We start from the raw sequence: 144179 nt of genomic DNA, 5'->3' as shown, positions 1-144179 counted from the left end.
AGTGATAAACACTTATATTAAGAAAAAAAAAGTTCAAATTAAAAAAACTAACTTTACACATCAAGGAGTTAGAAGAAGAAGAACAAATGAAGATCAAAGTTAATAGAAAGGGGGAAATAATAAAAATCATAGTGAAAATAAATGAAATAGAGACTAAAAAGACAACAGAAAAAAAACAATAAAACTAAGAGCTAATTTTTTAAAAAGATAAACAAAATTGACAAACCTTTAAAAGCTAGACTTACCAAGAAAAAAAAAAGAGGACTCAAACACATAAATTAGAAATGACAGAGGAGACATTACAACTGAAAACACACAAATAAAAGAAATCATGAGACTACTATGAACAAGTACAGTACCAACAAATTGGACAACCTATAAGAAATAAAAAATTCCTAAAAACATACAACCTATCAAGACTAAATCATGAAGAAATAGAAAATCTGATCAGATCAATTACCAGTAAGGAGACTGAATTAGTAATCAAAAACCTCATAACAAAGAATGTCCAGGAACAGATGGCTTTACTGGTAAATTCTACCACATCTAGGAAATAATTAACACCAATTAATCTGCAACTCTGAGTAAGATTATCTGATAAAGCAAGATCAAGAATAGATTCTTCAACCTCAAGAAAAGGTGGGCTTTAGTATTGGTGACCTCATGGAACAAAAGACGTAATTCAAAGCCCTTGCCTATGCCAGGAAAGGTGCTATTGCTTCCCAATTGGTTGAGCTTTTACACTCCATATTACAAAGCCAGAGTCCCTCACTGAATAGCCTAGCATACTGCGCAACTTTATCAGTTTGCGCTGCTCCTGAGTGCAAGAGACAGAAAAAAAATCTGCATATTTGCTACCATTCCATTCTCTCTGAGCTTCTGCAAGTGAACACTGTTCTAGGCCTAATACGTGTGCTGCATTGATACTTGTCATATTTAATAAACATGTGACTCTGCTCAAAATTATGCAGTCCTCTCCCAAATTCTCCTGGGGTTGAAGAGAAGAATGTAAATTCTGATTTCAATTCTTATTATAAAGCTTCAAATCAAGGTAAAGTGATAGATCAACAAAACACAATTGATATACAACAAAGTTTGAGTACATACAAAACGAAAGATGATATATGGATAGAAAACAAACACATGTAATAATGCTAAATATTATTAGACATTAGGGAAAGACAAATTAAAATCACAATGAGATACCACTACAAATCTATTAGAATAGTTAAAATGATACAGATGGTGAAAACCTGGAACTTTCATAAATTGTGATGATAATGCAAAATGGTATAGTCAAATGGAAGCATTTGGCAATATCCTATATAGTTAAGCATATCATTACAATATGATCTTACAATAACATACTTAGGTATTTATACAAGTATAATGAAATTTATGTACATGTTAAGAACCGTATATGAATGTTTATAGCTCTTATATTCATAATTGCCAAAAATTATTGCCAAAAACACCTAAAATGTACTTTGACTAGTGAATGGTTAAACAAACTGTGTACCTCATTCAATGTAATACTAATCAGCAATAAAAATGAATAAACCATATACAACATCATGGATGGGTCACAAATGCATTAAGATAGGCAAAACAGGACAAACTCAAAAGACCTACATACTATCATTCCAGAAAAGACAAAACTATAGGAACAGAAAACAGATTAGTGTTTTCCAGAGCCTGGAACTGAGAAAGGACTGACTATAAAGTGACAAGAGGGAATTCTTGGGGGTGTTGGCAATGTTTCATATCTTAATATTGGTGGTGGTAACATGGCAGTATATGTTTATGAAAGGTCATAGAATTCCACACAAAAAAGGATGAATTTTACAATATAGTGATTATACCTCAAGAAAAATAAAGCCATAAGAGTTTGCCAACATAACCAATTTTCCACCGAAGGACTGACTAAAAGAAATTCTTAAAGGTTTACTTTAGGCAGAAACAAAGGGCTGATAGAAGAATCTGAGCTGCAAAAAAAAAAAAAAAAATTACTGATGTAGAAAGTTATATAACTACAATTAAATGAACATTGACTGTATAACACAATATATTTTGTGGGATTAAAGGTATCTAATGAAGATGTATCCCAACAATAATAAAACATTTGAGAGGAGTTAGTGGAATAGTCAACATGATCTTCTCAGGGGAGGGTAAGGGAGAAAGTTTAGATTTTAACAAGTATTATGTTTTAATTTCTATTATACTTAAGAATAACAAGAAAACATGTAACTTCAAAACTTATTAAAGAATTAAAATGACAAGAAAAAAATTATACAATCTGTTCAAAAGGGAAAAAAAATAAAAAACAATCCATAGAAGTAGAGGTTTTACTTTTAGCAAAATATACGATAACACAAACCATTGTTCCTACTGTAGCAAAAAAACTAAAGAAATGGCGGGGTGTTGGGGGGGGGGGCAGGTAAGAAAAAAACAAAACTTAATGACTAGAATTTAGTAGCTATACCCTTCACTGTAGAGCAGAGAACTAATGTTCCTGCAAGCTGAATTACTCCACTGAATCAAGGAATTACTAGCCAGAGTTTTTAATGACAGTGTGAGTCGATGGGATGAACTGAAACTTGTAGAAACTGAAAATACACAGCCAATTCCACCATCCCACTGATTCTCCCCAATAGTACGTTTACTAAGAGTGTGGGAAAAGTTGAATGGAAACAAAGCATTAAATGGTTATAACAAGTAAATATTAATTTCCTGATTTTATATGGATGCATTGTGTTTATAGGGGAATATCCTTTTATAGAAAATACATACTAAAGTATTGGGGCATGATAGGGCATCACGGGGGCAACATATTCTATAATGTCTTTCTGAAGTTCATTATTTTGTTCTTACCATTTTTTGTAAGCTTTGTATTGTATCAAAATAAAATTTAATATTTTTAATTCATTGGATGAGTTAAGAGCTGAATGACGACCAGAAAGCTCTAAGGTAGCTCAATAGAAATTATGCAAAAGGAAATACAAAGAGGAAAAAAGAACGAAAACTCAGAACACCAGAGATCAATAGAACAATATAGAATAGTGTGATAGAGAGACCCAGAAGGAAAAAAAAAATGACAGAGAATAAAATAGAAGAAATTTCAGAAGAAATAATGACTGAATATTTTCCAAAATTAATGAAAGATATCAAGCTCCAAACCTTCAAGAAATTCAGCAAATCTGCTACGGGATTAAAAAACACACATGTAGTCATCATCATAAAACTGCTGCTAAGCCAAAGATAAAGTGAAACAAGAAAAGACATTACATTAAGAAAAGCAAAATTAAGATTAACAGTAAAAATAGTGGAAGGCAAAAGACAAGATAACAGCATCATGAAAGTACTTGGGGGGGGGGGGGTGCGGGGAATGCCCAAGCCTAAATTCAATATCCAATAAAAAATATAATTTAGAAATAAAGTGAAAAAACATAATGATGGTGATATGTCAAAGGGACATAGGAACCAAATGAAATAGTACACTTTGGCCAAAGCTAGAATAATTTTAGCAAAAAAAATAATGTTTGGGTTATAACCAGAGTATAAAAAAGTCCCCATGATCCAGACTGATATAAATAAAAGATTAAATAGGTAAACAGAAGAGAAAAGACAAATCTTCCATAAAGTATTCTCCCATAAAGAAAATTCCAAATAATTCAGAAAATAGAAAATACTGTGACTTTGGTGAGGTAAGATAAAAATCCCTAATCCTTCATGTTCCTATGCAGCTTTCACCCTAATAGAAAACTTAGAAGAGGGAGGTTTTAAGAATGAACTTTGATTATTGGAGTTACTTCTGGAGATACAGTTCACACACACCCTCTCCCCCACTGCCATTCTAAATCTTCCTCCCCTTAATTATTACGTTAGCAGTTTCAGTTGACTTATCCGGAGGTATAAAGCAAGCCTTCATTCCTGCAGGGTCTGAACCCTTGTAATCACATGCTTCTCTGGTCTAGTTACATGTGTTTGGTCACAATGACAGTGGGCCAAGATAGTACCAAAAGGCACTCAAGTAGATCATGCAAGTAAATGCACATGCATTCCTCCCTGCCCACATTGTATAAAAACAATCCTACCAACCTCTGTTGATCAATTACTCAAATCAGAATGGTGCCTCTTCTTGTCTGCTGTTCAATAGATATTAAAAGTACAAAGTTCCCTGGGAAGCCATAGCTTGTGGCTAAATGGTTACTTGCTCTTTCTGGGCAGTGTCCTCTTTAGGAACCAGTACGTTCAACCCTCAAGAGCCCAGAGTTGCAAGGATGAAAAACAAAAGGGGCCTGACCACTCTTATCTTTGAGAGTGTTGTTAAGTAGGGCCAGTCTTCCACCCCTTGTTTTGTAGCCCTATTTATTGAGACCATAGGATCATATTAGAAGCCTCTGATTCAATTCATGTACCACCTTCCAAAGGATAGCATCCCATTCTCTAAGAGTGTAGCCTTCAGGTGGTCCTTTAGGTGTGCCTTTAAAAGGCTTTTCCAGAATTCTATGAGGTCAGCTACTTCTGTATAGTATGGTATGCGATAATGACCAATGGAGCCCATGGTCATGGATCCACTCTTACACCTCCTTCAGTATGAAGTGGGTCCCCTGGTTGAGTGGTGTACTCTATGGGATTACATACTCATAGATTAAGCATTCCATACACCCTGGCTAACAGTGTTGGCTAAGGCTTTGTGTAAGAAGAGCAAAAGTCATACCTGGCCTATGCATCTATCCCTGAAATGACAAACTGCTCACCTTTCTAAGATAGAAGGGTCCCATATAGCCAATTTGCTCCGAGTGCTTGGTTCAACTTCTCAAGGTATAGTGCTCTATCAAAGACAGCCCTCAGGTTGAACATTTAGAGGTTGATTGGCCTTGGCAAATGAGAACCTATGCTGTTGAATTCATACATAATCTCTACCTTTTCCACTGTGGCCCCTATGTTCATGTGCCCATAATGACAGATACAGGGTAACTTGCAATAAATACTGGCTAAACTCAACAAACTCCATCATTCTGTCTACTGGTTCATTAAGTATCTCTCCTAGAAGATGTATACCTTATTAGAACGATATTCAGAGAAATTAATTTATAAGTTAGATTTAGCTTATAAAAGAAATATCATAATTTTTGAATAGAGAAGTTACTTAAGTGTACATTAAATTTAATAACCTTACAGACAGAATTTTATATTATTTTTATTTTTTATAGTATCATAATCTTGTAAAAACAGGCAATACATGTATGATTCACAGGTTCATTATAGCTACATTCTGGAAAAAAAGCATATTCTCTAAACTTACCTAAGATTTGCAAAATGTTTTGGGTTATTCAGTTAGTCTTATGCAGGGTATTAAAAGCAAAGATGAATGTGATAGTTATAGGCAGTATTCAATACTGATGAGATGTAGACACATGCCTCATCTTAGCTAGCTTTGCTACTTATCCTGTGGTCACTCACTTTAATACCAGTATTGTTCTATTTAACAAGTGATTTTGGAATCTGCTAAGAAGATTAAAGCAATAGTGGCTAAGGATATGGTCTTATATCCAAATATTTATTTTGTTTATTAAAAAATTATACCTATCTGGCCAATTAATACACACAGATACATAAATCAAAGTGTGGCCATATGCTTTTGGGAATGCTACCATTCAGAGTTTTTTCATTAAGAAACAGTATCTATAAAAGGTGATCACTTTGTTTTTGTTTGAATTGTGATTAAAACATATTGTATACAAACACACACACACACACACACACATATATATATATATATAACTTGAAATTTATCATTTTAACCATTTTAAGTGGATAACTTTATTTTTCATTAACACTCTTTGTGTGATTTTTAAAATATGCAAAGAAATATAAGAAATAATGTAATAAATTACATGAACTCATTACATTATCTTAAAATAAAAAGGATTACAAATAAATTGAAGCCTTGTATATTCTACTCTGATCTCATATTTTCTCCTTCTCAATATATATGGAACTTCTTAATTTTTCTCATAACCTTGTATTACTTTATGATTTTACTACAATGCAAATATACTTAAGAATTTATTGTAATGTTTGACTGAATGTTACTATTACATAAATTATATCATTGTATGTAATCTTCAACTGGCTTTCTTTTTTTTTTTTTACTCTCTATATATTAGTGATACAGTTCATTCCTCTGCAATGTATTTTAATATTCAGTTAACCATATTGCAACATATTTGTTTTGCTCATCTGGTAGGCATTTATTTTATTTCCATTTGTTGAGATTACAAACACTGATACTTTAAACATTCTTAAAAATATTGATTTGAATAGTACTAGAGTCTGTGGTATATGTCAAAGACAGTTCTTCCCATGTCAAAGGGTATGTGAGCCTTCAAATTTATTAGTCTTTTCCAAATTTAGAGTTCAAATTTATACCAGGAGTGTATAAAAATTTTTTGTTGCTCCACGTTTTCACTACCACTTATATTGACAGACTTTTTAAACTATAGCTAACCTAATGAGTCTGAAATGTGAATTATTGTGGTTTAAATTTGCACTTCTCTGATTAGGATGGTGTAGGTCATTTTTTCATATTTTATGGCAATTTATGTATTTTCTTTGGTGACATCTGTTTAATAGTTATATTTTAATATTTTAATATTGTAATATTATATATAATGTATAAAAATATTTGTCATATTTTTGTGTTGAAAACAATTTGCTTTCCAGTATAGTTATTTGTCTACTTCTTAACAATGTCTTTTGATGAATGTGGGGGGTTTTAATTTTTATTTTAGAGAGACCGAGAGAGCATAAGTGGGTGAGGGGGGCAGAGAGAAAGAGAGAGAGAGAGAGAAAGAGAGAGAGAGAGAGAGAAAGAGAGAATCTTAAGCAGGCTCCATACTCAGCACAGAGACCAACACGGGGTTCAGTCCCATGACCCTGAAATCATGACCTGAGCCAAAATCAAGAGTATGACACTCAGATGACTGAGCCATCCAGGTACCCCAATGAATCTGTTTTTTAATCTAATAAGAGTTATCAAATATTTATTTAAGGTTTTGTGCCTTTGTGTGATGTCCTTTCCCCATTCCAAGGCCAGGAAGATAATTTCTTATATTTTCTTACACAAGTCAAAAAGCTCTGTCACATTTAAACTTTAATCCATTAAGCACTGACTTATTTAATGTTTATTTATTTTTGAGAGAGAGAGAAAGAATGGGAATGGGGAGGGGGGTACAGAGGATCTGCAGTGGGCTCTGTTCTGACAGCAGAGAGCCCAATGCAGGGCTCAGACTCACAATGAGATCATGACCTGAGATGAAGTCAGATGCTTAACCAACTGAGCCACCCAGGCATCCCAAGCACTGATTTTTTTTCACAAATAGTATCCCAGTGCTATTTATAGTAATATTCAACTTTTTTGTACCATGTGCAATGCTACCTCTGTTACATATTACATTTCCACATCTTCATAGGTCTTTTTCCAAGCTATCCTGTGTTATTGGATCATCTGTAACTGTATGAATAACACTCCTATATGTTTAAAACAAGTCTGAAATCTTTGGAACAAATCCCATTTTCTCTGACTCTCTATCTTGTTCTCTATTCTTCTACTAGAATCAGCATTAGAATAACCCATTAGAAATTTGACCACATGCACACACACACACGCACACGCACACACACACACACACACACACACACACTTGAATGAATTTTATATGAAATTGGTTAAATTTTTAGTTCCTTTCGGGCAAATTTGATATTTTAATGGGCTCCAAGTCCACAAACATGGTATGTTCTTACATTTAATTAAGTCTCCTTGATTATCTTCATTTTAAGATTAACTCATTAAATGTTTTACAAATTTTGGGGGCGCGTGGGTGGCTCAGTCGGTTAAGCGTCTGACTTCGGCTCAGGTCATGATCTCATGGTCTGTCAGTTCGAGCCCTGCGTTGGGCTCTGTGCTGACAGCTCAGAGCCTGGAGCCTGCTTCGGATTCTGTGTCTCCCTCTCTCTCTCTGCCCCTCCCCTGCTCATGGTCTGTCTCTCTCTGTCTCAAAAATAAATAAAAACATTAAAAAAAATAAATGTTTTACAAATTTTGTTAGGGTTATTCCTAAATATATTTTCCATTCTTATTATTAATGGTATACTTAAAATTATACATTTTTGGTTCTTTACTTGTTTTATGTATCAATGCCATGAATCTTTTACACTGTTTCTATAATAATAAAAATAGCTAACATTTATAAAAAACCAACCACATGAAGGCACAATTTTAGATTCTTTACTCAAATTAAATCATTTAAGCTTAGTAACATTTATATAATTATTATCTACCTTTTTTAAAAAGTAAGCTCTATGCCCAACACGAAGCTTGAACTCATGACCCCAAAATCAAGAATTGCATGCACTACTGACTGAGCCAGCCAGGTGCCCTTATCTACTTTTTTTTTTTATTACAAAACTAACATGGAGAATTTAAATAATCTTCCCAAAGCCACGATTACACTTGTGTTGTCTTTCACTCAGAATAAGTAATTTCAGTGAACTCCTTATTGACTCTAATAACTTGTTAGTCTCTTCTGGGTTTTCTTTCAGACAATTATATTATATATTCATAACATATTTTTCTTTTGCTCTTCATACCTTCTGTTTGTATTTTCTTGTCTTATGATATTGCCTAGCACCTCTACTACAAGGTTAAATAAAAGTGGGGAGTGCAGACTTCTTTGTCTCATTTTAAATGTAAGTTTAATTTTTCCATGAAAATTCATTTCTATTCCTAGTTTGCTAAAATTCTGTTTTTAATCATTAGGTTTTATTGATTTTTTTGTTTATTCAAAAAGTATTTTTAGAGACAAATTAAAATGGAAATATGTTTCAAACTACATAGAATGCAGCAAAAGTGATTTTAAGAAGGAAGTTCATAACATTACAGGTGTACCTCAAGAAACAAGAAAAATATCAAATAAACTATTCAACTACACACCTAAATGAAGTAGGAAAAACAACAATAAACAAAGCCCAGAGTTAGCAGAAAGAATAAGATCAGAACAGAACTAAACAAAATAGAGATGAAAAATAGAAAGGATCAATGAAACTAAGAGTGGGTTCTTTGAAAAAATAAACAAAATTGACAAATTTTTAGCTAGACTCACCAAGAAAAGGAAGGGGAAGGGCTGAAATAAATAAAATTAAAAATGAAGGAGATGTTACAACTGATATCACAGATATACAAAGGATCATAAGAAACTACTAGGAACAATTACACACCAACAAACTGGACAAGCAAGAAATGGACAAATTCCCAGAAAAAGACACCTTCTAAGATTAAATCCTGAAAAAATAAGAAATTTGAATAGATCGATCAATTAATAGTAAGGAGACTGAATCCTCCAAAATCTTCCAACAAAGAAATTTCAGGATCAAATGGCTTCACTGGTGAATTCTACATATATAGAAATTCACATATATAGAATTCAAACATATAAAGAAAAATTAATTCCTATCCTTCTCAAACTCTTCTAAAAAACTGAAGAGAAGGAAATGCTTCCAAATTCATTTTACGAGGCCAGCATTACCCTGATACCAAAACCAGGCAAGAAATACCTAGAAATAAATTTTACCAAGGAGGTGAAAGACCTGTACACCGAAAACCGTAAGACACTGACAAAAGAAATTGAAGAAGACACAAATAAATCGAACAATATTCCATGCTTATGAAGTGGAGGAATTAATAATTCTGTAATTTCCATATTACTCAAAACAATATACAGATTCAATGCAATCCCTATCAAGATGTCAATGGCATTTTTCACAGAAAAAGATTGAACAATCCTAAAATTTGTATGAAATCACAAAAGACCCTGAATAGCCAAAGCAATCTTAAGAAAGAAAAAAATCCGAAGACACCATGATCCCTTATTTCAAACTATATTACAAAGCTCTAGTAATCAAAATAGTATACTACTGGCACAGAAACAGCCACATAGATCAATAGAACAGAGAGCCCATAAAGAAACCCATGCATATATATTCAATTAATTTGTGACAAAGGAGGCAAGAGTATACACTGAGGAAAGGTTATTCTCTTCCTAGGGAAAAATTGGCAGTATTTGGAAAACTGGAAAGCCTACATGCTATATCACTATCTTACACCATAAACAAAAACTAACTCAAAATGAATTAGATTGAATCTAAGACCATAAAATTCCTAGAATAAAACAGGGGGTCAGGTCCTTGACATCAGCCTTGGCAATGATTTTTTTTTATTCCAAAAGCAAAAGCAACCAATATAAAAACAAACAAGTAGGAACACATCTAATTAAAAAACTTCTATACAGAAAAGGAAACCATCAACAAAATGAAAAAGTCACCTACTGAAAGAGAAGAAAATATTGCAAATCACATATAAGTGGCTAATGTCCAAAATATATTTTAAAAACTCACACAACTCAATAGCAAAAGAAAAAATCTGATTAAAAACTGAAAAGAAGCTGAATAAACATTTTTGCAAAGAAAATATACAGAAAGTCAATTAGGCACATGAAAATTGGCTCAACATCACTTATCATGAGATGATGCCTTTCTCTCCTGTCCTGCAACTCTCATTGTACACATGTTGGCATGTTAATGGTATCCCACAGTCTCTTATGCTCTGTTCAATTTTCTTAATTCTTTTCTTTTTCTACAAGCAGATTGGATAATTTCATTTGACCTATCTTCAAATTCACTTCTTCTACCTTTCTTCTATCTGTTCTTATCTGTTATTGACCCCACTAGTGAATTTTTATTTCAGCTGTTGTATTTTTTCAACTCCAGAATTTCTGATTCTTTTTTTAATATAATTTCTATGTCTTTATTGATATTCTTTATTGGTGAGACATCATTATCCTGATTTCATTTAGTTCTTTTCCCATGGTTTTTTAGCTTTCTTAGCAAATTTAAGACAGTTGGTTTAAAGTATTTGTCTAATAAATGCAATGTCCATGCTTCCTCTGGGACGATTTCTGTTACTTTTTTCTGATGATGTACCATATGTTATTTTTTCTTTGCAAACTTAAAAAAAAGCACGTTTGGTTGAAAAAAATGGGCATTTAAATATTATCATGTACAAAGAACGAATTTAATTAAAAAAGATAATCCATAGGTCATTGCAGATTGGCTCTGGGTTGGGGGCACTCTTTTAACACTTGGCCAAGCATTTGCAACTCTGTCTTAGGCTTCACTTCCCACATGTGCTGAAACTAAAAAGAAGCCAGCAGTCAGTCTGTGGTCTTTTTAAAGCATGCATCCTACCCTGGACATATGTATGGCTTTCTAATTTCCCTGGTATATTGAGAAAACCCTTAGTCCTTAAAGATTCTCACTCCCCCAATTTTTCTATAGCTTTCCGTGTTCCTTATTTTTTGCCCACATGACAGCAGCTTATTCATTTGACTTCCAACGTTTCCAGGGAACATCTGTGTAGTCATTCTATCTATTTGCCCCTGAAAAAGTTCCAAGTTAGTAAAAAACAAAGGAAGGTTATGCAGGTCCTTCAGGGAACCCACAGACAGGACAAAACAGACAAACATAATCCTTTGGGTATAATGTTTGCTCTGCTTCTTCAAGGATGAAATACCTACACTGAGAATGTGAACTGCCATTTTTTCCAATGTTTATTTATTTTGAAAGAGAGAAAGAGATCACGCAAGTAGAGGAGGGACAGAGAGAGAATCCCACATAGGCTCTGCTTTGTCAGCACAGAGCCCACTGCTGGGCTCAAACTCAAAAACTGCAAGTTCATGACTGAGCCAAAATCAAGAGTCAGATGTTTAACCAACTGAGCCACCCAGGCATCCTGCTGCCATTTTCAAGACGGCCACTGCTGTAGGGAAGAAAGTAAGTTAAAATACAAAAATTTATCCCACCTTAAGTGTCCCTTCTGGTTAAGCATTAACTGGATTGCTATAAATTTTTGTCTTCCAGAATTCTGATAGGGTTAAATCTCTACCAAAGTTTTTCAAATAGCATTTCTTCCTTTACTAGTAAAAATTACACTGCTTTTTTTCTTTAATCTATTAATGTGGGAATTACATTGCTATATTGTTTTTCCTAACGTTAAACCATTCTTGAATTACTAAGATAAATTCAATTTGGACCTGTCGAGTTTCCATTTTTACTTACTGCTGATTTGCTTATATATTCTTTTGCATAATGGGACCTATGTGAATGATTAATTGTGGACTACAATTCTTAATTCTCATGCTCTTTGTATATAGTTGTGTAGCAAGGTAATACTGGGCTTGTAAAATGAATATGAGAGAGCTTCTACTTTTTAAATTCCGTGGAATTTATAGAAATTTTTGGATTACATGGTGTATTTTGAGTTTCTGGATTTTTAGATCTTCCTTTAACAATATTAAACTTTCTTAATCAGGCAGTTAACGAAAAGGCAATCTACTAAAAAGGAGAAGGTGTTTTAAGTTAAGTGTGATCCTTTCAAGATTAGTTTTTTAGCATTGCTAGGAAGGGCGAAAATAGCTGCCTTTAGTATTGGGCCAGTTTATCACTACTATAAATATTTGACCCTATGAAGGCCAAGGTTCAAAATGCACCTTCAGACAGAAACATAGGGTATTTCGCAGGGCTCATCTCTTGTTTCCCTTCTTTCAGGAAGAATGGTCTTTTGATGCCTATTGCCCAATATCTGAAAACAGTTATTTCATATATTTTGTGTGATTTTCTAGTTTTTCCTTTTTTTCCAATAGGAAGACAAATCTAGTAGCATTTACTCCAACATGCCAGAAGTAGAAATTCGCTGTTTCACTGCATTTTTATTCTTCTATTTTCTTCTTTCTTCTATTCACTGTATTTGTTGTGTTTTCTTTTTTTCTTTTGGTAGATACCCATCTTATAGGTTTTGAGTAATTTTTCCTATTTTTCATATGCATTTGAGATTAAGTATTTCCTTTGTTGTACTATTTTGGCTACATACAAGCATTTCAATAAGTGGTATTTTCAATATACTTTTTGTTTTGCCAATACATAACAGAAACTATTTTTTAAGTATTTTTTTAAATTTCCAGTTAGTTAGCATACAGTATAATATTAGCTTCAGGTGTACAATATTAAGTGGTTTGACACTTCCATACAACACCTGGTGCTCATCACAAGTGCACTCCTTAATCCCCTTCACCTATTTAACCCATCCCCCAACCACCACCCCTCTGGTAACCATAAGTTTGTTCCCTATAGTTAAGAGCCTGTTTCTTGGCTTGCCTCTCTCTTCCCCCCACCCCATGTTCTCTTGTTGTTTTTTAAATTCCACATATGAGTGAAATCATATGATATTTGTCTTTCTCTGACTTATTTCACTTATTTAGCATTGTTGCAAATGGCAAGATTTCATTCTTTTTGAGGCTGAGTAATATTCCATTGTATATGTACACCACATCTTTATCCATTCATCAACCAATGGACAAATCCAATAATACATTTAAAAAAATCATTCACCATGATGAAGTGGGATTTATTCCTGGGTTTCAGGTGTGGTTCAATATCTGCAAATCAATCAATGTGATACACCACATGAATAAAAGAAAGGGAAAGAACCATATGATCATTTCAATATTCTTCTGAATATGTTATCATGTGCATTAGAAATTCTTTGCAATGTAAGGCATTTGGATATATATTATCTTTAACATCGGAAGTTTCAATTAACTGATTTATAGTTGAATTACATCTGTATGGTTACCAGTTTTTGAAAATTTGAGGCTTCATTTATGGCATATTAATCATTCAATTTGGTAAATATTTCATGAATACTTAAGAAGGATATGAGCTGTTCAAATTTTAATTACATTATATCTACTTTATCAAGCTTATTAATTTTGTTCCATATCCTTATTAATGTGTGCTTGTTTCATCAATTAGATAGGTATGTTGAAATCTCACATGATGATGGTTAATTAGCACACCAATGTTCATAGTTATTTGAATTTTTTCTCATATAACCTGAGATTATGCTATTATAATCTTAATGTTCAGAAGTAAATTATGTTCAGGGAGGCCTGAACCTGTTGAAATTATAGTTTGACCTTTCCTTAACAGTCTTTGCTATAAAACATATTTTATATTGACATAGCGATACAAATATAATTTTAGTGTTTAAAAACACCGAATATTAAGTAGTACTAACTTATTCTCACCTATTCACCAGGTCAAGCCTTGTATAAAGCCTGATTAGGGGAGACTATGACTATGTTTTATTTAAGAGTAGAAAAGAGATTATTTTCCCACTATAAATATTATATCCTCAAATGTCAGACTCTTGTATCCTCCATCTTGGTATTGAACCAAAGAATATTTATCAGGCACTGACACAAATGCATACACATAGAGTAAGACACGCATAAAAACACCATTAAAAATATCTCAAAAAAGCAAAAGAGGATCTATTTGTATTTCAGTTAAATATCAGAAAATATGTCACATTTGTGGTCAAATATTCAGATTTGTATGTATTTGGTTATATTCAATAGTACCCATGATCTGTTGATTATCTGCCATACATCAGACATTAAACTATGCATTATACACGGATGACCTCAGTAAGTCTGTACACTTCGGTAGGTTATTTGGTTTTATCTCTGCCCCAATTTCCTCATCTTTAAAAGAACACAGTAATATCAATTTGTTTTCTGAGTTGCTTTTTGGTATTATAAATTTATTAGTAATACCCTTTTCAGTGAGTTTCCCTGAGGAGAAGAGAAGCCTGTGTAAGTTAAAACAAACAAACCCTAAGTCCTGTAATACTATACTAAAGGCATGTGAATCGATAAGGGGAAAAAGCAAGCATTCAATAGGTAGCTTTTCTTCTTTAAAAAAAAAAAAAAACAGTGCACACACGTACACAAACATACACAAACACACAGAACTAACAATTTTATCTTTAAAAGTGTTTCCAAGTAATGAGCATACTGGTAAAAGGGCAATTTAATAACAACAGTAACTGATGGGCTTCTAGCCAGAATTTTATTGATCTACTTGCCTACAAAAGTAAATCTCCCTTCACACTACTCATCTGTTTGTTTTATTACAGTACTTATAAAATTTTTCTCTTTTCTAAATGTTTTTATATATCAATAATTAAATGTTCTCCTTTACTTGGTCTTCAGATTTAAAATATCCATGCAACTCATAAGAGCACTTTATATTAGAAATAGAACATAGCCCCTATTAAATAAAAAATTAATTATTACGCTTACTGTTTTTCATTTTCTGTATCTTATGATTGTGCAAAGTATAGCCTTTGTCTGAGTTTCACTTTTAATTAAGCTTTGTATATTTTTCAGACTCATCAACAAAGAAAGAAAGAGCAATCATACCACTGGTAAGAGCCAGCATATATAGCACACCAGGCTTGAAATTAGTGGTGACAAAGATAATTAACAGATAATGTCAATGCAATGAAGTGTTGTCACAAGATAATGGCCTCCTGCTGCTATATAAATGTTGAAGTGGAGCCAATTTTTCAAAAACAAATGTCAAAGTTGAGACAGGAATTTTTATCTCATAAAATAATAACCTTTAAACAATGTTGTATTGCAATAATTTATTTTGGATACATTATACCTTGCTCTAAAAATGCTAGAAAAAGTAATTATTTTATAATAGGGATGCTATAATTGTGTCCTGACAGTTATTTGTTATTATATTCAATGTTATGGTTATTCAAAATCTGGCATTTTTATTTTTAACAATTTAGAAGTGTTTATTTCAGTGTATTTCCCAGCACAACTACTTTACTTCTTACACAGTTAGCCTGTATAAGCTTTACTTGAAAAAAATGATTTACACCTGAGGGTCTAAGTAAAAAATAGTGTTCTAATTTATTATCAATAAGCATGCTGTACTGATAATGTTTTTAAATTCACTGTTACATTTTTATTTAATACCTTCAGTTGAATATTATAGTTTAATATGCCTATTTTTTAACTAACCTACATTTTTTTCTAAGGAATATATCTTTCCAGTTCTCATATGATTGGAAGTAATATCACAACCTCAAATGACAACTAAGTAATCATGTATGAATTATGATATGACTCATGAATTAATATCGGAAGCTATTGCCAAACTTAGAGAACTCTGTGTAAATTACTTGATCTAAACTTACTTTGTTAAAATAATTTTGTGCCAATTAACAATTTATTTTTTCTCAGCTGAAAACCCTTTTTAATAACTTCCTCTCATGCAATAGTGAAAACAATAATGTAACCTTGTAAACACTTTCCTTTGCCAGTTGGCACATATTAGGCTTTGTTAGTGCAGAGTGCTGCAGGGACCCAGCAGGAGTAAGGGTCTTTTCTTGGTTTCAGAATGCTCCTCTTGGTAAACTCCTGCAGTGCACAACGGCCAACAGCACTTCTTGGGCAGTGTCCCCCAGCAGGCAGTTTTCCAATTCACATCCTTGCAGGAGGATTACCAGTAAGTTCCATGGCCCAGGACCCTCAGAGAACATTTTCACCATTGTATGAGCTACTGCTACACCCTCTCCAACAAAGTAAAGGGCTCAGCCTTGGGAAGAAGGTTCTTCCATATTTGTTCCTTCTTTCAGGGCTGTCTCGGCCAAAAAGGTAGGGGCTCCTCCTTATGACTGCTCTTCTATTCTTCAGAGTTCTCCTTTCCTATTAGTAGGTAGTCCATTATAATTCTTTACATTAAACCTTCCTTGCTAAAATTACTATATAGTTTCTATCTTTTTGACTGGACCCTAACTAGCACAACTTTCAGTTTTATCCCATCATTTAAAAAAAAAGAATGTACCAGAATATAGTGGATTTTTTATTTTCTTATTGAGGTACAATTTATTTAATATGAAATTAACCATTTAAAAATATGTCATTCAGTGCATTTAATACATTCTCAATGTTGCTCAAACACCACATACCTCTATCTAGTTCCAAGATATTTTTATCACCCCAAAAGAAAACCTTTTCTCATTAAGTGGTCACTCTCCATTTTCCCTTTGCCTCCTTCCTAGAAATCACCAATCTGCTTTCTGTTGTTATATAGGTTTACCTATGTTGATTATTTCATATAAATGGAATATACGTGACCTTTTGTGTCTAGCTTCATTCACATAATGTTTTCAAGCTTCAGCCACATAGAGACATGTATCAGTATTTCATTCCTTTTCAAGGTAACATTTCATTCTATGTGTACACATTTGCTCATCCATACATCTATTGAAAGACATTTGAGTTAGTTGTACCTTTTAGTTATTGTAAATAGTGCTGCTATGAATTTTAATATGCAAGAATTGGTATGAGTCTCTGTTTTTAATTCTTTGGGATATATACCTACAAGTATAAATATTAACCATACAGTAATCCTCTATTTAAACTTTTTGATGAATCACCAAACTGTTTTCCATTGTGGCTGCACCATTTTATATTCCCACCAGCAATGTACAATGGTTTCAGTTTCTCCACATTTTTGCCATTTGCTATTTTTCATTTATTTTTAAATTTTTTCACGTTTATTTATTTTTGAGAGAGAGACAGAAAGAGACAGAGACAGAGACAGAGCATGAGTGGGGGAGGGGTAGAGAGCGAAGGAGACAAAGAATCCAAAGTAGGCTCCAGGCTCTGAGTTATCAGCACAGAGTCCAACACGGGACTCAGACTCAGGAACCTTGACATAATGACCTGAGCTGAAGTCAGACCCAGGCACCAATTTTTTTTATTTTTATTTTTTTTTATTTATAGCCATCTTAGTGGGTGTAAAAGAGTATCTCGTGGCTCCAATTTGGATTTCTCTAATGATGTTGATCATCTTTTGTGTTTCTTGGCCATTATATATCTGCTCTGGAGAAATCTCTATTCAAGTCTTTTGCTCATTTTTAAGTCGGTTGGAAGATTTCTTTTTATATTCTGGATAATAGACTTTTATAAGATAAATGATTTACAATATTTTCTCCTATTATGTAGGTTTTCTTCTTACTTTCTTGATAATGTCCTTTGATGCACACAAGTTTTAAATTCTTATGTAGTCCAGTTTATCTAGTTTTTCTTGTGTTGCTCATGCTTCAGTGTCATATTGAAGAATACATTGCCATATCCAATGTCATGATTTTTCCTTATGTTTTCTTGTAAGAGTCTTATAGCATTAGCTTTTATATTTACATAACTGACCCAGTTTGAGTTAACTTTTTGTGCACTGTGTGAAGTCAGCATTAACTTCATTCTTTTGTATGTGGATAACCAGTTGTGCCAGCACCATTTGTTGAAAGACTACTTCCTCATTGAATGGATTTGCCATCCTTGTCAAAAATCAGTTGCACACAGGGGAGCCTGGCTAGCTCAGTTGGTACAGTCTGCAACTGTTGATATCAGGCACATGAGTTCAAGCCTCACGTTGGGCATAGAGCTTACTTTAAAAAATCAACTGCACACAAATGTATGGGTTTAATTCAGGACTTTCAATTGTATTCCATCTATCTGTCTATTCTAATACTGGTACCACACTGTTTTGCTTAACTGCAGCTGTATACTAAGTTTTGAAATCAGAAAGTGTGAGCTCCAATTTTTTTTCCTTTTTCATTATTGTTTGGGCTAGTCAGAACTCTTTGCAATTCCAGATGAATTTGAGAACTGGCATTTCTAAATTCTGCAAAAAAAGATGTCAGAGTTTTTCTAGGGATTGCCTTCAATCTGTAGATCACTTTGGGTAATACTTCATAATACTTCATAATAACGTCCTCCAACCCATGAACCCAGAGTGCCTTTCTTTTTATTTAGGTGTTCCATAATTTCTTTCAGCAACATTTTATAATTGCTGTTATAGAAGTCTCTTACCTCATTGGTTAGCTTTTTGTGTAGATATTTTATTCATTGGGTAATATTAAAAATAGGATCATTTTCATAAATTTCTTTTCAGATTGTTAATTGCTCTTGTATGGAAACACAACTGATTTTGTGTGTTGGTATGTTCCCCTGCAATTTTGCTAAATTCATTTGCCAATTCTATTAGTTATGGGGGATTTTCTATATATAGGATTATGTCATCTATAAATATAGTTTTACCTCTTTTCTAATTTGGATTCCTTTTATTTATTTTTGACTATTTGTCCTGACATGAACATCCGGTACAATGTTGAGTTGCAGTATTGAAAGCAGACATACTGGTCTTATTTCTGATCTTAGGGGGAAAGCTTTCAGACTGTCACCACTGAGTATGATGTCAGTTATAGGCTTTTCACAAATGCCTTTTATTATGTTGAGGAAGTTACCTTCTAATCTTAGTTTACTGAGTGTTTTTACTATAGAAGGGTGTTGAATTTTGTCATATGCTTTCTCTGAGCCAACTGAGATAATCATGTTTCTTTTTTCTTTTTGTTCTATTAATGTGGTTTTTCATTTTGATTTTCTCATGTTGAACCACCCTTGCATTCCTGGGATTAACTCCACTTGGTCATAGTGTATTGTCCTTTTTCACGTGCTTTTGGATTTGCTTTACTAGTATTCTGTTGGTGTTTTTGTATATTTATTCATAAGGGATATTAATCTGTGGTTTTCTCTTCTTGTGGTGTCTTTGGCTTTGATAATAAGGTAATGCTGGCCACATAGGTTATGAAATATTCCTCTCTCTTGTAGTTTTTGGAAGCAGTTGAGAAGGGTTGGTATTAACTCCTCTTTAAACGTTTGGCAGAATTCACCAGTAAAGGCATCTGGTCCTGGCAATTTTTTTTTTTTTTTTTTTTTTTTTTTTGCAGGGAGGTTTTAACTACTGATTGAATCACTTGATATTTGTCCTGGATCTGTTCAGATTTGTTACTGCTTTCTCAGTCAGCTTTGATAATTTGTATGTTTCTGGGAATTTGTCAATTTCATCTTGTCTAATTTGTTGATGTACAGTTGTTTATAGTATTCTTATAATCCTTTTAATTTCTGTAAGGTCAGTAGTAATGTCCACTCTTTCATTTCTGATTTTAGTTACTTGCAGGTTCTCTGTTGTTTTTTTTCCCCCCTGTAATCAATCTAGCTAAAGTTTTGTCAGTCTTGTGAATCTTTTTCAAAGAACTTATTTTGTGTTTCATTGATTCTATTGTTTTTTTTTCTGTTTTGTTGACTTCAACTTTAATTTTTGTCCTTTCCATTTAATTTGCTCTTCTTTTTCTAATGCCTTATGGTGTAAAATTGGGTTAAAGATTTGAGATTTTTATTCTTTTTCAATGTCCTCATTTAAATGTATAAATTTTCTACAGAACACAGCTTTCACTGAATGCTATAAGCTTTTGTATACTGTGTTTTTGCTTTCATTCATCTTTAATTATTTTCTAGTTTTTCTCATGATTTCTTCTTTGACTAATTAGTGAAGAGTGTGTTTCCAGATATTTACAAATTTTCTAGTTTTTCTTCTATTATTGGTTTCTAGTTTCATTCCATATGGTCAGAGAAGATACTTTACATGATTTCAATCTTTTAAATGTATTAAAACTTGTTTGGTAGCCTTTTATATCATGTTTCCTAGACAATGTTCTTCTACATTTGAGAAGAATGTGTATTCTGATGTTTTTAGATAAAGTGTTCTATATATGTCTGTTAAGGCTAGTTGTTTTATAGTGCGTTTTAAGTCCTCAACTTTCTTATTATTCTTCCATCCAAATGTTCTATCCATTACTAAAACAGGGGTTTTGAAATTTCCAGTAATTATTGTACCACTCTCTATTTTTCCCTTCAATTCTGCCAGTGTTTGCTGCATATATTTTAAGGCTCTGTTGTTTGGATATGTTTATAAATTTTATATCGTCTTTATTGATGTTGATGTAAACTTTCCTTTTCATAATAGCTACCTTGGCTCTCTTGTTCCCATTTGCATCCTTTTTTCCCATCCCTTCACTGTGAACTTATTTGTATCTTTGAAGCTAAAGTGAGTTTCCTGCATTGTGTGTTCGTATTTATTTATTTAGAGATTGTTTTCATTTATTTTTTTAATTTTTTTTTAATTTATATCCAAATTAGTTAGCATATGGTGCAACAATGATTTCAGGAATAGATTCCTTAATGACCCTTACCCATTTAGCCCATCCGCCCTCCCACAACCCCTCCAGTAACCCTCTGTTTGTTCTCCATATTTATGAGTCTCTTATGCTTTGTCCCCCTCCCTATTTTTTTTTCCATATTATTTTTGTTTCCCTTATCTTATGTTCATCTGTTTTGTCTCTTAAAGTCCTCATATGAGTGAAGTCATATGATATTTGTCTTTCTCTGACTGACTGATTTCACTTAGCATAATACCCTCCAGTTCCATCCGTGTAGTTGCAAATGGCAAGATTTCATTCTTTTTGATTGCTGAGTAGTACTCCGTTGTATATATATATACCACATCTTCTTTATCCATTCATCCATCAATGGACATTTGGGCTCTTTCCATACTTTGGCTATTGTTGATAGTGCTGCTATAAACATTGGGGTGCATGTGTCCCTTCGAAACAGTACACCTGTATCCCTTGGATAAGTACCTAGTAGTGCAATTTCTGGGTCATAGGGTAGTTCTATTTTTAGTGTATTGAGGAACCTCCATATTGTTTTCCAGAATGGCTGCACCAGCTTGCATTCCCACCAGCAATGCAAAAGAAATCCTCTTTCTCCGCATCCTCGCCAACATCTGTTTTTGCCTGAGTTGTTAAGGTTAGCCATTCTGACAGGGGTGAGGTGGTATCTCATTGTGGTTTTGATTTGCGTTTCCCTGATGACAAGTGATGTTGAGCATTTTTTCATGTGTCGGTTGGCCATCTGGATGTCTTCTTTGGAGAAATGTCTATTCATGTCTTCTGCCCATTTCTTCACTGGATTATTTGTTTTTTGGGTGTTGAGTTTTATAAGTTCTTTATAGATTTTGGATACTAACCCTTTATCTGATATGTCGTTTGCAAATATCTTCTCCCATTCTGTCGGTTGCCTTTTAGTTTTTTTAGATCTATTCTGTCAATGTCTATCTTGAATTGGTGAGTTTAATCCATTTAAAGTGATTACTGATTAGAACTTCTCTATTTTGAAATATGTTTTCTGTATGTCTTAACTTTTATTGTTTTACAATTTATCTAATACTGTTTTTTTCTGTTTGATGATTTCTGGTGTATCATTTTGATTTCGTCCTCATTTTCTTTTCTGTATACTTTTAGTAATTTTCTTAATGTTTTCCTTGGGAATTACTATTAGCAACATAAATTAGAAGAGTCTATTCTGAACTGATACTAACTTAGCTTCAATAGCATTCACAAACTCTGTTTCTTAGCTCCATGCCCCCTTTATGTTATTACTGTCAAAAGTTACATCTTTGTACATTGTGTGTCTCTGCTAATGATTACAATGATTGTTTTATGCATTTACCTTTCAAATCATATATGAAAAGAAAGAGGTGTTACAAACTAAGAATACCATAATACCTACTTTATATTAACCTGTGTAGTTACTTTTACTGGAGCACTTTATTTCTGTGTATGCCTTTAAGTTATTTTCTACTATCTTTTCATTTCACCATAAAGGACTCCCTTTGACATTACTTGTAGGGCAAGTCTACAGCTTTTGTTCCTCTATTAATACTTTTTTTCTCTGTAAGATAGTTTGCCCAGATATGAACTTCTTGGTTGACAGGGTTGGTTTTTTTTTTCCTTTTAGTAACTTAGATATGTCATCCACTATCTGCTGGTCTGTATGATTTCTAATGATAATTCAGTTATTAATCATATTCAGGATCACTTGTAGATGATGAGTCATGTCTCTCTTGCTGCTTACAAGATTCTTTGTTTTTGATTTTTTATAGTTTTATTATAATGTGTCTCACTGTTAACCTCTGAGTTCATTCTATTGAAGTTTGATGAACTTGTTGGTTTTGTAGATTCACTTCTTTCATCAAATTTGTGAGGTTTTCAGCCATTGTTTCTTTATACATTCTCTCTAACTCTCTCTTTTCCTGGGGCTCCCATAATGCTGTGCCAGTACACTTGATAGTGCCCAAAAGATTCCTTAGGCCCTGTTCATTTTACTTTTTTTTTTCTCTTTTATTCCTCAGAGTGGATAATTTCAATTGTCCTATATTTGAGTTTAATGATTTTTTCTTCTGCCTACTCAAATATATTATTTTTTCCCTTTAGTGAATCTTTTATTTCAGATATTGTAATTTCTTCAGCTCCAAAATTTCTATCTGATCTCTTTCTTATAATTTGTATGTCCCTATTGATATTATCTATATCATGAGACATCAGCCTCCGGGGTTCATTTAATTCTTTAATGGCTTCTTTTAGCTCTTTGAGAAAATTAAGACAGTTGACTTAAAGTACTGTCTTATAAGTCCAATGTTTAGGCTTGTTCAGTTATGGTTTTTGTCCCCCCCTCCCCTTTATTCCAGGAAGGCCATACTCTCCTATTTCTTTGTTTGCTTTTAATTTTGTTTGCTGAAAAGTTGACATTTTGCATATTCTAATGTGTGAACTCCAGAAATCAGATTTTTCTCCTTTCTGCCTCCCCCTGCCCCGAAGGTTTGCTGTTGTTGCTTGTTGGGGGCTACACCTATCCATTCACTTAATGACTTTTCCAAACTATTTTAACAAAAATTGTTTTCTTTGTTGTATGTAGCCACTCATTCTCTGTTCCATTATCTCAAGACTTAGCCAGTGACCTGACAGAGATTTCTTTAAATGCTTAAATTTAGCATCATTTTTCTTCATCAAGCACTTCCCTGGTTGCTGTGAATTTTTCATAAGTTTCTAGGTTTCTAAAAAGTTTATTCTGTTTTTGCCAACTTAATGAGTTTCAGTGGAGTGAGCTCCCTACTCTTTTCCATACTGTCACTTTTATTAAAGCATATTTTTAAATGTTTTACCCAAAAAATGACAAACTATTAAGATAGAATTCATGAATTACAAATAGAAATGACTATCATACTTGAATTTATAACTTATTTATGAACATATTCCTAGATAATTGACAAGCTTTGTTAAATCTTTGAATCCTATAATGTGAATCAAGTTATTTTTCTATGCTTACCCTATTAACAGTAGCCATTATGTTTCTGAAGATCTTTTTAGTAGAGTTTAAAAGTAGTAACATTTCTTGAGCAGGTGTATTTTAAAGAGATCTTATTCCAAGTATTGTTGTACATATTATCAGAATTCAAGGATACAGTATTACATAACATTTAAAAAATTATAATTATATAAAAATTGCAAAAAATTGCAAGAATATTTTAAAGGAGGTTACCATTTTCTATGCTTTTAATATAATGATGAATATAAAATTTTACCTGGTATGACCAAGACCAAATATCTTAAAATTGGGGGCTGTAAGTGATTGTAAACACCTAAATTCTCCCCTAAAGAATCATACTGCATCCCAGATATGAGAAATCCACCTAAGGAATAATAATGTCACACTGCTAAGACTAATATACCAAATTTTTTTCCCCTCTACACTTCATTTGACTTCAAATGAGAAATAAGCTCAAAAAGAGAATTCATTTTATAATAAATTTTTAACATCTTAATTCCATTTTAGTTTATACCGCTATTCAATTATTAATTAGAAAATTGCACATATATAGTAAACACAATTTTGTCCATTTACCAACATTCACATTACAAATTTAAAAAAAGAGAGATATGTTTGAATGTTTTATACACAAAAAAATAAAAAGGCAATGCAAAAGTAATTATATACATGTATAAAATGAGAATATTAGAATGGGTGTATTCTTGAATTTTATTCTGCACAGCTGATTTGTCAATGCTCTTCCAAAATTCAGCTAATGAAAAATAAGCCATTTGTATTTGTTCTCAAAACACTGTTTGCTTGTTTTTTTCCCCTCCAAGAAAGCAAGCAAATTAACTCAAGGAAAAAAAATCTAGATACTAACACATTTGAGTGTGTGTGTGTGTGTGTGTGTGTGTGTGTAGAATGAAAAGTCAATTTAAAAAATAAAAATATATCACCAAACCAGAACTGATATATGCCAGGGCTTTACAAAGTCCTGAAGCAAAGCAATCCTTTAAGAATCAAAGAAAATATTCGTGTCAGCCTGGAAGAGTCGAGTTATATAGAAAGTCCAAAATTAAATTGGTGGCAAAGTGAACCTAATAAAACTGAATAGGAATGTATGTGTAGGGACACTTGAGGGTGGCTTAACTGGTTAAGCCTCCAACTTCAGTTTAGGTCATAATCTCACAGTTTGTGGGTTTGAGTCATGCATCAGGCTCTCTGCTGTCAGCACGGGAGTCCACTTCAGATCCTCTGTCCCCCTTTCTCTTTGCCCCTCACTGCTCCCATGTGCTCGCGCTCGCTCTCTCTCTCTCTCTCTCTCTTAAAAATAAATAAACATTAAGAAAAAAGGAATGTGTGTGTAGAATGAGAAGTTGGGCACATAAAGTGGGAGCAGGGTAGAAAATCAGTTGACTTAGTTAAAAGATGCAAATTTTAAAGCTTCTCTTTTGTGACTTCTATATTTTTCAACACTGGCCATGGATCAAAGCCACCTGTAGCACTTTGTAAAAATTCAGGTTTCTGGAATCCCCCTCTGAGAATTTTATTCATGAGTCTGTGGTATAATCCAGGCATAAGTATTTTAGGAAGCCTTGCAGGGAACTCTGATGAATACCCAGAGGTGCATATTGCTAATTCATCCTCTATATGTTTAATGAAAAAAATATATATTTAATAGCTTTACTTTTATATATCTGTGCCCATTTTATTAGGCAAAATTCTAGTCTCTACTCTTTGAGACTCCATAATGGTAATATATGCATGTTAAGTAAATTTATTTTGTGGGCTACTTAAATTTTATTCAATGATCAAATAAAGACTAGGAACCGGTAGATATTTTATAGCCTTACAGAAGAGTAATTGCATCTCTTCAAGCCCTAAAATTCAGTAACTACTCAATGTAAACTACCAAGTTTGCCCTAACCTCAGAGTCTTTGCCTAGAAAGTCAAATAAAACCTAATGTATATTTAATTCGTTTCCTATTGTGTCTGACATGTAAGCAGAAATGTCTGTGTCCTGGGGTGCCCAGGTGGCTCAGTTGGTTGGGTGTCCGACTTTAGCTTAGCTCATGATCTCGTGGTTCTTGAGTTTGAGCCCCGCCTCAGGCTCAGTGCTGAGGGCTCAGAGCCTGAAGCCTGCTTTGGATTCTGTATTTGTCTCTCTCTGTCTCTGTGTCTGTCTGTCTCTCTCTATCTCAAAAATAAATAAACATTAAAAAAAAAAAACAAAAAACGAAATGTCTATGTCCCCTCTCATGGCCTGTTATGGCCACTTAGTACAATGTCATCACAAGCACCAGGATTTTTGCTTCTTCTTATAACAAATAAGATTATAAATGTGATGAAAAAATTGAGTTTTGACTCTGTTAACAGCTTGAGTGTAGCCACTGTGGATATAATAGGGCGACCTTAATTCTAGGTCTGAAAGGATAGTAGGGTGATAGTGAAGCCAGTCTCTCTTAGTACATTGTGACCGTAAGTCTTAGGCTTTCCCACCCAAGAACAGATTTCCAAGGAGATGTTACAAGTATCTATCGCTCTTAGAAGACTGAACTTTTGTTCATGGAGTGGAAACTTCACAGATTTTAGCATCTGAATAAACTACATTTAAATTCTAGCCCCACTAGGTCCTAGCTGGGTAAGCATTTGGAGTATTCAATGGCAATATTTTGCATTTCTATAGCCACTGAGTGCCAAGGGCTATCACGGTTCTCTTTACTTCTCAAGACACAGTCATTAATGCCTTCAAATCTAATGAGATTATAGAGTCAATTCCAGAACACTCAGAACCAATTTTAAAAATTCACCCTAAAATTCTCTTTTTCTAGAACCATTCTTGGTACCAAAATCTGTATTAATCAGGATTCCAACAGACAAATAGTACTTGTAAAATAGATAGATAGGTAGGTAGATAGATGATGATAGATAGATAGATATAGATAAATTAAGAAGGGAGAAGACAAAAAGATTTGTTTCAAAGAATTAGCTTACATAATTGTGGGGACTAGCAAGTCTAAATTAATTAATTAAATTAAATACAAAATAATTAATTTAATTTAAACCTGAGTACTACAGCCTAGTCATGTTGACATGTAAAACTAACCATAACAGAATCCTCTCCTTGGAAATGACAATAGCAACTTCTGGGTAAACCATAAATCAACCAGAATGTCTTCATGAAGCTCATATCTTCCTTACAATGTAATATTATGTAATTTGTTGCACATAATTATCATTCTGTTGAAATCATCTTTTATGTTACATCTATGTGTAATTAATATTTGTATCTTTGTTTCCATAGTTATATTTTATAAAATAAAAAAAAAAACCTAGGGAAAATGTCATCAGCAGGTATATCAATATTTCAATAAGGATAGGCACAGAGTGATAGTAATTTTTGTCACTTTCCAAAATACTCTTCAATGAAATTCTGATGTAAAATTATAGGAAAATATGCTTCTACAAGTTCTTACATTATGTTAAGATTCATCCTAAATGTAAGAAGTATATTCCATCTCTTTAGTGACACCTTGTGCCATGCTACAATTCTTCACATAATATTATAGGAAGAAGAATCCTACTTCTACATAATAATATACTAACTATAACATCCAGTAGTAATTTCATTTAAACATTTTCAAACATAGAGCATTATCTTCCAATTTCAATAAGCATGTATTAAAAAAGTGGTTAACTCTGTGAATGCAGATTTATTCTTTTTGATACCTACAGTATCACCAAATCCTGAGATATTACCTGGCATAAAGAAGATGCACAATTAATTTTTCAGTTTTTTAAATATAACAGCTTTATGAGAAATAATTCACACACCATAATATTCACCCTTTTAAAGGTGATAATTCAGTGTTTTTGAGTATAATCACATAGTTGTGCAAATGTCACCACTAAATAATTTTAGAACATTTTTAATCACACCAAAAAGAAACCCCATATCCATTAACAATCCTTTCCCATTCCCTCATTTTTGTCTCTTACAAGACTCTGAGAGTCAGTAATCTACTTTCTGTCTCTATGGGTTTGTGTACTCTGAACCTTTCATATAAATGGAATCATACAATATGTGGCTTTTTGTGACTAGCTTCTTTCACTTAGCGTAATATTACAAAGTTCATCCATATTGTGTTATGTTCCAATAATTCATTCATTTTTATTGCCCAATATATTCCAGTACAAGGATATACCACGTGAGTTTATCCATTCATGAGTTGATAGATGTTACCAGTTTTTGGCTATTAGAAATAATGATGCTATGAATATTAATGTACAAATTTTTGTGGGTGAACATGTTTTCAGTTGTTTTGGATTGATTCCTAGGAGTGGAATTTCTGGTCATATTGGTAAACCCTATGTTGAACATTTTGAGAAACTTCCAAACTGTTTTCCAAAATGGCTGTACCATTTACATTCCTTACTTATTTTGTTCATTGCTGTATCTCCAGCACTTAAGATTGCCTAGCAGGTCTCATACCTATATATATTGAATGAATGAATGAATGAATGAATGAACATAGTTTTCCTACTTATTCACAAGTTCTCACTATAACAAATTAGTGCCAATCACTTATTTAAAAGAAGTTGTAAACAGGCATTCCTAATCTCATTGTTATTAGTTAAGGCAGAAGGGAATCTCAGATAGTTACCTACAACTCAGGAGCACATTGTCTCAAGGATTAATCCTCCTGAACATTATTTTTCTCAAGAATATAGGAATTACACATTCAAAGTAATTTATAGATATATGACATGATTTGTTCATAATTAAAACAGCAAATCAGCTCAGTTGGTTGGTATATATGCCAATAAAACCAAGTTGATAAGTTTGAACCCCATAAACGGTGGTTTTCTATTTGTTTAGGTCCTGGCCACATATCGCATTCCTTTCCCTTGGCCGCTTAACATTGCCAAAGAATATGTTGAATGCAACTACATCAGCAGAAAACATTAGCTTTATTAAAAAGGTGCTTTCAGTTTGTTGACAGTTTTAAGAGACCTAGCTGTAATCACACAAGATTCAGGTGTAAGTATTCAATATTCAAGGGTAATATATACCCTGTGTACTGTGGATACTTAAGTTAAAACAAATCAGAAGTATGTTCTTATTTTAAATTCCTAGTAAGTTCATTGTGTGCCCTCATTTTGCTATTAACTGTACAAGGAGTTATGCATGTAGATCCACGAAGCATAGACTCCTTAATTATTAGACATTGATGTGTTGCTGTATTTTGAACACCAGGCTGGCACTTGTTTCAATTTGAAACAATCAGCATACTTAAATATTAAAATCACTTAAATATAAAGTACAATTTATTTTCTTAAGTAATGTCAAGTAACGTATAATCTCACATGGAGAAACAAGTTTCATTTAATATTTTCATGATGTTACTTTCATCTAATTTAAATATGATTAGGACATTTATCTAAATTTATCTTGAGGTAGTATAATGAATACAGTGAAATGCAGTTCAAAGCAAAGCATTTAAGGAAGATATGCATGGATGTTCTTATGATCAAGATGGAAAATGTGAACTCTATGAAAGTTTACAGGAGACTACAGGCTACCATTTATCGAATTCCTATAAAATATTCAGCATTGGGATCTCAGCTTTACATACATTATCTTATTTAATCTTTACACCATAAATAAAGTGTTCTAATCCTCAGTTTATAGAGAATAATTCTGAGGTCTTAGAAGTGTTATTGCTTAAGAATGCTAAAGGAAGAAGCTGGGATTTAAGCCTATGATGTCTCCAGAGCCCAAACTTTTAACTACTAAACTATATACTTTCTTCCAAAAACTGTAATCTTAAGCCCCTTTGTACAAAACTTCAGATTTATCCTAAATAATAATATTATTGTTATATAAATCTTTTTTACATTACAATAGTAATATATAGTTGTTAAAAAGTTGCATAATACATATAAACTAAAGAATGAAAATAAGGGGCACTCAGTTGGTTGAGCATTCAACTATTGATTTCACCTCAGTCACAATCTTGTGGTCATGAGATCAAGCCCCATGTCGGGCTCCATGCTAAGTGAGGAGCCTACTTAAGATTCATTTTCTTTCTCTCTCTCTCTCTCTCTCTCTCTCTCTCTCTCTCTCTCTCTCTCTCCTTCCCCCAGACCCCCAGAGCCCCCTCTCTTTCAAAAAAAAAATGCATGAAAATAATCCAATTGTATCTGTGTTCAAAGTCCAACTATAGAGAACAGAATCCTTTGTGCCAGTGTAAACCGAAAGAAATTTTACTCTTAAATGGATTACAGAATTATTGTAAAGTGGGCAGAAACAAATTCTAGGTTGTGCTTTCAGAAATGAATCCTACTGCCATACCATAGGTAACTATGGTCACTACTAATGCTTCAAGATTAGTAGTCATTACGCAAAATCATGATGTCCCTGCCAGGACTAGGTACTGCTCCACAATCTTGGTACCTGCTATACTACACAACAGCAAAATAGATGTCCCAAGAAAAGCTTCTTAGCAATCACATTACAAGTAGCCCAACAGTGGGACCCTTGATGATGCTGCAGCAAAAAAAATCAAATGCTTCTCTGACTCTACTTAGAAAATGCCAAGAGTAGTAGAACTATAACTTCTGCCTCACCTACAACTTTGAGATATCCTGCAATGACATGGTCTTCATGGACATTAATAAGATACAGAACCCAAGCTACATTGGAGTTTAAGAAATGGAATTTCTAACTTTCTTGTCTTTACAAAGAAAGCCTCTGAGGCTTGGAAGGTTGGAAGAGATGTTGGGTGCCAGCCATCATAACCACTAAGCCTAACACTGGATGTAACCACTGTGAGCATTTGGTTACTTTTTCTTACTATTTATAAATCAATAAATTTGTACCTACTTCTCTATAATCTGATTTTTTTTAATTGAATACCTGAATGGTGTTCAATTTTATGGATATACACAGTTAATCTAATAAAAGCTCCATTTTGAAAATGTAGATTGTTATAACAATGTAACGTGTTTTAATATTACAATGTTACAGTGTTTCAGTAAGTATTTTTGTGGCTACTAGCACCTGAGTGGCTTAGTTGGTTAAGAATCTGACTCTTGATTTCGCCTCAGGTCATAATCTCATGGTTGGTGAGATTGAGCCCCGCATCAGGCTCTGAACTGATGGCACGGAGCCTGTTTGGGATTCTCTTTCTCTCTCCTCTCTCTCTTCTTCTTCCCTCCACTTGTGCTTTCTCTCTCTGTCTCAAAATAAATAAATATTCAGAAATATTTTTGTGGCTGACTCAATTAACACATTTATGATATCTTCCTTAAGATACACTGTTAGAAGGGAATTTCTAAATAAAGTATAGAAAACACTGTAATGCTGTTAAATAATTTAGAGAAATATGGTATCAATTTGTTTTCTTACCAGCAATGTACACAATTACCCAGTTTCCTCCAAAATCTTGCCTACACTGGACCTCATAATTTTTTATAAAGATTGTCATATTGTTAAGCTTTGCAGTTATTTGACTATTAATAAAGTTATTTTACATGTGAATTTGTCATATGTGTAGTTTTTTAAATTCGTATTTCCTACTTCATTAAAATTAAACTTTTGTTTTAACTGATTTATAAGAGATCTTTTTCTATTGAGATGTCATTATTATGGTTATTAGCCTTTTTCTTGCATATATACCACACACAATTTCCTCAGTTCAATTTTTATGGTGTTTTCTCAGTATACTTTTGGCCTGTATGTTATGGTCTCTATTTTTATAGTTCAATTTTGAATTATAAAATTCTGTAACAGAAATTTTCATTTTTTATTATTTTTGAATTTTAAATATTTAAAATCAAATTAGGTCCATTGTGACAAATCAGCATTTTTACAAAATATAACAGCTTTGGTGAGATCTAATTCCCATACCAGAACAGTCATACTTTAAAGAATAGAATTCGGTGGGTTTTAGTATATTCATAGAACCATGCAAACACTACCACTATATAATTTTAAAACATTTTCAAGTGAAAATGGAGAAATCCCATCTCCGTTAGCAGCCACTCTCCATTCTCTAGTTGTCTCCACCCACCCACACCCTAGAAACCACTAATGTACTTTTTATTCTATGTATCTATATTCTAGACTTTCATGTAAGTGGTTATCATATATGTTCTCTTTCATGACAGGGTTCTTTAACACAATCTTTTTAGGGTTCATACATGCTATAGAACGTATCAATAATGAATTCCTTTCTACTGCCAAATAATATTCCACTGTATAAATATACCACCTTTATCAATTAATGGACATTACCATTTTCTGGCTACTAGAAATAATGCTGCTTAAATGGCAGAGTACAAGTTTTTGTGTGAACATTTGTTTTTAATTCTCTTGAGTAGATACTGAGTAGTGAATTAGTAGATACCTAATAGGAAGTTCCAAACTGTTTTCCCAAGTGACTGCACAAATTATATTCCTACCAGAAATGTATGAGGGTTCTTATTACTCCATTCTCTCCAATGCACGTTTGTCTTTTTGGTAATAATTATCTTACTTAATTTGAAGTGGTATATTATTGTGCTTTTAATTTTCATTTCCCTAATGGCTAATGATGTTGTGCATCTTTTCATAGGCTTATTGACAATTTGTATATCTTCTCTGGAGAAATATCTATTCAAATCCTTTGCCTATTTTTTAATTGGGTTATCTTTTGATTGTTGACTTGTAAGAGTTCTTTATATTCTCTGGATAAAAATCCCTTTATATACGTTGTACAATATTTTCAAACATGTCGGCTGCCTTTCACTCTCTTGATAATTTCCTTTGAAGCACAAGTTTTAATTTTCATTAAGTTCACTTTACCTATTTTTTTTTTTCAGTTGTTGATTGAGCTTTTGGTGTCATTTAAAAAAAATCATTGTCAGGGCGCCTGGGTGGCTCAGTTGGTTAAGCGCCCAACTTCAGCAGCTCAGGTCATGATCTCATGGTTTGTGGGTTCAAGCCTTGCGTTGGGTTCTGTGTTGACAGCTCAGAGCCTGGAGCCTGCTTCAGATTCTGTGTCTCCCTCTTTCTCTGCCTCTACCCAGCTCACACTCAGTCTCTCTTTCTCTCTCTCTAAAAAAAAAAAAAAAAAAAAAATCATTGTCTAACCTAAGGACACAAAAATTTATTCCTACATTTTCTTCTAAAAAGAAGAATATATATTTAGGCCTATGATCCACTATGAGTTAATTATTGTGTATGATGTGTGAAAGAGGTCCAACTTCATTCTTTCATATGTGGATACCACTTATCCCAGCCCATTTATGGAAAAGACTATTCTTTCCTTTCTGGGGCTTTCAGTTCTATTCCATTAATCTATACAAGCATCTCATTGTCTGAATTGCTATAGAGCTTTTAATTTTGAAAATTGGAAGTGTGGGTCCCCTAATTTTCTTCTTTTTCAAGATTCTTGTGGTTATTCTGAGTGTATTACATTTCCATATAAATTTTAAGATCATTCTATCAATTTTGCAAAAAAAGCAGCTGCGATTTTTATATGGATAACATTAAATCTGTAGGTCAAATCTTTTGACTCATAAACACAGGGTATTTTTCATTTATTAAAGTCTTTAAATTCTTGAATAGCAATGTTTTGTAATTTTCAGGGGTCAAGTCTTATACTTCTTTTGTTAACTTTATTCTTAAATATTTTATTTTTTTGATGCTATTATAAATGAAACTGTTTATTTAGAGTGTTCATTGCTAGTGGATAGCAACACAATCTTTTAAATTATTGGTCTTGTATCCTGCAACTGTGAAGAATTCATTTATTAGCTGTGATAGTTTTGATATGGGTTCCTTAGGATTTTCTATATTTAAGACCATGTCCTCTGCAAATAGATATAGTTTTATTTCTCCCTTTTCAATCTGGATGCCTTCTACTTCATTTTCTTGCCTAATATCCCTGGCTAGAACCTCTAGTACAATATTGAATAACATATGTCAAGAGTGGATATCCTTATCATTTGCTGATCTCAGGAGGAAAGCATTCAGACTTTCACCCTTAGCTGGGGTTTTTCATAGAGCTTTTTATCACCTTTTGGCAGTCCTCTTCTATCCCTAGTTTGTTGAATGTTTTTGTCATGGAAGAATATTGGATCTAATGTTTTTAAGTTGACATTAAACAGCCAGCATTCAACATTGATAAATAAAACATTTAATCAAATTACACAACTACAATTTAGGTTTAAAAAATGGCATTATCCTAAAGTTTTCTGGTTTTCTTGGTAGCATGTGAATTGATTTTGAAGTCAGTTCAAAAAAAGAAGTAATCCCAAAATATTGTGAGTAAATGTAACATTATGAAAATTAGTGATAATCCTATAAAAACAACTATTCAGAAAAACAGTATACTCCTTATTTTATAAGCAGATTCTATGTTCTAGGACTTACTCTTTAATGTTTACAGCCAAGAATGGTACAAATGCTTCTGCAGAAAATTTATTCCACAAGTTAAAATTGAAATATTATGAGAATAATCATCATCAGAAAGTTGTTTCTAATATTCAGCCAAAGTTGTATTCCTGGAATTTACCCCATTTACCCTAGTTCTGCTTCCAAGAGTAGACCTACAATAACTTTATCATTTCTTCAGCTGGGAAAAGTATACTTAACATTAGGACAATTGGTTCTAGTGTACCAGATTAGAATTGCTTTTTTTCTGGGTAAGCTTTCTTCCAAGAATATGTCTTGGAAAAAAAAAAATTGCTAAAAACTTACAAACCGCTAATTTTATCATTTATAAATTGCATGAGTATTTGTTCAATGAATGAATAAATTGTAATCATGGTGATTTACAAAACATTGAATCACTATATCCTCCCTCTGGAATTTCCCCAAATAACAAATAATGTTTCAACTTTCTGAAGCTTAGGAATTGGCATAGCACTTTTTTTTTTTTAATTTTTTTTTCAACGTTTTTTATTTATTTTTGGGACAGAGAGAGACAGCATGAACGGGGGAGGGGCAGAGAGAGAGGGAGACACAGAATGGGACAGAGAGAGACAGAGCATGAACGGGGGAGGGGCAGAGAGAGAGGGAGACACAGAATCGGAAACAGGCTCCAGGCTCCGAGCCATCAGCCCAGAGCCTGACGCCGGGCTCGAACTCACGGACCGTGAGATCGTGACCTGGCTGAAGTCAGATGCTTAGCCGACTGCGCCACCCAGGTGCCCCTGGCATAGCACATTCTAAGTGACTACTTTAAACTCGTCAGTCACATAAACCTACTTATAGGCTTTTGTACAGTTCATTCAGTCCCTAAAAACTAAATTATTTCATTGATACTCTGCCTATCATTGTGCTCAGTTCTGGGGATGTAGTGGGTGAAAAAGTCAGAGAGATCTAGTTCTCACAGAGTGTGTACTCTACTGAGTGGAAGATAGATTATAAACAAATAAGCAAGATAATTTCAGAGAGGGGCTATTGCTACAGAGATAATAGAATAATATGATTTGTAACAACTGGAACCTCCTCAATGCATAGAAATTGGAGAATATTGTCTAAGGAGGACTTTTAGGGAGGTTAATGATGTGCTTGTGAGGTAAAACATCACTTATCTCTTAAGAAAGGTGCACTTTTTAAGGCTTTTGTGGGTCTCCTTGTTTTACTTATGAATGAGATGTCACATTAAGAAAAGCCTTGACAAGGCTTGTTTACATATCAAATAATCCGAATCCAAAGGATGATGATGATAACCTGTATTTGCACAGTGTTTGATAGCTTTTTTCGTATTTTCACATTCCTTGCCTCTAATGTGCCTCAGGACAATCCTTTGATGAAAGTAAAACACAGTATTATTCTAAGGTTTAAAAAGAAAAACTAAGTTCAAAGAGATTGAGTAAACTATATATCACACAGTTGGCAAGTGATGGAATTTAGACTAGAACTAAGGTTTTCTACCTAATGGAATACTCTGAATTTTTGTTATTTTAGATTGGTTATTTTGAATTGATCAGGTATGATTATTGGGGAAATTACTTTTGGTGTAAATTTTTAGGAATACTTCTTGATTTCAAACAGGCCACCAGAACAATGATTCCCAGTATGTGATCCCAGGGACAAGCAGCATTGTTGCATGGGAACTTATGGAAATGCAAATTCTCGGACTCCCCTCTCAAACCTCAAATTGGAAACTCTGAGAGTGGGGCCCAACTATTTGTGGTTTAGCAAACCTTCCAGATGATTCCAATACATGCTATGGTTTGAGATTACTAAATTAAAAGGTAAGAAATGGTTATCCCCAAGGCACCTGGGTAGGCTCAGTTGGTTGAGTGTCCGACTTCCACTCAGGTCATGATCTCACAGCTGGTGGGTCAAGCCAGGCAGTTGGGCTCTGTGCTGACAGCTCAGAGTCTGGAGCCTGTTTCACATTCTGTGTCACCCTCTCTCTCTGCCCCTCCCCCACTTGTGTTCTGTCTGTCTCAAAAATAATTTAACAAACAAAAAACCGTCTATTCCCATATTCTTGTGGTTTTTGGTTTTTTTTAATTGACAATACAGTAAAACTTTGGTTGCAGGCATTATTCATTCTGGAAACATGCTTGTGATCCAAAGCACTTCCATATCAAAGCAAATTTCCCCATAAGAAATAATAGAACCACAGATAATTTGTTCCACAACCCAAAAATATTCATACAAAATGATTATAATACTGTAATATAATACAAAATAAAGAAAACACAAAATATAAAGAAATGTAAACAAATTAACTTGCACTTATCTTCGAAAACTTTCATGGCTGGTCAGGAGACAAGAGAAAGGAGGGTTATTGTGTAGGATGACTTTCACTATCACTAACAGAATCACTGCTATCTATTGGCTTAATAAAATCTCTTTCTTTTCATGAAATTTTATCAAGGAACCTATCCAATAACTTAGAATGAAGCAAAGCATTCTTAAGCGTACTCTTGAATGGAAAAGCAAATGACTGTCCATAGGAGCTTTGAAGTGACAAAAAATACACTAGTGCCAGTGTGGGCACCTTCCAAAGTTCTGAAAAATCACTGATTTCTGCCAAACACCACAGCCGAGACGGAGCATCCAAGCATGGGAGACAATCACCCACAATCCCACAGCAAGAGAGACAGAGAGAAAGACAGAGAGAAAGACAGAGAGAGAGAAGAACCATAGGCTCAGTTGTGATCATGTGATGTTTGGCATCACGTACTACTCGTATTGTAAGACATCACTCATTTATCAAGTTAAAATTTATTACAAATGTTTGCTTGTCTTGTGGAACATTCATGGAACAAATTACTCGCAATCCAAGGTTTTACTGTAAATATGTTTAAACTTTAATTTTAACTTCATTTATATACATAGATAAAATTATTGTATTGATAAAAATATGACGGTTTAATTTCATGATTTTTAGTGAAATCTGAAAAATTTCACACAAAATAGTAGCAAGAATTTGTAACATCTATCTTTGTAAGCAAGAGATCAAAAAATTATATCGTATATATCTCTGGTAGGAATGTGATTTCATACATCAGAATTCTCTTCCTTGGGAATCTAGATCAAATAAATAAAATCCTTGGTATGTAAGTAAATATTACAAGGAGGTTTACTGCAACATGTAGTATATACTACTCTGTACAGAGTACAGATCTCTGTACAGAGATCCACTGTAGTAAATAACTAGAAGTAAAGTGAATTCCTATCAGTTGGGAAATAGTTGAATAAATTATGGTATATATTGAATAATTTATAGCCATTTAAAATAATTAGTTAAGGCTACCCAAGTGAACTAGAGAGACTGTCATTACAGTTGGGTAAAAACTGCACCTTTTTGGAAAATAGACAATGACAGAACAGCACCTATGTATACACATGTCCATCCATATGCTTATTTAATTATATGAGAGAGATGAAGAATATGACAAAATGCATCGTAAGTTCTTAAATGGTATAACTATTGGCACAGGGACTGATTGCTAATGTGAAGTAGATAAAGGTCATAATTTTATAATTATATGCTTTTATCAGTTAGAGAGCTGTCTGGACGAATAGCCCTTTAATCACATTCTGCCTACCCTACAACCATGTCATGATGATAGATAAGAAGCAACATACTACAATAAGTGAAGAAGCTAAATTCTGCAACCTTAAGGCCTTTAGTCCAAATCGGGCTTTACTACCAACAGCTATATAGCCTAAGAAAGGCTACTTAACCTCTCTGTGGCTCTTTTTTTCTTTCAAGTTTATTTATTTATCTTAGAGAGAAAGAGAGAGAGTGCAAGTAGGGGAAGGGCAATGAGAGAGGGAGAGAGAGAATCTCAAGCAGGCTCTGTACTGTGAGCACAGAGCCCAATGCAAGGCTCAAGCCTACAAACCTCTAGATCATGACCTAAGCCGAAATCAAGAGTCGGACACTTAACCAACTGAAACACCCAGGCACCCCTATGGCTCAGTTTTCTTACCTATTAAATGAGAACATAATTGTACCTATCTCATAAGTTTGTTGTAGGATTTAATAAGTTAATGTATCTACAAAGCTTAGTACTATACCTATCACTGTTCTAAATGAATTAACCTAAGAGTTACTATAACAATCAGCTTACAAAGTATTTAGTTTTATACAAGTTACACATCAAACAAAAACTATCACTGTAATTATTAAACCATATATATAATACATATAACAGACCTGTACAAAGTAGGTATTCAAGAGTTACTGTTTGTCCCTAAGGTACAAATGACCATCTTCTTCCTTCTCAAAGGACTACTACCACTCTTCCTTCTCTTCCCTCTTCTCCCAACTTCCTTGGAAATGGAAATTTATCAGTTTCTACTATACCCTCGTATTTCTTCAACAAGTAAATAAAGGCTTTTATTTCTGATAACTAGAGGGAAGAGGGTTAACAAAAGACATACATTAATTTATTCAGCAAATGTTACTGACTATTACTGCTGACAGAGTGAAGGCTCTTGGAAAGGGCAGTGATGAGGGAGGACAGGTTCTCTACCTACCAATTTATATCAAATTAATTATTTACATTATGTTATGTGACACAAAGGAGAAATAAAGAATGAAAAGAAAGCACAAGTCAATGAATTCAGAAATGAACAAAAAAACTAGGCAGAGGCCAGGACACATAGAGCTCTATAGGCCACATTCAAGGTATTCGATGTATCTAAAGCACAAGGGGAAGGGACACTGGAAGGGACACAAATCAGAATTGCCTTTTTAAACAGTTATACATGATGGAGACGCCTGGGTGGCTCAGTCAGTTAAGTGTCAGACTCTTGATTGCAGCTCAGGTAATAATCTCATAGTTTGTGGGATTGAATCCCGTGCTGGGCTCTGTGCTGATGGCATGGAACCTGCTTGGGATTCTCTCTGTCCCTCTCTCTCTGCCCTTCCTCTCTCTCTCTTTCTCTCTCTCAACATAAAAACAAAAAAGATTGAAGACAACCTTCAAACAGTTACACATGATGGATTGAAAATGTACATGTTTCCTGCCACTCCTGAAAAGACACTGAAATGATAATAGAGCAATAAAAAGGTAGAAGTGTAAAAGGACAGACGGAATAGGAAAGGACACAGGAGATGACGCAAGGACAGAAGATGTCAAACGGTTCACCAGATGGAAGCAGTGAAGGAGTAGTAACTGCCTTACTGAGCAGAGGGAGCTGAAACCTCCAGAGGCAGATAGCAATGAGAAGCTGGCTTCTCACCTCACAGAGTCTCAGAAAAACTCAGAAACGGAGTTATCTTGTACTGATTCCACAGAAGATGGCATTAGGGAGAAAGGCTAAAAAAGGAGAACTGTCACTCTTTTTTTTTTTAATGTTTATTTATTTATTTTTGATGGAGAGAGACACACAGAGAGAGAGAGAGAGAGAGAGACAGAGAGAGAAAGAGAGAGAACAAGCAGGGGAGGGTCAGAGAGAGAGAGGGAGACACAGAATCCGAAGCAGGCTCCAGGCTCTGAGCTGTCAGCACAGAGTCCGATGTGGGGCTCAAACCCACGAACCATAAAATCATGACCTGAGCCGAAGTCAGATGCTTAATGAACTGAGCAACCCAGGTACCCTAGGAGTGTCACTCTTAAGATGTCTCAAGGCTCAAGTCTCCATCCACACAACTCCTGTGGTCTGGTGATTACCCTTACCCAAACTTGCAAATAGTTTTCCCCTAGAGATAGCAAAGGAAAGTCTCCAGACCTAAGGCACCAGAAGTATAAGAAGGCAGAACCATGAGAGGCCCCAGATTGGAAAATAAAAGCAGGCTGGGGCACCTGGGTGGCTCAGTTAGCTAAGGGTCCAACTTTGGCTCAGGTCATGATCTCACAGTCTGTGAGTTTGAGCCCCACATCAGGCTCTGTGCTGACAGCTGCAGAGCCTGGAGCCTGCTTCAGATTCTGTGTCTCCCTCTCTCTCTACCCTTCCCACATTCACACTCTGTTTCTCTCTCAAAAATAAATAAACATTAAAAATTTTAAAAAAAAGAAAAGAAAAGTAGGTAGCCTTTAAATATTGCCCCACATCCCTAGTAAAAGATTAGAGAGCCCTCTCTGATATTTGGGGGGTGCTCCAATTCAAAATAACTTGAATCACCCTGCAGTGAACACCCTGTTTTCAAGCCTTACTAATATACCTAGAGCTTCAACTCCATATCTTACTGGTATTTATATTTGATTATTTGGATGAGCAAACATCTGAGAAATCTTACAACATGAAAAATGACAACAACAAAACAAGTTATTCAGAGAAAAAAGATACAAGACAGAAGCACAGATGGGGGAGTTAAAAAATATATAATACGGTCAGAAAGATAAGAAGAGATTATAGTATGCATGAAATAAGAAACAAGAACAACTACTAAGCAAAAAACTATGCATATCTTAAAACTACAACAGTTGAAATTGTGATTTGATAGAAGGCTCAGAAGAGAAAGCCTAGGAAATCTCCCAAAAATTAGAGCACAAGGAGTAGGAGGTGGTAGAGATGCAAAACTGAAGAGAAATGAAAATTAGAGATTCAATCTTAGCGGCCAAAAATTCAACATAAAAGAGTTCCAGAGACGGACTACACAGAAAAACAGAAGGAAGAAAAGAAATAAATCAATACAATTTCTCAAGATTGCAGGATTCAAAAGTGAGTCTGTTTGAAGTGCTGAGTATCCATCAGGACGAATGAACAAAAGTGAGCACAGCCGATAGAGAAGACACCAAACCTTCCAGAGAAGAGATGAATCAGGCTAATCAAAGGATCTGGAGTCAGAACAGAAATAGACTTCTCAGTAGCAATATGCATCCATGCAAATGAGAAGTTTGGAGTCATCTTTCCAGTTGAGAGTGAGTGGTGATGCCACTCTTCAACTTAAGGAATACAGGAGCAGGCCCAAGTATGTACAGGCGATGAGAATTGGGCTCATAGGAATCTGAGCTGTAGAACACAGAAAAGTAAGGTAGGGGAGCTTTAAATAAGTTACTCGTCTCTCACCTTCATTCAGACTGAGCTCAGCTGTTCTGAGATTTCCTCATTTACCCACCTTCTTAGTGCCTGTCACGGAGATCAAGTAGTATTTGAAATTCTAGTCACAGGAATGATTCCCAGATTCCCCTTACTTTAGGGAGATCTCTACCTGAGAAGATAACTCCCTCCCCTCCATATTTTGAAAGAGCCATAGGGAGGGGGAGAAGAAAGAAATGGAAAAGGATTGAATAAGCAGGGAAATCACAGTATTGACCCTTCAGAATTACCCCTGAAAGAGGATGGCTTAGCTTATACGGATGGGAGCGCTGGGGGCCTGTTCACCTCTACACCAATTCCTCCTTGTCTTAATGCAGGGATCATTCAGAAGGAAGCTGTGTCAGAGACCTGCCTGTATTTTTGGACTATTAATGCCTCATATATCACTTAGTATAGCAACTGGTGCTTAGTAAAATCAATCTCACCTGCTCTCCCCTCCTTTACTATTCAGCAACTCCTTCGGAGTGTGGGTGGGGAAGTAAATGCAAATCTGTATTGCTTGGTTTACTTGATGGGTAGGCTCTTGTTAGTTCAAATAGTTGCCAAAAAATTTTTAAAGATTGTGAATTGAAATTCTTGTCATCTCATCCTTCAGCATTGAAAATAATGACCTTGAATGCAGTTTCTACATTCCCCACACCTCTTACCGGAGCTGTTAATAAGTGACAAGAAAAACTGGTTTGATTCATCTGCTAATGAGCTGTAGAGATGGTCTAAAGATCAAAGAAAAAAAGCAAAACCTTAGGAGATTTAGATGAAAGCAAAAATATTTCAGACAAATAAATTCAGAAAAATGAACATAGAGGTGAACTGCTTATTGTGGAAACACGGGGAAGAGTAAGCAAGAGGCGAGGAACAGGATAAACAAATACGGGGAAAGTTATTTTCAGAATCTGTTTACCTAATAATATTGAGCACTGAAATCAAACAGTAGAGGGTCATGAGAGAGATCTGCATTACTCCACTTAAGCAATTAGAATCTAGGTAGTATAGAGCTAAATTACTCATTTGGACTCCCACATAACAGTTTGCTCATACAGTAAATATGAAAGCACAGCATTGCATTGCAGGTTGTTCTACAGGAGGGTGTCTAGACTGGAGGACTGGGAGGCAAGGACAGCTGGAAAGGGCCTTATTAAAGTGTGTTTACATTGCTCCAAACATACAGTAGATATTCAATATTTTTTGACAGTGAAATTATTTTGAAATAGTCAATTTTATCTAAAAACCATCCAAAGCAATGTGCATAAAAACAAAAAGCAAACGAAACCTTCAGATTTTAGTTTGTCTTGATTCACAATAAAAATACTCCTAGTTATACCAACTGTCCTATGAATCAGGTCAAAATGATTCAACTAGTGAATGCTTATCTACTGTGATTCTATGCCTAGTATTTATAGTAAGTTTACCACAGTGTCCTTACACAGGAAATGATTTATCATAAACTGTCTATATAAATATGCCCACAAGGTCAGGATATTCCACTTCGAAAATAAAGAATCCTCACCTAATAAAGGTTAAATCAATCTTCAGGTTATAAGCGACTATCAAACTCTGCCCCAAAACAATTTAAAAACAATGAAACCCATTTATAGTAAATGTGAACCCATTTACTATAACCGTGTGGCCCATACTTATTAACACTATTTTGTAGTTGTAGCTCCATGAGTAAGCCCGTTCGCCTTAGAGAAGTGTTGCAACAGAAGAGTCCCAAGGCTTCATTTTACAGATTGAAAGAAGGATCTAAAAGCAATTTCTTCAAGGTTAAGCACAGGTGTGTGTGACAGATATGAACTTAACCCTTCTCCCCTTTAAACCCAGGTCTTGTTGTTGTTGTTTTCAGTATTCCAGTGCAGAAGTGATAAGACAAGTTGTGCATTCTTAACTGCCAATTACGGATTAATCGACAGTGAATATTAATACAAATAAGATTTCGTTTTGTGAAATACGTAAGAGAATTAGAAAACAAAGTCAAAGGCAATAAATTAAAATCTGCTTATTCATAGTATTTATGCATCAAGAAAAACTGAATTGGATAGATAGGAAATGTATCTTACGGTGAATTTCAGTAATAGCCATAAAAAGAACTCTGGAATTAAATTTTGTCTCTAAATCATCATCGTTAGAAATCATTTTAAACGTGCTTTCCAGGCACACTTCTCTTTCTCTGTAGACGTCTGACTTGATTATTCGCCTATTCGTCTTTAAAATTTAACTTTTTCAGTTTGTCTTCAGTTGTAACGACTTTTCAGAAAAGTAAAACTAGACAGACCACGGAGAGCCACACACGTGCAGTAAAGTTGGAGAGACAGGAAGCTGAGGGGCAGACGGAGGCTGGGAAAAAAGTACGGAGAAAACGAAGATTTCTCTATCCCCCTCCCCGCTGCATCGTGCACCTGCAGCCCAAGCTGGGGTCCCGGCAGGGACGAGGAGTCGCGCCTCTTGCAAGGCCACCTCGGGCCCCTGACTGAGCGCGGAGGGGGCGCTGCGGGTGCCTCAACCGGTCTGCCGGCCCGCGCCGGGCTGCGATTGGACGCGCCGCCGCCAGCCACCAGCCCAAACACTAAAGCGCTGGGAGGAGGCGGGGGGAGTTCTAGCGAGTCGAGGGCTTTGGCTTTTTCACGTCTCCCCCACCCCCTACCCTTCCTCTCCGCACTCCATGCCGGGTCTCTCTCTCCAGCTCTCCGCGTCTGGCTGGCTCCCGCCGCAGGAGACTTGGCGCAAACCTAACCGCCGCCGCCTCGCGCGCTTCCAGCCCCAGCCTCTCCGCCTTCCCCTGCGCCCCCCGCTCGCGCCATGGGGCCAACCTGCGGCTCCTAAGAGTTGCCGCTGGGAGCAGCGCGCTCTCCCGCCCATTTCCCCACGAGCGGGCGATGGCTTAGGGCGCCAGAGGGGCCAGCCCAGAGGTACCGGGAAGGGGAAATTCGGCCGGCCGACTGGGGAAAAAGAGGCCAACCATGAGTTTCCACAAGGAGGACGGAGTGAGCAGCCTGTGCCAGAAGGCGCTGCACATCGTCACCGAGCTGTGCTTCGCGGGCCAGGTGGAGTGGGAGAAGTGCTCGGGCATCTTCCCCCGGGACAGGGGCAGCCAGGGCGGAAGCAGCACAGGTAACCGGGGAGGGCCCCCCTCGTGTCCGCGCGCTCCGCCGGGACCCCGCGCGGCGCCAGGGCGCCTGTGGGACGCCGCGCCTTCCTACCTCGCTCCTCTTTCCGCTCAGCTCCCGGACACCTGGAGCGTGGGTTCTTCGGGTTTTGTCGGCTCGACTCCGCCTGCCCGGCTTCTTCCACCTCCCCGGCGTGCTCCGAGCCCGCCGCGCCGTCCCTCGCTCGCCGCCGCTCTCCCACGCCTGCGGGCTCCCTTCCGGGGTGGCGAGGCGAGGCGAGGCGAGCGAGGGCGGCGGCGCACAGCCTGTTACCCAGCGCTGCCTGCGAGAGCCGCTCGCCGGCGGGACTCCAGCTGCCGTCTCTCGTGTCGCGGGTCGCGAGCTTGGGGAAGGGGCCGGGCCGGAGAATCCCTGCTTGGACGCGAAAAACCGCCTTGCAAATAGGATTGCCTTGGCCTCCGGGAGCGGAAAGGCTCCGGGGGCGGGGGAGGGGGGGGGTGTAACTCGCGGCTACAACCTGTCGAGCTTTTGACAGTGTCCGAACCCCTTATTAAATGTGATCTTGGAGGGTTTCGTGACAGCGTTGGCAAAACAGGGATTCTTTTTTGAGGCGACAACCAAGGCTCGGGTCACATATAAAGTGGAGGAAAGAGAAAAGATTAGAAATTCTTTCTACACACATGCTGTCATGCACACCCCAACGCACGGGCATCCTCCCTCTCCCTTCACGAAACTTGGAAGAAATGGGGTGAGATGGAGAAGGACACCGACCGTCAGAAATCTGGAAGTGGAAAGAAGCCTCAGGTGACAGGTTTTTCTCCGAGGGTTGAGGGGAACCGTATCAGAACTAGTGTTTGGTCACTCCTGGGGAAAGGGTTTTAACCACCTGCGCAGTGCTTGGTTAGTGTAGCCTGTTGTCCGTTCACACGAGCGAGAGGGACTCCAGAGTTGCGGGCCGCGTGATTTCGAGAGTCCCTTGTGACGGTCGCTTGTGGCTTTGGGCGACCAACAAGCACTGCTTTCGGGATTTTCGGCAACGGGCTGGAAGATCGCCATCTCTTCTGTAGGTCTTGTTTCTTCCCCTTTGCTTTCTGTCATTTTTGTCCTCGTGGCGGGGCTTCGTGGCTTGAGGGCAGCCAGGGCAACAGGTGAGAGCTGGACCGCTCAACTCAAGCGGAGCGCGACTGCCCACAGCTCTGCGGACTGGGGAAGGGGGCCAGGAGGGCGCACTGAGTGAATCTCTCGCAGCCACCACCACCACCACCAAAGAAAAGGGAGAGGAAGGGGAGGTGGGAATAGATGTGGTTTAGCTTTTCCCTACCAGTATTTAAATGGACTATCTGCAGGGTTTTCAAATTCTCTGATCGTGGCAACCGGAACCAAGAGAGGCTTCTTTTCTGTCTGCGGTTGGCAGAACCTGAGAGATGCTGCTACTTGAACCCTGGAGCGGAAGGGTACATGATTGGTGCTGTCCCCATGCTGGACACTTAGACGTTTTGTGCATATACAAATAAAACAGTCTTTTTTCACTTGTTCAGTAGGTGTTGAATTCCAACGAGTGTATCAAACAACTATTAGTGGAAGGAACTGGGTGAACACAGTGTATATGTGTGTCACGTGCATGGTTGCTAAGCATGAGATAAATACCCAAAATAGTGTGACCTTAAAAGTCCTCTGTGTTGATATTGGATAAACTCTTCTGAAACATCTTTAGCGATCGACATTCTAAAGATAAGACTCCGAGAAGGGGGTATAGTGGAAGAAATTAAAGTATTTAAATTTAAATACCTGTAATTTGGTCATTTAACGGTTGATGCTGTGATCATCTGTTTGTGATCATACAGCAAGAAGTAGTCTCCTGGTTCTCAGATTGGCTGCTAATGAGGAAAACTGTGCAGTCGGAAACCAATTGCTAGCTTATAAATCTTTCTAAATATACAACCATATAAACTTAAGGTAAAACACAGTATATGAATTGCAGAAAGGGTGTTGAGCATGTCCTAAGCCCACAAGAGGTAGTCCTAGTTCCCATTCCTTTTGGCCTTTCCCTTGGAAAGAAAAATTGGGGAAAAATGAGTCTAAAACAATTTCATGGATATTTTTCTTCTGTAAAGAGAAAATATATGCTATTCAGATGGAGTATTTGATTTAATATATGAATATATTTTTAGTGGCTACCACTAAAGAAGACATTCTGTAAGGTTGTATGAGATCTAAAGATGCACAAGATTACTTTACATTTTCCATTTGTAAATCTGTACAATTAGAAATAAAATACTTTAATCCATAAATAAACTCCCAATACCAAAAGATATCTGCAAAATGGATTCACATATTACCTACTGAATCTTTATATTAGCCACTCAGCTTCACATTATTCTTTGTAGTCGATTTTCTTGTAACTTAGCACTTGGGCCCTTTATTCTAGGTCTCTAAATATATGTGCTGCCGAAGCGAGCAGTAGGTCTCTAAATAAAAACACTTCCAGTAGGTGACCCTTCTACTCACTGTTTGTTGAATAGGAAACACATTATTGGTAGGAGGGCATCTACATTGAATGGCACAGTGGTTATTTACTTTGAATGTTAATCAGCACTGCCCATATGGTGTCAGTTATTCAAAGGGTGAAGTGACAATTACAGGCTTCCAGATTGTGTATATTTTTAGATTCCTTCCCATAGGAGTAGAGGGGGAGAAATTCTGGTAATCCCAATTAAAGTCATTCTACATTAAAGAACTTATGAATCACACATATAAATAATATATTCTCCTACCAGTGTTTTAAGTGCCAATAAAGAGCGGGCTCCACCATCCTCTTTACTGTAACAGCAGTAGCAGAAGCATCAGCAGTGTTATTGGCATTAAGGATCTACCAATCAAGTTGACTAATCCCATATTTTCTTAAGATTTGTGACGAATTAGACTGCATCTGGCAACACCAATTAATTTACTTTTTTGGAATAGTTTATTAGAGACATTATTGATGTCAGCATTACTAGCACACTGGAAAGTTCATCATGTGTAATTTTTAGAAAATCAAATGTTTGCCCTCTCTTTACCTCTGACCCCCACCCCCACCCCCAATAGACATGTCACCAACTAAATTCATCTTTGTGCACAATATGATTTAATACTTAGGGAACATACAAAACAATATATCAGCCAAAAATGTTATTTTTCAGATATACCATGAGTAATACACATAATAGTTTTGGAACTGCATTTGGGTTCATTTCCGGTCAGTCTTTAATTGCTGCCCCATATCCAAATGCTTATGAGGTTTTAGGAAAGTATGTTGCTTAAAAGGCAGGCCTCATAAACCATAGCTAATCAAACCCCCTGAAGCACATAGTCACATCACAATTGTATAGACCTAACCTTAATTTAAATATTTTCAATAAACATTTAATTCATCATTGTTTTGATTTTGCATTTTAATACTTTTAATTTGGGACTAAAAATTCTAAAATAAAAGTTTAAACAATTTCTTTCTCAATTTCTATGTGTATTCCTGAATTTTGTAGATGTAGGGATCAGTATAGGTATATGGCAAAGAATTTCTTTGAAGTTACTTGACTAATAAAGGAGATTGCTAGGTAAGATTTTTAAAATTACACTGTGATTCTCTGAGATTGAGGCATTTTAAGTCTATGATGAGGGCTTAAAATGAGTAAGGGTGTTTCGTAGGTTTTTCTCTACAGACACAAAGCAAATGATTACTTAATCTATAATTCTGGTACAACTACACACTGAGTTTTACACATTCTAATGATTGTATAAAGAGTTACAATTTAGAAATATAGTGTAAATTTTTCCTCAAAACTTGTAAATATGAGACAGAGTAATTGAACCATAATAAATTCAGATACACCCATATATGAAGAAGGATGTAAGAAAGGATTTTTTTCCTTCTCTCACATTGTCACTCCAATGAAGAATGCCACTCCAATCAAGAAAGTCTCATTTTTACATGATCATCAATACATACTATGCTTGGTATCATTTGTTCCCAAGGGAAATGAACAACTGCTTTCAAAGGCCAAGCCAGTGTCCGCAAACACCTACTTTTCTTAATTCTGAGATATCAGTATTTTGACAATATTGACAGGATTTGTTTTGCTTTAATCTTTTTTCTTCTTGAGACAAATTAAGATCTATATTTCTTCTTTTTAAAAAAAAATTTTAAGTTTATTTATTTTGAGAGAGAGAGAGGCAGGGAGGGGCAGAGAGGGAGAGAAAATCCCAAGCAGGTTCAGCGCCACCAGCACAGAGCCCAATGTAGGGCTCAAACTCACCAACCAGGAGATCATGACCTGAGCTAAAATCAAGAGTCAGATGCTTAACCACCTGAGCCACCTAGGCACCCTTATATTTCCTCTTAAATGAGCTGTGAATCTCTGAAATCAGATCCTTACAAGAATGATTTTATATATAAGATCTATAGCTGTCCATTTCATTCAAATCCCATTGTCTTTAAAACTTAATCATTTTGTTTTATGGAAAAAAATTAGTTATTATTTGGATACATCTACATTCATTTACAAGATTTTTTTACAAGATTCTGGCAGAAGATAAACATTATCACAAATGTTTATTGGAATCTCTAATGCCAATTAAAATTATCTATATTTTGAAAATACAATTGTGTTCTTCCTGATGTATACATTAAGTCAGTAGAACATAAGCTCTTTGAGAGCAGTGGTTTGTCTACTGTCTTATTCTCAGTGCCTAGAAAAATCTATGGCTCTTAGTCTCAATAAATATTTGTCGGATTAATGAAAGAATGAATGAATTAATAAATTCATCCTCAAGAAGCCACAGAACAAAAGGCTTGAAATATCAATGAACTAAATTATGAGTTTTGATTAATTACAAGAAATCGTATTTTGTTTATGATAATAGCAGAAATTAGAGCATTTTAGGTATTTAAAACCTAGAATACGAGCAAAATACTCACAAAAAAGCAACTGAACATCATATGGGTATCTGTTGACTTCCCACAGAGTGTGTTCAGGTAGAGCTATGATCCAGTGGCTAAATTTGTAAGTGTTGTGTAATAAATGTATTAAGTTTATGCAAGTTCTAGAAAAGTGGGAATATCTACTTAAAATATCAATTTATAATAGTAAAAGAAAGCCTGTTTGCTTAAGTAGAAACTAGCATGGGGAAGATAATCATCTTTTTTCAAATGCCTATTAGTCATTCCAGTTACAACTAGAAGTCATTATTTTGCAATGTTGAAAACGAAGGCAGGGAAAGTTAGCAACTTCCCCTCAAATCAAGCTAGTTAATGAAGCAGCAAGGATAAAAACCCAGGGTTCCTTAGGTTCCACAAAAAGTAAGCATAGGAAGATTTCCTAGGGGCATCCTTGGTGCCACAGGGCACTGGAACAAATGTTTGTAAAAAATAGGCTCTTACCTATCATTATACCGTTGGCTATAATTAGTGATGTATTGGAAGGTATTAAGATTTCTCAGTGTGTAATTATGACCCAAATTCCAAAATTTCCTTTTGTTAGATATACTGTCATACAAGCGTAAGACACAACATTCTTTATTTTTCTTACTTGAGTACAAGCATGCATATAATTAAGTGTACATGAGAGTTAATTCATGAATGCTTAGCTAAATATAATTGATTCATTTGAACAGTAAAATCATGTAAAAGATTTTACTGTGTTTGAAATGCACAACTTTGAATGCATATAATTATAAATATAGCTCCTTCTGTATGTCCATAAATAAGCCTATAATGAAAACAGATATTAAATTTCTGGTTAAATTATTTTTGTTACTTTGTCATTAGAAAAATAATACATTAAAATCAATTTTTGCTTTATTTTCCTACCATTTTTTGGGTATGTAAGTTTAGTAGTCAACCATCTATATATGTCATTATTAAAATTCAGTGCTATGATATCAAAGAAAACTAGGCCTCCTAATAGGAAGTGTTATTATTAAAGTTCAATAAATTATGTTGTTTATTTGTAATTTGTACAATACTGATTTTCTCTGTTGGTGGAATATCCAGCACTGGCAAAGTTTAGAAACAGTCCCTGACTGAAGCGATGGCTTCTTGTTATTATATAATAGTTTTCTTTTTCCTTATTTTATTTTATTTTATTTTATTTTTTAATGTTTATTTTTGAGAGAGAGAGAGAGAGAGAGAGAGAGAGACAGAGTGCGAATGGGGGAGGGGCAGAGAGGGAGAGGGAGACCCGGTATCTGAAACAGGCCCCAGCCTCTGAGCTGTCAGCACAGAGCCCACCATGGAGCTCCAACTCGGGACTGGTGAGATCATGACCTAGGCTGAAGTCGGACACTCAACTGACTGAGCCACCCAGGTGCCTCTTTCTTTATCATTTTAAATATCCTAAATGACTACTGAAACTGTAAAAGCTGACATCAACATGACTTAGGTAGACTGTCTGAAAATAAAGCTGTATCTATATATCTATATCTATATCTATATCTATATCTATATCTATATCTATATATCTATATATATAGATATATATATACACACACACACAGAAATACTGTATATGTATACATAAAATCATAAAATTGTTCTGTGATGCCTCAGAGCTAGAAGGGTAGAATGATGAAGGTGGGAGGGACTGATACTACCTTTTTTTCATCCGGGTGGATCCTGAAGTGTGTTACGATCTGCTATTTAACATTCTGTTATGGAATAGAGAACATTACAGTCAATTTAAAAAACCTTGTAAATGTCAATGTGTTCATACTGCAGAATTATTTTAATCAAACAATGAGGACTATAGCTTACAGTCTTTATTATTCCCTTAATTCTGTTTCAATAGTCATAGATTTATAGGAATAATGGATAAAACAATATTAAGCTTATTATCATTTCTAATATGTTACAATATGAATTGTTACTATATCTGAGAAGTGGTTTTTTTTTTTTTTTCTTTTTTCTTTTTTTTCAACGTTTTTTTTTTATTTATTTTTGGGACAGAGAGAGACAGAGCATGAACGGGGGAGGGACAGAGAGAGAGGGAGACACAGAATCGGAAACAGGCTCCAGGCTCCGAGCCATCAGCCCAGAGCCTGACGCGGGGCTCGAACTCACGGACCGCGAGATCGTGACCTGGCTGAAGCCGGACGCTTAACCGACTGCGGCACCCAGGCGCCCCTCTGAGAAGTGGTTTTAACATTATGCTTTTTATTCAACAAATATTTATTGAACACTTAGGTAAAAGCCACTGTGCCAGACATAAAATGTACTTGTACTAGGCGGCCTGGGTGGCTCAGTCAGTAAAGTGTCTCATCCTTGATTTCAGCTCAGGTCATGATCTCACGAACCATGATTCCTCCATCAGGGTTTGCACTGGTAGGGCAGAGCCTGTTTGGGTTCCTCTCTCTCTGCCTCTCCCCCGCTGGGTGCATGTGCACACGTGTGCCCTCTCTCTCTCAAAATAAATAAATAAACTTAAAAAAAATAAAATGTATTTGTACCATTAATTAAATGCTGTACATAGTTCAAGTTATTGTAAATGTAGAATTAATAGATAATCACAGATTATAAATTATGTACTCAATTATGAACATGTGTAAAGATTTTTTTATAAGTTAGGATACTTTTATATCATATTGAATACCATATTTGATTGAATCTAAGATGCTATTGATTATAAGATGCACCATTATTTTATATGGTACCAAAAAGAAAAAGAAATGTCACTAAATAAATTATAACTTGATACTTTGTTATCACATAGAGTTTTTATTTCACACTTATGTAGAGACTTCTTTTAAAACAGGCATAAATTGTTGAAATCATATATCACTCTTGTACAAACATAAAAAGTAAAATAAAAGACATAAATGGGTTAAAATAAGTTTAAATTTGACCATGATTCTTCTGAATGGCTTTTTGATTTCAGAATTGGTGACACCATTGTTTTTCCACTCATTATTAGGCTCTGTGCCATCAAGAGTGCTGTCAAGAGTGGTAATGGTGCATTTTTTCCTTAAATAATAAGTAAGAATTTATTTAAGAAGGTGTTGTGCTCTAAGCTACCTGTACAATTATGTGCTATGTTCGCAATGTTGGCAAACTCACTGACTCACTGCCTTCTCCACCTATCCCCCAAAAGTTTGTCTTGTAAGGTTTAGTGCTAGGCTTTACTGTTTTCTCCACTGTTTTGGTTTTTTTTTGGTTGTTTTTTTTTTAAGCCACTTGGACTCATTCTATGGCTTTTTATATTGATGCCTTTGTTTTGCACATACACAGAGAAAATTATGACATACTTACTTCCTGGCTATTAGTGATTGTAATAAGCCATTGATACTAAAATATATTCGGATTTCAGAAAATGTAAATGTTTTAAAATATGCATATTATAATCAACTCAATATAGTATTAATACAAAGTTTTTATCATTTATTGAAATTCAAGAAAAAGGCAAATCAGTACTGTTAAAATGGAAATTATAAGAAGCATTGTTGCAAGGATAATATGTTGATTGATTATGTATTGGATATATAGATGAAAAAGAGACTGCTAGTTATTTCCAAGTATTCATTTCCCCCCTTTTATTTCACAGTATCAGAATCCTTTATTTTTATTTAGATACATAGCAGCATTAAAATAACTTATTTTTTTTTAATTTATAAATGACAACTTTTCTCAGCTTTCTTTCTGGTTTGCTGCAGCCACATGACTAAATCTGACCATCAGAATGTTAGTGGCAGTGATGTGTACTACTTCCAGGCTGTGCCCTTAGAATTAAAGGACAGACTCTCACCTTCCCTTTCCCCATGGTATTCTACCACCTAACTGCCTGGAACATGGGCATGGTAGCTTGCCATCTTGGACATTAAGGAGAAGGCAAAAACCTTTGAATAGCAAAGCACAAATATAAAAAAAAAAAAAAATTAGGACTCTAGACACCTTGAACCTGATGTGTATGCCCTGGCCTGCTTATGCTGGAATAGTTAATTACATGAGAGAGAAATAAACTTCTTCTACTTGTTTAAGTCACTGTTAGTTTAGCCTCTTGTCATAGAAATCAGAATTATGCCCTATTATAATATTAGAGTTGACCCTTGAACGACACAGGATCCAACTGTGTGGATCTACTTATATGCAGATTTTTTCTAGTACAGTACTCTAAATGTATTTTCTCTTTTTTATAATTTACTTAATAACATTTTATTTTTTCTAACTTTATTGTAAGAATACAGTATATAATATAACATATAAAATATATGTTAATCAAGTGTTTATGTTATTGGCAAGGCTTCTGGTCAACAGTAGGCTATCAATAGTTTTAGGGGAGTCAAAACTTATATGGCAGTTTTCAACTGGGTGAGACTTGGTGCCTCTAACCCCCTCATTGTTTAAGGGTCAACCACAACATCATCTGAATAGGATAAATAGGTTAACTTCAAAGATAATTCCAAATTTTTATCTTAGAAACAGTTTCCCTCAGCTTTCTTTGAGTAAGAGTTGTTGATTTGGGGCACATGGGTGGCTCAGTCAGTTAAGCATCCGACTTCAGCTCAGGTCATGGTCTCATGGTTCATGAGTTTGAGCCCTGGATTGGGCTCTGTGCTGTGTGGAGCCTGCTTGGGATTCATTCTCTCTCTCTCTCTCCTCCCACCCCCACTCTGTTCCTCCTCTACTCATGCTTTCTCTCTCTCTCAAAATAAATTTTAAAAAAAAAGAGTTGGTGATTTGGGTTTTATTCCCCTTCTTTCTCTATGGAATGATGCCGTAAATATGGTCTATGTTCAGGCAATAATGGGAAGAGACCAAAGAACAAAAGGCTTGAAATATCAATGAACTAAATTATAAGTTTTGATTAATTATAAGAAATCATATTTTTGTACATTTTGAAAATTAAAGAACTAGAACTTTAAAATTAAAAAAAAAAATGATACAGAAACCACAGATAAGAATATCAATTAACGCAGTGGTGATGGGAATGGAGAGCACACCAATTGGTCTGTGCTTTTCTGTGTGATCATATCCATCTGTGTAGGTAGTAGACAATTAGATCTAACCCTTTTTACAAGCCTCAGTGAATAGGACCATGCAAATGTTATGGTCTGGTTACATAGACTTTAGCAAAGTTCTGCTTTACACAAGTTTCTGAGGAATTAGCATTTTTTGGCTTACTCTTCTCTCTCTTTTTTTTTTTTCCTTTAACATTTATTTATAAGAGACAGAGCATGAGCAGGGGAGGGGCAGAGAGAGAGGGAGACACAGAATTCAAAGCAGGCTCCAGGCTCCAAACTATCAGCACAGAGCCCGACACGGGGCTCAAACTCACAAACTGTGAGATCATGACCTGAGCCGAAGTCGGACGCTTAACCGACTGAGCCACCCAGGTGCCCCATGGCTTAATCTTCTCTTACTGAGAGTTTTTCAGAACTGGGTCACTTTATTTTGAATTATTAAGACACAATGAAAGAATAAAATCTTTATACCAAAAGTGAGTCAGAGACATCTTGACAGACAGATAAGTAGACAGTGGTAAAGCAATGGTTATGCATATTTATGTAATCAAGCCAGGGTTTGAGCAATTTTAAACCTGATTATCTGGGCACCTAATCTAATATCTGTAAATTTAATTAACTCTTAATCTTCCCAAAATATAATAAGATGAATGTTATATAATGGATTCTTTTTAACTATTCAGAGACATTGAAAATTTGAGATAGGGTCTACTCATCAAGTTTGCCTATTGCAAGGGTAACTTCAAAGGCCCTGCAGAGAAGGCAAGCAAAGCCATTTATATTCATCACCCTGGCCTCCCCATGGTTGACCTTTTTCCTCCAGTGTTCTTTTCTCTACCTAACCTCCCCAGTCCCCAACCACAAGTTCCTATGCCTTCATCTTTCTCACTAAACTCCAGTCCTTTCACCTTTCTACTTCTCTGTGAATTCTCTGTCAATAGATATGGCACCATACTTAATGATGCATCATTTCATCATTGCAATCGCTTTCTCCTTTGAAATATATTACATCTTCCAGTGCTGTGAGGAAGGGAGACCTCATTCATGAATAAATTCATCTGCTTCTCTATCCCTACACCAGAGCAATCAACTATTTAGGAGGTTTTAAAACCAGGCAAGCTAGTATCCAATGTCAAAAGAACCCTCAATTCTGAACAGAAATCCTGTGTTTTCCTATTCAATTTTCTCCTGTTCTCTACAATTCCTATTTTCAAACTTTCCCCCACTATATCTACATAATCCAAGCTATTCCCAAATATCCCAAAGTAACTGGCAGTTGACCCCAACTCCTACTTTGGAGAGAAAATACTACTTATAAATAAGAATTCACTTGACTTTCTACCCAAGACCTAAAAACTTCCCTGATTGCAGAACCATCCTCTTTTACTTGTAAAGGAAAAAGTGAGGCAATTCTTTCACCTTTGCTTCGGACCCCATCCATCCATTTTCACCATTTATGGGACTTCATTTAATTATTCATTTGCTTAACTTTCTATGTCTTCTTGTCTGCTGATTCCTTCCCTTAAGTTTTAAAACATGCTTGAGTATTGCACATCCTAATAAAACACCTCCATCACCTCCACGTGCTACTCTTTCCTCCTTTCTCTTTCCTCCTTTCCAACATCCAGTTTCCTGAAGGAATGGTCTACTCTCATAGAATCCACTTCCTCACTCCTATTCATTTATTTAACCACATTAATGTACTTAATATAGCCTCTCCTTCACTAATCTCATTGAATTCACTAAAACCTACTTGTTAATGTTAATAGTTACTTATTCTAATTGAACTTACTTTAACGTTTTTATGTTGATTACTTCTTAGGATATTCTCCTCCAGGGATGTCTTGGTAGCTGAGTCAGTTAAGTGTCTGACTCTTGATTTTGGCTCAAGTCAAGATCTGACAGTTGTAAGATGGTGCCCCCAGTCAGGCTCCTTGCTGAGCGTAGAGCCTGCTTAAGATTCTCTGTCCCTTTGTCCCTCCCCCCTTCTTATGCTTTCTCTTGCTCGCCCCTTCTCTCTCAAATATATATATGAAAACACATTGACCTGAGTTTGTTTTTTCATACTTTCTCAGGTTTCTATGTACACAGGCTCTTTGTTCCTTTAAGTTCTTTTTCTTTAAATATTGATGTACTCAGGTTTCTATCAAATTTTGTCTTCTCTTTCCTGGATTCAGATTCCACTATTAAAGGAAGTCCTTCAATTTCATCTTTAGTTGCAGTCATGCATTACCAATAACTTCCTCAAAATTTCTACTTGCATGAGCACAAGTATTTCAGACTTAGTATGACCAAAGCTGAAGGCATGGTCTTCCTTGCTTCATCATCCTAGTTGTCTCCCACTAACTCACATTCTTATCCTTCAGTCTTCACACTCCTTAACTGGAACTTTAACTTCCAGTTATCTCCTGAATCTGCTTTTCTCCTCATTTCAGCAGCCCTCATTCAGAACCACTATAATCCTTCAATGAATGACTATTATCATATGTTAACTAGTTTCTCTTCTTCTAGTCTGACCTCCACTCTTATCTTCTCCTTAGCCAGAGTGTTATTTCTGAAATGCATTTCTGACCATTTCAATATCTTTATTTAAAAATGTTTCTGAGGTTACTTATTTTTCTTTGAACTAAGTCCAGACTCATAACATTTTTCATACCATGGTTAAATGTGAGTCACAATCATAAAAAAAAATCATTTAAAACATTTTGATGACTTTATAAATTCTCCCAGATTCTTCCTTATTCTTTTGATAGTCAGATACTTTTATTTTGCTAAACAAATTTTGTTGAAAAAATTTATGTCATAAAGACCTAAGTATTAAACAGTTCATTTTGTTTTTAATACCTTTACCAATAGCAAGCAATGCAAAATATATAAAATACAATAAGCTTATTTTTATAAATTTAGTTTTATTGTTTCAGGATAAAATTCTAATTATCCCAACTTCTTTCACTTTTTGCTGTTGAGAAGAAGGAAATCTCTTTTTCCCTTTGCTGTATGCTTTTGAATGAAAGGAGCTGCAAGATAGGAATCTTGGCCCACCCTCATCTCTGAGAAATGACTTATCAGTTTCCCCCTTCTTTGATGTATGAGCTTCATCTCCTCAGGAAACAAATATTCTCTACTCCTCCATGTAGTAAATTTTATGGGGTCCAGTCCTCATGGGGAATACCAGTGGTGGTGCAGCCAGGCTTGTGACTGTATGGTCAAGTCTAATTCAATTCAAGGTGGCAGATTAGCAAGTCCACTTTCTGATAGACCTAAGCTGATAGCTGCCTGTATTTTAATTGCTGCCTGTTTGAACATGTGTTTGCCTCTCAGTTGTTTTGAGCACATATGGACAGGAAAATGGAATGTTACTTGTTAGCTTCCTGAAACATTAATATTTACTTAGAAATGCTGGTGTTCATTTTAAACAAATTCACTCCTTTCAGTACCAGTTGTCATCAGATGAGTCTCTCCTCTTGTTACTAATCTGTGAATCACCATTCAGTCCATACTCAATCCATAACTATGCCTCTTTTCTCCTCAGTACTCTTGTTTAAAGAAAAATAAAGAGTTGATAATGACAGCAAACCATCACTGCACTTACTATCCAAATTAACTTTATATACCTTTATATACTTTATATACCTTTATTTAAACCTCACAACATCCTATGAAATAAATATAAATACTTCTATTTTTACGAGACTCTTAAAACCTAAACAACTTGCCCAAAGTCCCTGTGGTGGAGCTGACATTTGAACCCAGATCTAAACTGTGCCAGGGTACAAGCTATATTATATTATCTTCCTGGTAGAAGGATTTCTGCATATTCCTTCTAAATCACTCAGTTTTTAGTCATCTAGCCACCTCAAAATCTACAGCCTTTTAAGTTCTTTTTCAGGTAATTCCCAAAATGTGGATTCAATAGCTCCATAAACATTTTTTGACCATTTGATAAATACCAGACATTACAATAGGTGAATAAATTTGGTTTCTGCTCTGAAGGATCAAGGAATGAGTTTATGTGTAGGATGGGAGCATTTGGAGAAGCAAAATAAGTACAGATGTGCAATCTCTTATCCACAATCACAAAACCTCAAAATCCCGAAAACTGACAATTATTTTGTAAATTGTAGCATTTTGGTATCAACACCCTATCTGAATTGGCATTAAGCTACTTATAATCTTCAGTGATCCCACTCAGTGTGACTAATTCATACATTTCATTTTAGATGTATCGATGTGTTTGGTTACTCAGTGTTATCCCAGATAATGTGTACTATATTGCCTTTCTAATATTCAAAAGAAAATAATAATTTTTGAAACACATTGTGTCCCAGGAGTTTTGGGTAAGAGAGTGTCAAAAAAGAGGTACTATTTGGATCTGATTGTTGAATACAAATTTGCCAGGAAGCCAAATGGAGGAAGATAAATGCAGTGGAACTACACGCAACAGCCTGAACAAAATCACGAGAGAATAATGAGTGGTCAGGGGAAGGTGTACAGGTAGGAAAGGGACAGAAGAATAAAGCTGACCAGTTCCCAGGGGTAAAATCACAAAGGTGCTGTGGAATGCCTTACAAAGTTTGGATTTGTCCCAGATGGCTAAGAGGTGATATAGAAGAATGTTAGGCTAAGAGAGGTAAGGTGACCATACATCTCAGTTGCCAGGACATGACTCGGTTTCTTCCTGCTACCCAAGCATTATTGATAACACAATTTTTCACTTTCACAAGTAATTTAGTTTGGGTGAAATAGTTTATGGGCCCCTAAATGGTAGAACCAGATACTGATTTTAGAAAGAAAATTGTCAGTAGTAGGGAAAATGGAATTAGGGTCAGAGATTTCCACAGGACTTTTTCCTAAAATGAGAATAACCTTATGAATGCCAAAACCTAGCATGTAGGAAAAATGGCATAAAAGAATGTCATCACATTTTTGTGGGTGAGTAAAAGTTTTCTAATGCCTATAAGTAAGAAGGGAGGCATTTTCAGTTGTGGACTGAAAACAAACTCCATCCTTTCTTCTACCTCACATTGTCCTGCGGTTTCCTTATATCTTGGCTTTTGGCTCCAGCTGAGTTGAAGAAGTTAACTGAGTTAAAATACCCAGAAAAATATAACATAAATGGAGCTGAAAATACATAAATATTATGAATCCATAATTGTAGTATTTATGCCTCCATTTAAAATAATTAGGAAATAAGGGGCACCTGGGTGGCTCAGTCGGTTAAGCGTCTGACTGGCTCAGGTCATGATCAGTTCATGGGTTTGGGCTCCACGTCATCAGGCTCTGTGCTGACAGCTCAGAGCCCGGACCCTGCTTTGGATTCTGTGTCTCCCTCTCTCTTTCAGCCCTTCTGCCACTTGTGCACATGCACATGTTTTCTCTCTCTCTCTCTCTCTCAAAATAAACATTAAAAAAAGTAGGAAGTATATTGATGTGTTTTTCTTTTTTTCAAGTTACGGGGCTAATGAACAAATTAATAAGTAAAAGTAAATTACAAAATATAAAATATGATCACACATTCTTCACCAATTGAATATAAATGGGAAATATATTTAATGGTTGCTTTAATAAGCAAGTAGAAAATGAAGGAAAATATTAATATCTATGTATCACAGTATGTCAAATTAATTTTTATCTTATAATTAGGTAGCATTAAAAATTTGGAATTATTTCAATTTCTGAATAGATTTCCATTAGGTACAAATTGGGAGTTTCAACAGAACCATTTTATCTTACTAATCAGGAAAATGTAAATTAAAACAAGGTATCATTTTCCCATCATATCAGTGAAAATTAAAGTATAACAGCTTTTCTCTGAGATTACAGGAACTAGTATACTCTTAGGATGTTTTTGTTATAGACACTCTGGGATTCTTTTGGAAATAGCTAATAAAATTAAATATGTGCATAACCTATGACCTTGCAATTCTATTTCTAGACATTTACCTTAGAGAAACACTCACAAATATGTACAAGAAGAAGGGGCAAAGGTGCTCATTATAGCTATGTGGTAATAGCAAAACACTGGGTATAATCTATCCCATAATATCCATCATGGGGAAGTATTATGGAATGCTATGTGAGATGAAGTTAGACCCCAAGGGTCATTGAATTAAAAAGTAAAGCAAATTGAAGAAATAAATATGCAGTAAGCCATTTAAGGTTTTTTTTAAAAAGTTTTGTATGGGTTTTTAAGAAGTATCTTTATTAGTGCTTGGGCTGGACAGATACACCCCAAACTGGGATCAGTGGTTGCTTCTAGGGAGGGGTAGGAAATCTTGAATTTCCAGTAGTGGTTAAAGGAAATTAGATTTATTCTTTATTAGTTTTTTAGGCCTTTCATAGCAAAGTACCACAGACTGGTAGCTTAAACAATAGAAACTTATTTCCTCACAGTTGTGAAAACTTGATGTCTGAGATCAAGGTATCAGGAGGGTTGATTTTTTTTCCGAGGCCTCTCCCCTTGCTTATAGGTGGCCACCTTCTCCCTTTGTTTTCACATGGTCTTTCCTCTGTGAGCACTTTTGTCCTAATCTCCTCTTCTTACAAGGACACCAGTCATACTGGAATAGTGCCTATTCATAATGACCTCATTTTGCCTTTATGACTAATTTAAAGGCCCTATCTCCAAATACAGTCACATTCTGAGGCACTAGGGGGTGAGGATTTCAACATAAGAAAATGGAAAGGATTAAGGGACAGACACAATTCAGCCTATAACATATTCCTAACATTTTTATTTTAAACAAAAGAAATTGGATTCATATTTATATTGAGGCTAAGCAAAGTTGTAAAAGAAAATGACAAGATTATTTACATCTAGACAAATTTCCCTTTACAGGAAATCTTTTTAGTTTTTAAGGGTGCTGTAACACCAGATTGCCAACATTGGTTATCCTAGGAAGGTGAAAATGGAAGTAGGTAGGGGGATATCCTTAACTTTTTAAAAAACAGACTTGACTGTTTAGAGCAGCTTTAGATTTACATAAAAATTGGGAAGATAGTACAGAGTTCCCATATACCCCACACCCAGTTTCTCCTGTTATTAATATTTTACATTAATATGGGTTATTGGTTGTAATTAATGAAGCAGTATTGATACACTGTTACTTAAAGTCCATACTTTATTCACATTTCCTTAGTTTTTACCTAATATCCTTTTCCTATCTCAGGACTCCATCTAGGATACCACATTACATTTGGTTGTCATTGTCTCCATAATCTCCTCTTGGCTATGATAGTTTTTCAGACTTTTTATTTGACAACCTTGGCAGTGTTGAAGAGTGCTGGTAAGATATTGTGTAGAATGCCCTCCTACTGGAATTTGTCTTATAGATTTCTAATGATTAGTCTTGGGTTATGGGTTTGGGAAAGAAGACCACAAAGGTAGAGTGCCATTTTCATCACATCATATTAAGGGTGTGTACTATCAACATGATTCATTATTGCCAACAGTCACCTTGATCACCTGGTGAGGTCTCTCCAACTATAGTTACCCTTTTTTACCCCTTTCCATACTGTCTTCTCTGGAAGGAAGTCACTATGTGTAGTATGTGCACTATGTCCACACTTGAGGAGTGGGAGCTGTGGTCCACCTTCTTTAGAACAGAGTATCTACGTATATTGCTTGGAATTCTTCTGCACAGGAGATTTGTTTCTTTTCTCTCATTCATTTATTTACTCAATCTTACTAACTTTTTTTTTTACTGTATTTCTTTGGATCATTTTACATAATGAGCATATATTAATTTTGTGGTTATTTTGAAATAAGGATATTTTAGAGATACTTACATCATTAATTTGGGACGTTAGAAAGTAGGAACATGCAAGGTTATCAGAAAGGACCTAGGGAGGTTAAAAATATAACTACCAGTGTACCTCTTCTCTGTTAGTAACGTATTATTCTTATTTAGACTACAGAAAGTGGTTTATACAAATATTTGATACGATTCCCTGCTTAGAAAGTGAGAAGTTTACATCTTTAGATAAAAGATGAAACAAACAGAAGCCTTCTTATTGTGTGCATTTTCTGAGTTTCTTAAGTTTCATAACTTCATGGCAGGTTATAAGTTGCCACCTTTCATTTTGCAAACTCTTGGACCCCTTGTACTGTTCTTTGAAATAATGTGCATATATCATGCCTTTTCTATACACAATTGGGATTCTTCATATATCTCCTTTGAGAATTTCCAGGCTTAATTATTAATCTTTCCTCCCTAACTTAAAAGTAAATTTTGAAACTCTAAAAAAGAAATCTGTTGATAATAACCATAATGTAAATTATCTCACTGTTTCTGCTCTTTTATGTACACTATCAGTGGATTAATATTTCTTTACATTGTGATTTTTTTCCAGATATTTCGGTCAGCTTGTTAGCGGTGGTTGTCAGCTTCTGTGGCCTGGCCTTGTTGGTTGTCTCACTTTTTGTCTTCTGGAAGTTGTGCTGGCCTTGTTGGAAAAGCAAACCTGTGACTTCCAACGTCAGTACCCTTCCACAGAGCATTTCAAGTGCTCCTACTGAAGTCTTTGAGGCCGAAGAGAAAAAAGAAGTTAAAGAAAATGAAAAGCCAGCTCTAAAAGCTGTTGAGCCTGCTATAAAAATCAGCCACACTTCCCCTGATATCCCAGCAGAAGTCCAAAATGCTTTAAAAGAACATTTAATTAAACATGCACGTGTGCAAAGACAAATTACTGAACCTACATCCTCATCCCGGTAAGAAAAGATCAAATATATAAAACTGTGCGTGCGTGTATGTGTGTGCTTGTGTGTGTGTGTGTGTGTGTGTGTGTGTGTGTGTGTGTGACTTTGTAAGGGGAGAAAAATGGAGATGAGAAAGGAGAAAAGAAAAACAGGAGAAATGAGAATGACATAAGAAACAGATCATTGAATAAAGAGGAAAAGGGCAGGACAGTTAAGCATCCAACTCTTGATTTCAACTCAGGTCATAATCTCGTGGTTCATGAGTTCGAGGCTTACATCAGGCTCTGAGCTGACAACATGGAGCTTGCTTGGGATTCTCTGTCTCTCTCTCTCTCTCTCTCTCTCTCTGCCCCTCCTCTTCTCATGCTAGCTCTCTGGCTGTCTCTGGCTCTCAAAAATAAATAAATAGGGGCACCTGGGTGGTTCAGTCGGGTAAGGTCCAACTTGATTTCTGCTCAGGTAATGATCCCACAGTTCTTGAGATCAAGCCCTGAGTCGGGCTTCATGCTGACAGCACAGAGTCTGCTTGAGATTCTCTCCCTTCCTCTCTGCCTCTCCCCCATTCACTCATGCACACATGTTGTCTCTTTCAAAATGAAGAAGCATTACAAAATTAAATAAATAAACCTTAAAAAAAAAAGAGGAAAAGGGTAGGACAGAGGAAGTAAGGATGAGGGAAACTGAGGACAAAGGAGCCAGACAGGGAGCAGTACCATGAAGGGGTTTTAGTAGAATTTAAGGTCTCAGTAAGATAACATAACTACTAACTATTATTTGTTAACTCTTTCCCTTGAAAGATCATTGCTTGATAGTTGCTACTTGCAGTCTCAGTGTAGTTTAAGTCAACCAATAAATATCAAGAAAACAGCTACTTGCAATGTCTGTCATGAAATCATCTGGAAGTTCACAATCAAAATTGAGTAACAGAGATTAATATTGAGTCTCCAGTTGTTTAGTAACTGCATTGTCCACATGGAACCACTGGAAAATGCTATTTGAACACATATAGGCCAAGCCATATTGGGCAGAGTGTGGTAAATGCCACAGGAGTTTTGGTGAATATCCTGAGCACACTAAAGAGTGTATACAAAAGGAGGGAAATGAGAGCCTCTTCATGGAGATATATTTTAACTCTGCTTGGAAAAATCAGTAAAAGATTGCTTGAATGAAAATAATTTGCTATAATGTATTTCAAATTGTGTTAACTGTAAAGGAAACATAGATTCTTTTTTTTTTTTAATTTTTTAATGTTTATTTAAAGAGACAGAGCATGAACAGGGAGGGGCAGAGAGAGAAGGAGACACAGAATCCCAAACGGGCTCCAGGCTCTGAGCTGTCAGCGCGGGGCTCGAACCCGGGAACTGCGAGATCATGACCTGAGCCAAAGTCAGATGCCCAACCAACTGAGCCACCCAGGCGTCCCAAGGAAAAACACATTCTTGTGAAGAGTCATTTTTTTTCTATTAAGGATGGTCTTCCGTCCTTAAAATGAATGACAAAGTAGTGGTACTGGTTTTTCTCTGCTTCTCAGAAGTAACAACTAGTTTTACCCGAGGGCAGAGGAAAATCAGTGGTTTGGAAAGGCAAGTATGGTTTCCTGCTAAGTAACTGACTTCCTAATCTTCCCTTTCTACCTCTCTAAATCTAAGTAACATCTACGCTTTCTGACATGACATACTTTTGTAGGTTTAAAAATCTGTGAAATTGAAACACTGTGCATGGATCATGTTTGCCACTAGGATTGAAAGAATATTCAGTATATCTTTTGTGAAATAGAAAAGAATTGTATCAGAGGGGCCTGGGTGGCTCCGTCGATTAAGTGTCTGACTTTGGCTCAGGTCATGATCTCACACTCCGTGGGTCTGAGCCCTGCATCGGGCTCTATGCTTACAGCTCAGACCTTGGAGCCTGCTTCGGATTCTGTGTCTCCCTCGCTCTCTGCCCTTCCCCTGCTCGTGCTCTGTCTCTCTCTGTCTCAAAAATAAAAACATTAAAAAAATTTTTTTAAAAAGAAAAGAAGAGAATTGTATCAATAAATAAATCCACCTCTTTCTGAAATACATTCCAGACAAACAAGTAAGAAAAACTGTTACTTTGGGGATAAGGAACTTTGGAATAAGGAGGATGGATGGAGGTGTCTTTTCCACGTTATGCTTTTCTGTGCTCTTTAACATTTATAACCAATGTATGTCTCATAGTTAGTTTTTCTGAGCAGTGGCATTTAGGGTCATTTTTAATTTTTATGATTTCTATCTAATATGAATATATGTTAACTTAAACTTATCTATTATGGTTATTTAACTGAAATAATTATCCCCTATGCCACTTTTAAAAACATTTATAAGAGGGGCACCTGGGTGGCTCAGTGAGTTAAGCATCCGACTTTGGCTCAGGTCATGATCTCATGGTTTGTGAATTCAAGCCCCACATCAGGCTCTGTGCTGACAGCTCGGAGCCTGGTACCTGCTTCAGATTCTATGTCTCCCCCTCTCTCTGCCCCTTCCATGCTCATGCTCTGTCTGTATCTCTCAATAATAAATAAATGTTAAGAAAAATTAAAAGTAAAAAAATATTTTTAAGAAAAACTGCTTTAAAACTATCTGATTACTTGATTATCACTACTCTCATCACTGGCAACAGTGGCCAAATACAGTATTTAGTAAAGCCTTAAAGACACTCAGAAGTTTTAGAGTAAAAATGTTCAATTAATTTACAAAACATTTTTATTTATTTTTTATAAAACATATTTTAAATATTAACAGCAGTATGTACATCAATCAGCTTAGCACTCAGAATCATTAAGCTCTTTTAGTTGATAAGTGCACTTTGTCCCCCAATCTTAAAAAAACATAAAGATTAAATTACACATACATTGTATTTTCTAAGAGAAAAAGTAGAATACAAATTCATAGTTTTGCTAGAACTTTGATATTTCATCTACCTCTTTGAATTTCCTTGTTTATATGAGTGGCTGGGGAAGGAAGAAAGATTTATTTTTGAGCACTTGCAATTTGGTCACTATGCCAGGCACCCTTCCTGCTAATCCTGCCGACCTGCATGAAGTAAGTGTTATTAATTATTCCCATTACTTGTGAGTTAACTCAAGGCCCAGGGAAATTTATAATTTTGCCTAAAGTCATGCAGCTGGTGAAAGTTAGAATTCAAATTTATCCAGATTGATGGTTTCACATTTTAAGCATTAAAGCCAAGGGGATATATAGTTTTTTACAATCAAAGATGTTGATTACAGTCTGCTGAGGACAGAGAGTTTGGGGGTTGAAGAATGAGGGCATCTTCCTTCTCATTCTACTCAGAAATCTAAGATTGTACGTGGTTATTGTGAATGACTAGAGTCACGATTTTAATCTCTTTGGCCTTGAGATGAATTCCTTGCATAAAACTTGATTATACTTAGTTCTCAAAACCCCTCATCTACATTAATTCCTTCATCATACTAGAAATTACCTTTATATGGAAGGAGGAGGAAATTGCTGAGTTCATTATGCAGCCCACTTGGACACAGATTGAGGGCACATTATCTAAATCTGATTATTCTGCTCAAATCTTAACTTTTCACTGAAATGTAGCAAACTCAAACCACACACATACACACACATGCACATGCACACAATGAATTGGTTTTGTCACCTTATTAGGCTATGCCAGTTCCAGTCTGCCATTGGGACTCCCTTTTACTCGGCTCAGACAGTAGCTGACAAACATCTTACCCTTTCAAGTCTTATTTGTCTCTATATCTTAATAACATTTTGATTGGTTCAGAAATTAACAGCATTGCTGGAAACTGGAACATTTTCCAAGTTCTTATCTTCCTTTTCAAGTGCCTAGACACTTGGCCACATCAGCTTGCCAGCAGCCAAATGACTCAGGAGGCATCTCTGTATTTCTTAGTTATTAACATTATTCTAGCATGTATCTTGGTTGATTGTTCATTCATTCAATAGTCTCATTCAGTAGATATTTACTAATGGGTATCATCAGTGTCTTATACACACCCTGTCCACCCTGCAAACTTAAGGGAGCAGGAAAAAAATTTACAACATAATGCAAAGATAAGACATGAAAGACCAATTTCAGTATCAGGAATTACAAGTATAGACTGTGGTGGAGAATGTGGAATTCTGAGAACAGAAAAATTATTCCTAGTATGAGGCTTGGAAAAGGGCCAATAGGCAAAGGCTAAAGGAAATGAAGAATTCACATAAATGGCAATTGGGAGAAAGTTTGCATCCCAGATGGAAACGTTTTATGTGAAAAGACCTAGAATAGGAAATGTTGCCATGAAAGTGGAATTTACTTGATCAGAAAACAGAGTTCAGTGGAGGAGTAAAATAGAAGAGAAAGTTGGCTGGACTCAAACTATATAAGGAGGCCTTGAAACCATGGGCAGGATACTCAAGGTCTGCCCTGTCAAAAATATTTGCAGCAGAAGAGTCCCTTGGATAAAGAGCTGTGTTCTAGGAAAATTAATTTGGCAACAGCTTATAGGACAGACTAAAGAAAAAGACATCTATTTGGAAACTAATATAGTATTTCAGGCATGATAAAAATCAAGAAATAGCAAACAATAACCGAAAGACAAAAACCTGAAGGAAGTTGTAAAGGAAGAATCTAAGATCCCTTATAAAAAACACTGTGACATTTTAGTCATTATGAGTGTAGCCTATACCTTTTAAAAGCCTGCCATTCAGGGGCGCCTAGGTGGTTCAATCGGTTGAGCGTCCGACTTTGGCTCAGGTCATGATCTTGCCATTCGTGGGTTTGAGCCCCATATCAGGCTCTGTGCTGACTGCTTGCTCAGAGCCTGGAGACTGCTTCGGATTCTGTGTCTCCCTCTCTCTCTGCCCCTCCCCCACTCGCACTCTGTCTCTCTCTCTCTCTCTCTCTGTCTCAAAAATAAATAAACATTTAAAAAATAAATAAATAAATAAAAGCCTGCCATTCAAACAATTACAATTTGATGATACCAAGCTACCATTCAAGCATTATGGTTCCATATTCCCCCACACATAGAGCTCTATGCTGCTTTCTTAGGCAGAAAATGCCAAATTCACTTGTGTATTGCTCTTGACACCTAGACAAAGTACTGTAGGAACTCAGGTTATATTTGTTGGTCTAAAAAAAAAATCATTAAATGAATTTGATGACCTCATCCTATTGATCCAAATGGATACTTCATGATTGTCCACCAGAGGAGTGCTTGATCTTTTGACTGTCCCCACCTCTCTGCATCTGCATTTTGGCTTTTGTGCTTCCTTCATCTGGGATGGTGACCTCTTTTTTATCTACTGTAAGATGTTTAAGGAAAATGCATCTCAGAGTCTACCTTCTCTGCCCAATTATGAGCTATTACCCTTTATCATTTGAAGCCATAGTTACAATCTATCAATTATCTATTGTCCTAATATTTAGCTCTAGCTATTTGCCAAACTCGATGCTAAGTTCTCAGGAGAACAAGGCTGTGTAGCCTACTTTTATGCGCTCCTAATTTCTATCACTGTGTAGATACAGAATAAGTGTCAAGTGATGCTTCTAACTGATTGGGGTCATCTCCACTTCTCTGTGCTCTTTTAACAACAGCATCAGGTGGTGAGATAAACTGCCCATATTAGAAAGAAGTTAATGATGGTATACTCCCAGGGATGAGTTTGAGGGCCAATTTTCTGTGCATTCATTAATGGTATAGAGAAGAGGTGAATAGTAAGTGGAAAGTAATTTGTTGAGGATGAGGAATTATATAGGTTAGCCACTGTTAGGATTCTAAATACCTACTGAAAAATAATTGGGAAACCTAATGGCAGAGCCAACTGAACATTAACAAAAGCAGGAAAATGTGCATAGGAAGAAACTGTCTTATATGTGTTCATGGACTTACAATCAGCTATGTATGGTTGCTTACAAAAGTAATTTCTAAAATCATTATATAAGAGAAATGAAAGAATTATATAAAAATACATAAAACTGGATTATATAGTTTTCTTTAAGAGATTTTTTTTTTCAATTAAATTCCTCCTAAAAGCAGAAATTGCAATTATCCATTCAAGGGCACTGTAAGTAATGGAAAGCAAGATGTTATACAAAGGGAGAGTATAAAAGATATAAACCTAGCTAGGATGTCAAGAAGCAGTATTTACCCAAAACTGAGAGAACTGAGAACTATCTCTTTGAAATAAAATTTCATGAAACATGCTGTACATGAAACCATTTCATGGTTTAACCATTTAACCATGAAATGGTTAAATAACCCTTTTCATGAAACATGTATTTGATAAATACACTAACTTCTTTTCTGAAGTGGGATGGCTCTTTGAACCAAGGTCAAAGACAAAACCTTATAAAATAAATTCAAACTTGGAGAGTTTGTTTTCTGGCACTAACAAATACCATCTCCTCTTTATAAGCACTAATTATGAATCGATTGGACTCTTCTTTATAATACAGAATATTCTTGGGAAGTTTGATTTCATGAGTCACAGGAATATTAGGGTAAATTGTTTTAAAAATTTTTTAACGTTTATTTATTATTGAGAGACAGAGACAGAGCATGAGCAGGGGAGGGGAAGAGAGGGGAGGAGACACAGAATCCAAAGCAGGCTCCAGGCTCCGAGCTGTCAACACAGAGCCTGACGCAGGACTCGAACTCACAAACTGCGAGATCATGACCTGAGCCGAAGTCGGATGCTTAACTGACTGAGCCACCCAGGCGCCCCTAGGGTAAATTGTTTTAATACAAACTCCAATTAACATTTCCTGAGTCTCAGCATATGTTATTATGAAATTCATGAAAAGGTGAATAATACTTAGTCTCTGCTGTTATGAAGACTACAGTCTAGCACATGGGTTGAGGAATGGAAGACAGATGTAGAAACATAATTTCAATACACTGTTTGCAGACATCAGGAAGAGCATAACAGACTGAGAAATGGAGACTTGTAAAGCAGGAGAAAAGCCAAGAGGTATAACTTGGAAGCCAAGTGAACAGAGTATGTAAATAACCAGGAATGATTAATTGTTAAGTGACCCTAATAAGGTCAGTTGGGATGAAGACCGTGAATTGCCCTGGGAGCTTAGCAAAGTGGGGAAGACATTGTTCACATTTCTAAGAGTGGTTATGGTGGAGTTGGGCATATGTAAAGCTAATTAGAATATGTTTAAATAGAAGGAAATCAATTAGACAGTAAACAGACTGTCCTCAACTCTTTCAAGGAGTTTTGCTACAAATGTGACAGAGAAACAGTGTAGTACAGAGAGAGGAAGTGGTGTAAAGAAGTTTCCTTTAAGTTGGGAGAAACAATAGTGTGCTTTTATACTGATAGGCAGTGATTCAACAGAGAGGGAGGATTAATGCATTAAGCAGAGGGAATAGTCTTCAAGGTAACATGAGAAAAAATGGGATTTAGTATATAAGTGGAGGGACTGGCTTCAAGGCAAAACATATAGGTACAAATGCTGATAAGAGGGTTGATGATAGTGGGAGTCTGCGGAAGGTTTCTGCTCTTTGCTTCAATTTTTTCTGAGTGCAATGGAAAGTTTGGTCCTTAATGTAGACTAAGAATGAAGAAGGTGGTGATGGAGGTTTGTAGAAAAATGAGAAGGTATGAAATAGTCGTCTTGTGAATCCAGGAGGTTGAGAGGGAGAAGGGATTGCTATGCTACATTAGAGTTTGCATGAGGAATGTGGTCACAAATTTAAAGTGGAGCAGTGAGGGGCACCTGGGTGGCTCAGGTGGTTAAGCATCCAACTCTTGATCTCTCGTGAGATCAAACCCCATGACAGGCTCCATGCTGATAGCATGGAGCCTGTTGGGGATTCTCTCTTCCCCTCTCTCTCTGCCCCTCCTCCACTCAAGTGCATGCATTCACACACGTGTGCTCTCTTTCTCTCTCTCTAAATAAAAAATAAAGTAGACCAGTGAGAGTTGTTTTATGTATTTCTCCAATTGCATTCACTTGCACTTGTGCAGGTGTAGAAATGATGGAGACTTGAATTCAACCAGAGCCACAGTTTTGTCCTGCTACTAAGAAGGTAAGGAGCAACAGGGAATAGGGGATGTGTTAATGAGAGTGACTACTGATTAGCCATGAAATTAAAACTGGGTAAAGAGAGGGAAATGACATCAGGGAAGTAGGGATTATGAAATGGTGGTATAGACAATGGATTGGAGGTTCTGGTGAATTGGAAAGGTTGTCTGAGTTGGAGTGTAAGAGGGTCTGAGCTAGAAGGATAATGGGTGTTGATCAGAGAGAGGCATGCGTGACACTGGGATTCTGGAGAGTTTGCAGCTAATGATGACAAAATCTATGTACATGGTAGTAGCTTGAGTAAGTAAAGAGCATCATGGTAGAAGGGGAGTTCAGGGAACCTAGAGGCCACAAGGTGGGAAGAGACATGTGCATTGCTAGCAGTTAGAACAAAAACATTGTCAAAGGCAGTATTTTAGTGGAGCAGGAAATGAAATAATGACTTAAATGAGAGTGATGTAGTAATCAACAGACTACTAACAATAAGTAGTAATGGGGATATGACTTGCTGACTTGAGCTCCAGCACTGGGAGAGGTGGATGAAGGGAGAATGGTGTCAAAGAGGCAATGGAGAACAAGAGGAATGGCCTCCAGGCCAGTGGAACAGGATTGCAGGGAAAATATCAGCCACCACATGAGAGGGGCACACAGGAAACATGTCCTTGGAGAAAAGTCATGTTTCTACTGAGCAATAATGTGAGAACATTCAAAGAAGAGATTAAGGATATAGAGGATTTTGCTGATGTCCAATTTTTATTTATTTACTTAAGTTTTATTCATTTATTTTGAGAGACAGTATGTGAGCAGGGGAGGGGCAGAGAGAGTGGGGGAGAGAGAGAATCCCAAGCAGGCTCCACACTGTCAGTGCAGAGCCCAACGCAGGGCTCGAAGTCACAAACCACAAGATCATGACCTGACGCGAAATCAAAACTTGGATGCTGGTGGACTGAGCCACCCAGGCTCCCTTCCAATTTTTATTTTAAAAATTCATTGTAACATTCATAGTCTGCCTTCGTATATGTGGTGCTCTGCCTGTTATTTTTGTGCCTGTATTGAGTGAATCCTTGTTTTGAATTGAATAGAATAGGAAACAAAGATGAAAACTTACTTTACCAGAAACTTGATTTAGTCTTACTTTTCAAGACTTCTTAACTATGAAATGGGGCTATAACCTTTAATATATGCTGATAGTCTCTGATACAAACTTTGATACCAACAAAAAACAAGGAAAGATGAATTCCATATAAACATATTAAAATAAATCAATAAAGTGCTGCTAAATATATTTTTGTTGTTCCTCTCTGATTTCTCAAGCAATATCTAAGGTAAACTGAACAGATGGTAAAGGCACTACAGTTAAGAGTAGGAGGATAAAGGTTTCCCACTTAAGGAGAAGAGAACTGGTAGGTGCTGAGAAGTGAGTTAATCAGAGAGTCTGTGTTGTCCAGGGCGGTGGCTGCAGGACATACTCCCACAGGAATGACTTTGTGCCATCTGTGCACCCCCAAACAGCAACCCTAGACTTGAGATTATCAGAACCAGAGAGTTCAGTATGGCATTTGCACCTTAGCTCCTTGTATCCTGAATTGTAATGATATTATCAGATGAAAAATTACAGTTTTCAGTCATCTAATATCTCACTGGGTCTTCACAATGTGAAAGGACTCTTTTATAGGTAAGGAGCGGAAAGCCCAAACAAGTTAAGTGACTTGCCCAAAGTTGCTCTTATTTTATAGGGAAGCTGGGAGCAAACTGTCTGATTCTAGTCCAGCACTTTGCCTACCTCATCTCAGTGTTAGGATCTTCAAGCACTTTCTTCTGGGTAGTAGGGAAAAGTTGGCTTGGTTTCCAGTGAAATTCCAGGACTCTACCCACACGTCAACCAGAGCAGTGCTGTCTTTACATATTCAACTTCTGGTTTCTGATTTCGTTGAAGGAAGGGATCTGTTGGTAATAAATATTTGAAAATCACCATGGTAATGCATGCTATTCCTAAGGCAATTAAGTTAAGTTTGATCTATCTAGCTGCTGTCAGATATTCTAGGCAAGGTAGGGAAAGTTTTTCCTTCTCTATTGGAGAAATAGTTGGGTGGTGCCATCCTAGGTTTGAAGGGTAAGAATGGGATCAGTAATAGTAAAATGTCCTATACTTTGATTGGCTGGATATTTGTGAGACTAGCCACTTACCATATCATTCCAAAAGAGAAAAAGGAAAGGGGGGGGGGGGGAAGGGTAAGCAAAAAGAAAAAGGTCTGTTTTATCATGGCAATAGTTTAACATTGTAATAATTAAAGCTTCTCTTAACTGACTAGCTAAACTATGACTTAGAATATGCACTATTTACCCTATAATTAGGGCACTGGCTTACTAGAACAAAAACATTACTAATCTTTGATTCTTGCCAGAGGGGCTTTACAGCTGTACAATTATATTCACAGACATAAAGAAAGTGCTGATTTTTAGGGAGAGGTTAGAAGATTAAAATTTTGTTATATCAAAAAGTATGAGGGTAAAATTATGGAATCAATTTATAAGAAATAAGGAATTAACTTTTGGGGGAATTTTGCTTACAAAAATTTTCTTTAAATATCACTACAGGGGCTCCTCGGTGGCTCAGTTGATTGAGCCTCTGGCTCTTGATTTTGGTGAAGGTCATGATCTCATGGTTCATGAGATGGAGCCCTGCATCAGGCTCCATGCTAGCAGCACAGGGCCTACTTAGAATTCTCTCTCTCTCTCCCTCTGCTCCTCCCCCCCGTTCATGCACATGCTCTATAAATAAATAAGTAAATAGATAAATATTTTAAAAATGAAAATCATTACATAAGGGAAAGTGATTTAGGCAGAAATATTTATTCAACAATATATTCTAAATTGCTTAAGAACACTGAATATATAACTAAATTATATTAGACCCCTTTAATAATTCAGAACATATACTACTTGTATTCTTTTTAAAATTATTCTTATTTTCACGAATACTCTCCAATGGTGGCCTGACCCCAATTTAAGCCCCTGATTCTATATAAGGAATAGATATAGAAGCTTAAGGAAAAAATGATATTCCAATACCAGGTTAGCACTAAAAATATCAAGAATTAGAATGGGATTAGCTATACCATTTTTATGGTATTTAAATAGTTGTTTAATATTTCCATCCTGAAAATAGAAAATAAGCTAATTAAACGTAAGAGAGTAAATTTGGAACACCTCAGATTATAATTCTGATTTTACATAACAATCTACATAATAAAATTCCATTTTATTAATATACATAATGATATCATGAATAAAATTATTAAAGAATCATAGAATGATAGAGAATCGTAGAAATTAAGTGTTAGAAAACAGAAGTCTAACATCTCAACCTGAGGCATAAACCTTTTTCTTCAACATCTAACTTTGGTTTCTATACTTCATATACACCATTTTGGACAGCTGTAGATATTTTTATTTTTTTTATTTAAAAAAAATTTTTTTAACGTTTATTTATTTTTGAGACAGAGAGAGACAGAGCATGAACGGGGAGGGGCAGAGAGAGAGGGAGACACAGAATCGGAAGCAGGTTCCAGGCTCTGAGCCATCAGCCCAGAGCCCGACGCGGGGCTCGAACTCACAGACCGCAAGATCGTGACCTGAGCTGAAGTCAGACGCTCAACCGACTGAGCCACCCAGGCGCCCCTGGACAACTGTAGATATTTTTTAAATGCTCCCTTATATTAAGCCAAAGTCCATCTTCACCTGTAACTTCCATAGATTCTTATTAATTCTGCCATGACAGCCCTTTAGAAATTAGAAGACAGATTCCTCTCCTTTCTAGGTTCAACATCCTCAGCTCCTCAAATTACTGCTCAAATGGTAACATGGCTAGGTATCTTACTTCTGGATATTCACTCACTTTTTTTTATCCCTCTTAAATCAGTCCTTATGTGTGCATCAATGAATCAAGTATTAGTTAAACCAATGTCCTCAGTATTACTTAGTGTTTACTGTAAAAAATGTAGATCTGATGTAACAGACAACAGAAGTGAATACAGGATTTTAAAGTAAGTGCTAGATAGATATTAAGTGTAAGAGAGCTGAAAGGAGAGTCAGGCAAAGACTAGTATAGAAAGCAAAACAGAAGTTGATGAGGATCTGGACTGAGTAGCAATAGAAATGGAACAGAATGGACGAGTATATGGAATGTTTCAAAGCAAATATCAACTGGATTTCGAAAATTGAGTAAATCTCATGAATGAAGGAAATGTGATTCAGAGCATACTGCAGATTCCCAAGCACAAGTGGCTGATAAATATGTTAGAGCTATTGTCTGAGATTGTGGAAGGGAGAACTAGTTTGAGAGCAAAAGGCAGAAAGTGATTTTGCTTGAGTTTGGGGAAAAATTAAGATATCCATTTAGAAATCTCCCTTAGAGATGTGTAAATATGGGACTAGAAGTTTACATATCTGAGATATATGCAGGGAAACACCAGATTTAAGATGACAGTTACAGTTCAAGAATTGATGATTAGTCTACTGGAGAGACTAAGGAGAATAAAGAACTAAAGACCTGGGACTAAGCCTTGAGGAGACACATAAGTTGACACGGCTCATACCAGAAATCACAGATGAAGTAGAAGAGAAGCAGATTTTAATGCAAGTCACATTTACAAGACAATGGTAAGTTGATATAGCTAATGTTCCAGAAATGTTGACTAGATGAATAGTAACAGTGATAAAGGAAAGTCAGTTTGAATTCTAAAAAACTCTATTAGGTTGGACCCAAATTCTAAAAGTGTATATTTTTAATCCTTAGAATTTCTGAAGCCCACTCCATGTTGAAAAAAGGAAAATGTACTAATTTTGGCTGTCACCACTATATATTCTTTTCACAAGTAAATATTCATTTAGTTATCTTAAGTATTAAGAATAATTCCTTAAGTATTAGGAATAATTAAATAGTATTAGAATAGGTGGACTTATGTTTTTTATTGTAATGGGGCAGTCACTAAAAACACAAAATTCATGAGATGCAAAAAATCTAGATATAAAGAAACCAGTCATCAACATGATTTGTCTACACAAAAATTACAACAAGATATAACCAGATGATTTATGATTTGTGGTATTTTGTGGAATACTAAACTTTGTAACTGTGTTTCTTCACAATTGTTTTTAATTATGTCCTTATGATTGAGAGTAAAAAATTCCAAAAGTTCATAAAAATGTACATTTGAGTGTTTCAGATGTTTCTATAATTTTAGAAGTCTTTTCCTTTGACTATTGCATTTCTGGTTTTTCGAAAGTAGCTCTGTGTGTGTGTGTGTGTGTGTGTGTGTGTGCATGCGCATGCATGTGTGTCCATCCGTTTTTCTATTTATACAAATGCAATGCTTTCATTATCCTGGGGTGGGGGAGAGTTTATATGCCACTGTATAATGTTGTCATCAAAATGATCTACCTAAATTATCTTGTGTGTACATGTGTGTATATACAGCCACAATTCCTTCAGGAGACACCTACCAAGGCAAATGCAGGTTTCCAGTGTTGATTTTAGCATGGGCACAGAACCAGTTTTACAAAGAGGAGAAACAACAACCAGCATTGGGAGGATAAAACCAGAGCTCTACAAACAGAAATCCGTTGACTCTGAGGGCAACAGGGAAGAAGATGTCAAAACCTGTGGGAAACTTAACTTCACCCTCCAGTATGACTATGAAAATGAACTTCTGATTGTTAAAATTATCAAAGCCTTAGATCTCCCTGCTAAAGACTTCACAGGCACTTCTGACCCTTATGTGAAGATGTATCTTCTTCCAGATAGGAAAAAGAAATTTCAGACCCGTGTGCACAGAAAGACTTTAAATCCTCTATTTGATGAAACTTTTCAGTTTCCTGTAGCATATGATCAACTAAGCAACCGAAAACTACATTTCAGTGTATATGATTTTGACAGATTTTCTAGACATGACATGATTGGGGAAGTGATTCTTGATAATTTGTTTGAAGTCTCTGATCTCTCCAGGGAAGCCACAGTGTGGAAAGATATTCATTGTGCTACCACAGTAAGTAATAATTCCACCAAACTATTTTTTTTCACCTGTAGTAGTATATAAAACTAATTATCATTCAACTTATTGGAATGAGTTTACAAAGTTACGGAATTTATGTATTAAGAACGTGCAAAGGTAGGATTTGATTACATATGTAATAATAATTTAGGCACTTACATGATATTAGTGACTATGTAAATAAAAAAACCCAGCTCTTGTAAGTTAACAAAAATAGTAGTTCTTTTCTTTTGTAAAATGTTTATTTTATAACCTATTCCCAGCACTCAGTTTCCTCATAGTTAATATTGAGTGACTTTCATTATTTCAGATATTGTTCCTCAGATCAAACCTAAAATGTACTTTGATGATATTTGGAAAAGCCCTTGGTTTAGTCTAAAACAGCCCATTTCTTCAGAAGGTTTCATGGAATAGACACAATTACAGAATTTGAAATGTTGAATGAGCAGAAGTGATTGTTTATATTAGAATTTTTGTTTTACAATACAAAACTCTTTCTCTTAATATAAAATAATAACTTTAATATTGAAAATTTGGAAAACAGTGAAAAACATAATACAAAATAAAATACTCCATAATGCTACCAATTACATATAATATAATGGTATATTGCTTTGTAAATTTTTTCCATACATGTTTTGAAATTATTGTTCAAACTAAGTTTCAGGGTACCTGGGTGGCCCACTTGGTTAAGCATCCAACCCTTGATTTAGGCTCAGGTCATGATCTCATGGTTTGTGGATTCGAGCCATGTGTTGGGTTCTGTGCTGATGGCACTGAACCTCCTTGGAATTTTCTCTCTCTCTTTCTCTCTCTCTCTCTCTGTCCCTCCACTCTCTCTCTAAATAAATAAATAAGTAAATAAATAAATAAATAGTTCAAACCACGTTTAAATTTTTTCCCACTGATTTTCTTTTATGTTACATTTGTTTTATTTTATAATGTTTAAATATATGATCTATTTACCTAACCATTCTCTTACTGTTGGACATTTGAGTTAGGCATAAATTTTGGTATACTAAAAATTGTTATGTTCTCATTTACACAAATCTGTTTTATTTAGGCTTATGTATCTAGGATAGAATTATGGAATTGGAATTAGAAAACTGGTCACTTAGGTTAGATTGCAGAATTGTATTGATTTGTTGGTTTTTAAATGGGTACATTTAATTTTTTACCACCAGGTTGTCTTTAAGTATTTACCATCTTTTGTCGAAATTTTACCAAAATTTATAAGCTTAAAATATAGAAGTCCTTACTAGAGATAAGGGATAATTTTAAAAATAAGATAATTTTTTTAAAATATATTAAAAAATAAAAATAGGAAATTATATTTTAATACAGAGTAGCTCCTGTTTTTTTAATTTTTTAGAGAGAGTATGTCAACAGGGGAAAGGGCAAAGGGAGAGAAAGAGAAGGAAAGAATCTTAAGCATGCTCCGTGCTCAGTGCGAAGCCCATCTCGGGGCTCAATCCTACTACCCTGGGATCATGACCTGAGCTGAAATCCAGAGTCGGATGCTCAACTGACTGAGCCACTTAGGTGCCCCAAGAGTACTCCTTTTACTTTTTCCCCCATCAATGTTTTACTAATGAAAACCAGAATTTGGGGTCATTATATTTTCACTAAGAATGATATAGATAAGATCATTTAAAATTTTATACTTCCAGTTTGTTGAATTGCATCATCATAACATTCTCACTTGTTGGATCTTTATTTCTTGGTTTCCACTGTGAAATTTATTAGGGAACAAAGAAGAAATTTTGAAACTGGATCATATTTCAAAGATACATTGGAGCTCTTTTAATTTCATGTTGTTTTTTACTTTATTACTTATATTCCTATAGTGGAAAATCTGCAAATGCAGATAATAGTTAATTGTTAGGTTATTTCTTTCTTGATGCCCCAATCTTAAACTATCCCTTCTTTTTTATTCATTCAATAAATATTTGCTAAGTGCCTAGTATGGGTTTAGCATGTTCTAAATATTTAAGGATGCAAAAAATTGTTTTAAAGCATGTTCTTGGGCCCATATGGAAAATCTAGGATAATTTCCCCATCTCAAGATTCATAATCTTAATCATATCTGCAAAGTCCTTTTGCCATGTAGGTAACATATTCATAGGTCCCAGAAATTAGGATGTGGCCATCTTTGGGGGTACCTTTATTCTGATTACCACATCTATACACATTTTCGCTTCAATATTCTGGATACAAAAATAAGTGGGTAATAATAAAATATATTATTAAATTATTCTAGCCAAATGACATTTCTCTGTAACTGGAACATTGAGGTACATATTGTTCTAGATACTATTTACGGGTTTTCTTTTAGGAAGATCGTAATGAAACCTACATTTCTTGACTATGGGACCCAAGTTCACAATATATGCTAGTATCATCTTTATGCATAGCATAGTGTTTAATTAAAGCTTCTCGTCAGCTTTTGAAAAATCATTAAGCAATTTTATATTTCAGATTAATGAAAACAATATGGGTTGAAATTGCTTAAGTGACTATCTTTTCTTACACACTTTTAACTTCAAGTAATTTCATACAGAAATACAGAGCTTCCTACAAAGAAGGAGAAAAAAGGAAAGAGATAGAAAGAAATGTAGTCATATGCCCTCACTCACCCAAGTTTTGTAGAAACCTGCAAAGGTGATCCAACTATGTGAACAGAGATATAAAAGAATTTAAGTAACAGATAAAACATATATTTGAATTAAAATATTACCTATCTTTATATTATGAGACACTAATGATAAATATAGATAAATACCTAGTTAAGTAAACACAGATCTAGAAAAACCATTCTTATAATTTAAGGTTCTCATACTGAGATAATCATGTGTATTTTTTTTTCTATTTATTTTTTTTTTTTTTTGAAAGAGAGTGTGAGTGCGGGAGGGGCAGAGAGAGAGAGAAAGACACAGAATCTGAAGAAGCTCTAGGCTCTGAGCTGTCAGCAGATAGCCCAACACAGGGCTCAAACTCACAAGCCGTGAGATCATGACCTGAGCCGAAGTCGGACACTTAACCAACTGAGCCCCCCAGGTGCCCCAATCATGTGTATTTTAGAGAGTGCCTTTATATACTACAAACGTCCAAGTTAAAAATTCTAAAATTTAGTAAAAAAAATTTTTGTCACCAACTTGAAATAGTTGATATATCTTTAATGTTTAATGAATCTCCTGCTTTACTAACATCAATTGATGTAAATGCCATGGACCTCTTTTTTCTTCTTCAGGCCAATGACATAATTATTAATATAGAACTCTATGGAAATAAGAGTTGCTGCTTTTTTGTGATTGTTGTTTTTAATTATTTTATGTGTCTTATTCCAAAAAATTTTCATCTTAGAGTATCTGTCACAATTTTTTTTCCATATATCCAGATGCCTGTCCAAGGCCCTGTTCAAAAAAAATCTTCCTAGGCCGGTTCATTAAATGAAATTGACTTTTTTCCTATGGCATTAGATTCAAACAACTTCAATTTGATTACATAAGAATTCACTGAATATCACCTATGTACAAAGTTTATACTTTAGTAAAATACAAATTTAATAAAATTTAATAAATTTGTATTTAATCAAGAACTTTAATAGAACAAAGAAATAAAGTATATGTTAATGTATAAATAATACTATATAACATTTTCCTGAAAACCTCCACAAATACGGTCTTGTTCACACATACATTCTCTCTCTCTCTCTCTCTCTCTCTCCTCTCATGCAGACTATGTCTAATATGAAAATGGTTTATAAGACCACCATATGAGGATGATAGAATTCTGAATAAAGGAAAGGGATGTTCCTTGACAAGGAAACAGCATGAGGAAAAGGAAATAAACAAGACTAGCACGTTTTCAGGGGGAAAATAGTAGACTTGTGTGGAATATGAGATGAAGAGGGACTAAAGGGAACCAAAAGTAGAATGTTCTGTTTAAACTACAATCAGTAAGCCCTTTAATGCTGTGGGAATTTATATTTGTTTTTATCAGGAGAATAAAACTAGTGGAGCTATCATCCTATATGGCTTCAGTGTGTACAGTGGGTAGGAGTAAAGGATCATGAAATGTAGGGGTCCAGGTAGGAGTCTAGATTAAATGAAATAGAGACTGGAGTAGGCTGGTAGCCATGGAAATGGAAAGAAGCTAATATCTGCCGATGGAAGCGCTGTCTGTAGCACATATTTATACCTTGTCTGAGTAGATGTCTCATGTCTTCCCCTTCCCTCTGAGCTGGAAGACAGAAATCACCTTGTATACCTCTTATATTCTTCTCAGCATATATGAGCACTTAGTGATTAGTCAATAAATACCTGTTGAATAAATTAACATAGCAAATTTTCACACAAGGTCAAGTGTGAGAATGTTTGTAAGTATAAATCTGCCACTACCAGAGGGAAAAAACAATGCAGTATTGTACCCTATTGATTACAAATTAATAAATATTTTATTAGTTCTATTTGTTAACATCAACTACCTTCTATAAGAAAAAATGAAAAACTTTGTGGCATAAATTCTTATGTAAAATAAAGCAGGAATATTTTATTGTCAAAACTCCATCAGGTTGAAACATATTTTGTACTCACAATTTAATTACTAATTATGTCTATACAAGAATTAACATTTTTATCAGGAATCAGGGTTTTTTAAAATTTAAGATTGAATGGCAAAGGAAATAAAAAAAAAAGGTATGCCTTACTTCTTTACAAAAAATTAATTTTCACTTTAGGGATCATCCTACTACATATCAGAAATATGGCAAGCCAGTCATCTCTTGCACTAATATAGAAAGTTGGCAAAAATGGTAGAATACGTTTGCAATGTATGCTTTATACACATTTACTTTTTAAGCTATGTAAAAGTGTATTTTTCAAATTTTTAATTCACTTATTTTCAAAAAGTCAATCAGTATAAAGACTGATGTATTTTGAATATTTAAATATAGTGATCTCATGCACACTCAAGAAGCCACTGAAAGTATAGCTAGATAAAGAAAAGCTTGTCTTTATTTTTTTACTAGAACTAACTTTATCTTACATATTTATTTACTCATCAATTCAATGAACATTTTTTTTCAGCACCAACGATGTTCTAGACAAGAATTCTCACAGGAAAAAAGGGTATATGCACATAACCACACTGACCTAGTTTACAGCTATAAAGTACTTGAATCTATTATCTTTTAACTAAGGATCTGTCAAGTTTGAAAGAAACTGTTATGTTCATTGTACCAACCAGAGTACTAAATGTACTAGCTGAGCTTGAGTTTGAAGTAATGTATTTTAATGTCCGTGACTAAAATTTCTTTAAATGTTTAAAAAATTGTTTTTAATTTGTTTTCTTATTTCTAGTGATATATTTTTAATTTTTCTGAGCATCCTGGGTCTATCCCAGGATCAAAATAATGCTGGTTTTTGTTTTGTTTTGCTTTGCTTTGTTTGCATTTAGCTATCAATTCACTTTTAAAGTTTGCTAACTATGGAATAATGGGTTAGCCAGTAACATTTTAAAGAATGGCAAAATTCCAACCTTCTTCTAAAGAAAAAAGTGTGGTGAAAGGCAAGGTGGGAGAGAGAAGACCTTTTTGGTCAGGGGCTGTCCCGCTACATCTCCGGAGTGCAGCAGGCAGAATTATAGTCATAGGCCTGCAGACTGGGACAGTGAACCCATATCTGCTCCTCCTTAAGCATTCCTAATTTTCTATTTCATCTCTGGAGTGTCACAGATACCACATCTGTTAATGGGCCACCATTAATTTATTATTAACTTACATGATGCAAATAAATCCTATAAACCTATCAGATCTTTTAGTCTGATATCAGATCATTTTGCAAGAATATATAGGAAGTATCTTTGCTGCAATATAAAATCAAATTAAAATTAAATTCAAAATAATAGAGCTATCATAGACTATCAAAAGATTCTGTGAGTTCCCAAACCTTGGCTCTTCTTGGCCTTAACACCTGCTCAACTCCAAAAGATTGTTAAAGGACTCTAACGCAATCAAGGAAACAAAGCAGGAACAGACCCATAAAAACACAACAAACTGGTGGTTGCCACAGGGGAAGAGAGTGGAGAGATGGGCAAAATGGAGGAAAAGGAAATAAAAATAAGGAAATTTGTCTCATGAATATTTGGAGTTCATTAAATCACCATAGTTGTTTATATTACTTTGACAGTTAAGTCACATCTGTGTACATTTAGAGAGCAAGGCTTTAGTGTTTGGTCTGTTTTGACTACCTTTGCATTTTACATAAAATACCTCAGGCAAATTGGCCTTAAAATAGCTCATAACAATTATATTAGCCTTTTATTATCAGTTTAAGCAGTAGATTCCTGTAATATTGATTATAGTATTTTGTTTCACACAGCAAAAAAAGTTAATGCATATCCAATACTTAAATTTATGCCACCAGTTTTAGTCTTAATTCAAAACTGAACCCACACTTTCTAAATAAATACAGCATTGTTGGGTGAGCACAGTAAGACATTTTGAGTAATTAAAAGAATATCGCAGATTGGTAGCCAAAGCTGACCATATTTTAGTCATAACATTTGGGGTTGCTCAAAAGGCAAGATAATTTTTTTTTGCCTAAATTCACTGCATCCACATAATTTCCAATTTAAATTCCTACCTTGCTCAACTTGTAAAGATTATAATGCTATCTAACTTCTCTATCATCCTTGGCTCTCTTCCTCTCCCTCTTCCCCATTCCCCTCCTCTTCCCCTTTTCCTGGCCTCCCCTTCCCACCCCACCCCCTTCTTTCCCTCACCCTCTCTGGCTGTTATTGGAAGGAGAGTAGCCCAATCACTGAAGAATTTAGGCTCTGGGACAAACTAACAACCTTTGCATCCCTGCTGTGTCACTTATGACTTTGAATGAATCTATGGCTTTGAGCAAGTTACAAAGTCTCTCTAAGCCTTAATTACCTTATTTATAAAATGGGAATTATGAGAAGGCAAACCACAGTTTGTTGAATAGAGTAAATAAAATAAGTGCTTAGCACAGAGTCAGGCATTTGTAAATGCTCACTGTATGTTAGCTGCCAAAAGTTATTACAGAATGATACAGGATATGGTTTTGGTTGTTGATGTCACTTACATATTAAATAGGAATAGAGATCTTGGTGCAAAAAATGGTTATGTCTTAATATTATGGTTGGAGATAGTTTTAGGTGGTACGCTTTTCTATTTAGGGTGGAAAGTTTTGTGTAAGAGTTAATTTAAATCTTTTTAGTTACTGTATGGTGTGATTCAGTGAGTATATGATTTTTAAATGAAGTATACACTTATAATGTTACATCACACGCCTCTCATCTGCACCCTGACTTGATTCTTCCTTTTACACTGGGCACTTCTCCTCTTTGTTCCTTCACCAACCTGTACATGTGCTTATTAAAAAGTGCATCTTGTAAAACTTCAGGAGCTAAAGATGCTAGATGTAGTCCATGTGTCCCTTTAGGTTCATTCTCTACTATTCTCCACCCTGTCTGGTACCTCAGGGGGCTGGCCTATTAGGGCTACCGACACTGTTGACACTGTTCTCGGAGTTCTGGCAAGAGACATTAGGGAGGAGGAGAATGTCATTTGGATGTGTATTCTCTCATCTTTCTCTTGAGAGGATGCCTCAGGCTGGCCGTGTCCTTCACCTGAGGGCACAATTTCTCTCAAAGCAGCCTTTGCTTTTCACCATTTTTTCCTTCCAAGTCCAGGTAATGGTTCTCCCTCCCTTGTCCTTTCAGACTTAGAAGTAGGTCATCATGGCCTCCCCTCTTCCCAGCAGCCGGGTGCAGTACCATCTCTGGTGGTTTTCTACCCCTGCTCACATCTCTGTAGATAGTCTATTCAGTAAGCCCTCTGGAAATAGTCTAATTTGTGTGTGCCACCTGTTTCCTCCTGGATCCCTGACTGATAACCTAAAGAAAAAAAAAAAAGATTCCTGATTACAAACAGGTTAATTTCTTGTAACCTTGGACTTTGCCTTGTGTCTGAGCTATTCTGTGTGTTCATTGCCTTTAGTCCTTCACAAGCTTGATAGTTAGACAAGGCCTTCAACTGCAGAAAGTGAGAAAGAACCATGGCCATGCTAACATCCTCTCATTTTTATACACAGAGAAGTGGAAAGGAGCTCCTTAAAATGGAATTTCACATTTCATCACAATTGAGAAAGTCAGAATTTCTGCTTCTTAAAAATCAAGATTTCAGACAAATAACACATTATTTATTAAGAATAGTCTGAATGGGGCGCCTGGGTGGCTCAGTCGGTTAAGCGGCCGACTTCAGCTCAGGTCATGATCTCACAGTCCGTGAGTTCAAGCCCCGCGTCGGGCTCTGTGCTGACAGCTCAGAGCCTGGAGCCTGTTTCGGATTCTGTGTCTCCCTCTCTCTGACCCTCCCCCGTTCATGCTCTGTCTCTGTCTCAAAAATAAATAAACGTTAAAAAAAAAAAATTAAAATAAAAAAAGAATAGTCTGAAAAAAACTCTATGTTAATAAGTTTCAAAACATATTTATGTGCCTAATTTCCTACTTAAAAAATTTTAAATAGAAACACTTATCAAATATTATGCATGTCCCTGGTTTTTTAAGTAAAACTACTGAATAATTTAACCTTTTCTTAATAGTGGTGATCTTTATGACCATCAGTTGTTATAATAAATTTAAAAAGCAAATTTTTATTTCTGTCCATTACTCTTCCATTATAAGTACACATGCTTCCTGCATTCCTTACCTTTCCAATTTGTTGCTTTTAGGTTTCTAAAAGAATATTTACACTGAGAGAATTGTGTACAAATAAAATCAATGTCCTAAATAATGACCTGAGATCTTTTTCTCAGAGTAAAATGCTTGAACTTACAATAGGTCAGAAGACTTTTCATATTAACTTAAAAATTCTGGTGTGTGTTTGGAGTAGAATTTTGAGAACACTCATGTCTAGATCATGTGATCATATTTTAGAATTGCTAGAAAGCTCAATTTAATCCTTTAATTTTATCATCTAGAAAATGAAGGCCAAGGAATGTTAAAAAAAAAATCACTTATGTCCATCCAGCTGGTTAATAGGAGATCCAGAACTATATTTTAAATCTTTAATCAACTCTTAGTCCAGTGTTCCTTGTCTTGAATTATGTTGGAGTGTTACTGTTCTTGGAATATACTAAAAAGAAATAAAGAGAATTTCTTTTCAATATGGGAGTTCAACTTTTGGCTTACAGAGTTGAAATTTCAAAATATTTACGTAGTTGAATTAAAGAAATTTTTAATATGATACTTATGACAAAAATATGCTTAAGGCTTTTAAAATTTATAATCTTGTCAAATCTGTCTTGTTAACAACTTTTATTAAAATGCATGGAGAGCTAAACAATGACTCTCTTGGCCTTATTCAAAAGGAACAGTTGCAATCAATGTTATTTCAGGAAATTTCTAGGCCATTTTTCTCCTCTTAGATGGAACTAGTGAAAAAAATCCATATTTGGGGTATAATTGAATTTTACCACTTGTGTCTTACTGTATTTTAATGTTTGGAAGTTGCAAAAGATAAGGAGAAACTTTTCAGGGAGCTTCTGGGTGGCTTGGTCAGTTGAGCTTCCAACTCTCGATTTCAGCTCAGGTCATAATCTCATAGTTCCTGAGTTTAAGCCCCGCATTAGGCTCTGTGCTGACAGTTCAGAGCCTGGAGCCTGCTCAGGATTCTCTTTCTCCCTCTCTCTGCCCCTCCCCTCAAAAAAAATTTTAAAAAATGAATAAAAAAGGAGAAGGTTTTCAGCCCCATGACATTCTAGCAATATACCTGCATCTGTTGTAAGTTTTAGGAATTCATTATAGTTCTAAAGGTACCATTGAGTTAAATGTGTTCCTTTTTGCACTTTACTAATTTAATTATTATTAACATGCTCTTATATAGTGAAGAGAATATGCAGTTGACTTTTAAATGTGAATGTTTAAAATATTCTCCTCCTTCACTATAGTAGACTGCATTAAACAGTTTCCTATAAATCAGGTAACTGATTTCCTAATTTCTAAAAAATTTTTTCAAGGAAATATAGTTACTCATCTCTTGGCTTTGAAATCTAAGGCCATGAAAACAATTTAAAGTTTTTTTGTCCTGGCTAGTAAAATTTGAAGCATTGTTTCTGCTGGGGAAGGTTAAGAGGGAAAGAAAAGTCTACAGGAACTTAAGTGAGTGTAGTTTCATTAGAAGCCTGGCTCTGCTGCCTTCTGGCTCCATTACTTTGGGTAAGTTTCTTAACATTTCTGAACTCGTTTCTTTGTCCATATAAAAAAAGGTGTATAATAATATCAACCCAACAGGAATATTTTGAAAATGAAATGAGATAATAAATGTGAACTTCTTGTACAATTTAAAGTTGCCAAGTGTCATTTATCCCAGCATGCTGTAATCTTGCACACAAGCAGCTGTTTGTTATCCACTTGATTGCTAAGAACCCAGTTTCTTCCATGTTTTAAATTTCTTACCCTAATAATTAAATTTCCTAAGTGAATCACCTTCATGTTTTTTTTAAAAAAATGAATGAGATAGTTTTCCTTTACTCTTTTCTTCAATCTTGAACTTGAATAAAATAGGATAGTATCATAAAAGACTATACCATGGCATATATCAAATTCAGTCTTTCTATAAATTTAATTCACTAAACCAGAGATTTTACTATCAGTTTTACTCATGTCTTTAGAGTGCCTTTAAATTTTTAAATACTCTATGCACAGTCCCACACCCCATGGTAAGTAAAGGATGCTTTACAAGTACAGTCACTTATCAAATACCAATCTACAAAAGAGTCTATAATCAGAAGCAGAAAATTATGCCCAGTCAGGCTTTTGTCAGTGCAGGTCAGATGTTTAACTTATAGTCTCTCTATCTACAGAGTAGCAGGTATGTATGATATATTGCACATCCAGAGAAAAATAATGAATAAAAACATTTTGTGATGGAAGTCGTTACCTACCCCATCCACTCATAGAACAGGAATCTTAAATCCACCATTTCATCTAACTCTATTGAATTCTCCTTTTTACCAGGCACTCTTCTGGATGTTTTAGAGCATAATCTGTCCCCACCATATAGGGCTACTTTGTAGAAAAGGGAGGCAGGTAATAATGGAAATATGTAATATGTCCAATGAATGAAATGCTTTGTGAAACAGAGGCAGAATAAAGGACAGTAAGTGGCAGTGGGGCAGAGTTGCTGTACAAGGGTGGTCAGAAAGGGCCTCTCTGATGAGAGTGTTAGAAGATGGCCGGATCTTCTAGAGCCCTCAGGCCATGGAAAGAGCTTTTAGTTTTACTCGGATTGACTTGTGAAACCATTGATGGCTTTTGGTCAGAAGTGAGCTATGGTGTCACTTAGCCTCAGTAAGATTTCTGACTACTATATGAAGAACAGACATGGGGGAGCTAAGGTTGTTTTGTTTATAGCGAATTATGCTGAGAGACTAAGATTGTCTTTGCCAGTAATTTGCTTCACATAGGTTCACTGTGGGAATTATAATTTACAATAATAGTTCACAAACCAATAGCATACCAGATAACATCTTTTAATATGCCAATAAAGAGATACCAAGTCAATGATAGAATAATTACAATATTGCTCCAGGCAAAGAGGAGATGAATGAAATAAAATCCACATTTAGCTGAGGTATTCCTTTCTACGAGTTTGTTCTTGGTAGTCAACCCTTCCAACTAAAATCTGGGTATCAGTTGCTGGCCTAGTAGGAGCTAGGACCATGTAGCTAGCAGGAGGCAGCACCAATATTACAGACAAGATGGGCTTCTATGAAGGTTATTACTCAAGGGACGCAGCTTATACCACTGCCTATGACAAGTAGCCTTGCCAAGTCAGAAACACCTGTCCCTTCCTGACACTGCTGCACAGTTTAATGGCACTGCCAACCAAGAGTAGCCTGGCCATGGCAGGAGGAGGTGTCTCAAAATCTACAGACAAAATCTATTTAGATTAGCCAAGAGTAGCCCAAACCCAACACTCTCGAGTTACTGGTCAAACCTTGGTTTTTAAAGTTTGAAAGTCCATCACGTGATGGACACCCTTGCCATTACTCCACTATCAGTGATATAATGGTTCTCTACTCCATGTGCAAGCGTTTGGCAAGAAAGTCTTAATATCTAACTGCAGAACAATTTCGTTGAAACAAGTTATTCAAAACAAATTCAAACTACAAACAGTGCTGTCCAAAACAAGCTTTCAGGGGTGCCTGGGTGGTTTGGTTGAACTCTTGATCTCAACTCAGGTCTTGACCTCAGGCTGGTGATTTCAAACCCCACATTGGGCTCCACACTGGGCATGTAGCCTACTTAAAAAAAAACAAAACAAAAACAAGCTTTCAAAACAGTGGTTTGAAATCACAACAAGTCAATACACAAGGGGGGGGTGAAACCATGTAAAGTAAGGTAGTTTCTTAAATAGAGAAGCCAAGTTCCTCCAGTCCAAGTGTCTATGTACAATGATACTGAGAGGGATGTCCTTAATTAGGAATTTTAGGAAGGTATTTAAAAGCTTCAAACACTCTAAGGAGAGCTGCATAGTTTATTACACAAGTTTCTATGCCACTATCTATAAACAGTCATCAAGGTTTGAGAATAAGTCACCAGTTCCTCTCAGCAAAAAGTTTAAGGTATCTCTTAACCAGTATTACAAAGGGAAGAGTTCTTATTAGATTTGTATTCTCTTCTTATGCCCCAGGTTGCTCTTGTCCCAGTGTCTACAACGGACTGTCCCCTCTTTGTTTCAGGCAGCTTATTATACCCGTAGATATGAAATTTGATTTGTTAAATCCAGGAAAGGCTGTTTTAAGGTCTCAGCTCTTTTCTACAACCTGAGCACTTTGTGGCTTCTAGTAGCTAAATCCAAGGTTGTGTTGGATAGGATAAAAGCTAAACCATTTTGGCAGGCAGAGTTACTTCCCACCCAGATTGGGAGCTGACAGTGGTTCCCCACTGAGTAGAAACATGGCACTATTAAATTGCATCCCTGGCAATAGTAGCTCTGCATGGTGACTATTGATCACTAATGCTCATTGGGGTTTGTAATCATTCCATCTCTAACACTGCCATGTTCTCTGCCCCTTTCTGCCCTGACTTCAGCAAAGTTTCGCCTGGACTTTGTGCTATGGCCAAGCACAATGCTTAATATGATATTGTATTACTGAAAATATATTATTGAAAAGTGTATTCCTTCCTTCCTGCAGAAATATGAGCAGGTCCTGCTAAAGGGCACCTGGTAAGCATTTTCTCTGTCTTCCAGTGGAGATGGTGGAAAATAATCAATAATGAAAATGTATGTAAAAATCCAGGAGTTCAACCAGGTGCTGTGGCAGAACCTTCCTTTGCCTGTTCCTTCCTCCACCCTCATTCAACATGGTGAAATTTGGTTTAATCACATCACTGGGAAAAGGAGGCAGAGCAGGAAGGAAGTGTGTGAAAATTGTGGTTCTTTGAAAGAAAAGGAGAGAAGTGGAATAGAAACTGGAGAAGATTTACAATGTTAATTACATTTCCTAATTGTATTCTATCAAACAGCTTCCTCCTCCTCCTTTGCCTCCCAGAGTCACGAGACTGCTTGTGCTGGCAGGTTGGAGGAGATGGCCAGATGTGCAAGGAAAAAAACACAATTTATACACCTTAAAGATACATTTGATTCTCAAATTCCAATGCATGATAGAATTATAGCAAACATAATCCCAGATCACTCCAGAGTAGAAGGATCTTTGAAGAAATAAAGTTCTTTTTTGAAAATGTTTTTATTTATTTTAAAGAGAGAGAGCGCAAGCAGGGGAGGGGCAGAGAGGGATGGGGGATAGAGGATCTGAAGCAGGCTCAGCTGACAGCAGAGAGCCCAATGCAGGGCTCAAACTCACAAACCATGAGATGATGCCCTGAGCCAAAGTCAGATGCTTAACCGACTAAACCACTCAAGCGCCCCAAGAAATAAAGTTCAATAAAACCAATAGATAAGTATCCTCTAGCTTTAGCTCCCCAAGCCCTTAGTGTATCTTTAGATGGCTCAAAACTATTAGGACTATTTATTGTACCTCCAGGGCCACCGTATGAACATACCCTACAGTTCCTGGGGGCCCCACGCACAGAGTCCACAACACCCATAAACTGTGTCTTTGCTCACTTGTTCTCTGATTATGGAGTAGCCTTCACTCCTTCAAATGGTAGGTGTCCCTACTATCACTGAAGTCATGACCCAGCCTGATGCTCTTATGATTTATTCATTCAATAATTTTTTTACTGAGCATCAACCTTATTCCAGTCACTGACCCCAGAAACATTGTTATAAACAAGAAAAGAAATGGTATTTTTTTCCAACATCTACTATGTGTCAGACTACAAACTGGACCCATAATATATCCCTTTAAAATTTGAATGCAACCCTTCCAGGTAATTGTTATTAGCCATGACAATGGATCTCATCTTGACTGCAGAAAAAAATCAGGGTTGATCTAAGTATTGCTGAGGAGAGGTCATTTAGAATAAGGCCAGTGTGTTGCCATTTAAATTATCCTGTGGCCTTGCCAGAGCCAGTGGTCTCTGTTCACCTTTGGTCATGGCTGGACACTTCACTTCTCACCTCATGGCCTCTTTTTGTGCTGCTCCCTCTGTTTTTAATTCTCTTTACCTTTGGTCATTCTTCAAAATTCAGATCAAAAGTCACCTACCTCTGAAGTTCTCCTAATTCTCATGAGAAGAGTCAGATACATTCATTATCCAGTATGGTCTTTCCTCATGAATCCCCAACCAGATCAGCCCTGATCTTGTTCTTGAGCTTGAAATGGAGCTGGTAGCACTAGCTGATCCTTTGTGGTCTTTCTAATGAGGTTCTGTTGGGTCTGTAGCACACAAGGGCTAAAAGGGCCTATTCATACATTCCTCAACATGCCTGGATTATATATTCTATTTAGCCCTCATTTTACCAGTGCTTAAAATTACAAAATTTTAGAGCTGGAAAATAAACTAGTTTATCTCTTGGAACACCCTCATGCTATACCGAAGAAACTGAGGTTAAGTGAGCTTAGGTGGATTGCCCAAGGTTGGATTCCATGATTTTCTCAGGTGCATGGATTGTGTGGGTCAGAAAGAAATAAAGATTTTATAGTAGTTTGAATGCAGCAGACCCACTCTGGGTCTGCACTGCACCGTAGCTTCATTTTGTGAGCAGGTGGATGAAACACTGGTAATTTAATGAAGAAGCTCATTTTGATCTAGTAACACATCGTTTAACAGTGTGAGGAAAACCATCCGTTTTCTTACCAACCAGGAAATGTGAAAGGCAGGCTGCATTTAGGGTATTAAGTGGATGTGAGGACTGCTGTCACCATGGCAACCAAATGTTTGTTTAAAATTTTCTTTTCAATAAGTCCTAATGATTCTTACTTCCTAATAGATCTCTGAATCCAGACCTTTCTTCAGCCAACACCTTCACACACCTGTTTACTTCAATGGCCCCTCTCTTTTTTTCATCCTAACCTAGCCTACTCACAACAAAGAAATGTTTTTCAAATATTATTTACATTACTGTCCTTATTTTTTGAGTGTCTGTTTATGCCAGGCACTTTACATGCATGATACCTACCTTGTGAGGCAGATGTTATTATCCCCATGTTGTGATTGATCCGAAGTTCAAGGAGGTCATGTATTTTTGACACGTAGGAATTAGTACATGGAAGATGTAGGATTTTAACTCTGGTTTTTCTAATCTGGAAACTTATACGCCCTTTTCATTCTGCCAAGCTCCCACTCTTTCTTGTTACCGGTACCATAGGAGCCACAGAATAAGCTACCTATAGCCTTACATGACCTCCAACATGTTACCAAATTCCTTATTTCTCAACATAAGCTGCTCATTCTTATTTGTAAATATCAATCATAGTACTCACATACAACACTATTCCTCTTGTTCTCTGTCAAATCCCACCTCTTTAGACTCTCAAACCCCAACATGATGTTCACCTCCCTCCAGGAGTGCTTCCCTTGGTTATGACATACTGTAGTTACCAAGCCTTGAATCTGCCTCCTCTCCATCTCTGTACTCAGTTGCTACAGTTTGACCTTACTATTAGCTCAGCCCTGGAATAGGATTGCCAATGACTTTTATTTTTATCTTGGAGAGTGGTACGTGGAAAGAAACTTTATAACTGTGACTATGTTTATGAGGTTAACTATAGCCAATTATTAGAAAATGATCTTTATCTACCCAGCCCTATGTCTGTGGGACCAGGATAAAGAAATCAAACATACGGTCCCTGACTCAGCCTCAGTGTCAGACTTTTTCGTAAGCCCTTCTCCCAAGTATACAGTTAAAAGATTGTCACTGTGAATGTTCCACCAACTACATTAGTGTGTATGAGAATGGTCTTCTTACCCGTAAGAAATTTTATGGAACACTATCCTAGACTTAAAGCAGGTTTTCAAATGATTATTTGCCCAAAGATACAATAGTTTCTCAAAGATTAATATGGGAAGTTCATGCTTATGTAGAATTGGAATAAATGAGGTTACCCATAAATAAAATTTTCAGAAACTCAAAGCCTTTCTCATTTTAAGAAACTAAAACCCCAAATTACCACTTCAAACATTTTAAGGAATTTCGATAAAGATAACTCTAAAAATTAGTATATACTTCTCTACCTTCTTAAACAGAACATATGGAATATTTTTTTCTTAGCTTAATGACTCAAGAGTCATCATTTTGAATACTAATTATTGTTGAAGTTTATAATAAAATGCTGTTTTTAAGTTTCTAAGACATTATTAGTGTTCCCCTTGATACAAGATGATTCCAGATTGTTATCGTTTTTAGAATGTTTCCTTCTTTCTTGTATGAATATTGTCTCTCTAGCCATCATTATATTGCTGCCTTCACCAGATCAACTCTGTTTCCCCATCTCCACATTTCACGTGTGAGTTTTGACCTGCTATTGATTGATATGCCAAGTAAACATTGTTAGAATTTTGTCTAAAATAATAGTAAATGGGTGTTGAATAAAAAATGAAGTAGAATCCTTATTTAAGAGAATTTCATCAGATAACTGTGTTATATTTATGCCATATGTTCAGAGACCTTTCAACTTATTTCCTGATTCTTTGCTGGACACTGAAGGGTTCAGATTGTTGGGGCTGAGTGTGGCCTTATAAACTGCAGTGATCTGGGGCAGAGAAGAGGCAGGAATTAAAATACACTCAGCTCCCTGGAGTGAGGCCATCAACACGGGGACAAACTCTGTCAGGGTACTGAGCATTAGTGCATGCTACTTCACAGGACTATAGCCAGAATCCGGAGTTCTGCTGTTACATTTGTTAGAGGACCTTTTTAAAGGTTATATGGCCATTTACCTTCATTAAGTTCATTTTTCATACTTATCTCTTAGATCACTTCCAGATGTAAAAAGTTCTAGAATATTGGTATTTATCTTAGAGAGTATTCTGCCCTTTACAGTATATGAGCAGTTTCAGTTCTTTTACACTCATACTTCCTGAAGGAAAAATCTAGTCTAATGAAGACTAACTTTTGTGCACTTGTTATGCATGCATATTATACATTAAGCATTACCACCCAGTCCATTCCAGTTTCCTTAACACCCCTGACCTCATGGAGTTTAAATGCTTCAGGAGATTTCTTACTACTACAGTAGGCAAAAAGCCTGCTAGCTTGTTGTACAGAGCTGCCTGGAGATGTTCTTTAATCATGCTCTTTGCTTTCAGTTGATTTAGGCTAGTACTTTGGTCAACTCCTCAGTTTAACCTCTATGTTTACCAATACCCGTTAATAACAGATAGTCAAAATTATGTTGCAGCTGGATCCATAGAAAGGACCTTTGAGAGATGGGACCAAATATGGTAAAACTTTCTTTGTTCCAACCAGTAAGCATGTGATATATCTAGAAAAGTAGACAAATTACTTTCACAGATTGTTTAATGTGTAAAAGGAAAACCATATCAATCACCACACATGAAAGTGTTTCGTTAATCCCTTTGATTTCTCTGTTTGTGTACCTTTGTCTGTTTGTGGTACATTCCCTATTGGACTCTAAGCATTTCATCTATGAGATAATGTCTCCTGTTACCTTCCAGCTTCTCCATCACCATCCCCAACTGATAATTCCTGGAAGGAGATATACACAGTGAGAGAAAGGGGGTTGGCTGTCAGGTAGAAAACTTTAGAGAAAACTCTACCAACTCAGGCGGGGGGGGGGGGGGGGGGGGGGGGGGGGGGGGGGGGCGGTGCTCCTGGGTGGCTCAGTCAATTAAGCTCCTGACTCTTGATCTCAGCTCACTCAGGTCTTGATCTCAGGGTTGTGAGTTCAAGACCCATGTTGGGCTACATGCTGGGCATGAAGCCTTCTTCCTTAGGAAGGAAGGAAGGAAGGAAGGAAGGAAGGAAGGAAGGAAGGAAGGAAAGAAGGAAGGAAGGAAGGAAGGAAGGAAGGAAGGAAGGAAGGAAAAAAGGAAGGAAGGAAGGAAGAAAGAAAGAGGAAGGAAGGAAGGAAGGAAGGAAGGAAGGAAGGAAAAAGGGAAGGAAGGAAGGAAGAAAGAAAGAGAGGAAGGAAGGAAGGAAGGAAGGAAGGAAGGAAGGAAGGAAGGAAGGAAAAGAAATACTTGGAAAAAGAGACAGAAAGAGAAACAGGAAGAAAATAATCAGATAGAATAGGATCAGACTTAATTTCTCAGCCTTTCAGAGCCTACTGTTTTCCTTCTCAACTGACATCTCCAAGGACAGAATCATGCCACATCTACTTGGCATCTACGGCACCTACCAGTGCACCTAGCAAATAATATTCATTAACTGCTTGGTGGTGAAAAGAATGAATCCTTTGTAAGAGATTATATTCTTCCTGTTTTTCATCAGGCCTCTCCTATTGGATCTTACTCACTATTTGGGGTCTGTAGCAATCCAACAGCCCAGAGGAGACCCAGTTGGATATATCTTTGTTTTCAAACACATATTTTTTACTAATGTTCTTAAAAAATAATAGCTGCTTTCCTTCAGTAATTTTTTTTTCATTTGTCTAGTACTTACTGAGCTTCTCGTATGTGTAAGGCCCTGCTCCATGTGATAGCAATACAGCCATGAACAAAACAGCATCTTTTATCATATGCCAGACACTATGTTGAATGCTCCGGACTCTATTTACATTATCTCATTTAATGATTAACACCACTGTTGAGTGGGTATTTTTCCCAATTTAAAAATGAAGCTTCAGAGATTCAAAGTTGAATTAAATTTCCTGGATCTCACAGCTAGGAAGTAGAAAACAGGAGTGAAACACAAGGTTAACTGGCTGTAAAGTTTATGCTCTTAACTACCAAGCTCCACTACTTCTAGAGCCTGGATAAAGAAATCAGAATTATAGAAGTCAGAACCTAAGCTGGAAGAATAAGTCCAGTAAATGTGAATAGTTTGTCATGAAGAATTTCTTGGAACCTGTTTCTATGGGCCTGGGTACATAAGCAACTTATTTCCCACCAAATTAAATCTACCATATATTGTCTCACCAGGGATGATTTGATCAAATCCTGTAAACAGCTCTTTTGGAAGCATCTTAAATGTGCATTGTTCACACTCATTTTCATTTGTCCACCATCTACGCCGCCATGGAGAGGAAATATATCTATATCAGGGTACTGGACACAGTTCAAATTCATATGTGATACAAAGCAGATCAATTTTTGTCCATATTAACTAATAATCTTTTCATTCCTTCCAAAAAATGCACTGAGAGCCAGCTATGTACCATGTACCTCAGAAGGAAGTAGCAATAAGACAGACAAGAACTCTGATGTCCTAACCTTAAATATGGGAATCAGAGAAACAAAAAATGAATTTAAAAGATTATTTCTGATGATAAGTGCTGTGAAAAAATGTAAAGGGTCTGTGAATAGTTGGGCATAGGATAAGAAGATGGAAGGAGATGCTATTTGAGCCGAGTCCTGCATGGTGAGAAGGAGTCATCCACAAAAAAGACATAAGAGAAAAAAAGAAAATGCAATTGGCAAAAGCAGGAACAAACTTCATTTGTTTGAATAACAGAAAAGAAAAAAAGGCTTTTGAGTCTGCATCAGAGTAAGCTGAGAAGAGAGGCAAGAAATAAAATTAGAAAGATAGGTAGGATCCCTATGACCCAGGGCCTTATATGTGTCACCGTGTAATGCATTGTCCAAACTAAAGACATATTTAGTAATTGAAAGGGATGAAAGGGGCTCCTGGGTGGCTCAGTCAGGTAAGCGGACTCTTGGTCTCAGCTCAGGTCATGATCTCACAGTTTGGGAGTTCAAGCCCCGTGTCAGGCTCTGCTCTGGTGGCGCAGAGTCTGCTTGTGATTCTGTCTCTCCCTCTCTCTGCCCCTCCCCCAGTTCATGTGCGCATGTGCACTCTCTCTGAAATTAAAAAAGGGGAAAAAAATTAAAGGGGATGTTCTTTTTTTTTAATTTTTAATGTTTTTATTTATTTTTGAGACAGAGAGAGACAGAGCATGAGCACGGGAGGGGCAGAGGGACAGTGAGACACAGAATCTTAAGCAGGCTCCAGGCTCTGAGCTGTCAGCACAGAGCCCAACGCTGGGCTTGAACTCACAGACTGTGAGATCACGACCTGAGCTGAAGTCGGACGCTTAACCGACTGAGCCACCCAGGCGCCCCGAAGGGGATATTCTTAATAATTACACCAGGAAAGTAGGCACAAACCCAGAATTTCCCAGATATACCAAGATTTATAGTTACCCCACTTATATACCAGGAGTTTGAAGTTTCCAGTATAGTTGTGAACCCTTAGATGGTTTTAATCAGAAGAGTAAAATAATTTGACTTGCATTTCATAAGTGATCGTTTTGGCTCCTTCTGAGATTGATCAATTTTAGAGACTGATAAAGTAATCCTGATACTTGCCTGATACTCCTAGAGCTAAAAAGAAAGTCACTAATTTGGATATACTTTGTAGACTTTGTTGACAAGACATGGATTGGATGTGTAAGGGCAAGGGAAAGAAGGAAGAAAAGTGACTGCTGGGCTTTTGGCTCCAGCCTCTGGTTGAATTATGACATCATGTGCTGATTTGGGGAAGACTGACAGAGGAATTGGTTTCAGAAAGTGAATGGCAATGAATGGAATCAGCAGTCTGGTTTTGACTATAATAAGTTTGAGATTCCTGTTAAAAACACAAGTGGAGATGTCAAAGGAGCGACTGGACTATACTCCCTTTTTTTACTCTGTTTAGAACAGCTTTTGGCAATGTCATATGTATCCTTAATAAAACAATTTAGAATGACACTCAGATATTCTATTAAAGTGATTTTTTACTCAACATCTTCAATTATATTTGGTTTTCACTATCTGGTGCTTGAAATTACTAACATTACCAATTGCCTTTCTAGGAAAGTATAGATCTGGGTGAAATCATGTTCTCCCTTTGTTATTTGCCAACTGCTGGACGTATGACATTGACAGTCATCAAGTGCAGAAATCTGAAGGCTATGGATATCACTGGGTCATCAGGTATGTACACAATTGGCCACTAGGTCAAGGGTACATTCTCAAATTCCAAATAAAATATTTCATATATACAGAACTATATGGCTGTTGAATTATTGAGTTCATTTGTCTATAGTTCATTTGGACAAAGTACTCCAAATCACCTGTTTTATTTATATTATCATTTCACAATTTTTAAAAGATGTTATCAAATAGATTGACTATGAACTTGGATTTTTATTTTTTCTTTCTCTGCTGATCTAGTTCTTTCTCAAAAATTCATAATTTACCAATCACTGCCCTACTTCTAACCAGTCAGTTGGCTTATAAAAGAAGATTCTTGGACTTCAAGCTTGCATTACCCTACAAGTATGAAAACACATTTAGACTTAATTTATCTCCCTCACCTGATCTATAGAGAAATAACAAGTTTCCAAGACCATCATGTGCATTTATTCTTACCACCTTTCTAAATAAGAATTGGGGCAACAGTAGGGACTGAAAGAAATAATAAAGTAACGTAATGCTTCTTGAAGTTTCTTAAGGATGTTCTTGGAGGAAATTTCTCTTATGCTAATTTTGATAAAGAGGTAAAACCACACCATTCTCTTTTATCCCTTTGTTTATTTATATATATATTTTTTAAGTTTTTTTTATTTTTGAAAGAGAGAGACAGAGCACGAGCAGGGGAGGAGCAGAGAGAGACAGAGACACAGAATCTGAAACAGGCTCCAGGCTCTGAGCTGTCAGCTCAGAGCCCAACGCAGGGCTCGAACTCACAAACCATGAGATCATGACCTGAGCCAAAGCCAGATGCTCAACCGACTGAGCCACCCAAGCGCCCCTATCCCTTTGTTTAAATCACAACAGTCTGGAGGGTTATATGTTAACTAAATATGTGAACTCTGGCACAGGTCTATGAAGGGAAAAATGGTAAGGATAGAAGAGGGAGGTCAGTAAGCATGTGTTGAATTAAACAAATAAAAAATGGTAGTGGAGATACAGGAAAGGATGACCTAAGGAAATGAGTCTATAACTTTATGGTTCTACAGAACAAAAAAAATAAACTAAATTTGCAACAAGCTTAAGGGATAGAGCTCCAGGATATACTAAGTGAATAATAATAATAATAATAAAAATAAAAAGTGAGGTGCAAAAATAAATACAAAAATCATGTTCCTTTCTGTGTAAAAATGGGGAACACTACAATATATATTTATGTTGTTAATATTTGCAAAAGAAATACCAAAGTGATACACAAAAACTAAACGGTGGAGAGAGAGGTATGGGAACAGATGGGAGGGAGACTTCCAATTGTAAATTTTTCTCTATCATCTTCACTTTTAAACTATTTTGTGAATTATGTTTTCATCTTTTTTAATTTGCAACACATAATTGATATATAAAGGTAGAAATAAAGTAAGTAAATTTCACATTTGTTTTGGTGAAAAAGTCTTGGGACAGTAAATGTTGAAGAACTCTGCAAATTATTGTTTATTCTACTCTTTCCACCATGTATCAAAAGAGATCAAATTTTGAGACAAGCAGACAGCATCAAAGTTATAATTAACTACAAGAGTACTTTTTGTTTATATGAAGCTTTTCATCAGAGGAGTGCATGCTCGGAGAACACCACCTCATTAATTCTCACAGGAGGCTTGTGAATCAACTAAGGAGCCAGTAAATTATCCTTGTCACTAGTAGAGAAATGTGGTCAGAGACATGATGGGGGTGGTGGAGGATAAATCATGCCTTGTTCCCATTGTTAATGAGAGGCCTAGGCCTGGGGGCTCATAGACCAAAGAGTATCAGAGAAGTGAGTTTCTTCCTTAGAACATACTTCCTATTAAAAAACTGAAAAATAGGGGCGCCTGGGTGGCGCAGTCGGTTGGGCGTCCGACTTCAGCCAGGTCACGATCTCGCAGTCTGTGAGTTCGAGCCCCGCGTCAGGCTCTGGGCTGATGGCTCGGAGCCTGGAGCCTGTTTCCGATTCTGTGTCTCCCTCTCTCTCTGCCCCTCCCCCGTTCATGCTCTGTCTCTCTCTGTCCCAAAAATAAAAAACGTTGAAAAAAAAATTTAAAAAAAAAAAAAATAAATAAAAAAAAAAATAAAAAACTGAAAAATAAATGGGAAGCAGTCACTGAACATTACCATTTTACTTTGTTTTCCTTTGCATAGTCTATTTCTAGTCAGAACATATATTTTGCCCCTTGATGGAAATGCTTATGAAATATACACGTACATTTTTCTAGCACTTAAAAGGTGTTCATTTGCTCAAATAAATTTATACTGCCATGATTTTGGCTTATTCTAAGGAAATGAGACGTGTTACTCCATAGATGGAAAGGAGAAAAAACAAGAATGAATGTAGAGCAGTCACGGATTTTCACCAGATAGCATTCTCACCCCAAGGCCAACACCCCCTCCCAAAACCACACCTGCTTCTCATAAAAAGGTACAAAAGTAAGGCTTTTACAGAAACTTTCATATGATTCTGCATAATTTTCTATAATACTGGACCAGTTTTTCTACTTAAGGTGGCAGAAGTAAGACTGGAGATGAGTCAGTGGGGGCAGAACTTGTTAACATTTATTTGACCCCTTTGGCCTATAAAAATATAGTCCAACTAAATTTTTCTCTTCCAAGTCGGCATCATATAGGCAATGTCATATCAATAGGTTTCCTTAAGAACATCTTTAAACCAAATATTGCCTTTTTTTTATTGTATACTATTGTATAATACCAAATACAATGTAAATAAATATAAATACAATGTATTTAATATATTTGTAGTGACCTCTTCTTCAATCTGAGCTCCTTAATCAAGCACCAACATGCTGACTGTAAAATTAAACTTCTAATTTTAGTACCTTTCCAACAATTGAGGAAATTCTAACTAATGTAGTTTTTGCTTTCTAATTTCTACTTATTGTATCATATATATACATATATATATACACATATATGATACAATATTGCTCTTCACAAATTTTACTCTTATCCTAAATCATTTGAAGGAAATTAACTTTAATGCAATTATTCTTACTTGTTAGGATTATATTCCCTAGAAATCACTTTTAACAAAATATGTCCTCAAATAGCTGTGACTAAAAGACACATTATAGTTCTGGACTGGCTCTTGATAAACTAGTAGGTTTTCTCTGTTGTATTAAAAATGAAATTAATTCTTTTCTGATTCTTTCAGGATAAATTCTTACATTTAAAGTAAGAAGTCATGGGGCGCCTGGGTGGCTCAGTCGGTTGAGTGTCCGACTTCCGCTCAGGTCATGATCTCACAGTTCGTGGGTTCGAGCCCCGCATTGGGCTCTGTGCTGACAGCTCAGAGCCTGGAGCCTGCTCCGGATTCTGTGTCTCCCTCTCTCTCTGCCCCTCCACTGCTTATGCTCTGTCTCTCTCTGTCTCAAAAATAAATAAAACATTAAAAAAATTTTTAAAGTAAGAAGTCTTAGTCTATTGCCCAAAATAAGTCATTCGAATTTAAAACATAATACTACAAGGCTTACTATACTACTTTCCTTATTTAGTTACAGTTACCTACAGTTTGATTTATGTCTTGTACTATTACTTTCATTTTAATGAAATTACCTCACTACTCCTAGATCCTTATGTCAAAGTGTCTCTGATGTGTGAAGGTCGGAGATTAAAAAAGAGGAAAACGACGACGAAGAAAAACACTCTAAACCCTGTGTACAATGAGGCTATTATTTTCGATATCCCTCCAGAGAATGTGGACCAGGTCAGCCTCTCCATTGCAGTCATGGATTATGATAGGTATGTGTATTTCTCTCACTGAAGAACAGCCCTGTGTGGTCATATGTAGAGCAAATACAGTTTTTCTGGTTATTTACTGCTACAACAACGGTTTTAATTTAAACTGGAAGAGGGAAAATTTATTCATTCAAAATTTATTTTTCCCATGTTATAATATTTCTTTTTTCTTTTCCAAAAGAAGTCATTCTTAAGTTGAAAGACAGGACACCTGGGGCTGGTGTAAGGGTGGTGCAGAAGTAGTATGGAACCCATTACACAAAACACTATTGTGATGTCCTTTTACAGTAACAACAGAAATTACAACCAATCAAGTTTGTTTTCCCAACGGGGCTGGAATATGAATTTAGTAATTCTTTTTTTTTTTCTAATTTTTTTTTTTAACGTTTATTTATTTTTGAGACAGAGAGAGACAGAGCATGAACAGGGGAGGGGCAGGGAGAGAGGGAGACACAGAATCTGAAACAGGCTCCAGGCTCTGAGCGGTCAGCACAGAGCCTGACGCGGGGCTCTAACCCACAGACCGTGAGATCATGACCTGAGCCAAAGTCGGACGCCCAACCGACCAAGCCACCCAGGCACCCCTGAATTTAGTAATTCTTAACCAGGCTCTATCATTAACTGGCTGTGTGAAAGGGCAAATTATGTAATCTCTTTGGGATTCACTTTTCCCATTTGAAAGACATTAGCATATTACAGGACCATTAACAGTGAGTATTAAGAGTGGAAGGTGAATAACGGCCATAGGAAGACAGCCTTGATACCTTCACGTCACTCTTAAAACATGCTTTGTGGGTAATTCTTCCAGCTCACACACTTTGAGTCACTTCTTTCACAAAATCAATGGCAAACTCCCAAGTGCACATCTGAAGTTTCTTCCTGCTTTAGCTCCTACTTTATTCTCCCATTCTTGCCTGGTCTGAAATGTTACCTAGCTCTATGTACCCCATCCCACCCATGCTTCACAGCTTCACAAACACACACACACACACACACACACACACACACACACACACACCCCTTTTAGAAAATAATACTGTATGTTTAACCTACAAAATTATCAGCACACAGACAGTGTCTTACTACATTTATTTTGTTCTAATATATTCAAAAAGAGTGCTCCATTTTATGGTATGATGAAAATAGTAGTAACCAGAACCCTGTAACCTAGAGAAATTGATATGCTATCCTCTGGCTCAGAGGAAATGAAGCACTAAAAAAATAAAATGTTTTATACCATCTATCTGCAATTAGTTTATATCACAGCTCATGGGGAAAAAATTTACTATTTATAGAGAGAGAAATCTTGAATTGGTTAAAATTTCAAACTCTAAAAATGTTGCAGTGTTTTCATTAGAAGCCCTTGTTCTGTTTTACCAAAAAATTACTCCTATTGATTTAGCACAGCAGTGACTGCAGGTAGATACAAGTGAGTGTTTGTCATGCAGACAGTTTTAGGGAAATGGATGCTAACAGTATATAAAACAGAAAGATTTGAAAAATTATTCCTAAAAATACGCTTGTTTGCGAAACTTTATATGAAAGAACCACGATACTAAGCATTCATATCTACATCAATGACAGGAAGAAAGTAACGAAAAGATCTTAAAATTATCTCAAAAGTCTCCTTAGAGATGTCTGTCAAAATAACCCTATAGAAATGCCCTTAAATTACATTCCATTCTAGGAGCACCTGGGTGGCTCAGTCGGTTAAGCATCTGACTCTTGATTTGGGCTCAGGTCATGATCTCACAGTTAGTGGGTTTGAGCCCTGCATCGGGGTCTGTGCTGACAGTGCAGAACCTGCTTGGGATCCTCTCTGTCCCATCCTCTCTGCCCACCCCCTCAAATAAGTGAGCACGTAAATAAATAAATAAATAAATAATAAATAAATAACATTTCATTCTTGCGCAACTTAGCACATGCACACTTGAGTCAACTGTCTTGATTCATACCCTGCCTCTGCCTCTTACTAAGTGAGTAGGGGTGGGTCCCTTAACTTCTCTGGGTGTTTACTTTCTTTATCTGTAAAATGAGATGACGATAATGATACTCATGGTCATGGTGTGAGAATTAAGTGAGTTAGTACATTTAAATTACTTACAACAGTGTCTGGCACATAATAAGCTCTCAGACATATTAACTATCATTGTTATTTTGATTTGTTGCTGTGAAAACAGGACAGGAATAGAAAATAGGAATGTTGTGCAGTGTGCTCTGGTGCCATGCAATAATAAATCAAATGCTGTAGTAGCCCTGCCCTGTTTAATTGTAGTATAAGCAGTAACATACGCTGACATATCACTTAGAGTCAATTAAATATGGTCATTTATACAAGAAAGTGGGTACTGACCTTTTGATAAGAAATCTAAGCATCATTATAAAACATTAAGCCTTGTGGAGAAAAAATGAGAGCTGATTTATGTCACTTAAAGTTGATAGTACTGCTTCCAAATTCAACAGTACAGGTAAGGAGCAGTGTTTCTCATTCTAGTTTATTGTGACATGTGCTCAAGTTACAGAGAACTAAAATGGTTTATGTGTGCTCCTTTTACAAATTCATATTTGAATGCTGATCTTGTGTAGTAAATTTTGTGTACTTAAGATTTTTAATTTGACCTAAAGTAGTTTAATCTGCAGAATCATTTAGAGCCCGTTACAAAATCCAGTGTTTAAATCATATGCTTGAAATTCTGCTAAGATGTATGAAACTCCATTTATCTTTGAATGTTGGAATGAAAGTGTGATATCCTCCGAATTGCAGGGTAGGACACAATGAGGTCATAGGAGTGTGTAGAACAGGACTGGACGCTGAGGGTCTTGGGCGAGACCACTGGAATGAAATGCTGGCCTATCACCGAAAACCAATAACACATTGGCACCCCTTGCTGGAGGTATGCTGTGATTCCCCGACATCTCTCTCTCTCTCTCTCTCTCTCTCTCTCTCTCTCTCTCTCTTTTAATCTCTTTTGCTTAAATATTATTTATCTGCCAACATTTGTCTGAAATTTTATATATTCATCTATTTTTTTAAACAGAGACTGCTCTTACTTCTGTCCCACATATTCTATCATCCAGTATTCAGAGTTTTGTGTGCCTTGTTGTATTTTAGAAACCACTAAACTTTCTGCGTTTGATATTCCTTTGGACAGTAAGCTCATGAAAATTGCAAGACTGTCATTATCTTTACATAGCCTGGAAACTTCTATCAATGAGTAATAGAGCAAGCAAATTTATTGCTAACTGGAAACCGAATTTTGCTGCTTCTCTTTTGTGACAACAGCCACCTCACCTAAACATCCCAAGAATCCTTAAATAGAAGTACTATCTTCTAATACATCTGTGTAAAGGGACAGGTATATCTCCCAATACTCTGGTCAGGAAGTGAAAGTGCTCACAAGTATTTAGAATGTTGAGACATCAGCATGCCTGAGTTCAAAGCCTGGCTCTGCTTTTTGACTGTCTATTAGAGAACTTTGGACATGTCACTGTAACCTCTCTACATTTCTGCTGTTACTCTGTAACAGTAGTAAACTCAAAGAGTAAAACTAAATAAAATGCCAAATAGTAAGTGCTTAGCAGTCTGACATAATGTTAGCTCTGATTACAACTAACATTAATAGTTATATTAACCAGAAGTATCAATACCAGTTTCTATCAGGATTTTTAGGCTTTAAGTTACTTGTCAGTACTTGATACACTGAATGTTGCTAGATGAAATGACTTTCTTTCTCAAAGATGATTGCTGGAGCCTCTTGAAGAGTCACAAAGTAAGTTTTTTATGCGACCTGAGAGATAATGCAGGTTGACAAAACGTTGTGTGGTAGATGATGGAATTTATGCAATTTGATAAAAATAGTTATGACAGCCACATAGTAAATGAAAAATACTCTGCCCTATGTTCACCAGTAAGATTCTGCTTCTTATCTGGCACTAAGCCCTGGGTTGAATGAGAAAGGCAGCACAGTGTAATTAACTAAATGTCAGAGGGTCCAGGTTCCTTTCATCTTAGTCACAAAACTGTGACCTTGGCTGTTACTCAGGACATTATAGGGAAAATCTGATGAACCCTATATGAACAGTGCATGTTCAGGCAACAGAAGTGAACTGTTATCATAGATATCTGCTTATATATATTAATGCTCTTAATCTTTACCTCATTTCATTTCATAAAAATCATAAAAGATACACATATACAAACAAAAATGCACATTCATGCAGCACTTTCCCTCAAAGTACAGACATGTGCATTCTAATTCAGCAAGTCTTGGGAAAGTTGTGTTTCATGTCAACAGTGTGTACTGTCTAAAGTATACTATACTTTTTATTATTTGATCACTATCCATTTTCCTGCTTCTCATCTTGTTTTTACTTAAAATTTGAAAAGTGAATATTAATTCTAAGAATCTAGACATGAAAGTAAAGTTTGCTGGGCAGAGAACCACACTGGAAAGTGATGTGGGTTCTAATCCTTGCTTCTCTGGCTGTCTAATCCTGAGCAAATCACTTATTCTATCTACAGCCGCATTCCTGCATATTTAATGAAAATAGAAATGCATGCCCCTCCAGACTTCACAAGAATTATGTAAGGAGAAAAGAGATAGTATGAGCAAAAACTTTTCACTAATAACAGGATAGGGTTTGTGTGACCCAAGGTATATTATAATTACTTGTAAGTGTTTAATAAGCAGCTCTACATTTATCTGGTGAAGGGGAGCTATGGAATAGGCATCTGTTTGTGTCTCAGGACATGTGAACACTTTTCAGTCATTGTAGGACATACAGGAAGAACAAGCTACAATCTGGGCATCAGAAGAAGATCCCTGATATTTTTCTAGCAGCTGAGTATCAGAGGACAAATGGGACTAAAGACTATGTAAATATACTTTCTCCAGCAAGTAGCTCCTTTTTTCCAACTCCTGCACCTACATTCATTGGTCAAACAGAACATATGGACTAGAGACCTAAGAACTGGCTGGATTTTGCATTTTGGGAAAGTGGTGAGTGTATAACTATGTCTTTTGTTGCCAGAGGAGGGATTAAAATAATAAAGGAACAATTACTCGAAAACAGGGTAAGTTGGCGGGACAGAGACTAAAGCATCATTTAGAAAATCTGGCTACTTCTACCTAAATAATCAAAAGTTTATCCTGTTGTAATTGAACTTTTTAAATACATGTAATATTTAAGAACCATGAGAAATTATTCTTCAACCCCCATGGCTCCCATTTGCCAAAGTCAGTCCCTGTTGTTTCATTAATGACCCTGATAAAAATCACCTCCTGCCTTAGAACAAGTGCAATGCGGTCTCTTGTGCCTTGAGCCTTCTTGCGCTTACCTAGCAAGTGTCCTCCACTATCACAAACCATTAATTATTTTGCAGTGAGAACATTCATAGAATGTGAAATGAATCTCTAGTCATGAATAATTGTGTGTACAGTGTTGGTCTGCATGCCATTTTGTACCATGCTGTGTCTACATCTCCGTGAGATGTCTGTGCCCCATCGTGCTGCCTGAGAAGGTGAGTTCTGGAGGGTGGGGGTATTTATGTATATCTTCTCCTCAGAGACTGCATATCATGGGTGAATATTCACTATTAAAAGGTAACAACAGGGGCACCCTGGTGGCTCAGTTGGTTGAGCATCTGATTCTTGGTTTCAGCTCAGGTCATGATCTCACAGTTCGTGGGTTTGAGCCTTGCATCAGGTTCTGTGCTGACAGTGCAGAGCCTGTTTGGGATTCTCTGTCTCCCTCTCTCTCTGGCCCCTCCCTGCTCATGCTTTCTCTCACTCAAAAAATAAATATACATTTTTTTAAGAGACAGCAACAACTACCCACTCTGTTATTTTTTTGCACTAGATCATGCATTATGAAATTATTGTCTTTCAGTTACCTGGCCGGGCAACCAGTTTTGATAGTCAAGGATCCTGTCCATCTCCCAAACCACCTTCCACACCATAATGCCTCCAGAATAAAGACCATTTTAATAAGGACCCAGGACCATGTGCTCATCAGATCAGAAAAAGAGTGGAAGGTTTGATTTCCTCATTTAAAATATATCCTGATAATGAACAAACTTGATGTACAATTTTTCATTTGCTTTTTTTTTTGTCCCTTCTTTAACTTTGGACATCTTAATATGTTTTACTTGAATACAAACAGTCCTTACTTTCATAAGGCATTTTATTCTTCATTTCATATACCTATTAGCACAAAGGTGTTTTAATAAGTTGCAATTCTTTGCATAAGAAATACATTCTTTTAGAAGAATCCATACTTATCTAAAATTAAATATAGTTTATGCTGCTATTGTATAAAGTAGCACATGTCACTTATGTATGGTTTTGATTTTGTTACAATGTTTATCTCTAGTCCCACAGATGGTTCCATATAGACTTTAATGGAAATTTTGAGCTTAAACAGCATTAAATCCTTAAACAATCAAATTAATGTTACTTATCTGATCATATATTCTTTCATTCTCAGAAAATTAGGTCCTTAGTGAGGTTTGGCTCAGCTAAACTCAAAACTTTGTCTCTCAAGCTCATTCTTTGAAGCATACACGTAAAGCTGTAATTTAAAGAACAATTTTGAATTAAACTTAAGGAGTAATATTTAGTAGCTGGAAAATGGAGGTTGAGCCATTTGGGCTACCATTTTATACTGTCTTAATGTTACAGTGGTTCAAACATCTGTTGAACTGTTTAACTGATATTTTCAAAATTCTAATAATCTTTATCTCAAATGTAGCGTTAGTATTCCTAAGTCAATAGAATGAGAAGTCATTTATTTTTTAAGTGTTTGTAAAGTTCTCAAGTACTGTGACCTGTATATTTTATGACATAAAGGTATTACACAGATCCTGTATTTCTGATAGAACATACTACACCAAAGGTACAATAAAATGTCTGTGCTTATTGTCAATTAGATTGTACATAGTAATGGTGACTTTTAAACCCAATCAGAAACTAATCACTAGAACTGGGTATTTTCCTAAAGAATGGATGACTTATTTTTCAGAAAATTCTATACATATACCATAAATAACATAACTTCCACATTTAATAGAAATAAAAATAATTCTAAAGGCCCAGACCCACAATCCTTTCATGAAAGGTATTTGCCTTCATAAGGATCAAGGATCAGGCCAGGAGTTGTAAAAACTATGCAAATGTTTTTACATGACAGAACTTTCTTTTAAATCAGGTCAACTTTTTATTGTCTCATTTCTGGACCCTATCTGAAGGTATCCATATTGAATGACCTCAACCGTATTTTTGAGATATATGCAATGGATAGTGCATATTTCAAAGCTATCTCAAGATAGGAGGTTAAAAGAACAAAAAAGGCAAGAAAAATCTGTATTTAGAATGTAAAAACACATTATCAGAATGAGAAAATTTTATCAGTAGTTATAAAATTTTGATTTTAGTAGAATCCCTTATTTCTACATGTTAAAAAAAAATTTAAGCTGTGAAATTTTGATCATGGCATCTCTCATCTGATGGCATTACTGTTAATTAAGATGTAAATATTTTACACATTAACATTTTAAAGGCAAACACAATTCCCTAAAACTTTTCAAAAATGCCTGTATCTTCCTAACAAAAGAAATTATTTCTAGCTAATATTAGCTGATAAAAAATAACAGAAGGAACTTGTTTGAAAATAATTGTCTACCTTATGAAGTTTAGAAGAACCATTTGCTATACACAGAATGACTGAAGATGATCCTTCAATTTTGGAAATCTTTGTTTCACTAGGAAATAAAAATTGTCAAATGGGAAGACAAGCGATACTCAATAAAATAACATTTTTGCTGACAGATGTTTTATTAGTAGATATAGCTGCAGCCTATAACTAATTAGCGACTGTATTTCCTTATATCTCCTATAATAATTATTTTCATCTGAAAACATATTTTAAAGGACTTTTTATGCATTCTTAGGAGCTCCTGCTTTTCTTTGCCTCCTATGGAGAAAAAGCCAATGCTTGTGATGAAAACAACACAAACCAGCCAAACAGGAGACTTTACTATGGGGATTATAGATAAAATCTGTTTTTAGGGTAGTTTTTAAAAACTGTTTCCTAGGGATTAGAATAAACCCATCATGCCAAGTATTTGTTAATCCTGTGAGACAGATGAAAAGAAACTTTACCACAGCTCATCTTTCATGCAACGCATGAGGGACGTTTACCCTCCTATTCATAAAGTGTGATCATTGAAAATAATACGTCTTGTTGCAAAAACATAATCCTACCACTTTCAACACAACACACCCTCATTCTACACAGCCACACACCGATTCAAACTGATCCTCCTTCTGCTTGTAATTGAAGATGGAATGTTTTGAATTTCAGTATTTAAAATTAACATTTTAATGACAACACTGACCCATTATGAAGTTGCAATTTGGGTATATAATGAACACCTAATTTCAGGGACTTATTCAGGGACTTGTCCAATATAAGTCTAGGAAAAGGGAGCAAGTGTTGATTCGTTTTGTAACACTGATTTTCTTTTTGGTTTTTAATTTAATTTATTTTATTTTATTTTATTTTATTTTATTTTATTTACTTGTGTATTTTACCTGATTCTCTAAATAATCAGGGGAATGAGGAAATTGAATATGAAAGAACATTAATGTTTGTGGAGTCTACAGTCTTCTCACCAAAATCTGAACGGACAATGCTTTTTACACTAGTTTCTTAATATTTTTCATGACAATTTTAATCTTCTTTGTAAGGCTAGCCCTGTTTCTGATACTTTGTTTTACATGTAAAAACTCATGATACGAATGCATTCACAGTTCAGTAAAAACTATCCTTACGACTATGTCAGGGAACTAGAGACGGAACGCAGAGCCAACCATCCACTTTCTCATGCAGTTTTGGCGAATGTGCGTGTGTTCTAGTTACTGCAGGGAGATCACAGTTGATCAAAACTGACTCAGGTTTTAGATAAAAGCAAATATATTTGAACCTATTTGGTTATGATACTTGTCATTTCCACCTTGTTTATTCTCCTATAATTTTTATTATTTTAAGATTTTGCAGACTCAATAAAGAACAATCTCGTAAGACTTTACCTTAATGATGAGTTCCTTTAAAAATGAAAAAAGCTAAACTTTCACTCCCTTCTCAACTTCTGCTGTCCATAAAACAAAATATAACTTATTTCAGAATGGGTTATCCAAAGAGCTGAAGGCTATTGCAAACAAAGGGATACAAAATCTTAACTTTGAACACATAGTCATTTCTTTACCTCTTTAAGGAGCACTTGATGTCATCTAAGTGCAGTACATATAGTTTCATGGAATGGCATTCCATTTTTGCCACCTTAATTGTGATTATTACCAGGTAACTTGACTACCTGAGAATTACGACAAAAAACAAAATAGACTTGATAAGGATTTCAGAAAGTCATTCAGCCTCCACTAAATCTAAAGACAATGTGGAGATCTGTTTTAGTCACAACTTGTTCTTACAGCAGCTCTGGTTATCCTCATGTACTTCAGTTGATCTAAACTTTCATAGATTTTAGGCTAAGAATTTATTGCTGCCAATAAGAGATGATGCAGAAGTATGCAAAGTAAAGTAATTTAAAGTTAAAATCTACATGGGACACCTGGGTGGCTCAGTCAGTTAAGCATCTGACTTCAGCTCAGGTCATGATCTCGTGGTTTGTGGGTTCAAGCCCCGTGTTGGGCTCTGTGCTGACAGCTCAGAGCCTGGTGCCTGCTTCGGATTCTTTGTCTCCCTCTCTTTCTGCCCTTCTCCCACTCCTCTGTCTCTCAAAAATAAATAAATGTTAAAAAAAAGTTTTAAGTTAAAATCTATGTAACTAAATGGTAGTTAAACACAGATGTTAAAGCACATGGAAATAAAGATTTTGAATGCAAAATCAAAATCTTCTTTGTACTTCTAACTTTTGGTGGAATACAAATCTAATACTGTCCAAAAAAATTCATGACACAGAATTTTAATAGTTCCTCAGTGACATGGCTCAGGATATGATTCATCTGAACCTACTAAGACCCATTCTTCAAAAGAAAATAGTGAGTTTATACTTTACATAGGAAACAGAGCTGATTAAACTAAATTCTGTTTCCAATGTATTACTTAGTGATGCTCTTTAACGTAAGAATTTTCTATTTCATTAAAATGCTTTTCCTATATTAACTCAATTTTATGTTAATTACAGTGAATAATAATTTAATAAAAGATGCATTGATAATACTTGTCATCCACCATTAACAGTTAACCAAAAAGATGTGTATTTGAACAGTGGCAGTAAAGTAATACTCAGCTCAAGTGTTTTCTCATCAGAGTAAAAAGGTGTTTTTTTCATTTTCACCCTGCTCATCATGAAGGTGGGTAACCACGGTTTGATTTGATGGCATGACAATACCATGGTATAGAAACTTCAAAAAGAAAGAACTAAATTAAGGACTGCAATGAGGCTTAAGTTATTGCATGCAAACATTTTGAATACCAGAAATGGTGTTTGAAAAAATAAGTAGGTGTTTAAGAGAAAAGATAGGCTTCTTTATGCTTGAGATGATTTAAATACACTCCTACAAGGAGGAATTGATTAGAGTAATTCTATTTTTATCTATATTGAAATACTGGAAATGACTAACTATTGATAGATCTATTGATAGATACAGTATCTATCTATTGATAGATACAGATGGCACTTGATGTGGAATTGTTTTCATCTCCAACTGACAATAATTGCTTCTAAGCTCACCTGGGTATAAGGACTCTCTCCGAAGAACAAACTATGCCTGATCTTATGAAAGCATAAAAAAATATGTCATTTTCTTTAGCAATTTTGTTGTGATTTACATCAACTGTGCACAGAATCCCTATTTACTGTACAGGGTGGTGGATTTCAATTATTCAACTTCATATTTTTGTTCCCTCAAAAACAATTTAATGGATAATGAGGCATATTATAAAAATGAATGAAAAATTCTTAGAAAAGTAAGTCTCAATGTTGGAAGGTTAATGCAGATTTTTGTTTTTGTTATATATTTCAAAAAAATTTTTTTTATTTTTTTTATTTTCCCAGTCCAAACATCAATACAGAGTTTGGCTATGATTTTGCTATAGAATAAAATTTGTGAACCAAAAACAACAGAACACTATAATCACTAAGGCTAGCTAAAGAGTCATTCTTTATAAAAATTGAATGATTTATTCTATTTGTATCTATATAGATCATTTTGTGGGTTTATTCTTTTCCTTAAAAAGACATTTTAAGCCTTCCACTTATTTTTTTAGATTTATATTCAAGTTAGTTAACATACAGTGTAGTCTTAGCTTCAGGGTAGAACCCAGTGGGGCACCTGGGTGGTTCAGTGGGTTAAGCATCCAACTTTGGCTCAGGTCATGATCTCGCAGTCTGGTCCGTGAGTTCAAGCCCTGCGTCAGGCTCTCTGCTGACAGCTCGGAGCCTGAAACCTGCTTTGGATTTTGTGTCTCCCTCTCTCTCTACCCCTCCCTCCCCCTCTCTCTCTCCCAAAAATAAATAAACATTAAAAAAAAGGTATTTAAAAAAAGGAGTAAAACTCAGCAATTCATCTCTTACCTAACACCCAATGCTCATCCCGAAAAGTACCATCCTTAAGGCCCGTCGCCCATTTAACCCACCCTCCCCACCCACCCCTTAAGCTGCCCATTTAAAAGACACAGGAATCTCCATTAGGAATAGCTTCATTAATTCTATCCCTATATAAGAAAGAAGCAGATAAACCAACTTTAATATACAACACATTTGCATTTATAGTTTTTTTATAAACAAAAAGTCCAACACAGTTCATGTCATTTGCATCAACTTTTTACTGACCCTTCCACCTGAGAGAAGTGATGGGGTTCATCTGCAAAATATGGGTAAGTTATGGAACACAGTGAGTGAGACTGTCTTTCAGAATGAAGAATTGAGAGGTCAAAATAGAAAAGAACCAACTCACATTTTAAATGTGATGATTCCACTAATGAATAGTCCAAGATATTTGCCAATTATTCTCAACTGCCAGAAAACATAATTTTTTTCAATGCACACATGATATTGAATAATTTAGATCCATCATATTTGATCTTTTTTTGGTATCTTTCAGTCATTGTTCATAAGGTGACTTTTTAACTGAAGTTTGTGATGTAATACGTAGCCATTGTTCAAATCAATATCTTTGACTTCTGCATTATAGAACAGAAATTTTAAAATCTTTTGAAATTCGTGTTTCGGGTTTTTGTACATGGTAACCAGCCAATTGTGAAACTTGACTGCATACAATTGTATTACTTAGAACAAATGTTTTGCAACCACCTTTAAAAGATGTTACACATTTCAGTATTTTTACAATGTCTTCTTTAGAATGTGTGAATATTTGTCAGGTTCAGATGAATTATGTAACAATGAAACCTCAAGCTGTTATGAAGTGTACAGTTTATGATTACTTTTGTAAAAGAAAATGGAAAAGTACTTGAAATATAATTTTACTGTTTCCTATGTATTTTGAAAAATAAATAAAGTGATTATAAATTATTTTTGTTTGTCCTCAAAGAAAATACCTTTTTCAGATTTCATTGTGAGACCTTTCCTTTGATAAAATTTTCTTTAGCAGTCATTATTTTTGGCACTCCAAAGAAAGCAGTGTAATTTATTTATCAATAATTCACTAACTCAAGCAACTGAATATACCTTAAAAATCTCAATACACACAAATTTTTCTTTCACAAAACTAGTAATGTACGGTCCTAGATTATTTCCATTGAGGAGTAAGGAAATAATCATTACCTGAGTGTTAAAGAGGTAAATACTAACACATATTAGCTACGTTTGTTTCACATGCAAAAAAAAAAAAAAAAATCCCCATAAATAGAAAGTGATCTAGCTGCTGGAGTATACCCATTATTTTGTTCATTTGTTCATTTTGTTTTTCCTCAGATTTTCAAAGATATTTTCATAAGGAACAACATAGGTGTTGCATCTAGTTTTAGGTGGTCAACAGAGCACTTGACTCAAAAGGAAATCATGATCAATGATAAACTGGATGTTCTATACTAGAATCATTGTTCAAAAAAAGAACCAGCTCATAAGAAGCAGCAAGTAAATCAATCTATGCCTCTGGATAGAATGTAGGATAAAGAGTTAGTGATGTGGCCTGTCTGGCCTTGCTTAAGTTTCTACACCCAAAAGTGTGTGGAGCCCAAATGAAATCTAAGTTGCTTCTGAAAAGAACAAATGGCTTTTTCTTTGTTAGTATTTCCAAATATCTCCCCAACAAATGTTTAGATTTCTATTCACATTGATTTAAAATTTAATTTCCACTAACAATATACGATAGTTTCTAAGTACTCTAGTCAGTACTTGTGGTGTTATTAGAATCTTTGCCAATTTTTTTTTAATCTTTGCCAATTTGAACATGACAAAAATGATATCTCTTCAATGTTTTCTTATTTCTTTTTTTTCTAGTGGTATTGATCACTTTTCATAGGTAGTATTTGAAAATCTGGATTTCATTAAGATTTTCCCCATACTCTTCCTTATTGATTTTCAGATATTGTTATCCCGTTTTTAAAAATTTTAATTTTATTTATTTGTGAGAGAGAGAGAGGGTATGAGTGAGCAAGGGGAAGAGAGAGAGGGAGAGAGAATCCCACGCAGGCTCTGCACTGTCAGCGTGGAGCCAGAAGAGGGGCTGGAGCTCACCCAATGCGAGGCTCAAACTCATGAACCATGACATCGTGACCCGAGCCGAAGTCAGACACTTAACTGACTGAGCCACCCAGGTGGCTATTATCCCTATTATCCCATTTTTTTAAATGCAGACAAATTTTTCATTTGATCACATCTTAAACATACCTCCATTCTGCTAACCACAAGGTATAATAATTAGGTTATAATCAGAAAAGCAATTTATATAATATATATGATTAAAAATAATACACATTAAAAAATATATGTGAGAAACATAAAGCAAAGTGCAATCAAAAGCTATCCTCTCTGAAAAGCATGAGTTGTTATTTGACAATTTGGGCTGTCACCACCTGTGTATCTGAAAGAATTTAAAAGCATTCAATTCATTAATAAGCAATTAAAAATTCATTTATGTGCTAGATTTGAGCAGTTTTGATTCTATCCACTCTCAGAAAATATACAACAGGACTATATACCCATCAATATCTACAGAGAATAAAGCCAAAAATCTGAACAGTAACCACAAATAGGACACCTGACAGTTTCTGGTTTTTTAACCCACTTTTCCTCCAAATGGAAAAATCACCAAAAGTTCCAAATAGGAGTATAAATTATGTGAACAGAATCAGTTCCCACTGTGAATGCACTTAGTGAATCTAATTGTCAGCTTGTATGCACTTTCATGAGCAATTTTTTTTTTTTTAATTTCAGGACAAATATGACAGAAAATTTTATCCTAAATGGGAAGCTATGCCTGAGTGAGCGGCAGGAAATCAAACCAGAAAGTAAAGGAACTAATACATAAAAATCATACCGAGAACACAAAACACAAACAAGCCACCCAATTGCACAGCTCCTGAGGGCATTGATCATACCGTAGTCTATGGAAGTGGTGCCTCTAGGAGTACAAAAATCTAACCAACTCAGTGAACAACAATGGAGAAGCAGTGCTAAAAGCTATAGAGTTACTTCAACCAGAAACTGTAATTGAAAGCGAGGGTCAAGGATTAAGAGAGAGTTTTTTGGTTTTGTCTTGTTTTAAATTGGGCATATTGCCTAAAACATACAGCTCATGTATGACGCACCAAGCAGTGTACTCTATCTTAGCCCCAATCTACACAAAATCCCTATGAAGTATTACTGTGACCATTTTTGAATGGAGAAATTGAGGTTCACATCAATTATGTAGACATACATACATTGAATGGTAGAGCTACAGCTATGAACACATGGTTAAATCATTCCGAAGTCTGGGCTTTTATTTTCTATGTGTCATGAAATATAAAAAGTAACATTTATGCAAATTAAAAAATGTTTAACATACGCTGTTTCTTTTCTTTCTTTTTTTTTTTTTTCACTTATGCTGTTTCTTGATCATTACCACAAGGCGTGTGGGTTTTATCACTCCCATTTTACAGAGATGGTGACTGATTGAGAGAGGTTAAATGAAAGCTCAAGTTCACATAGTAGGTGGTGGGACTGGGCCACAAATCTAGGTCTTTCGCCCTCAAACTTCATGCACAATTTATTACCTGATGCTTTTTCAGCAGAGCACAACACTAAACATGCTATGAAACAAAAGAGTACTTATTGGGTTTTTGCCTCTGTAGATAAATCACCAAGATGAAAGATGTATAAACTTCATTGACTTTTACTTTACTCATCTATAAACTGAGATGAGTTGTGTCTGTCCGATCTACCAATTAGTTAATGTATGTGTCATTTTTATAATACGTAAACCACTATGCAAACAGTAGGTACTAGTTTTTGTCACCAGTACCATTCCTATCATTAATGCCTAATACCTATGGATTGGACAAATATTTCTAAGAGCCATAAGCTGGGTGTATGCGCAGATCAGGTTGCTAAAAAGGAGGGAGTAGATACCAAATTGATCCTGACCTTGCAAAAAAGGGCAAAGAAGGTAAGAGAAGGAGCATGATACATAGGCTCATGTCCTAGAGTCTTGCTATTCTTATCTCATTTCTAAATTATTTTTCCATTGCCACTATTTTAGTTCAGGCCATGAAACCTGTTATTTGAATTCTGCAAATCTTGCTAATTGGTTTAAAAACTTTCAGATTCTCACCAAACCATTCTCTACTACCCACTGCTATTAGGTCCACCTCTAGAAAACGCAACTCTGTACATCCCATATCCTTACACAAAACCTTAAATGAATCTTAAAGGGGAAAAGAATGGTTTCGGAACAACTAGAAATTCATTTTAAAAAGAATAATTTGAAAACCTACTTCATATCCTACATAAAAAGTAATTTCAGACATGTCACACCTAATTGTAAACCTTAAGCCTATACAGCTTCTGAAAGACCAAGCAGGATATCTTTATGACCTTGGGGTAGGCACCCCTGGCTAAGACTTTCCAGTTTCTTAGAAATAGCCCAAGGCAATTAGAGAAAATCTTAAAATGGAAAGATTTAAATTTCCTCCAAATTGATCTAAAGCAACTCAAAGTTTCAAAGCCAGTCTAATCAGAACCCAAATGAGTTTTTTTTTTTAATTTTGTTTTAATAGAACATGATGAGGTGATTCCTAAATGTGTATAGAAAAGTAAAGGTCTATGAACAGCCAGACTGCTGAAATAGAAGAAGGAAGAGGAAGAGGTGAGACTTACTCTGAAAATATCATGGCTTATTCTGAAGCTATAGTGATTAAAGCAGTGTGACACTAGTGCAAGGCTAGACAAATAAACAAAACAAATGGAGCAAAAACTTGTCAAACAGATATGGAAATTAGATGTGTGACAGAGAGGACATACTAGATCGTGGAAAAATGGAACTATTTATTAATAATTGCACTTGGAAGAATGGTTATTCATAGGGAAAAATACAGTCCACATACTAAATTCAACTTCCAGTAGCATTAAATGTCAAAAACTTTCAAAATTCTATTGTAGAGTATAAATTTTTTAGAGACAGAGAATGACAGAGCATAAAATATGCTTGGTATTTTTTAAAAGACCAATGAATTCTATTACATCAAATAATTCAGCACCAAAAACAAAAGCAACAAAAGACTAAACAAGTAGGACTACACTAACTAAAAGCTTCTGCACAGCAAGAGAAGCCATCAACAGGGGCGCCTGGGTGGCTCAGTCGGTTAAAGTGTCCGACTTCGGCTCAGGTCATGATCTCGAAGTCCGTGAGTTCAAGCCCCGCGTCGGGCTCTGTGCTGACAGCTCAGAGCCTGGAGCCTGTTTCAGATTCTGTGTCTCCCTCTCTCTCTGCCCCTCCCCTGTTCATGCTCTGTCTCTCTCTGTCTCAAAAAGAAATAAACGTTAAAAAAAAAAAAATTAAAAAAAAAAAAAAAAAAGAAGCCATCAACAAAATGAAAAGGCAACCTACTGAATGGGAGAAAATATTTGCAGATCATAAATCTAATAAGGGGTTCATACCCAAAATATATAAAGAATTCATCTGACTCAATAGCAGTAAAGCCAGTCAACCCAATTAATTGGTAAACAACCCAATTAAAAAATGGGCAGATGAACTGAACAGACATTTTTCCAAAGAGGACATCAAAATAACCAATAGGTACCTGAAAAGATGGTCAACATCACTAATCATCAGGGAATTGCAAATCAAAACCATAATGAGATATCACCTCACATTGTTAGAATGGCTATTATAAAAAGATAAGAATTAACAGGTATTGGTAAGCATATGGAGAAAAGGGAACTCTCCAGCACCATTGGTGGGAATGTAAATTGGCACAGCAACTATGGAAAACAGTGTGGAGTTTCCTCAAAAATTAAAAATAGAATTACCATATGATCCAGCATTTGCATTTCTGGGAATTTATCCAAACAAAAGGAAAACACTAACTTGCAAAGGTATCTGTACCCACCTCCTGCCATGTTCATTTCAGCATTATTTACAATAGCCAAGATATGAAAACAACCTAAATGTCTGTCATCAACAGATGAATGGATAAAGAACATGTAAAATATATATGCAATGGAATAGTACTCAGTCATTAAAAAAATGAAAACTTCCCATTTATAACAACATGAATGGACCTTGAGGGCATTATGTGAAGTGAAATAAGTCAGACAGAGCAAGACAAATACCATATGATCTCATTATATGTGGAATCTTATATATATACATATATATCATTAAGCATATTGTATCATTATACACACACACACACACACACACACACACACACACACACACTAAGTTCATAGATACAGAGAAGAGATGGGTGGCTGCCAGAGGCGATGGGATGAGGGTAGGGAAGGTGAAATTGTTGAATAAAGGCAAAAGGTACAAACTTCTAGTTATAAAATAAATAAATCATGAGAATGTAATGTACAACATAGCAACTATAATTAATAATATCGTATTGAGTATTTGAAAGTTCTTAAGAGAGTAGATCTTAAAAGTTTTCATCACAAGAACAAAACATGCTGTAACAATGTATGGTGAAAGATGTTAACCAGACGTATTGTGATGATTATCTTACAAATATCAAGTCATTATGTTGCACACCTAAAACTAATATAATGTATGTCAATTATACCTCAAAACTTAAATAACTTGTCATCATCAAAAACAAAAAAACAAAAAAACAAAAAAACAACTTCCAGAAGTGAAAAGGAAGCTCAAATTGGGGATACGATATTTATAACACATATGACTAGCAAACGGTTAGCAGCAAGTTATATTTTAAAAAATCTTGGGGTGCCTGGATGGCTCAGTCGCTTAAGCGGCCGACTTCGGCTCAGGTCATGATCTCGTGGTTTGTGAGTTCGAACCCCGCGTCGGGCTCTGTGCTGACAGCTCAGAGCCTGGAGCCTGTTTCAGATTCTGTGTCTCCCTCTCTCTGCCCCTCCCCCGTTCATGCTCTGTCTCTCTCTGTCTCAAAAATAAATAAACGTTAAAAAAAAAATGTTTATAAAAAAAATCTTAAATCAATAAGAGCTTAAATAATCTAATTTAAACTGGGCAGAAACATGAAAACCATGAAAGGTGTTTTAATGAGGAATAAATGCATATGGGCAATGAACGTATAAAAAGATCCTCCACCTTATTAGTCAAGGAAATACAAATCAAACCTGTAATGAGATAGTGATATATAGTATTAATTGACAAACTCACAAAGTCTAACAACACCAACTGTGAAGAGGTGGTGACTAATGGGATTCCTAATATATTTCTGATAGGAGACTAATAGTAAGAAAACTGTTTGGAAATATCTATGAAACACCTACCTACCAAGGATGGAGCAATCCCACCCTTGAGTATACACCCAGAGAAACCTTCCTTCATGTGCATTTAGTAAATAGGACAAGAATCTTTATAGAAACACTGTACAAAACAGGGGTCATAAAAGCAGGAAATGACCCACATGCCTATAGAAAGGGTGCTAGATAAAGAAAGTATGGCATATTCAACAACAAATTATGACATATCAGTGAAATAACTGAATTATTTCTACCTACAACATGGATAAATTTTAGTAATAAAACACTGACTAAAAACACTAAGCCTCTGAAGAATTTACATATACAATATTATATATATTTTTAATCTCTAAAGTATATTGTATCATTACAAAGAGAAACTATGCACAAACTAACTTAGAGCAATAGAATAAAAACTGATAATTGAATAAGAATATACTATATACCAATGGCATAGAATTTAGAGTTTAGAAATGAGCCCTCATATTTATGATCAGCCAATTTTTGACAATTTTGCCAAAATAATTCAAAGAGAAAACAACAGTTTTCTTAACAAATAGTGCTGGGACAATTTGATATCCACATCCAAACAAAGTTGGGCCCCTCCGTCATGCAATATACAAAAACTAACTCAAAGTGGACCAAATACCTACATGTAAGAGCAAAAATGATAAAATTCTTAAAAGAAAACATAGACATAAATTTCTATGACCTTGGAATTAGCAACAGTTTCTCAAGTGTGAAAACAAAAGCACTAGCAATTAAAGAAATAAGTAAATTGAACTTGATCAAGATTAAAAACTTTTATGCTTCAAAGGATACCATCAAGAAAGTGAAAAGACAGACTACTGAATGGGAGAAAATATATGCAACTTATATATCTTATAAAAGCCTTGTGTGTCTAGATATATAAAGAACTCTTATAACTCAATAATAAAAAGATAAAGAACTCAATTTTAAAATGGGCAAGGGACCTTAAAAGAATTTCTCCAAAAAGATATACATATGGCTAATAAGCACTGAAAAAGAGGTTCAGCATCATCAGTTATCAGGGAAATGGAAATCAAAACCACAATGAGAGACCACTGCACACCCATTAAAATGTCTCTAGCTTAAAGTTTATTTATTTATTTTGAGAGAAAAAGAGTGTGAACAGAGAGAGAGAGAGAGAGCATGCGCGAGTAGGGGGAGGGGCAGAGAGAGAGGGAGAGAGAGAATCTCATAAACTGTGAGATCCTGACCTGAGTCAAAATCAAAAGTCGAACACTTAACCAACTGAACCACCCAGGTGCCCCTAAAATGCCTATAATTTAAAAGATAGACAATAACTGGGGCACCTGGGTGGCTCAGTCAGTTGAGCGTCCGACTTCAGCTCAGGTCATGATCTCACGGTTCGTAATTTCAGGCCCCACATCAGGCTCTGTGCTGACAGCTCGGAGCCTGGAGCCTGCTTCAGATTCTGTGTCTCCCTCTCTCTCTGCCCCTCCCCCCACTCGTGCATGCTCACGCACTCTCTCTCTCTCTGAAAAATAAATAGAAAAACATTAAAAAATTAAAAACAAGATAAATACTAACAAGTATTGCAAAAATTATAAAAAATTAAATGGAACCCTAACTGATGATTAATAGAAATACAAAATGGTGCAGCCACTTTGGAAAACTGTCTGGCAGTTCCTCAAACTTGTACACAAAAAGTTATCACGTGACCCAGAAATTCTACTCCTAAATATATCTCTAAGAAATATAAAAACATATGTCTGCAAAAAAAAACCTGCACATGGATGTTCAGAGCAATATCACTCATATTAGCACAAAAAAGAGGAAACAATCCAGATGCCCACCAACTGATGAACAGAAAGATAAAATGTGGTGTATCCACCTCATGGAATATTATTTGGCAATAAATAAGAATGAAACACCAGTACACACTATAACATAGTGAACCTTGGAACGTTATGCTAAGCGAAAGAAGCCAGTCACGAAAGATACCAATCGGTACGATGATTCCATTTAAATGAAATGTCTAGCATAGGCAAATACACAGAGGCAGAAATTAGATTAATGGATGCCTGAGGCTGCAGTGGATGTGGAGGCAGGGAAGACGGCAAAAGGGAGCAGGGTTACTTTGAGGAAGATGAAAATGTTCTAAAATTGATTGTACTGATGAACGCGCCACTAGGTGAATACACTAAAAAAATGAATTATACACTTTAAATGATGGATTTGGTATATGAATTATATCCCAATAGAGCTGTTGCTATAAAAAGAAAGAAAGGGAGAGCGAATGACAAAAAAAATCCAGGATAGTGTTTATTTGGAAGTGGGAGCTAGAGGAATAGATTAAGGACAAATAAATGTATAGGTATAAATAACTAGAAAGAGTCTAAGTCTTGATTGAGAGTTCATGGATGCTCTTTATGTGAATAATACACATATGCACCATACCTACAACCATAAAATAAAAGACGGCTTTGCATGGACCAATGAAGATAATTTGTCTACAAACGAAGCACTATGATTAACAAACAGCATTCTGTGCAACTAAGGTCCATTTAAAAATTAATTTATTAACATTTATCCTGCTATATTCTATAAATCACATCCCCAGTTCAGAAAACTGGATTAGTGGATCAAATGTGATTGCTTGAATCTGTTACACAGAGATAAAAATGTAATTTTATAACCTAACATAATAAATGCCAGAATGAACAGGCACTGATCTCTTTCAATCTCTCTTCTACCAGGATCAATAATTAACATCTGTTCATTCCCCCATGGTCCCCATTTCCCTCATGCTGATACTCCCTTTGGAATAAATTTGTTTCATTCTATTTACCACCACAGTCTCAGTCATTTTACAGACTACAAAGAAGTGAAAGCAAGAGTATAGATAGTAGCAGTGTTGGTAGAAGGGCCGACATAGCCGACATATGAAACTGACAATGTAGTAGGGCTGGAGTAGAGTACTCTTACAGTATAAAATGTGGTTTCTAAGTAGTCTCAAAACATGTGCAATCTAAAAATGCGTGTCTTCTTATTCACAACTGTGAAATACCAATTTTGATGTTTGCTTTTTTGTTTGCTTGATTTGGGGATTTTTGCTTTTGCATAATTCTTTATTAGCCTCCTCCAGGGTTATGTTTCTCTTTAATGCTTCTGCTTTTGAAAAGGAAGCTGGGAATAGCTGTTCTCTTACTTGGCACCCTTAGAGCAAAAGCCCCAGCTCTAAACATGTGAGACAGGTTAGAGGAAAACATCAAATGTGAATCTGGGGGCACCTGGGTGGCTCAGTCGGTTAAGCGTCCGCCTTCAGATCGGGTCACGATCTCCCGGTCCACGAGTTCGAGCCCCTTCACGATCTCCCGGTCCATGAGTTCGAGCCCCGCGTCGGGCTCTGGGCTGATGGTTCAGAGCCTGTAGCCTGCTTCCGATTCTGTGTCTCCCTCTCTCTCTCTCTCTGCCGCTCCCCCATTCATGCTCTGTCTCTCTCTGTCTCAAAAATAAATAAATGTTAACAAAAATTTTTTTTAAAAAGTTTCAGCAAATCCCTCCAATTATTAGCCAAGTTACATTTTTGAAACATTGTTTCATGTAACCCATGATGAGATACAATTCAGTGTGTTTTCAACAAACAATATCATTTATTACATGCTACCCCTTTGCATTCTTCATACAAATTTTTGGAAATTTCATATTTCATATGAATATGAAATGTTGCATATTTGAGATACATAGTGTCATATGAATGTTTTTGTTAATTCAGAGCACTTTGGAATTCTCTTATTCTATACAAAGCCTCATCATTGTTCAATCTAAAAGGTAAAATTTTCTACATCACTGAAATTCAAATTTATGTAGATACTATAAATATTAGCACTGCCAAAGCATAAGAGACTGTTAAAAACTGAGAACAAACTGAGGGTTGATGGGGGGTGGGAGGGAGGGGAGGGTGGGTGATAGGTATTGAGGAAGGCACCTTTTGGGATGAGCACTGGGTGTTGTATGGAATCCAACATGACAATAAATTTCATATATTAATAAAAAAAATGATTGTTAACAGATAAAAAAAATATTAGCACTGATCTTATTTAAATTAACTTTGACTTATTTAACATTCATTAAAATAACCTCTTCCAGTTTTTCCAGCTGTCTCTTCAATAATAATCTCTTTTTAAACAAATTTTTATATTGAAGCCAGCTATCTTACATGAACTGACAGCTGTCATTTATTTGTATATCAATATTTCCATCAGAAATGACTAAGCCCAAAAGAATCTACTACCAATGTCATACAGCCTTCCAGTCCTTATGATTCTATTTTAAATTTGCACAATTTTGTAGGAATATTATCTTATGAACTACAACATTAGAATAATTCTCCTTCTATAGATTATATCCACAATGAAATAGACTATCTTTCTTAAATATAGGCATAGTTGTCCAAGTAAATATACTAGCTAGTTGTGCACTCTAGTTGTTTAACCTGTTGGGAGTGATTAGGTAATTTAATTATAATTACATAATTATAATTCTCAGCAGTAGTTTTACCATGAAATTGGCATTCAGTCCTCTACTGCATTATTTTCTGAAATTTTTCAATGCTGTTGTTCATTGTCGTCATTGTCCTTGTGTTGTTAAATTAGAATCTTTTGTATCATAAATAGCTATTTTTCATGGGTCCATTTTTATTGTTAAAACAAATGACACATTCAAGGGAATTCAATCTCCTATATATAAAATGGTAAGAAAAATCTGAACCAAGATGTTTTAAGATTTCAAATCTTGATTTAAACTTTCCCTGCTTTAATGATAACTTGGTTGATACTATTTCTCCTTTGTTTTCAACCTTATATTAGAACCTCAATCTATTCTCATTATATTGGCACCATATGGAAACTTCTTTATAATATTCGCTTCACATCTTAACTTAGTACCTGAGTGCATAGAAATTGTTATGAAAATGTTAGTATAGGCTTTTGCATTGTTTAAAAGTCCTTAAAAGGTATCAAGAAAGAATTTTACCCAACCACAGCCGAGATTTAGGGAATTTTATGTGTCATACATGAAAACATTGTACAGTATCTTCAAAAACAAGCAAGTATACTTAAACAGGCATGTAGGCAGGACATAAGCAGGACAGAGATGGTGAGATAGAAATACCATAATCACTTGTGTTATTTCCATTTGCTTTCTGTCTGAAAATACTCCAGTGTTCACTTTGGCACACAGCAGACAGAAACATGATTTATCTTCTACGTTACCTTTTACCTACACTTTTGAACATTTTACCACATTTTAACAGTGGCACATTCTTCCCCTTTAAATTGTGGGTATGATACAGGACATATGTATTCCCAAATATCATTGAACTTATTCTTGAGATCAGAAAGTAGATCAATATTCTCTGAGTTTTGCAGAGAAAAAAAGTGATAACATCATCTGTACAAGATGAAATTTGCATTCAATTACAAGGACAAGAAAAGGTATTTCTAGATGTTCTAGCAACCAGAAAGTATAGTATACACACATCTTAATACAAAATATTTGAAGAATTCAACAAAATGAGAAAAGAACAAAAATCTTAAGAACAGAGAAATCACAGTATAAAGGAATTGTCTGTAAGAAGTAAAACTATGTAAATAAAACATAATATTAAATCATTATAAAACTTAATATACTATAAAAATGTCTTGAAAAAGAAGACATGATATAAAAAATATGAATTAATGGCAGACTTAAAATTCAGTTTAATGAACAAAAGTTAGAATGAGGAAAGGATGGAAGAAGAAAGCCAAGTTGAATTTATTATAATATATGGAGGTTTTTAATACATGCTTAGATGCAAATATTCAAGGAAAATAACCATTATATTATAGTATCTAAAAACAGATGTTCCCAAAATAAAAACAAAGTATATGCCTTCATATTGAGAGAAGAAAACAGAGTAGTCAATATAGCAAAAGAAGAAGGAAAACAATCAGAAACCATTAAAAACAATAAATTTTATGACAAGATAACATAAGGTCAAATATTAGTTGAGATAAAGCCAATAGGAAACCTCACCTATTTGTATCAAACACTGTCAGATTAAGTAAATAGTATATATGTCCCGACAATAGGACTTCGGCAAAATAAATTCTATCACATACTGCATTAAGAAATATCACACTCCAGGGGTGCATGGGTGGCTCATTTAAGCATCAGGCTCTTGGACTTGGCTCAGGTCATGATCTCAAGGTTCATGGTTTGAGCCCCATTCGGGCTCCTCGCTGACAACATGGAGCCTGTTTGGGATTCTGTCTCTCCCTCTCTCTGCCCCTCCCCTGCTCTCTCGTGCTCTCTCAAAATAAATGAACTTAAAAAAATAACTTTCTTACAAAAAATCACACTTCAGAAGAATACTTGATATCAGAAAATTATTTTTATAAATTTTAAAGAGAAATTGCAAGCAAAAGATTTCATACACAAAACCAGTGGCTTCTGAAGAGAATAACACATAGCAGTACAGGAGAGGATGGCTGGGAGGTACTCTTAGCCACCATCTGTTACATTGGATGCATAGAAAGAAGTTTAACAGTAGATCAATTGTGGGGTGCCTGGGTGGCTCATTCGGTTAAATGGCAGTCTTTGGCTCAGGTCATGATCTTGTGGCCTATAGATTTGAGCCCCGCATTGGGCTCTGTGCCAACAGCTCAGAGCCTGGAGCCTGCTTTGGATTCTGTGTCTCACTCTCTCTCTGCCTCCTCCGCTTGCACTCTCTCTCTCTCTCTCTCTTAAAAATAAACATTTAAAAAAACCAAAAAATAGAAAAAGTAGATGAGTTGTGACTCTTTCAGGACAGTGTTTTTTGCTATGATTGTTTTTTTCATTTTAATGACAGTGTCTTTTGCTAATCTTTTCCTCGATTTTGATACATTAATTTCAACATAAAGAATGAGACAGAGCTAAACTGTTTTCGCAAGATTAAGGAAAGAAGAATTTGAATTTAACCAGAGGCAAGTGATAGATTGGAGCCAACAAGACTGGGAACTATAGGAAAGTGTCATAGAGAAACTTCTGGTGATAGCAAGGCCTAGAAGGAGCATCAGAGAACAGACATGTCTAAAGAGATTTTAAGGTTCTGCTATGACCCCCTTAACATTACTCCATCTGTAAAGCCCTCATTGTTCACACTGACATCTGTGTGAGCAGATGTTTGAGTGGGTTTATACAGGTGCTGAGTTGCGTGCCAGAGCGATGTGAGAACGAGGGGAAAGAAAGCACATAGCAGCCCAGGGGAGCAGGGGTAGTGTGCTCCTGGCTGCCATCTCAGTTACATCTGGATGCATAGAAAGAAAATTGAAAGTAGATAAAACAGGGGCTCCTGGGGGGCTCAGTCTATTGGTCCTCTGACTTTGGCTCAGGTCATGATCTCACAGTTCATGGGTTTGAGCTCTGCATCGGGCTCTCTGCTATCAGCATGGAGCACCCTCTGGGTCCTCTGTCTCCTCATCTCTGCCCCTCCCTCACTCGCACGTGTGTGCTCTCTCTTAAAAATTAAACATTTTTTTAAAAAGTAGATAAAACTGTGACTGTTTCAGGACAATGCATTTTGCTGTGATTGGTTTTTTTTTCCTTATATATATTGTAATATATTTCAAATAAAGGGAACACATTTTACTATAAATGCCAATGATTTTCTAACATTGAAAAAAATCCTTTCGACATTACAGTTCATTCAGTCAGTATCTATTGCGCAGCTACTCTATGTCAGCCATTCTTCTGGAGACTTAAAATTCATCAGTGATCAAAAATACAAAATAATCTAATTCCATGATCTGATGGTGATTAAATTCCACTCAGAGAGTCAGGCCATAAACTATACATACTAAATGGATGATATATGTATGGCAGAATTGGATAATGGTATTAAATAAAGAGAACAGATTAAGAGGAATCACTGGTGCTAGGAAGGGTAGGTTGTCATTTTAAACAGGGTGGTAGAATAAAATAAATAAATAGGGTAAGCCTTTGGGAGGTCTTTCCTTTAAGCAAAGACTTGAAGCAAGGAAAGCATTAAACATAAAGCTCTCTGGAAAGAAGAATGTCCCAGGCAAAGGGAATAGCCAGTGAAAGACCCTAAAATAGATAATCCTTAGAAATTCAAAGAAAAGCAAGCTGGCCACTAGGCAGCAATGCAGGAAGTGAGGAACAGAATAGTCAGAGATGAATAAGTCAGAGTATAAGTGCATGTAGAACATGTAGGACTTTGGGGGCTATTGTAAGGAATTTGGCTTTCTTCTAACTTAGGAAGCCATTACAGGGATTTCAGAGGATGAGTGACAAAATCCAATTGTTTCACCAAAAATCAGCCTAGGTAGTATGTCAGGTAGGTTCTAACTATATTATTGGGAGGCAGAGAGACCAATGAAAACACTACAGCAACAATCTAGGTGAAATATAAATGGCCCCTCAGCAGCGTAATCATAGTTAAAAATGGAGAGAATTGATTCGTTTTTAATATTTTTAATGTTTGAATCAAGATTTCCTGGCAGATTAAAAAATGACTAAAAGTCTGTTGGCATAAACAGCTAGAAGGACTAAGCTTCCCTCAAGTGAAATGGAAACACATAGAGAAAGAGTAGATTTGGAAGCAGAACAGAAGCTTCATTTTGGAGAAGTTTAGGTTTGAAACTGTGTAGCCAGGGAGTGGGCAGTTGTATGTATGAGAGAAGTCCAGACTGATGACATGAATTTGAAAGTAAACTGTATATACTTGGAATTTAAAGCCACAGTGTCATCAAGGGTGAATATAGGCATAAAAGAAACAAAAGGACTGAGCTCCAGGGCATTGATTCCCACACGGAGGCATGGATCCAGTATAGGAAGCAGTAAAGTAGACTAAGAAGGCATGGCAGAGGTGTTGGAGGAAAGTCAGGAGTGTGCAGATTTCTGCAAGTCAGGCAAAGAAAGTGTATTAAAGAGAAGGATGTAATCAACTGAGTCAAATGTTTCAAAAAGATCAAGTACGATGAGGGCTGAGAAGGGGCCAATAGACGTGTGACTTAGGACCTTAATACACACTGTTCCAATGGAAGAATGAGGCCAGAGTCTGGCTGGGAGAAGGAGAGCAAGGGGTTAAGACACAACTGGAAGAGAAGAATTTGAAATAGTGAACAGGACGGCTGCAAAGAGAAACAGAAGAATCGGACTGTATTTGGTGGAGACAATAGGGTCAAGAAAAGTTTTATTTTTTTTAAGATGGAGAAATAGTATCATGCTTGTATACTGTTAGGAATAGTGATATAAACAAGGAAAACATAATAACACAAGAGAGGGAAGCAGAATCTCTGGAGCAATTTCTTTCTGTGAGAGGAGCTGAGGTCCAATGCACCCATGAAAGGATTGGCTTGAATCAGGTGCACAGGCAGTTCAAGTATCAATTGCTGCCAGAGCTTTTAGCTGCTGGTGTTGATAGGTTGGTCAATGTGATGCAAGGATCTAAGGAAGTTTTCCTGTGAATACTTCAGGGCTCTCTTGGAGAAGGAAGCAAGGGTGTCCACTGAAAAGGGAGGCCGGGGTGGGGACATATACTCAAAGTCTGAGAGAGGAAGAGGAAAGAAAATCTTATAGGAGAGCAGAGGGAAAGCAGCCCAGGGAAATGTACTATGATTGCAGAGCAGAATTAAGGGTCTACTTTCAGGTTCATGGCCCTGAATTTGAGGTAGGAGTGGTCAATGTAGTCACACGTTTTTTTCCAGTCATGTTAAGTTTCAGGGATATAGGAAAAAATTTTTGGTGGAATAGGAAAAATTGAGAGAATGAGCTGGAAAGATAGAAGATAGTGATACAAGAAAAGAGTGCATGGAACTGTGTAGTTATTTGTCTCCTATAAGGAAAGAAAATCTTACCACTGTAAGTCACAACAAATACTTACTAAAAATATAGTAAATAGATTGATTTAAAGTCATTTATTCACATTTTTGCAGGGCTGTTACTGAGAATCTCTATGAGTGAACAAAATGGACCAAGCCCCTACCTTAATGGAGCTTAATTTGAGGGTAGGAAAGATGTATTAATCAATAATTCTAATTAAGACATGCAACTCTTATATACTGTGCAGCAAGAAGACCTAGCCTAGTCTATTAGAGAACTTGTGGTTGATGGAAACTTCACCGGAAGAAGGGATACTTCAGTGGTGACATGAAGAATGGACAGTTGTGAGTGTGATGGAAAACAGAGAAAACTGCCTATGCCAAGATCCTTAATACATTAGAAGAAATGAAAGATGCTGATTATGGGTGGAACACATACTGGCAGAGTGAGGAGCAGTACAAGGAGACACTAGGTAGGAGCCAGCCCATGCAGTAGTATGACTACTATTCATTTGAACTTTCTAATAGTGGAATGGTTGCCCATAGATAGTAAAGTTTCGGGTTTACGTTTCTTTTTAATATTGAAAGAATAAATTGGAGGTGTGCAAGAGTGAAATAAAGATAAAGAACACTGAAGACAGGGCATTTCTGATGGAGTAGGAGGATTCAAAAATATTTTTCCACACACTGAACTTGAGGCGACTGAAATGTCTAAATGTCTATGTCAAGTAATCCCAATCATTTGCTGAGGGTAAGAAGGAAGCAAGGTCTTTAAGGATAGAGAGGAAAATTCTGAAAGAGTTACTGAACAGCAAGAGAAAGCTACATGAGTTAATGTTGATGCTGAAGGGCTGAAGCATCAAAATAAAACAATTATGCCACAAAATACCTTGAGGGCATTATGCTAAGTGAAATAAATCAGACAGAGAAAGACAAATACTGTATGATCTCACTTATATGTAGGATGTAAAAACAATGAACTCACAGAACAGATAGTAGATTGGTGGTTGCCAGGGGCAGAGGGCTGGGGAAGATGGGGAGATGTAGGTCAAAATGTACAAATTTCCAGTGATAAGATGACTAATTTCCAGGGATCTAATGTGCAGCATGGTGACTAGAGTTCATAGTACTATACTGTATACTTGAAATTTGCTATAAGAGTAGAGCTTTAGGGGTGCCTGGGTGGCTCAGTCAGTTAAGTGTCCAACTATTGATTTCGGCGTCATAATCTCACAGTTCGTGAGTTTGAGCCCCACATCAGGCTCCATGTTGACAATGCGGAGCCTGCTTAGGATTCTTTCTCTCCGCTTCTCTCTCCCCCTCCCTGGTGCAAGCTCATACTCTCTCTCTCTCAAAATAAATAAATAAAATTAATAAACTAAAAAAGAGTAGAGCTTCAGTGTTCTCAACATAACAACAAAATGATAATTAAGTGAGGTAAATGATGTGTTAACTAACCTTATTGTGATAACCATTTTGCAATATATACATATATCAAATCATCACATTGTACACCTTAAATTTACACAATGTTGTATGTCATTTATATCTTAATTAAGCAGGAAATAACCTCAGTTAAGCCAAAGGTTATATAAACTGACAAGGGTATAAGAGGTTGTGGCCTTAGAGTGGGATGTCTGAATTGGTGACTGTAAGTGGGGCAGTTTGGGGTAGCCAGAGGTACAGGATGCACACATAGAATCTCAGAAGGTTGGGAAAACATCATATCAGGCAGGTGGACAAGGTATTAGTAGTCAGATGGTCTGACCCAGAGATGAGTGGGGTGTGAGCACATGAACAACTGCTGCTTGAGAAATGCTGCAGGAGGAAGTTAGGTTAAGGCAAACATGTGAAAGACACTGAGATATCTAAGAGTTTGCACATCATGGATCAGGAATGGCAAATGGTGCAGTTAGAAGGCATAGAGGAATCTAAAGAGATGAGAGACCAGATCAATGGAGAGGGACCTCAGAAGCATTAGGAGAATTTGAACTTGGGAGTAGTGGGATGATCAGAGTGTCTGAGGGCAGCAGGAATGCCAAACAGCAGATTTCACTTCAGCAGTCCCCGGAGAATGCTGGATGCTCTGTTTCCCAGGGCTGCTGAAATCTGGAAAAGATGCCCCTTGTCTTGTGATGGGGTGGAGAGCAAGCTCTCTTGATCTCTTTGGGTAACAGCTCCTAGAGAATGTTTCTTTTACTAAATTGCATTATTCAATAGCTCAAGTTTATTTTAATTTTCTGAAAAAGTTAACAGTTTTCCCAAAAAGAAGAAAGATTAATAGCTTTTGGTAAGGTTGGGAGTATGAGTCACTCAGTCCCCAAGGACCACCCCCATGCCCTGTGGGCTGATCTAGAAAGCAAGCTCTCTAATGTAAAGTATGTATTCTCATCTTCTGCTGTTTGATGGCACCTGGCTTTGGATGAAGTGGTCTGTATTTCTACCATAAATGGAGACTCTGCAGCTAAGGTATCACACAGTCTTCAATTAGCTGATTCTCTTATTCTAAGTTGTTTTTGACAAAAGTCAACTTACACAACCCATTTTGGCTAAATGAATCATTCGCGTACTCTTATAAATTGCATCTATATCATGAAAGCAATGACTAAAGCACTTCAAAATCTCTTTACATAATGTGATTTGTTCTCTCTGGGTAAGAAAAGTTTTATGAGTTCAGGCTGCTCACTAACTGCCATGTGTGTGGAGGGTGCCCTACATAGGCTCTATGCCGAGCTACTCAAGGGAAGCAGCACCAAAAGAAAGTTTCAATCAAATGTTTATCATTTAGGCTGCTATCTTGAATCTCTGCCTCATTAGTACCTTAGTGAGTAGTTAAGGACAATTTAGGAATAAAAAAGAGGTTTGCTTTAAGCTGTCTTGTTTTAAATCAAAAGTAACAGAGATAAATGATACTTCTCTATCATTGTTTCTGATTCCCTAGACTTCAACTCTTCTCAAATAGCAAGTATTCCCTTCATTGAGAGAAAGACTGAGAGCAAGAGCCCACCAAAAGGTACCACGTCTAAAATTTCAAATGACCATGAATCTTCCTTTGCTCTCTGAATTTGGTAGTCCCATTTCTGTTCTTAGGAAAGCTATTAATTTAGGGATTCCTTTTTTTCTTATTTTTTTAACATTTATTTATTTTTGAGGGACAGAGCATGAGCAGGGGAGGGGCAGAGAGGGAGGGAGACACAGAATCCGAAGCAGGCTCCAGGCTCCGAGTTGTCAGCACAGAGCCTGACGCGGGGCTCGAACTCACAAATCACAAGAACATGACCTAGGCCAAAGTTGGATGCTTAACTGACTGACCCACCCAGGTGCCCCTATTATTAATAATTCTAAAAGACATTGAGTGTTTACTCAGAACCATTTATCAGTAACTGGTTATGTTCTTGGTAGGTACAATTACAACTCTAATTTTTTTTTTTATGTTTATTTTTGAGAGAGAGACACAGAGCGTAAGCTGAAAAGGGGCAGAGAGAGAGGGAGACAACAGAATCCAAAGCAGACTCCAGGCTCTGAGCTGTCAGCACAGAGCCCAACGTGGGGCTCAAACCCACGAACCATGAGATCATGACCTGAGCTGAAGTCTGGTGCTTAACCAACTGAGCCAGCCAGGTGCCCCAAAGCTCTACTTTACTGACAAATGAAGAAACAGAGTCATGGAAACTTTCAATAGCCTCCCCTGAACCACACAATTTGTAAGTAATAGGGCCAGGTTTTTATTCAAGAAGCTTAACTCAAAGACTTTTATCTCAAAAATTGTACTCTTCCACCTTAATGAGGCTGAGAGGGGGGTAGATGGAAAGGGCAGTCAGCTACCTTTCCATCCAGAGTGTTAAGAGTTTATTCTGTCACCTCTCAATCTCTATGTTCAATACAGTGATTCTAAACCCTAGCAGATCCAATGTTTCTTTTTTAACAAAAGTTTTGTAATACTTCCTTCATGTTCTGGAATAAAATTCATAGCATGAAATGAAGAATTAACTGAATTGGCTTGGGTTGTCCAAACCCTGTTTATTCAAAAATTTGGCCCTTGACCAGCTTCTGGAAGGTAATCTCTAAGCTTTTAAAATACCTTGCCTGAAAAGAGTGTCTTTGTGTACCTGGGGTTTGGGGCCACAACAAGTAGTTTATGCTAATAAAGTAACTTATGGTCGGGGCTTTGGGCCAAAAAGTATCAATCTGATTTCAGAGGAACTAGAGACAGAGTAAGGTCAGCCATGTAGGCACTCCACAGTTACATGACTGCCCCCCTAATTAAAACCCTGACAACATGGCCTAAGTAAACTTTCCTAGTTGGCAATACTTTATACATGCTGTCACATATCGTTGCTGGGAGAATGAAGCATTGTCCACATGACTCCCCGGGAGAAGACAACAGAGAGCTTATACCTGATCACTTCCAGTGCTGCCCTATGCATACAGTTACTGTAATATAAAAGAATACATGGAAGGAAAATTATTTGCAAACAATAGGTATTTAAATATGAAATTGTTTGCACATGACTATAATATGCAATGTCGGATGCTTGAACTTAGGTCTAAAACCAACTGGCAGCATGTATCTTTGGAGGCACAATTTTTCCAAATGGTTAAAAACTCTTGGTAAATTCCCAAAATATAACATTCCCTCAATGGCACTATTCCTGGAAGATTAAATATATTTCAACACTATGCAAAAAATACTGTCTGTTTGCATGTAAAACAGAGGTAAGTTTAGGTTCAGATAATTATGGGTAGATTTTCATCTACCTGGATGTTCTGTGCAGACCAATAAAAAGTCACGTAGGATGCTAGACAATTCTTTCTTTTGGAAGGCTGTCCTGAATATCACAGGACTTCCAGCCTCATTAAATGAGACAGAATGGTGACACCCAAAAACACCTCCCTGGGAGCAGTGTCAATCCTATTGAAAACAACTGATCTAATAATATTCTTTCTTTCTCCATGGTATTAGTCTCTGTGACATTTCTCAACTCATTCCTATTGGTCATTGATTCCCTGAATTCCTTCTTAAGGCCCTAGGGAGTGAGGGACTCACAGCAGTTTATATGCATATGTGCATAGAGCATAACAAGCACAGCAGGATAATATCTTTAGGTATTTACCACTGTTGTTACTTTTTATTTTTTCCTCCTTGGAGCTTCTTTCCACATCTTTCTTCTGCTTTCCACAGTCCTTCTCAGGGGAGAAATATGATAAAGGGGGGAAAAAGAGTTTCTTCCTGGCTTTTTTGTGTCAAAAGCCTCATTGGAGCATGGAGAAGACTTAGTCACACTGAGGCAGAGTTTTCCTCCACTTCAACTCTTATGAGACTAGAACAAGTTTCTACGGACTGGGTGGTGGGAAGCTGAGCCAGGATGAGAAGGCCCGACCTGAGCGAATCACAGGGACAGGAGTGAAGGATTTTAAAGCAAAGGATCACTCTGAGGTAGCATTTAATTCAAGGACCTGGTGGCTGGGGGAAAGCTGACCTTACTCAGTTCCACTGGAGGGAGTACTGCTCATCACGCATACCCAGTGGTTAAGCTTCCTACCGGTGAGGGCCTTCCCTTGGAGCACAGTCCCCTCCAATCTGAATGCCACCTAGCAGGGGGTTATGTCTACCTATGCGATAATGCTTTGGACACTTTCTGATAAATTCCAACTACCAATGACTCACTTGGATCTGTTGGCAATGTCTCAGTATGGAAGAAGGGGTAGAAATTTGATTTGTTGTAGAATTGGATTTAGGAAAAGTCACTGTAATTGTTTTCGGGTGGGGTTGCAGCTCAAGATCTTCCTGAGCTGATGTATGGCCTAATACATATCCATTATGCTAGCAGAACTGGAGCCAACTCAAGTGCGGCATCACCTCAAACTCAGATAAAAACAAAGATGTCACCTCGTTTCTCTTTATAGCAGAGAGATGGTGTGGCTATTCAAGGACAAAAGTTTGTTTGTTTCTTCGTTTGTTCATTTGGTATGAGAAGGAAAGGGGTATGAATGGGAAGAAGTACTAATTGGGTTTTTGTTTTAATTTTGTATTTATTATTTAGTTTGGCTCAGGAAGCACATCAATATTGACAGCAGATGAGTCAGCTTATTTCTATAGCTGTGGGTACTTTGTGGAGACCTCCCTGAATGTGGAAGCCTGTACAAAATTGACCACTGGTCCACTGTCTTTTAAAGGACAACAGACTGGTGGAGCGCCTGGGTGGCTCAATCGGTTCAGCCTCCGACTTTGGCTCAGGTCATGATCTCGCAGTTGGTGAGTTCGAGCCCTGCATCAGGCTCTGTGCTGACAGCTCGGAGCCTGAAGCCTGCATCAGATTCTGTGTTTCCTTCTATCTCTGCCCCTCCCCCACTTGTGCTCTGTCTCTCTCTGTCTCTCAAAAATAAATAAATGTTAAAAAAAAAAAAAATTAAAGGACAACAGACTGGTTATGGGCAGAGAGTGCTGTTTGTCCCACTTGGTCCAGATTGCCCTTCACTCCCCTTCACTCTCCTTCACTCTCCCTGCCCCTCCTGTTTCCTAGTCTTCATCTTTAAGAATTTTTTTGACATTCGAAAAAAAGCACAAGATTAGAAGTCCTGCGCCACATGGAACTTGTTTTGATGTAACTTTGCCATTAGAGACCCACCCTGGACACATCAGTATGGGTGCCTCTCTGGGTCCTCAAAGACTCCATGTCAGAACACATGGGACATATGATGAGTGAGCCACTGCGGATAACCACATAAAGAGATCCTGAAACCAACCCCATAAGCATTACATTGGGCAACTGGATTACATGGGTGTAACAGAAGATTGGAATTAATATATATTGGGGTAACTTTTTACTAATAATATGTTTGAGATTTTAAAATTCTTCTAAGTCTCAGTCATACTGATCTGTCTGATGCAATGATGGTATCACATTAAGGAAAACAAACAAGGGGTGACTGGGTGGCTCGGTCAGTTAGGTGTCCAACTTTGGCTCAGGTCATGATCTTACGGTTGGTGAGTTCGAGCCCCACCCAGGCTCTGTGCTGACAGCTGGGAGCCTGGAGCCTACTTCAGATTCTGTGTCTCCCTCTCTCTCTGCCCCTCCCCCATTTGCACTCTGTCTCTCTGTCTCAAAACTAAATAAACATTAAAAAAAAATTTTTTTAAGGAAAACAAACAAGATTTTTATAGGATATATCAACAGTTGGAAGTTAGCAAGTCTGGCTGCTGGCCCAATGCTGCCTAGTGCCCCACCCCAGCTAGATGCTGATGCTGTCCAGATCTCAGATTAGTAAATTATTCTCTGGGTTGTCCAGCCCCATGACTCAGACAGGGTAGACCCAGGTAACCTGGGATTCAAAATTATGTGTGCATGTTCATGCAGAGTTTTTGGTTTGGGGGTTTTCTTTTGAGAAGAGAGGCAATTGGTCATGTTTTATATTCAAATTTTTATGTTCATCCAGCGGCAGAAGCAAAAGTATACACATGTAATAGAGGAGACACCTCCAGCTGTTTCTGGGTTTTGCTCCCCAGACTGAAATTCTGAGGTGTACCTGCTGAGAATTATATAGAGAACAAAAAAGGGGTACAGCTGCCAATCTCCAGGCTATGCCCCCATCCTCTCCTCCTAACTAATGTCTGTCCCCTTTGTGCCCCTCATAGGTATTGTTTCTCATTATGGACACTGCTTCCAGTTTTACTTAGCACACTGCTTCTCTACTGGCATACTGAGTGTATTAGTCTGCTCAGGCTACCATAATAAAATACCATAATAAAATGTTTAAACAGTAAACATTTATTTTCTCATAGTTCTGGAGGCTGGAAGTCTAAGATTAAGATGCCAGCGGGGTTGGTTTCCGGTTAGGATCTCTTCCTGGTTTGAAGATGGAAGGCCACTTTCTCACGGTATCCCAACACAGCCTTTGTGCAGGCACTGAGACAGAGAAAGAGAGATTTCTGGTGTCTCTTCCTTATAAGGACACCAGTCCTCTTGGATTAGGGTCCCTTGCTATGACCTCACTTAACCTTAATTACCTCCATAAAGGCCCTATCTCCAAATACAGGTATACTGAGAATTAGGGCTTCAACATAAGAATTTTGGAGGGACTCGGTTCAGTTTATAACACTGAGTATTAGGTTAAAGGAGGGAGCTGATAACCCATGTTCTATTCATTATCTAGTCCTTGTCTTTTGGCCTTATTATCTCTCGGTTTCTCTGTCTCTGTCTCTCTCTATCGCAGTATTCTCTTTGTACTTCTCCATTTCTGTTTTTCCATTTATTTCACATCTGCACTCTAACCCTGGAAAGGATCTATATCTCCTGAATTTTGGTAAAAAGAGAACAAATTCCAAGTTGCATAAAGTCTGAAATCAGTTTTCCTAACTGCCTTGAAGTTACTGAATTTTTAATATTTCCACTCAATATTAAGGATCTCCTCCTCTTTGCAGCTACTTGAAGTCTGATGCCTGTCATATGCAGATAACATCAGTAACACATGTTAATTACTGTCTGTGACATCTTTCATCAAATTATTTTGTTGTTTTTCTCCAACATAAAAATATGTTCCAGATTCCAGTAACTGAGAACAATCTTGGTCACATGTCCAACTGTATTTTATTATCTGGTTCAGAACATTTTGTCTTTCTCTTCTGAATCACAAAGTGACCTTATCAGTTAACCTCTTGTTATTAAAATAAAATCTAAATAATTTTCAGAGCAATGGCTGTCTCTAAACACATGTGGCAAAACTGAACAACACTGAACTTGTTCTAATTCACTTGGTGTAAACTACTTCAACAAGCCCATCCATCTCTGTGAACAGCTAGAAATCTGGAAATCCTGCAGTCCTAAAGAAAACACTGCACATACTGTAGACACTTAGTCGAATGAAATTTGAGGTTAGACAAAAATTTAGTGCCCTGCAGCAAGATTACACATCCTTTGATGGAAACTGACCTCTTTCCTCCGCACCCATCCATGAATTTAATTCTTACACTCTGTTTAACAGCAATCAAAATTCCACACCCTTCAATTAGTATCTTCTTAAGATCCCAACATGCAGATTTTTTTTTAGCCTCTCAGCTTTCATGCTATAAAACTAGAAATTGATTAACATAACTATTGCATTTCTCCTTCTACTTCTTTCCTCATCAAAATTATAAAATTTGTAGCAACAAAAGCCATGTATTCCTTTACAGTGCATAACATAGAACTAGCCACATAACAGGATCTTAAGAAATGCTTTTTGCTTTGATTTGGTATGGTCAATTTGTAATTCAATTAAGAATACCCCTCTGATTTCTTAATTACACAAACAATCCTTGGCTTATTAAAAAATTAAAAAAAAAACATGCAGAGGAACATGATCGTATTAGCACAATCAATACACCATATAATTTATTCTTCTTTTAACTGTCTGAATCGTTGTATTTTCTATTTAGTCTTGAAAATAAAAATCCAGACAAAAATATCATCCTGTATGTATCCAAGATATTAATTTTATTATTATAAATATGAATTGTCAAACTGGATTCTTGCTCTGTAGCTTACTACCATTACTCTATTTCTCCTGGAGAGAGCTAATGAAAGGACATTCCCTTGAATTTATAATGGTAAATTTCAGCAACAACAAAAAATGTTATGCTGTTTATTTTTTTTCCTCCAGAGAATATTCAATGTTCTCTCTAGCAAAAAATTTAGATGTAAGAAACCATGAAATTTTAATCACAGAAATAACCCTCTCAGCTTGATGTCAGCACTTTCATAGGGAATACAGATTTGCTAAAACTAGAAATCAAAAGTAACCAGTAATGAAGTGAAAGTAGGTAGTTTGATATAAGACACCACTGGTGTTTGGTCTGATTTTAGATGAGATCCCCTATGGAACTTGTATTGTACAATACTGTGAGTATAAATAAGTATAGTACTGACATTTCTGTGGACCTAAGAAAATTAGAACCAAGAGGGCTAAGTTAATAGGAGGTGAGATAACTATAGTATAAATCACCAAAAGAACCATTATCAAAATAAGGATACTTGAAAACTTCAATGCTTGATTTCTAAATGAGACTCAAAATTCAAAGTGAATTATATAAACATAATGACATCTAGTATTTCTCATCTGGAGTTATTTGTAAGAGAAATTCAACACATGATATAGTGACTTAAAACATGTGAATCACAATAAAAGTGGACCAATATAGAAAACCAGTCTTTCTTATATACCTGGCTGCATGTCCAAACAGGGATACAAATTAAAGTAAAAACAAAGATCTAGAACAGTGATGAGGAACACAATTGATGAAGGGTCTAAAAAGACAGAGCCAAGAAGGGGCCTGCCTGCCTGTGTTTGTTGGGTTCCATGACCTTAGGGCAGCAAATCTCACTATTACAGTTGGAGATCTCACTTGACTCAATACTGAGTGGATACACAGCTGGCATAGATTCCTAAGTTTCTTTTGCCTTTGGCTCTGACTACACTTCCATATGGAATATGCCTACATTCACAGAGAAGGTTAAATAGTCTCAGATTCAGTGCTTAGAGAAATGTAAAGGTGAGAGTTCCAAGAGCTATTAAATCATCTGAAAGTCAAGTTGGCTAGGTTTTTTAACAAAATAAATTTGATGCTTGAGAATTGTAGAATAAAAAATACCAGTATAATCTCAAAGTTAAAATAAGTTGTATGTTAAAACCATTTGATAATCATATTGTTCAGTAAGACAGTAATCACCCTTCTCAAATAAATATGCTTCAAATTAAATTGCCTTGACACAATCTTATCCACAAAGTTTACCCTCAGGTTATCAAACTTATCATCTTCAAAAGGAACCACAGAAGAAGACTCCTATTAGAAATAGGAGTGTATATCACTGATGCTTTATATTTTAAGAAAATTAAATAAATATTTAATTAGAGTGAATTGTACTCTTTCTTCAAACTTTGGTACTCTCAGCTTAGTGTGTGTGTGTGTGTGTGTGTGTGTTTGTGTGTGTATAAAATAATTAATATAATGTGTTTCAATAATATAATTTGATTCCAGACACTGGAGGCAGAAATAACTAACAAAAGAGAATTAACATATGGTACACATTTATTATTTATTCTATTATCTTTGAGCCAGACACTGCTTGGGTGCTAGGAATGTATCAGTAAAAAGACACACAGCGTTGTTGTGGTGGTAGAGTTCAGACACATATCTAAGGTAGAGAGATGGGCAATAAAAATAAATGAATAAAAAGATACTGCTGGACTGTAATAAATGTTAACATAAAAACCTTATTGGTAACATAATGAAGAGTACATGAGTGAACCTACTCACAGATAATCAAAGAAGACCTTGTAGAAGGTGGCACATTTAAGCTGAAACCTAAAAGATGAGAAAAGAACAAGTCAAGAGAAGAGCCAAGACAAAGCAGACATCCAGCAAATGCCAATCCCCTGGGCAACAAAGAGGATATGCAGGAGGAACCTGAGGGCATGATCTGGGCTCTATGTCCTCTCAGGGCAAACTATTACCTTGAAATGGTCTGAAATGGGCTGCCTTTAATATTCCAAGCCTTTCATATGGATGTCCAAAACCTGAAGGAGGGGCATAGGGTGTGCCAGAAGCGAAGTGAACATGATAAATAGAAGATTATACTGGAGCTACAGTGAGGGAGGGCAAGGGCAAGGGCAAGTGAGAACACCTAATAAGGAAGGAGTTTAGATATTACTCAATAGGAACCCAAAGAATGGTCATGACAGGAAGCCATTTATATTTTTGAGTCACAATGGACTCTGTGTTTCTTCCTTGCCTCTATGGTCCTGTTCTTTGGAAATGACCAATCCAATAGCAGTGAGAAGATGGAAGCATTGCCAGTTGAGTAAACACTGTAAGGTCCAAAGTCTGCCCTTGACCCTGGCCTCTTGTGTGAACTGTGCCTAAGTGACAGAATTGCCTCCTCTGCCACAGCCATTGCTCCCTAGGGCTGAAAGGATTGCAAATTTCACACTAGCACTGCTGACTTTTCAGAGGTTTATAAAATTAAGGTGTCACAATGATTCTTGAGAAATTCAGTCAGTCAATCAGTCATTTTTCAGCAAAATATCACCACACAGCAGGGAACAAAGTATAAGAGCCACAGTGGAAACACTCTGGGTTCTATGTGTCCTTTGAGGGCAATTATCACCTTGACACAGCCCTGTTCTCCACCTCCTGAAACAGGCTGCTTCCAAGCCTTTCATATAGATGCCAGAAACCCAAACGCTTATAGCAGTCAGGCAGGAAATATAAAGGATTGAAATGAGTACAGTGGGCACTTGGTAAAGTCCAAATCATAAACTGCATCTAACAAGGTCAGCAGCTACTCAGCTACAATGGACCATTGCCTTATAAATCCATATTTTAAAGAGAATTGTCCTTATTTTAAAGAGAGGCCAAAATTTCTTTGTAAAATTCTGATAACTCATTAAAAATTGTTTAAATCATTATATGGAACAAATTTAAAAAGAAAAAGGAAATTTCAGTCTTGCCACTTATATCTGACCTGTCAGGAGTGAGTTTGCAATTTCTCCCTTTAGGTACCTTTGGAAGCTCACACCAATTTAGATCTGTCCAGACCTCCTACTGTTTCCTGAACCACCAACAGAGTCTACTAAAATTCAGACAAACTTCTCAGAAGATCCAGCAAACACATATTGGTGAACCCAGGAATGTTAATATTA

At 36.1% G+C, this 144179-nt stretch overlaps 1 protein-coding gene and 1 long non-coding RNA gene across 2 annotated transcripts; both read left to right on the top strand.

The window, feature by feature from the left end:
* Nucleotides 1-43417: 43417 nt before the first annotated feature.
* SYT10 (synaptotagmin 10) lies at nt 43418-109655 on the top strand. The gene is made up of 7 exons (XM_049625272.1): nt 43418-44652; nt 62991-63348; nt 76856-77423; nt 98846-98966; nt 102563-102734; nt 105496-105625; nt 108621-109655. The coding sequence occupies exons 1-7, from the start codon at nt 44502-44504 to the stop codon at nt 108690-108692; spliced, it is 1572 nt and encodes a 523-aa protein (XP_049481229.1). The 5' UTR covers nt 43418-44501; the 3' UTR covers nt 108693-109655.
* LOC125918951 (uncharacterized) lies at nt 44777-46180 on the top strand. Its single transcript, XR_007456633.1, has 2 exons — nt 44777-45452; nt 45995-46180. It is a non-coding gene; the product is annotated as an uncharacterized LOC125918951 (long non-coding RNA).
* Nucleotides 109656-144179: the final 34524 nt, after the last annotated feature.

The sequence above is a fragment of the Panthera uncia genome, chromosome B4, assembly GCF_023721935.1.
Source record: "Panthera uncia isolate 11264 chromosome B4, Puncia_PCG_1.0, whole genome shotgun sequence".
Classification (NCBI taxonomy): domain Eukaryota; kingdom Metazoa; phylum Chordata; class Mammalia; order Carnivora; family Felidae; genus Panthera; species Panthera uncia.
This window is presented reverse-complemented; position numbering and strand designations above follow the sequence as displayed.

Coding starts and splice junctions, on each gene's coding strand:
- SYT10 (XM_049625272.1), top strand. CDS start 44,502: ATGAGTTTCCACAAGGAGGACGGAGTGAGCAGCCTGTGCCAGAAGGCG. Junction 77,424..98,845: donor ATATTCATTGTGCTACCACA/GTAAGTAATAAT, acceptor TTGCCTTTCTAG/GAAAGTATAGATCTGGGTGA. Junction 105,626..108,620: donor ATTGGCACCCCTTGCTGGAG/GTATGCTGTGAT, acceptor ATTGTCTTTCAG/TTACCTGGCCGGGCAACCAG.